Below are 144179 nucleotides of genomic sequence, written 5' to 3'. Positions count from 1 at the left end.
CAGGCTGGAGTTTACACACTCCCAGGGTATACAAGGAACACAGGCTGGAGTTTACACACTCCCAAGCTATACTAGGAACACAGGTGGAAGTTTACTCACTCATAAGGTATACTAGAAACACAGGTTGTAGTTTACACACTCCCAAGGTATACAGGGAACACAGGTTGGAGTTTACACACTCCAAAGGTATACTAGGAACACAGGCTGGAGTTTACACACTCCTAAGGTATACTAGGAACACAGGCTGGAGTTTACACACTCCCAAGGTACACTAAAAACACAGGTTGTAGTTTACACACTCCCAAGGTATACAGGGAACACAGGTTGGAGTTTACACACTCCCAGGGTATACAAGAAACACAGGCTGGAGTTTACACACTCCCAAGGTATACTAGGAACACAGGCTGGAGTTTACACACTCCCAAAGTATACAAGGAACACAGGCTGGAGTTTACACACTCCCAGGGTATACAAGGAACAGAGGCTGGAGTTTATACAGTCCCAAGGTATACAAGGAACACAGGGTGGAGTTTACACACTCCCAGGGTATACAAGGAACACAGGCTGGAGTTTACACACTCCCAGGGTATACAAGGAACACAGGCTGGAGTTTACACACTCCCAAGGTATACTAGGAACACAGGTGGAAGTTTACTCACTCATAAGGTATACTAGAAACACAGGTTGTAGTTTACACACTCCCAAGGTATACGGGGAACACAGGTTGGAGTTTACACACTCCAAAGGTATACTAGGAACACAGGCTGGAGTTTACACACTCCCAAGGTACACTAGGAACACAGGTTGAAGTTTACACACTCCCAAGGTATACAAGGAACACAGGCTGGAGTTTACACACTCCCAGGGTATACAAGGAACACAGGCTGGAGTTTACACACTCCCAAGGTATACTAGGAACACAGGTGGAAGTTTACTCACTCATAAGGTATACTAGAAACACAGGTTGTAGTTTACACACTCCCAAGGTATACAGGGAACACAGGTTGGAGTTTACACACTCCAAAGGTATACTAGGAACACAGGCTGGAGTTTACACACTCCTAAGGTATACTAGGAACATAGGCTGGAGTGTACACACTCCCAAGGTACACTAGAAACACAGGTTGTAGTTTACACACTCCCAAGGTATACAGGGAACACAGGTTGGAGTTTACACACTCCAAATGTATACTAGGAACACAGGCTGGTGTTTACACACTTCCAAGGTATACAAGGAACACAGGCTGGAGTTTACACACTCCTAAGGTACACTAGGAACACAGGCTGGAGTTTACACACTCCCAAGGTACACTAGAAACACAGGTTGTAGTTTACACACTCCCAGGGTATACAGGGAACACAGGTTGGAGTTTACACACTCCAAAGGTATACTAGGAACACAGGCTGGTGTTTACACACTCCCAAGGTATACTAGGAACACACAATGGAGTTTAAACATTCCTTAGGCATACAAGGAACACAGGTTGGAGTATACACACTCCCAAGGTATACAAGGAACACAGGTTGGAGTTTACACACTCCCAAGGTATACAAGGAACACAGGCTGGAGTTTACACACTCCCAGGGTATACAAGGAACACAGGCTGGAGTTTACACACTCCCAAGGTATACTAGGAACACAGGTTGGAGTTTACACATTCCCAAGGTATACAGGTTGGAGTTTACACACTCCGAATGTATACTAGAAACACAGGCTGGAGTTTACACACTCCCAAGGTATACTAGGAACACACACTGGAGTTTACACATTCCTACGGTTTACAAGGAACACAGGCTGGAGTTTAAACACTCCCAAGGTATACAAGGAACACAGGTTGGAGTTTACACACTCCCAAGGTATACAAGGAACACAGGTTGGAGTTTACACGATCCCAAGGTATACAAGGAACACAGGTTGGAGTTTGCACACTCCCAAGGTATACAAGGAACACAGGCTGGAGTTTACACACTCCCAAGGTATACAAGGAACACAGGCTGGAGTTTACACACTCCTAATGTATACAAGGAACACCAGCTGGAGGTTACACACTCCCAAGGTATACAAGGAACACAGGTTGGAGTTTACACGCTCCCAAGGTATACTAGGAACACAGGTTGGAGTTTACACACTCCCAAGGTATACTAGGAACACAGGTTGGAGTTTACACACTCCCAAGGTATACTAGGAACACAGGTTGGAATTTACACACTCCTAAGGTATACTAGGAAAACAGGTTGAAGTTTAAACACTCCTATGGTATACTAGATACACAGGTTGGAGTTTACACACTCCCAAGGTACACTAGGAACACAGGTTGGAGTTGACACACTCCCAAGGTATACTAGGAACACAGGTTGGAGTTTACACACTCCCAAGGTATACTAGGAACACAGGTTGGAATTTACACACTCCTAAGGTATACTAGGAAAACAGGTTGAAGTTTAAACACTCCTATGGTATACTAGATACACAGGTTGGAGTTTACACACTCCCAAGGTACACTAGAAACACAGGTTGAAGTTTACACACTCCCACTGTATACTAGGAACACAGGTTGAAGTTTACACACTTCTAAGGTATACTAGGAACACAGGTTGGAGTTTACACACTCCCAAGGTATATTAGGAACACAGGCTGGAGTTTACATGTTCCCAAGGTATACGGAGAACACAGGTTAGAGTTTACATACTCCTAAGGTATACTAGGAACACAGGCTGGAGTTTACATGCTCCCAAGGTGTACTAGGAACACAGGTTGGAGTTTACAGACTCCCAAGATATACTAGGAACACAGGCTGGAGTTTACACACTCCCAAGGTATACTAGGAACACAGGCTGGAGTTTACACACTCTCAAGGTATACTAGGAACACAGGCTGGAGTTTACACACTCCCAATGCATACTAGGAACACAGGTTGGAGTTTTCACTCTCCCAAGGTATATTAGGAAGACAGGCTGGAGTTTACATGCTCCCAAAGTGTACTAGGAACACAGGTTGGAGTTTACAGACTCCCAAGATATACTAGGAACACAGGCTGGAGTTTACATGCTCCCAAGGTATACTAGGAACACAGGTTGGAGTTTTCACTCTCCCAAGGTATACTAAGAACACAGGCTGGAGGTTACATACTCCCAAGATATACGGAGAACACAGGCTGGAGTTTACATGCTCCCAAGGTATACTAGGAACACGGGTTGGAGTTTACACTCTCCTAAGGTATATTAAGAGCACATGTTGGAGTTTACATCCCCTCAGAGGGTAAAACGTGGGCATGACATCATGTTCCACCAAGGTACCACAGAATTAAGACAACAAGGGATACAGGGTAACGTACTCTTGGGGAAATGGAGAATAACCCTCTACAGAGTCTGGGGTAGGTAAGGAAAGACAGGCCATGCCTAGAAAGTTTATGATTTCTTTCGGGAATAAATGTCGAACATTTCTTAGTATCTTTGAGTTTATATTAGAAACAGGTTTAGATGTGAGAGATGAGGTGGAGAAGTGTGGCGTAGGGGTTAGAGGAGGCAGACCTGGAGCTTGAGTTTCGGCCCTGGACCAGGGTTCAATTCCCCGCCTCGGCGGGTCTTGGGCTCAATAATCCCACGGACTCGATAATTCTCGCTCCGGTGCCTTCTCGACTCACGGGTTCACACTCTGCGACTCTGGGCAATAGCTTGCTTAATCTCCACATCGGCCCTTCGCGGCGGGATGCCTGGCTTTCGCCTTGTGGATACCCTTCCAGGGTTATCTCACAGGGGAATACCAGGACGGGTTCCCTAAGCAAGCGCGGAGATGCCCCAGGGTAAGTCCAGCGCTATATAAGTTTCATACATTTACATTTACATTTACAAAAAGGTAGTCAACACATGTTTAGTCCCAAGTGGCTGGCATGCCTAGGGCTTTCTCAAGGCTGCTAACTACAAATACATCGGCCATTATCTACATATACCCATATAAGAAGACAACATACATAACCATATCAGGGCAAAAAATTAGTCATGAAAAGAAGATATATCAAAAGACAAGGAGGGAAGATCAATGGTAAGTAGAAAAATGATATGGAATGCAAAGGAAGGAATAAGAAAAAAATAAAACAAAAGAAGAGAAAAATTTAAAAATGGGAAGAGTAAAAAAGGAGACAAATTGTAGGTTCAATAAATGATTTGGAGTTACAGTGCTCATAATATACAGTCATTCAAGTGAAGTTACATAATGATTGCAAAGGAAACTAGTTGTGCCAAAATCACGCCATGTTTATGCTTTATTGTCAGGGAGAAAAGATATGTTCTTAATAAAAAATTGAAAGTCAAAAGATGTCTGTTTTCAGGAGGGAAAGCAGCAGAAGGTTGAAATAGCTTTTAAAAAAGCGCCAGGAAACCCAACCATAAGGAGAGTGAGATAAATAATTATTTGGTTGTGAGAAGGAAGAGACAAAAGAGAAGAAGGTCAGAAGCCCTGAAATAGCGGAATAAAACTGTGTTTTTAAAAAGTCAAAGAGTCAAAAATCAAGAAATATGTGATTTCACTCGAATGAATGTACATTAGGGGTATTGTAACTCAAAAACATTCAGTTGTCTCAATTCTTTTCCCTTTCCCCATTTTTCTCTTCTGTTTTTCTTTTTTTTTGTTGTTTTCTCTTATCCTTCCCTTTGCGTTCCATATCATTTTTCTGCTGACTTGATGTCCTGATAGAACTCTTTACTTTTATGCAGAATTATTATTTACATATAAGCATTACTGATCGAATCATGAATACCACAAATATAAAGTCTTAGCAAGCGGTGCAGTCAAAATATGACTGAATAAAAGTGATAGCTTTTAGAAAACAAAAGTATATACAACCAAACAGTATGGTTGCGTGCATGGCTTTCATTGTTTGTATCTAATGTAATGTCAAAATAATGACACAAGTGTTGTCAGGGTTGGAAGCGACAGGGAAAAAAATGACCGGGCGGCATGACTGAGACGAGCCTGAGGGAAAAAGTAGCAAGAATGTGACAGCATGGTGTAGAGCCAAGTGGGCGCTAACAAAATGCAGTAATGGGGAAGATAGGGAGGCGTACAGGGATCTGCCTGCACTGACCCCTGAAAGATGAACGTGTGAGAGAAAGAAAAACTCTAATCAAGCCACAAGCACCTTGAAATGAATCTTAAAAGGACATAAACTGCAGGTTGTCAAAAGCAAAGGAATCTTTGGGGGTAAGTGTGTGACACCTTCCATTTCCCCCTCCATGAGATCAGATAAAAGAATTCATAAATGAAGGGAACCCCAGTCCTATTCTCTGCTTCCTTCCCTGCCTGCGCCTATGGGATGAGCTGTGAGCACAAGACCTGTAGACCCTTTTCCCTTCTACCCGCGCATGAAGTTGCCATGGGGGACTCAATCAATCAGGAGTTTGTAAAGCGCTACTGCTCACCCGTGATGGTCTCAAGGCGCTAAGGGGTTGTGGCAGCTGATCTGTCTGGTTGTTGAGGTTCAGTCGAAGAGCCAGGTCTTGAGGTCCTGGATTGGGTCAACGACGCGGATTGCCTGAGGTGGAGGGGCAGGGTGTTCCAGGTCTTGGCAGCGAGGAATGAGAAGGGTCTTCCTCCGGTTATGCTCTTATGGATCCTTGCGACGGAGGCCAGGTTGAGTTCTGGTGGAGCGGAGTTGTCAGGCGGGTGTGTGGAATGCGAGTCGGTGATACAGATATTCTGGTCCTGCCTCGTGAAGAGCTTTGTCGGCGTGTGTGAGGAGCTTGAAGGTGATTCTCTTGTTGACTGGGTCTCAGTGGAGTTGTCATATTCATGGGATGGATATCCGTGCAATTTGGCTGCGATATTTTGGACGTTCTGTAGTGTCCTGAGCTGTTTCTGGGTGATGCTGGCGTAGAGTGTGTTGCCATAGACTTATGTTGGTGATGAGGGTGTGGTGACCATCTTTCTGGATTCTGCGGGGATCGATCTGAATGTCTTTTGGAGCAGGCAGAGCTTATGGAAGCAGATTGAGAATACTGTGTTAATTTGGCGGTTCATTGTGAGCGAGGAGTATCTTCATCCTGCTTCCACATGCTCTGCCCAAAATGCTACAGCCAGACTGGTCCTCGGCATCCTCCGCCGAAGCCACCTAACACAACACCTCCAACAACTCTACTGGCTCACAATCAACAAGAGAATCACCTTCAAGCTCCTCACACTTACCTACAAAGCTCTCCACAATGCAGGACAAGGATATCTGTACCACCGCCTCTCATTCATTCCACGTACCTGCCAGACAACGCCGCTCCGCCCAACTTACCCTGGCCTCCGTTGCATGGATCCTCAAGACCAGAACTGGAGGAAGATCCTTCTCCTTGCTCGCTGCCAAGACCTGGAGCACCCTGCCTCTCTACATCAGGCAATCCCAGTCGCTGATCAAATTCAGGAAGAATCTCAATACCTGGCTTTTCGACTAAACCTCCGCGCCCAGATGGATCAGCAGCCCCTCCCCCCTCAGTGCTCTATATAAAATACTGATTGATTGATTGATTGATAGAGACACTGATGGTAAAATACTTTTGCTGGCATACTTGAGACAAATTGCTGGCACGTGTACACTGGAGGTCATTCTTGTCATAATGGGCACCCATGGTAAAAGGTGGTAATGATGTACTAGAGCAAATTCTTGTCTTATGGCTCATATGTGGAAAAATGTTGGTTTTACACACTGGAGGTAATTCTCGGCATAAAGAATGACAACTTGTCATATGGGCAAGAAAGATAAAATGCTGGCTCTTACATTCTGAGGTAATTTTTGACATTAGGTCACCTATGGTATATGGATGGCATAAATGGAAACATTCTGGCACAGGCATATAAGGGGGCATCCATGAGTAAATGCCAGCCCTAGCACCATGGAGCTAATGTTTGATATATGGTGGCCCCCAGAACATTGGGCGCACACCTAGGTCTCATGCCACTGTGCTTTTTCTCATGCCCGGTATCTCTACCACTGGCTGTTGAGTGTGCCTACACATTTGTTACTCTTTATCTGTTTGTGCATTAAGTTTTTTGTCACTCTAAATCTGCTTGTGTCTTCCTTTTGTCACTGCTTGTTCCACATTCCGATTCAGAAATTGCTCAAACCAGACCACCTGTAAGCACAATTGACAAGTCTACAAAACCTTCTACCAGTAAAACAAATCAAAATCAACCGGCTTTTTTAGATATAAGCCCGGCAGCAAACGCTCCACCACAAGAAGGGGCAAAAGAAACCGAGGAGGAAATAGCAAAAAGGACACGGAGCCAGTTGTCGAAAACAACCTAATCATAAACATTTCTTCGAAACATTTGACTAAGGCACAAACCAATCTTTTGAATAAAGGTACCACCTTTGTACCCACATACAGGTCTAACGCAGCGGAAACTGAAATTGCACTATTTAAATTCTTTAGAAATCTTAAACTCAAGTATTTCTTTAAAGACATGCAAGAACCGCAACCCATTGATACATGGGACAAGGATTTCAGACCCCAAAGTACTTTTTGTGCACCGTTCTCACACAAAACCATCGATGCCTTCGAAAGGTCTGTGACCACTGAAGTTCAGAGGATACCTTTTAGCAAACCGAAGAAATCTAACTTGTCACCGAAAGAATGGAACACCTTAAAAAACTTAAGTCTTGAGAAAAATCTAACCTCCCAGAAAGCAGACAAGGGAGGAGCACTTATTGTAATGGACACGTCCTTCTATATCAACAGCGTGAATCTACACGTTATGAATCAAGACATCTATCTTCCACTTGAGAGTGATCCCACAAGAGAATACCAACAAATACTACAACACATAATAGATCATGCATTAACCATGAGCTGGATTAGTCAAAAAACCCACGCATTTTTCATGATGAAGTTCCCAAGGAGACCGCAACTATACATGTTGCCCAAAATCCACAAGGACCCAGTTAACCCGCCCTTCAGACCCATCGTCTCCGCTTGTGGGTCCATCTCAGAACCAATCGGTAAATTCATCGACAAATTTTTACAGCCTATCGTTCAGAAAAGTGAAACTTACATTAAAGACACCACAACTTTCCTAAACTTACTGAGTACAGTGTCATTAAAAGAAGATTTGATCTACTGGTTGTGTACTATTGATGTCACGGCGTTATATACGTCCATCCCTCACAACGAGGGCATTGAAGCTCTAGAATGGAGCTTATTGAACAGTGATTTAGATGAATTTCAAAAAGTGTTAATTCTAGAACTCATGCAATTCGCCCTATACCACAGTTATTTTGAATGGCAAGGACAATTTTTTAATCAATGCAATGGCACATCCATGGGATTTGGGGGGGCCCCCTCATATGCTAATATATTCATGCAGAAATTGAAATTGATCATATTCTACACAATCCTGATTGGATGGATGGACTGACAATGTTCAAACGTTACATTGATGATTTTTTTGTAATTTGGCAAGGTCCGAAAGAACAATTGGAGTCTAATATTCGCACTCTTAACACCAAAAATGCACGCATTAAATTCACCCATACTATTGAAAAAGAATCAATTTCATTTTTGGATGTACAAGTGATGGCAAACAACAACATCATCAGCACTAAAGTGTTTAAAAAAGCTACTGACAGAAATACTAGCTTGCTTTTTCAAAGTTTTCACCCTGATTCTCTGAAGAAACATCTTCCCATGTCGCAATTTATCAGGTTGAAACGCATTACATCTCACGATACAGATCTGCAGATTGCCCTGAATGAACAAGTGATGAAATATCAAGAGAGAGGATATCCGGAAAACATTATATCCACAGCCTTGGCAAAAGTAGACAAATTGGAAAGGAAAGCATTGTTACAAGAACAAGTAAAAACTGACAGTAAAAAGACAGTGTGTGTGTTGAAATTCTCTACTGAATCCAACAAAATCAAGGGCATTATCAATAAACATTGGCACTTAATTCAATCCGAACCTGATCTCAAGGATTTATACAGTGACAAGGTCACATTTGCTTTTCAGAGGTCAAAGAATTTAAAAGAACTCCTTAAAACACGCAAGAAAGACAATGTAAACTGGAAAGGAATGCTCAAGTGCTCTAATTGCATTCATTGCAACAACGTAATGACAGGAAGAACTTTCACACATCCAACCATTGAACTCAATCATACGAGCACTTGCGACACCACCAACTGCATTTATGCGATTAAATGCCCTTGTGGGAAAGTTTACGTCGGCCAAACTGAACGTAAAATAAAAATACGGATTACAGAACATAAGAGCAATATTCGCCAGTTGAACATGAAATCATCCATAGCTAACCATTGGAAAGAAGCCAGACATCAGATATCTCAATTAAAATTTACGGTTCTTGAGACCATCCCACAACGCCCTGACTCGGATCCATTGAAACAAAGACTAAGAGCGGAATTTTATTGGATCAAAAAACTTAATTCTGCCCATCCTTTAGGGATGAACGATCGTGTGGAACATTCGTGTTTCCTTTAATGGGAGATGCAGGTTCTCAGCATTGGTCTATGACTTACTCTGGTCCCAATACATTGTGATATTGCACAGTTCATTTTTGTTTGTACTGCATTCCATTAAGTCTTACTCGTTTTTGTATTACTATTTGTTGTCACCCATTTCCTATTATGATGCCTACACACTCATATCACATGACTGGAGCTTTTTGGTTTCACCCGTTTTTCTATACTCTTTCCTGATTGGGCTATTTCATCCCATTTCCGCACTATTTTCCTCTATGGCTCACCGATTGGATCATCTTCCGATCACATGACCTTATTTTAAATGTTTGTTGCACACATCGCTTCAACCGGGTTTTACCGCGTCTTGCGCGATGTTACGGCGCCTGCCGATTCTCTGTAAGTGTTTGTGGCTCTTACGCTTTGGGTTCCGGTTTTCACATATGTACAGGTAACGCGTAGACAGCACCGGGTGTTTTCAAGAACACATTCCTGTGTTTATCATTTGCATGCTATTCACCGCTGATAGTTTCGGACTCCAATCATTCATAACTACCCCGATTTCTCATTTGTCACTCGATACTGTTGTTGACTTCTTTAGCTATTTTTCGTTAATTGTCCTAGTATTTTTGGAACTGTGAGCTTTGTATCTTTCATCTGAAACTGATTATAGTTGTTGGAGCAACTAATTTGGTCCTGTTTTATCCCTTGTTCACAGACCCCTGACGAAGGGTCGTGTTTAATGACCCGAAATGCATTGGGTGGATGAGAAATGCAAGTAAAATGATGTAACTGCGACATAGGTATATTATTATGCTCGTATAAGAACAAGATTGATATAATTTGACTCACCAATGAACTTGAAATTGGTTGAACATTATCAAGAATAAATGAAAACCTGAGAAGAAACTCACCTGTTTCACTGATAATTGAGCGCATAAACATGAGGGTAGTTGAATCTACCCACACCATTCGTTTGTTGTTATAAGGCACGGTCAGACTACGTGCGACGTTCATGCGCCACCACGAACTTGTTGAACTCATCAGATAAACTGTTTCAACTGAGTGCATAGGGATTACACATTTTCTCAGTGATCCAATCAGTCGACCTTATCCCCGTTTGCACCACTTCTACAAAATGCAACTTGACGATATAGCTCTACTTACCACCAACAAAGCAGAAACCCTTGGATATACGGCAGAAGCCGCTAAGGAAATCTATGGGTTAATTCAGGAGACCATCAGATTTGCTCCACAAAAAACCACCACAGCTCAACTACTCAGACAATTTGAATATATGAGCAAGAAGGAAATAAATCAAAGGTTGCACGCAACCACGCTCATCCATTATCACAAGAACCAGAGAATACCACGAGGACTCAGAATAGCTCTGAAACCAATGCTGTGCAAAAATAACAAAAAAATCATTGAAAAATGGTATCAAATTTTAAACAATTGTTCGTTAGATTTGATCATATTGATCGTGGAAGAACTCTCAAAGGCATTGACAGAAATTGAAGAAGAGATCAATACGTTAAAAACTGAAATGAACAAAATTCCAGACTTAGATAAAACTTTAGAAGACATCAACAAAAAATTAGAACGTTATGCAAAAGAGGTCAATGAAAGAAAGATACGAAAATATCGACGTGACACGTTAGATTATAAACTCGAAGAGGTATACACGTGGGCTGAGATATATAACCAGAAAAAATGGCAACCACAACAGCCAACTCAAAAAGCTGCCACAACTTCATCACAAGAAAGCATTGTTTCCGATTCAGAAATTGCTCAAACCAGACCACCTGTAAGCACAATTGACAAGTCTACAAAACCTTCTACCAGTAAAACAAGTCAAAATCAACCGGCTTTTTTAGATATAAGCCCGGCAGCAAACGCTCCACCACAAGAAGGGGCAAAAGAAACCGAGGAGGAAATAGCAAAAAGGACACGGAGCCAGTTGTCGAAAACAACCTAATCATAAACATTTCTTCGAAACATTTGACTAAGGCACAAACCAATCTTTTGAATAAAGGTACCACCTTTGTACCCACATACAGGTCTAACGCAGCGGAAACTGAAATTGCACTATTTAAATTCTTTAGAAATCTTAAACTCAAGTATTTCTTTAAAGACATGCAAGAACCGCAACCCATTGATACATGGGACAAGGATTTCAGACCCCAAAGTACTTTTTGTGCACCGTTCTCACACAAAACCATCGATGCCTTCGAAAGGTCTGTGACCACTGAAGTTCAGAGGATACCTTTTAGCAAACCGAAGAAATCTAACTTGTCACCGAAAGAATGGAACACCTTAAAAAACTTAAGTCTTGAGAAAAATCAAACCTTCCAGAAAGCAGACAAGGGAGGAGCACTTATTGTAATGGACACGTCCTTCTATATCAACAGCGTGAATCTACACGTTATGAATCAAGACATCTATCTTCCACTTGAGAGTGATCCCACAAGAGAATACCAACAAATACTACAACACATAATAGATCATGCATTAACCATGAACTGGATTAGTCAAAAAACCCACGCATTTTTCATGATGAAGTTCCCAAGGAGACCGCAACTATACATGTTGCCCAAAATCCACAAGGACCCAATTAACCCGCCCTTCAGACCCATCGTCTCCGCTTGTGCGTCCATCTCAGAACCAATCGGTAAATTCATCTACAAATTTTTACAGCCTATCGTTCAGAAAAGTGAAACTTACATTAAAGACACCACAACTTTCCTAAACTTACTGAGTACAGTGTCATTAAAAGAAGATTTGATCTACTGGTTGCGTACTATTGATGTCACGGCGTTATATACGTCCATCCCTCACAACGAGGGCATTGAAGCTCTAGAATGGAGCTTATTGAACAGTGATTTAGATGAATTTCAAAAAGTGTTAATTCTAGAACTCATGCAATTCGCCCTATACCACAGTTATTTTGAATGGCAAGGACAATTTTTTAATCAATGCAATGGCACATCCATGGGATTTGGGGGGGCCCCCTCATATGCTAATATATTCATGCAGAAATTTGAAATTGATCATATTCTACACAATCCTGATTGGATGAATGGACTGACAATGTTCAAACGTTACATTGATGATATTTCTGTAATTTGGCAAGGTCCGAAAGAACAATTGGAGTCTAATATTCGCACTCTTAACACCAAAAATGCACGCATTAAATTCACCCATACTATTGAAAAAGAATCAATTTCATTTTTGGATGTACAAGTGATGGCAAACAACAACATCATCAGCACTAAAGTGTTTAAAAAAGCTACTGACAGAAATACTAGCTTGCTTTTTCAAAGTTTTCACCCTGATTCTCTGAAGAAACATCTTCCCATGTCGCAATTTATCAGGTTGAAACGCATTACATCTCACGATACAGATCTGCAGATTGCCCTGAATGAACAAGTGATGAAATATCAAGAGAGAGGATATCCGGAAAACATTATATCCACAGCCTTGGCAAAAGTAGACAAATTGGAAAGGAAAGCATTGTTACAAGAACAAGTAAAAACTGACAGTAAAAAGACAGTGTGTGTGTTGAAATTCTCTACTGAATCCAACAAAATCAAGGGCATTATCAATAAACATTGGCACTTAATTCAATCCGAACCTGATCTCAAGGATTTATACAGTGACAAGGTCACATTTGCTTTTCAGAGGTCAAAGAATTTAAAAGAACTCCTTAAAACACGCAAGAAAGACAATGTAAACTGGAAAGGAATGCTCAAGTGCTCTAGTTGCATTCATTGCAACAACGTAATGACAGGAAGAACTTTCACACATCCAACCAAAGGCTATCCCATTGAACTCAATCATACGAGCACTTGCGACACCACCAACTGCATTTATGCGATTAAATGCCCTTGTGGGAAAGTTTACGTCGGCCAAACTGAACGTAAAATAAAAATACGGATTACAGAACATAAGAGCAATATTCGCCAGTTGAACATGAAATCATCCATAGCTAACCATTGGAAAGAAGCCAGACATCAGATATCTCAATTAAAATTTACGGTTCTTGAGACCATCCCACAACGCCCTGACTCGGATCCATTGAAACAAAGACTAAGAGCGGAATTTTATTGGATCAAAAAACTTAATTCTGCCCATCCTTTAGGGATGAACGATCGTGTGGAACATTCGTGTTTCCTTTAATGGGAGATGCAGGTTCTCAGCATTGGTCTATGACTTACTCTGGTCCCAATACATTGTGATATTGCACAGTTCATTTTTGTTTGTACTGCATTCCATTAAGTCTTACTCGTTTTCGTATTACTATTTGTTGTCACCCATTTCCTATTATGATGCCTACACACTCATATCACATGACTGGAGCTTTTTGGTTTCACCCGTTTTTCTATACTCTTTCCTGATTGGGCTATTTCATCCCATTTCCGCACTATTTTCCTCTATGGCTCACCGATTGGATCATCTTCCGATCACATGACCTTATTTTAAATGTTTGTTGCACACATCGCTTCAACCGGGTTTTACCGCGTCTTGCGCGATGTTACGGCGCCTGCCGATTCTCTGTAAGTGTTTGTGGCTCTTACGCTTTGGGTTCCGGTTTTCACATATGTACAGGTAACGCGTAGACAGCACCGGGTGTTTTCAAGAACACATTCCTGTGTTTATCTTTTGCATGCTATTCACAGCTGATAGTTTCGGACTCCAATCATTCATCACTACCCCGATTTCTCATTTGTCACTCAATACTGTTATTGACTTCTTTAGCTATTTTTCGTTAATTGTCCTAGTATTTTTGGAACTGTGAGCTTTGTATCTTTCATCTGAAACTGATTATAGTTGTTGGAGCAACTAATTTGGTCCTGTTTTATCCCTTGTTCACAGACCCCTGACGAAGGGTCGTGTTTAATGACCCGAAATGCATTGGGTGGATGAGAAATGCAAGTAAAATGATGTAACTGCGACATAAGTATATTATTATGCTCGTATAAGAACAAGATTGATATAATTTGACTCACCAATGAACTTGAAATTGGTTGAACATTAAAACCTGAGAAGAAACTCACCTGTTTCACTGATAATTGAGCGCATAAACATGAGGGTAGTTGAATCTACCCACACCATTCGTTTGTTGTTATAAGGCACGGTCAGACTACGTGCGACGTTCATGCGCCACCACGAACTTGTTGAACTCATCAGATAAACTGTTTCAACTGAGTGCATAGGGATTACACATTTTCTGAGTATACTACTTTATCAGCGGGTGCAGTGCCTGTTTAGTCTAATTATGGAGGTGGGTTCTGCCAAGACAGGAAGGTTGGTATCTGGTCGGTCAGCACAGATCTGTTGGTGGTCTCTGTAGCACGCTTGTTGTTCTGGGCACGTTTTACTAGTGCATGATTGGAAGTGCACAGTACACAGAGGCGAAATTAGCGTTAACGCGGCAGGCGTGATGTTTATTTTAAACTCCCCCAAGAGCGCCAGAAAGGGAACCCAAGTGTACACCTAATAGCTTATGTTGTGCCCCCTACCTTGTCTCCAGGTGTGGAACAGGGACACCGGGGGCCCCAAAAAGGAGGGGAGCACTGGGTCCCTAGTGTAGATGGAGAGGCAGAGTTAAAAGGCAGCTAGTTGCGGGAGAAGGACCTGCCAGTTTTCATGAAGAGCACACAGTGGTGTAACATGTCCCAACATTACCCCTCATATGTCAGTACCTGAGCAGTCATTAATCCACAGTGGGTGCAAAGATAGTGCATAGAGAATGCCTCCAGGCCATCAGTGCTGTATCAATTGAGTTTAGCACCCCCTCAACCAAGCACTGCATGACGCACCCACCATTTTGAAAACAAACAGCAGGGCCTTCCCTGGAACTACAAGGGCTCTGTGGGATGTGACACGGTACCCCAGGGGCCCAACAGCCCTCAGCTTGCGGGGTTAGATCTGGTGAAGGCGTGTGATCCCCTGAAGCCCCTGTGCCCAGGAAGGGTTGCATGTAGATCTTCGCATGCCACAGTCTCTCGACTCTGCGGCGCTGTGCTGATTTAAAGCTGGGGGATCCAGTAGGGGTGTGGTGTTTACTGCAAAGCTCCCTGACCCACCCCCCACTTCCGGTACCTTGAGCTGAGTAGTATCTGATCTGGTTAGTGCCCTCAGCAGATGGGCACGTCTCCGCCTGGGCCCTGTGGCAATCCGCAGTCTTGATGTAGATGGTGCCCGCTGGGTCCCTCGTCTGCGCCTCAAGGGGTTAATCTGCAGCCCCCTCAGTATCTCCTATTCTCTGCTTCCTCCACATCAGGATAGGATTTCAATAGGTGCTCGCTACATCCGTGGTTCCCAAACTGTGCGCCGCGGCACCCCGGTGCGCCGTTATGCGTTGCCAGGGGCGCCGCGGCACGATGTGGGAAATTACAGTGGCAGCGCTAGACATTTAGAAATGACACCTGCATAATCGTTATAACCCTGCCACTTTAAGGAAACAATTAAACAACAGGGGGTGGTGATGGACAGAGTTTCTGAATTAAGCAGAATACTCTCACCCAGTCAAGAGATCAGGGCTTGATCCAACACCGTTTTTTAGCTCACTGCACCATCCCAGCTCAGAACCTGGCTATATGCAAATGAGTCTGTCCCTGGCCCAGTGCATCATGGGAACAGGGCAGACCAAACTACCAAGCCAATTCTTTGGTGTGGAGTGCAAAAAAACGATGGATTTGGGCCCAGATCTTTGGACTGGGGTGAATGTGTGACATTGATCCACATTCGGTCCATCACCTGTTTTGTTTACTTTAAGGAAACAGGAATATAAAGAAAGGGTAGTCTGATCTGTAAGCAAAATGCAGAGTGGAGCTGCAGGGGCTCTTGGAAGGGGTGAAACAACAGCAAGGCCTCATTAACATGCAAATGGTCTTTAAAAGACCTGTGAAGTGCTCGGGTGCAGCTGCTTGTGTGCCCAGGAGGTCTTATCCACAGGCTGCCACACACAACTGGGGGAGGGGACTGGAGGGGGGCTGAAGCCCTTTGAGTTCAGTGGGTGTTGCGCGCCTGAGTCTGAGGGCACAAAGAGAACAGGCATGGAGATAATGGATAGAGGGCACGAAGGGAGCAGACATTGAGGAAAGGGGCAGTCTCAGGGCACGAAGGGAGAAGGCATGGAGGAAAGGGGCAGTATGGCAGTCTCAGGGCACGAAGGGAGAAGGCATGGAGGAAAGGGGCAGTCTCAGGGCACGAAGGGAGCAGGCTTGGAGGAAAGGGGCAGTCTCAGGGCACGAGGAAGAGAAGGCATGGAGGGAAGGGGCAGTCTCAGGGCACGAAGGGAGAAGGCATGGAGGAAAGGGGCAATCTCAGTGCACAAAGGGAGCAGGCATTGAGGAAAGGGGCAGTCTCAGGGCACGAAGGGAGCAGGTATGGAGGAAAGGGGCAGTCTCAGGGCACGAAGGGAGAAGGCATGGAGGGAAGGGGCAGTCTCAGGGCATGAAGGGAGCAGGCATGGAAAAAAGGGGCAGTCTCAGGGCACGAAGGGAGCAGGCATGGAGGAAAGGGGCAGTCTCGGGGAATGAAGGGAGAAGGCATGGAGAAAAAGGGCAGTCTCAGGGCACGAAGGGAGCAGGCATGGAGGAAAGGGGCAGTCCCAGGGCACGAAGGGAGAAGGCATGGAGGGAAGGGGCAGTCTCAGGGCACGAAGGGAGAAGGCATGGAGGAAAGGGGCAGTATGGCAGTCTCAGGGCACGAAGGGAGAAGGCATGGAGGAAAGGGGCAGTCTCAGGGTACGAAGCGAGCAGGCATGGAGGAAAGGGGCAGTCTCAGGGCATGAAGGGAGAAGGCATGGAGGGAAGGGGCAGTCTCAGGGCACGAAGGGAGCAGACATTGAGGAAAGGGGCAGTCTCAGGGCACGAAGGGAGAAGGCATGGAGGAAAGGTGCTGTCTCAGGGCACGAAAGGAGAAGGCATGGAGGGAAGGGGCAGTCAAAGGCATCTCAGGGCACGAAGGGAGAAGGCATGGAGGAAAGGGGCAGTCTCAGGGCACGAAGGGAGCAGGCATGGAGGAAAGGGGCAGTCTCAGGGCATGAAGGGAGCAGACATTGAGGAAAGGGGCAGTCTCAGGGCACGAAGGGAGAAGGCATGGAGGAAAGGTGCTGTCTCAGGGCACGAAAGGAGAAGGCATGGAGGGAAGGGGCAGTCAAAGGCATCTCAGGGCACGAAGGGAGAAGGCATGGAGGAAAGGGGCAGTCTCAGGGCACGAAGGGAGCAGGCATGGAGGAAAGGGGCAGTCTCAGGGCACGAAGGGAGAAGGCATGGAGGGAAGGGGCAGTCTCAGGGCATGAAGGGAGCAGGCATGGAGAAACGGGGCAGTCTCAGGGCACGAAGGGAGCAGGCATAGAGGAACAGGGCAGTCTCAGGGAATGAAGGGAGAAGGCATGGAGAAAAGGGGCAGTCTCAGGGCACGAAGGGAGCAGGCATGGAGGAAAGGGGCAGTCCCAGGGCACGAAGGGAGAAGGCATGGAGGGAAGGGGCAGTCTCAGGGCACGAAGGGAGAAGGCATGGAGGAAAGGGGCAGTCTCAGGGCATGAAGGGAGAAGGCATGAAGGAAAGGGGCAGTCTCAGGGCACGAAGGGAGCAGGCATGGAGAAAAGGGGCAGTCTCAGGGCACGAAGGGAGCAGGCATGGAGGAAAGGGGCAGTCTCAGGCAGTCTCAGGGCAAGAAGGGAGAAGGCATGGAGGAAAGGGGCAGTCTCAGGGCACGAAGGGAGCAGGCATGGAGGAAAGGGGCAGTCTCAGGGCACGAAGGGAGAAGGCATGGAGGGAAGGGGCAGTCTCAGGGCATGAAGGGAGAAGGCATGGAGGAAAGGGGCAATCTCAGGGCACAAAGGGAGCAGGCGTTGAGGAAAGGGGCAGTCTCAGGGCACGAAGGGAGCAGGCATGGAGGAAAGGGGCAGTCTCAGGGCACGAAGGGAGAAGGCATGGAGGGAAGGGGCAGTCTCAGGGCATGAAGGGAGCAGGCATGGAGAAAAGGTCTAGTCTCAGGGCACGAAGGGAGAAGGCATGGAGGGAAGGGGCAGTCTCAGGGCATGAAGGGAGAAGGCATGAAGGAAAGGGGCAGTCTCAGGGCACGAAGGGAGCAGGCATGGAGAAAAGGGGCAGTCTCAGGGCACGAAGGGAGCAGGCATGGAGGAAAGGGGCAGTCTCAGGCAGTCTCAGGGCAAGAAGGGAGAAGGCATGGAGGAAAGGGGCAGTCTCAGGGCACGAAAGGAGCAGGCATGGAGGAAAGGGGCAGTCTCAGGGCACGAAGGGAGAAGGCATGGAGGAAAGGGACAGTCTCAGGGCATGAAGGGAGAAGGCATGGAGAAAAGGGGCAGTCTCAGGGCACGAAGGGAGCAGGCTTGGAGATAAGGGGCATTATTTTTTTATATTCTTATTATTTTAAAAATCTTAGCAGCACAGTTTGTATGTACAGAGTTTTCTGGACAGTCATCGTGAGGGTTCCAGGGATTCGCCCACATTCAGTACAATTATTCCATTGCAATATAATATTAATAAAGTCAACCTCAATGACATTCCATTGCATTTATGAATACCCATAACACAGCTCCACCCATTGTAGCGTCTGCGATCGCTTTGTCCTCAAGAATCTCGATACCCCACCCACTGGCCTATATCTTATCCCACTTCCTTGGGCACTCGCGACATTGATACACCACTTTTTCAGCTTTGCAGCACCAGTTGAGGTCTGCATTCTACTCCGCGACCCCTGGAGGTTGACCCGCTCCCCACGTCCTCACTATATTACTTTTCGCCTCTATGTCTGTTTCCATTAGCCAGATCTTTGAGAATTTCAGCCATGGTTCTTCTCCTGTCACACACAGTATGTATCATCTAGCCTCTAGTGTGACCTCCTGGTCTATCACCTCTGACATGACCCATGCTATCTCTTTCCAATATTGTTGGATTTTGGGGCAGGCAACAGTGTGTGAAAAAAGGTACCCAGCCCCTAGCACAAAGATCTGTATCAGTGTGGCTCATTTGGTGCAGAAGTGCCCTAGATGTGTATGATCTGTGCAAAATACGATGTCGTATAAGGCAAAAACTCGGCCTTACGGCCACTTTCCTGGAACTCTGTATTGCCTTCGCCCAATCGTAATCCTCTAAAATACCCAGCTTGGTTTCCAACGCCTCTTGGAAGGCTCCCAGGTTATCTGGAGTATTGTTCACTATCTTCCTGTATATCAGGAATGTGGCTTTTTCTAGCATTGGATACAGCAATATCCTGTCCTCAAGTGGTGTTTACTCTGGTATTTGCTCACCCTTCAGGATATGAGCCCTTAGTGCGTGTCTCAGTTGCAAGTGATGGAGCTGTTCCATGTCAGGCATCTGGTACTCTGTCTTTAAATCTTCAAAAGCGATGTGTTTATCCCCTCCAAATGTCTCGTAGGTAGTCAATCCCCAGAAGTCCCCATTTACATAAACCCTTCAATCCCCCAATCTCCTGTAGGAGGTCAGTGTTCCACAAAGGATTTCTTTCTGTTAGTTTCCCCTCGCAGCCCAAGAACTTTGTTGCTTCCCTCCATATATGTATTGCTGTTTGTGTATATGGCAGTAGCTGTTTTTCCATCTTTCTATGATATAATGCTGCAGGGTATCCCCTCTGTTCCATCCAGTGGTGGTTGACTCTGTAGGCAGGTTCATCCCGTCCCACAAATATCCAGGTTTTAATTGTGACCAGCTATGGGGCCCAATAGTATTTCTTGATATCGGGAATTGCTAGTCCCCCCTCGAACACTTCCCTCTGTTTCTTATGTAGGGCTATCCTAGAACTTCCCCTGTCCTATAAGAGGTGTCGTAATTCGCTGTCCACTTTAAAAAAAAGTCTAGTGGTACTTACAGAGCTTGTTGTGGCCTATATGACGTATAAAAGGCATGGCAGTGCCATCATTTTAAACAGAGCAAAACCAAAGGGGATTATGGACGGAGCGTTGGCGCAATGCAAAAACTCACCCCCAGTCAACTGATCTGGGTTTAATCCATCATCATTCTTTAGCTCACTCCGCCACCCTAGTTCAGACAAGGCCATATGCAAATCAGTCTCCAATGCACAACTTCGTGAGGCTTCAGGAAGGGAGTGCAGGTAGCAAAATGCAGGATGTCCAGGAGTTACGGTCCCACGTCGCTCGTGTCCGCCACGTGTCTCAGCTTTGCTGTGGACGAAGGTCGGGCCAGAGATGTCTAGATGTCCGTGTCCTGTGTCGCAGATTCTTCGGGATCCGGCAGGAGCCTCGAAAATGCAGACCGGCAAAGTTGCTGTTGGTGCCTGTTTAAACTGGGTGGTCACTCCTTGACCACAATGGAGATGTCTTCTGTCTTCCAGTCGAAATGGAACGTCGAAGGTCCAGGATATGTCTTGCGAAGATTCGTTCAGGGTAATCTAAAGTCCTAGGGACACAGCTCCTATACTTATACTGAGTTTGTGGGTTGGACTACCTGAAAGGTCTTCCTATGGGTGTCCAGTTTCGTGCCAGAGCTGGGGCTGAGTGCCCCAGCAACCGGTTTGGACTGGACTATGCATGAAGCACCTTGTGTGCCCCAGGCAGAGTCTGGAAAGCATTCACTGAATGCAGCTCTCCATGCCCAAATACACTAAAGCCTGTCCGGGGAGGTGCTGGTACCTCCCTGGACAGGAAACCTATTGTCCAAGCATCTTCAGCCGGAGTTTCGTCCAGCAGCAGGAGGTCAGACTCGTGTTTGTGGCAGCAACATCCATTTTGTGATGCTGGGGCTCTGTTTAACTTTAACCGAGTTTAACAGTAACTACATGTCTTCTCCCTCTAGAAGGGTGGAATGCTACCCCAGCCGCCAGGACTGGCGGGGGGGGGGAGGATAGCATTCCAAAGTGTTTGACACCTTCCATGACATGTTTTGATAAAGTTAAACCAAAGTTAGCATTAACCGCGGGGATTATAATGCACTTAAAAGAATATGGTATGGCTATATCATAGAACACCTATAAGGAGATGGTTCCGAAAGCTGCAGAGGGACTCAGCTTATGCTAGGGCACCCTCTCACATAAAACCAAGCACTCTGCCTCCAGGATTGTCGAGGCCTGCCTTAGGAGTGGCTTATAGGTGTATATGTGTCTATATGTATATATATATATATATATATATATATATATATATATATATATATATATATATATATATATATATATATATATATATATATATATATATTTATATATATGTGTCTATATGTATATATATATATATATATATATATATATATATATATATATATATATATATCTATATGTATATCACTGCCAACTCCTCCTGAAGAAAGAGCGAAGACCACACCTGGGGACATTGTTGGAGGCATTTATTATCCACAGATCACAGGCGAATGCATTTCGGCACTTCTTTAGCAGTATATGCAGTAGCTATATTAACTAGGTCCTGAAGAAAGCCGGGTTTCTCATACCCACTGCGGCTGAAACTAGTGGACCATTTTCGGTAGATTAATTCAAAACCGACACTGTATGTTTTAATAAGTCCACCAGTGGTCATTAATAAAGGTATCTTGGACCACTGGTGTATCTTTTTTAATTCACTTACACTTTCATCTTTCTTGCACTGCACTTTCCTTCCCTGTCACAACACGCCTAGTCTACCAATGTTTGGCTCATTGCCAGAAGAGCTGAGGTGACATGGGGCGCCTTTGGTTTTCCAAATGATGACACTGGCCACCAAGGGCAGTTGATGGAAATCCTTACTTTTCTGCCCTCCTCAGGGTTCCTCCTGACATGAAGTCGCATTTGCGTCATCATTCTCTTACTACGATTTATAGTCAGACTGAGGAATGATTTGATGCGGGTCTTGTGCTTACTTCTGTTCTGTGTATATATATATATTTTTCCTTTCTCTTATTAGACCACCAGTTTTCTTGTGTTGTTTATATATTAGAAAATACCAAGGCAGTTTTTGAAAAAAGTGACATCAATTGCCCAAAGATGTCCTTTAAAAGCATTTCCAGACCTACTTCAGTCAAAGTGCCTAGGTCATTTCCACCACAGTGCACAATTATAAGGTCAGGGTGTGGTAAATGCATAAAGGATTTTACCAATGGTATCAATTGGTGACTTCTCAATCCTCTCTGTCCAATCCATACAATGTCCACATTTGGTAAATCAAGGTTGTAAATACCTCTGTTAGCTGCGTATTTTTGACTCCAGTGGACATAGCTATGACCCACAAACCAGACTTTTGGCATCTTGAAGGTAGATGTGCTTCTAGTCAGATGAGTTGTGGAAATGAAATGGCAGTTTGATTATGAAAAAAAGCGGTTGAGAATCAGGGCCCTTGAAAAACCAGAAATGATTGGTTCTTTCTTAAAAATCTCCACTGTCCTCTTAGTCTCTCATTCCTCTTCTATCACACTCACTCCCTATAATTGAGCCATACTCCCACACTCACCTTCTTTCAGACCTTCTCCTTTACTTTCCTTCTTCTCTCTTCCCTTCCTTCACTCCTTCACTGTTTTCCCTTCCCTTATTCTCCTTACTCCACTTCACTAATTCCTTCTCTTACTCCCTCTGTCCTCTTACTTCTACACTGCCCTTCCCTCATTCTCTCTCTGTTAGCCACATTCTCTCCGTCCCTTTAGTCTCTCACTCCTTTTCTGTCATGCTCACTCTCTATAACTCAGCCATACTCCCACAGTCACCTTCTTTGAAACCTTTTCCTTTACTTCCTTTCCTCTCTCTTCCCATCCTTCGCTCCTTCACTCCTTTCCCTTCCTTTACTCCCCTTACTCCACTTCAGTAACTCCTTCTCTTACTCCCTCTGTCCTCTAACTTACTCACTCCCCTTCCCTCATTCTCTCTCTGTTACCCTCATTCTCTCCGTCCCTTTAGTCTCTCACTCCTCTTCTATCACGCTCACTCTCTATAACTCAGCCATACTCCCACAGTCACCTTCTTTGAAACCTTCTCCTTTACTTTCCTTCCTCTCTCTTCCCATCCTTCGCTCCTTCACTCTTTTCCCTTCCTTTACTCCCTTTACTCCACTTCAGTAACTCCTTCTCTCAATCCCTTTGTCCTCTAACTTACTCACTCCCCTTCTCTCACTCTCTCTCTGTTACCCCATTCTCTCCGTCCTCTTAGTCTCTCACTTCTCTTCTATCGCGCTCACTCCCTATAACTGAGCCATACTCCCACACTCACCTTCTTTCAGACCTTCTCCTTTACTTTCCTTCCTCTCTCTTCCCTTCCTTCACTCCTTCACTGTTTTCCCTTCCCTTACTCTCCTTACTCCACTTCACTAATTCCTTCTCTTACTCCCTCTGTCCTCTTACTTCTACACTGCCCTTCCCTCATTCTCTCTCTGTTAGCCTCATTCTCTCCGTCCCTTTAGTCTCTTACTCCTCTTCTGACACGCTCACTCTCTATAACTCAGCCATACTCCCACAGTCACCTTCTTTGAAACCTTCTCCTTTACTTCCCTTCCTCTCTCTTCCCATCCTTCACTCTTTTCCCTTCCTTTACTCCCCTTACTCCACTTCAGTAACTCCTTCTCTCAATCCCTTTGTCCTCTAACTTACTCACTCCCCTTCTCTCACTCTCTCTCTGTTACCCCCATTCTCTCTGTCCTCTTAGTCTCTCACTCCTCTTCTATCACGCTCACTCCCTATAACTGAGCCATACTCCCACGCTCACCTTCTTTCAGACCTTCTCCTTTACTTTCCTTCCTCTCTCTTCCTTTCCTTCACTCCTTCACTGTTTTCCCTTCCCTTACTCTCCTTACTCCACTTCACTAATTCCTTCTCTTAATCCCTCTGTCCTCTTACTTCTACACTGCCCTTTCCTCATTTTCTCTCTGTTAGCCTCATTCTCTCCGTCCCTTTAGTCTCTCACTCCTCTTCTGTCACGCTCACTCCCTATAACTGAGCCCTACTCCCACACTCACCTTCTTTCAGACCTTCTCCTTTACTTTCCTTCCTCTCTCTTCCCTTCCTTCACTACTTCACTGTTTTCCCTTTCCTTACTCTCCTTACTCCACTTCACTAATTCATTCTCTTACTCCCTCTGTCCTTCTAGTTCTACACTCCCCTTCCCTCATTCTCTCTCTGTTAGCCTCATTCTCTCCGTCCCTTTAGTCTCTCACTCCTCATCTGTCACGCTCACTCCCTATAACTCAGCCATACTCCCACACTCACCTTCTTTCAGACATTAACCTTTACTTTCCTTCCTGTCTCTTTCCTTCTTTTGCTCCTTCACTCTTTTCTCTTCCCTTACTCTCCTTTCTCCACTTCACTAACTCCTTTTCTTACTCCCTCTGTTCTCTTACTTCTACACTCCCCTTCCCTCATTCTCTCTCTGTTAGCCTCATTCTCGCTGACCCCTTAGTCTGTCACTCCTCTTCTATCACCCTCACTCCCTATAACACAGCCACACTCCCTCACTTATGTTTCTTTCCTCCCTCACTCAGTCCTCTACTCTCACTTTTTCTTTCACTTTCTCTGTCTGTTCATTCCCTTACTCACCTTGTCTCACACTCACTTGCCTTTATCCAGTCTGTATCTCCACTCTTTCCTCAACATCACTGCTCTTTTCTTACCCTTCCACACACCCGTTCCTTTACTACATTTCATTTTCTTCACTTATCCTCATTCCCCATGTTCACTCTCCTTCTCTTCACTCACCTCCCACACTCACCTTCTTTCAGTCCCCCTACTTCACTTCCCTTCATCTCTCGTCCCTTTCTTTGCTTTCTCACGCATTCTCCTTTCCTCTCTCACTGCACTCCACTTCAGTTACTCTTTTTGAACTACTTTTTTTTCTTCTTTTTCCGTTTTTTTCTCAACAAAAACAGGGAATGTCAAACTGCTCAACAGGAGCAAAAAAAAAGTCAAAATTAGGGCTGGGGACGGCAGCGGTGGTTTTCTCTTGTTCGGACAATGTTCATAATACTTTGTTCACCGTAACAAAGTAGTTCATCACAGTCTTTACATTTGATTGTGATGCCATCAAAAACAGGCTGAATATTAGGAATCAGCTGTTCAGGTCACCCCCTCACCGATGATGCAGTTGGTCCTCCAGTCGAAGTTGAAGCACCATCCCTTGGAGCATCTCGTGCCAGAGCTCTGACATTCTACCGGGCATAGTTCTGGGGGTGCCTCCTCTGAACGTGCCGAATCATGGTCGAATTTCCAAAATTGTATTTCCTTGTAGGGTCACCCCGTGAAAGGACAGTATGGCAAATTCTGCACTCCACCTTTGGAGCATTCACCTTTTTTTTATCAGCTGGTATTGTGAAAACTTCCAAATGAAGTGCTCTTTTACCCTGGGCTGAGGAGCCTCTTCCTGTATGAACTCATCCGAGTCCTCACTGCTACTGGTGGGTCTAGCAGCCATCATAATCCCAAAAAGGTTGAGCAGAAAAAAACAGGTATTGCAGTCACAAAAGTGAAAGAAGAAGTGAAGGAAATGGGTGGGGTTTTCATTCTTTGTAAAAAAAACTGTTAGCAACCAATGAAAAGTGTTATTTTAAGGTCACATGACTTGACGCGCTTATGCTGCGCGCACCGGAGCACTTCCGGGGGCGCTTACGCAGCACGAACGTGGGCGCTTCCGTGGGCACTTACGCGGCGCGCCTTAATGACGTTTTGCTAGCTTTACGGAAATGCAAAATCATTTCCATTCTGAAAATCAAAAATACTACTTTTATAAGTCTGGTACTGAATGTCTTCCATTATTATTTAGTTTTCATACATATTTTTTTTTTACGAATGCAGAAATGGCGCTCTCGCTGCGCTCTCGGGTGAGCTTACCGGTGCGCGCACCCTGAGCGCTCCAAGACAAAATGATACGGGTAAGCTTACCGGTGCGCGCACCGTGAGCGCCCCAGGAAAAAATGATTAAAAAAAGAAAAATACATTGAAAAAATATTTTTTTTAAATAAATTAATAATAATTAATAGTTATACAAAACAGCTAATAAAAAAACCCACAAAAAATCGTAGGTTACAAACTTGATATTCAAAGGAATTAGCTTTTAAAAAAACAGAGGTTTCACAATCCTTATAGTTAGGAATTAGCATTTAAAAAACCTTTGAAATTCACTGAAAAAACCATAGGTTTCACATTTGTTATAGTTAGGAATTAGCATTTTAAAAACCTTTGAAATTCACTGGAAAAAAACATGGGTTTCACACCAGTTATAGTTAGCTGAACATTTTACTCATACAAAACCATTGAAATTCCCACGTTATAGTTAGTTGGACTCACTATAACTCGCGCGCCCGCAATCCACTGCTGATGATGTCACATAGTACATCATTCATGACATGGTCAGTGACATCACTGATGACATCTCAAATAACATCACTGATGACATCACTGAGGACATCTCAAATGACATCACTGATAACATCACTGATGACATCTCAAATGACATCACTGATGACATCACTGATGACATCATTCATGTGATAATACGATGCACCTCCTCACACTCTAATCTAACCTTTGATACATCCAGTGTTAAATACAGACTACCATTCCAGAAACCATTGACACACCAATACCAGTTACTACATACGCACTCACTGATTCCTAAGACTACACACATATCCACTCATTCACACATACAATCACTCATACATACAGTCAGTCATCAATACAACACTATTATATGCACTCATACACCTATACAGACACTCACACACTGCCACTCATTCATAGAGTTACTAACACACCTAGTCAGTCATGCAAAGAAAATAACACTCCCATTTCCTCATCTATACAGTTATACACACAAAACCTTACTTATTCAAACATAGATTAACACATACTTACTCTCTTTTACAATCACTGATAGAAGTACACATTGATCCATACAGTCACTTACGCAATCACAGGCTCTCATATATAGTCATTTATATATGCCAACTCTCACATGCACTGTGTTTTATATATGTACTTACTTGGACATGTAGCACTGAGATATCCATTCACTCACCAACACACCCATGCACACAGTCAACCGCCCATACAGCTCTTTCCACATGCACTCTTGAACCCATATACCAAGTGAATGAACTGCTCACACATCTATGCACAGAGTCACACACCTCCCAGCCACCCACACACACACACACTCAGCCTCACATACAAATACTTGGGCAACCAATCAATAACCCATATAGCCACTCATATAGCTACTGATCAACACATGCAGCAGCTTACACAACAACAGACATACTGATGCACACATTCAAACAGATTAGTCACTAACCAATGCATTCAGTAAGACACATTTAATCACTCACTCATACAGTCACACACCTACTAACTCCTTCATCCTGTCACTCATACATCCACTCATTCTTCAATATATAAAACATATTTTTACTTTTCAGAAACACACATTCACTGGATGATGTCATATGTGATGTCATCAGTGATGTCATTTGAGATGTCATCAGTGATGTCACTGACCATGTCATGAATGATGTAATATGTGACATCATCAGCAGTGGATTGTGGGCGCGCGAGTTATAGTGAGTCCAACTAACTATAACGTGGGAATTTCAATGGTTTTGTATGAGTAAAATGTTCAGCTAACTATAACTGGTGTGAAACCTATGGTTTTGTCAGTGAATATATATATATATATATATATATATATATATATATATATATATATATATATATATATATATATATATATATATATAGGGATACTTTATCTAAGTAAGAGGTGATTACACCACCTTACCCAGGCTGTGTTAACAGACCTGTGGTGTCAGTTTGGAGAGCCAGCCAGGGGTGCTGCAGCCCCTGGTAGGCCTTGGATGCACCTATGCCCTTGGTACCTATGGTAGATGTTGGACAGGCCACATGAAGGGCCGCTCTCCCCGGCTCAACCAGGCCCGAGCCCGGTCACGCTAGTACCACACACCACCATTACACGTCCTCCGTCCCCTCAGGGACCCCTGCCCTCGAGCATGTCAACCTCGTGGGTCCGATCCACTGCCAGCCTACGCGCCCATCCTGGGGCGCCATCTTGGACACCCCACCACGTGGCCACCTGGCCCCCGGCCGAACTCAACCATGGGCCTGGCCAAGCCTCAGACATCCCGGCACCACCATCCACCCAGGAGGCGAGCGGGCTACTTGGCAAGTCAATAGGAGAAAGAGGTGTCAATGGCTCTCCCCCGCCAAGTGCCGCTCGCCCATCGCCTCCCCGGGCACTGGCTCCACCCCCCTGCTGGGTGTCTGGGCCCCCTCATCCCGGACCTCCCGACCTCCAAGTGCGAAGGTCCGGACATCAAAGCACTCCAGCCCTATAACTGGGGCAGCTCCAGAGCAGGAAGGCAGTTGTATCTTGGAGTCGAGAGACGTAAAGAGGAACTCATCCTGGACGGACTACTGGCGCTGCCGTAGCTCTGTCCTGTGCACCATCGTCCTGCCTGTTGGCGCTGCCACAGCCGTCGTAACCTTCATCCTTCATCGTCGTCGGGATCTGCTGGCGTGGCCGCGGACCGTTGTAACCGTCATCTTTCACCGGGACCTGCAGGCTCCGCCGCGGACCGTCATCCTTCCTTCGTCCATCTCGGGACCTGCTTGGCTCCTCCACGGCCCGATCATCTAGAACACCGAGCTCGAGGATTGAGAGCTATTTTGTACTCATTTGTAACTAAAGACTGTCCCGCTACCCCTCTCCTCAACCAAAGACTAGAATCGAGGGGACCCCTGAGTCCAGACCTCCTTGTATCATACCAACGTAACCTAAGAATTGCATATAAAGTCTCGTTAACCTTCAGTCTTGTGTGGCGTCCGTCTGTGGGGGGGAAGTTACTTGTCTGTACAGTCGTTGGAGACGGCTCTCCCTGGAGACCTCTCCCCGTAATCTCGGCCGACCCTCCCGGTCCGTCTAACATTGGTGGCCAGCGGCGCGATCCGAATCACCGCATAACGTACAGAGAGTAGCTCACCCCACAACGAACCACAATGACAACTAAAGGAAGCGGATCAACTGAGAAGTTCCAAATGGAAAAACTAGAGGAGTACAGCCATCGTGAACTAAAGCAGTTCTGCATCGAACTAGGTATCGCTACCACCGGACTAAGCACCAAGGACGATTTTAAGCATGCCCTAGAATCTTGGGCAGAGACCGGGGATGCCGAAGCCCCTGAGCAAAGCACCACAAAAAAAACCAACACGGCCCCTGAAGAGCAAAGAACCGGTCTCTCGCAAGACGAGATCCAAGAAAGAGAAAAAACCCGACTACACGAACTAGAAATGGCCCGACTCAAAATGGACATAGAACTCAAGTTAGCCGAACAAAAAATCAACTTAGAGCACCTACGTCTCCGAGAAGAGAGAGAGGAGAAACAGAGACAAAGGGAGCTCGAGGAAAAGAAACTGGCGTACGAGCACGAACGGAACCTAGCCGAGATCAACCTGCGCAAGCAAAATAAAGAGTTAGGGGTGCCCGAGAGACCACACACCCCAGGGACCACGGAGAAAAAAGTACACATCCCCAAGGATGTTGTCCGAGAATATTTCCGAGAGGACGACATCCAGCAATGGTTTAAGGCCTATGAAATCGCTATGACTGCGCACCGGATCGATAGGAACGATTGGGGAGCCGGCCTATGGGGCAGATTCCTCAATGAGGGCCGCGATACCCTGTTACAGCTCCCAGACCACCAGATGACCTCCTACGACCATATGAAAGCGGCCCTCCTCACCCGCTATGGCCTCACGCCCGAGATGTACCGGCAGAGGTTCCGAGACTGCACACGCATCCCGGGTACCACTTGGGTGGACTATGTAACGTACTTTAGCCGAGCTTTCGAAGGCTGGATCAGAGGAAACAACGTCACGACCTACGAGCAGCTGTTCAATCTGATGGTGTGGGAGCATCTGTCCAACAATTGCTTCATTGAACTACGCCAACACCTCCTCGACAGCAAGTTAACCGATCCCCGGCAGCTCGCAGCCGAAGCTGACCGGTGGGAGATCACCAGAGTGGGCCGGAATGGGTCCTACGAGCAGAACAGGAACAACCATGGTCACCACCGACCCAGAGGAGGAGGAGGGGGCCAAGGACGAGGAAGAGACAACACTCCGGCCGCCCCCGCTACCAGCACCACCCCCCCGGCCAACCGGGGCAGCACCCCGGCGCGACCAGGGTACAGAGCCAATGTCACGTGTCACCGATGCCAACGGGTCGGCCACTATGCCAACGACCCAAGCTGCCCGCAGTATCAGAGTCCAAAACCCCGCCAAGTGGCCGCCGTGGCCCTAGGGGAAGAACAGATCTCCGAGGAACAAGAAACAGACGAGCAAGAGTATCAAGAGTGGGAGCCAGCCGCCATGACTCTCGCGTGCTTAGGGGGAAGAGACATGGTCCCGCGGGTCCCCCTACCCGCTAACACCCAGAAGTACAGCCAATGGGTGAGCATCAATGGACAACGGGCCGAAGCCCTTCGGGACACCGGGGCCAGTGTGACAGCCGTCCGCTGTCACCTAGTGACCCCAGAACAATATCTACCGAACATTCTCTGCCCTGTGCGATCAGCCGACAACTCGGAAAGTCTGTGTCGGATGGCCTGCGTCCCCTTTGAGTGGGGAGGGATCTCCGGCATGTTGAAGGTGACGGTCCGAGACGACGCCCCCGTGGACTGTCTCCTCGGAAATGACCTGGAGAGCTCCCCGTGGGCAGCCGTGGAGCGCAAAGAACACTTGGGGATGTTGGGCGTCCCGGACTGGGCGTGCGTCACCACCCGGTCCATGGCCGCCCGTGCCAACCATCCCCCGGAAGAACCAGAATGGCCGGCGCCACCGCCTCCGGTCGCCCCAGCCGAGACCACCGACCATGACACCCCCCTCGAACCTGCTCAACCTTCCGACCTCGCTAACCTTGACCAGTGGGCCCAAGAGGGGGGGCCCACACAAGAACAATTTCGCCAGGAACAGAAGACCTGTCCCTCCCTCGAGGGACTCCGCCAGCAAGCGCTCGCCCAAAGCGCAGGAGATACCTCCGGAACTCATTGGGTCTACTGGGACAATGATCTGTTGTACAGCGAGCAAAGAATCGCCGAGCTGGGGGCCAACCGAGTACTAGTAGTGCCCCTCCGCTTTAGAGCCTTCCTGTTGAACCTGGCCCACGATGTTCCCCTGGCAGGACACCTGGGACAAGATAAAACCTACAGTCGCCTAGTGACCCACTTCTTCTGGCCCAAAATGAGAAACGATGTGCACCAGCATTGCCGATCTTGCCCCACGTGCCAAGCCAGTGGGAAGAGCGGCCGCAAACTAAAGGCCCCCTTGCAACCTTTTCCAGTAGTCACGACCCCATTTGAGAGGGTCGGAATAGACATTGTGGGCCCCCTGGACCCGCGTACAAAACAAGGCCATCGCTTCATTCTGGTGCTAGTGGACCACGCCACCCGCTACCCTGAGGCTGTTCCTCTCCGGACCGTGACAGCCCCAGTGGTCGGCCGGGCCCTGATGGGGATCTTCTCCCGTGTGGGGTTCCCCCGAGAGGTCGTCAGCGACCGAGGCACGAACTTTATCTCTAAATACATGAAATCCCTCTGGCAACAGTGTGGGGTCACCTACAGATTCACGACCCCCTATCACCCCCAAGGGAACGGACTTGTTGAGCGGTTCAACCGCACGCTAAAAGGGATGATCGGGGGATTGGAAGAGCCCCTCCGTCGCCAGTGGGATGTGCTGCTGCCGTGCCTCCTCTTCGCTTACCGAGAGGTCCCACAGAAATCCCTAGGCTTCAGCCCATTTGAACTGCTATACGGGCACCCAGTGCGGGGGCCGCTCAGCCTGATCAAAGAAGGCTGGGAGATGCCTCCGGCCAAGAACCCTCCAGATGTCTTCCGGTACCTCCTCACCCTCCGAAACCAGTCCCGGCGGTTCAGAGACCTAGCAAAAGCCAACCTAGAGGCCAGTCAAGAGGACATGAAAAAATGGTATGACCAGAACGCCTCATCCATCGAATTCGAACCAGGGCAACAAGTATGGGTAATGTCCCCCACGGAGCCATGCGCTCTCCAAGACAAATGGACAGGGCCCTTCAAGGTAATCGAGCGCAAGGGACCTGCCACCTATCTGATCGATATGGAGTCCTCCCGGAACCCACTCCGAGTCCTCCACACCAACAGACTGAAACCCCACTTTGCACGAACAGAGCTCAGCCTACTGATGGCCACAGACAATGGGGTTGAAGACGACTCCGAGCCTCGCCCCGACCTCCTGCGGACCCAGGAGCAAGACGGCTCCGTGGATGGGGTCCGACTCTCGGAGACCCTCACCAGAGAACAACGCCAAGAGTGCCAAGCCCTCCTGTCACAGTTCGCCAGTCTGTTCTCCCTCACCCCAGGTGTCACTTCCTGGTGTGTGCACGATGTGGACACCGGAGACAGCCCTCCCATCCGCCACCGGGCCTACCGCGTACCTGATCGGGTACGGGCCTGCATCCAGGCGGAGGTGGCCAAGATGCTCACGCTCGGGGTCATCGAGCCCTCAGACAGTCCATGGGCCAGCCCGGTCGTACTGGTCCCCAAAGCAGCCGCCCCCGGAACCACACCAGAACTACGGTTCTGCGTCGACTACCGGGGCCTGAATGAAGTCACCAGAACAGACGCACATCCCATCCCCCGGGCGGATGAACTGGTCGACCGAATGGGAGCTGCCCGCTACCTCAGCATCTTCGACCTGACAGCAGGTTATTGGCAGATCAGCCTCACACCCCGAGCACAAGAACGTTCTGCCTTCTCCACCCCCGATGGCCACTACCATTTTACGGTCATGCCCTTCGGCATGAAGAATGCCCCAGCGACTTTCCAACGGCTCGTCAATCAGGTCCTGGCAGGGCTCGAAGGGTTCAGCGCCGCCTACCTAGACGACATCGCTGTGTACAGTCACCATTGGACCGAGCACCTCCACCACCTCCGAGCAGTGCTGCAAGCCCTTCAGCGAGCTGGCCTCACGATCAAGGCCAGCAAGTGTCAAATTGGACAAGGATCTGTGACCTACCTCGGACACCAGGTGGGAAGCGGCCTAGTGGCCCCTCTACAGTTGAAAATTGCCGCCATCCAGAACTGGCAGCCCCCTATCACCCAAACCGAGGTACGAGCCTTCCTGGGCCTCACGGGCTATTACCGAAGGTTCGTGAAAGACTATGGTACCATAGCGGGGCCTCTCACAGAACTCACGTCAAAGAATCAGCCCAAGAAAGTGAACTGGACCCCAGAGTGTCAAACGGCATTCGAACAGTTGAAGGCCGCCATGTGTTCCGCTCCTGTGCTCCAGGCTCCAGACTACAGCCGGGAGTTCGTCGTCCAGACGGACGCCTCCGACCAGGGCATTGGGGCGGTCCTGTCACAAGTGAACACCGAAGGCCTTGATCAACCGGTGGCCTTCATCAGCCGGAGACTCCTACCACGGGAGCAACGCTGGAGCACCATAGAGAGGGAAGCCTTCGCTGTGGTATGGGCCCTCAAGAAGCTCCGGCCCTACCTTTTTGGCACCCACTTTCGGGTGCAGACCGACCACCGACCCCTGCAGTGGCTGATGCATATGCGGGGGGAAAACCCAAAGTTGCTACGCTGGTCCATCTCCTTGCAAGGTATGGACTTCACAGTCGAACACCGGCCTGGGCCAGATCACGCCAACGCGGATGGCCTGTCCCGGTTTTTCCGCCTCGACGAGGAGAGTCCCCAAGAGGATGGGTAACTCTCCCCGCCTTCAGCTGGGGGGGACGCATGTTGGACAGGCCACATGAAGGGCCGCTCTCCCCGGCTCAACCAGGCCCGAGCCCGGTCACGCTAGTACCACACACCACCATTACACGTCCTCCGTCCCCTCAGGGACCCCTGCCCTCGAGCATGTCAACCTCGTGGGTCCGATCCACTGCCAGCCTACGCGCCCATCCTGGGGCGCCATCTTGGACACCCCACCACGTGGCCACCTGGCCCCCGGCCGAACTCAACCATGGGCCTGGCCAAGCCTCAGACATCCCGGCACCACCATCCACCCAGGAGGCGAGCGGGCTACTTGGCAAGTCAATAGGAGAAAGAGGTGTCAATGGCTCTCCCCCGCCAAGTGCCGCTCGCCCATCGCCTCCCCGGGCACTGGCTCCACCCCCCTGCTGGGTGTCTGGGCCCCCTCATCCCGGACCTCCCGACCTCCAAGTGCGAAGGTCCGGACATCAAAGCACTCCAGCCCTATAACTGGGGCAGCTCCAGAGCAGGAAGGCAGTTGTATCTTGGAGTCGAGAGACGTAAAGAGGAACTCATCCTGGACGGACTACTGGCGCTGCCGTAGCTCTGTCCTGTGCACCATCGTCCTGCCTGTTGGCGCTGCCACAGCCGTCGTAACCTTCATCCTTCATCGTCGTCGGGATCTGCTGGCGTGGCCGCGGACCGTTGTAACCGTCATCTTTCACCGGGACCTGCAGGCTCCGCCGCGGACCGTCATCCTTCCTTCGTCCATCTCGGGACCTGCTTGGCTCCTCCACGGCCCGATCATCTAGAACGCCGAGCTCGAGGATTGAGAGCTATTTTGTACTCATTTGTAACTAAAGACTGTCCCGCTACCCCTCTCCTCAACCAAAGACTAGAATCGAGGGGACCCCTGAGTCCAGACCTCCTTGTATCATACCAACGTAACCTAAGAATTGCATATAAAGTCTCGTTAACCTTCAGTCTTGTGTGGCGTCCGTCTGTGGGGGGGAAGTTACTTGTCTGTACAGTCGTTGGAGACGGCTCTCCCTGGAGACCTCTCCCCGTAATCTCGGCCGACCCTCCCGGTCCGTCTAACAGTAGACTATACAGGGACTCACAAAGGTGACCCAATACCCAATCTGGTATGTACCTAAAGTACATGGTTACAATTTAGAGAGAGAACAGCTAGGCTGTGGTCCTGATTAGCAGGGCCGCAGCCAGTCTAAAGTTGAAAAACCAGAGAATCACCTCAAAAAGTGGGGGTAACCATAGAAAGCAGCCCCTACTATCCTACAGATGCCATATCCTTGCTTTGTGTCATTGCCTCTGATTACTGCTGGTATTATGTTTCTTCATGTTTAAAAAACCAATAAAGTTTATTATCAAAAAATAAAAATTGTTGAAGAATCTGACAAATGTATGAGAGAAATGCACAATTTAGAGACAAAAAGAGATGACAATGTAAAGTTGTAGGAAAGAAGGATGGCCAAAAAGACAGTGAGCACAAAGTAAAGCAAAAGAGTGATGCAATACCTAGTTTAATTAAATCTAAATCTAAATCTGTAGGGAACAACAAACAAATTTAATGGGTGTTATAGGGGTGGTAGTATGGGTCATGCTGCGGAATATGTAGGATGTTACGCTAGAGATAAAATTTGCAGAAAGTGTGGCAAAAAAAGTAATTTAAGTTGAATTTGCAAAGACCTTTCAAAAAATATTCATTTTTGTTGATGAAGGTTATGTTGCTCCTGACATATGATTGTGTGTTGAAGACGAATCTTTGAACAAATTACAGAGACCTAAAGCAACCTTCTTAGTGAATGGGGTTGCTGTAGAATTGTTGGAGGATCCATATTCCATCAAAGGCTTAATGGAAACTAAGTTTGAATTTAAGGGGAGGAGTGCAATGGGAAGTGTATATGTCTCAAATGACGGCTCTGCTATCTTAGGCTGTGTACAACAGCATGATTTGATGTGGTCATAGATCCCAGGTCTACGGAACTAGTGATGTTGGTGGAGGATTGTGTTATGCTTGATGCCATCTTAACCAAGTACAAAGGAGTTTTTCGTGAGGATTCAGGAAAATTGGTGGGGTATGTGCATAAGATCAAACTTAAGGATAATGCTCAGCCGGTCAGAGATGGGTTGAGGAAGATTCCTATCTCCATTCGGGATGAGGTTAAGGAGATGTTGAGTGACATGCAGAAACAAGATGTTATAGAACCCATAGAAGTCTCAGAGTGGATTTTTCCAGTGGTAATCACTAAGAAGAGGGATGGTAAACTTTGTTTTTCTGTTGACATCAGGTCTTTGAATCAAAGCATAGTTGTGCATAGTATTCCACTAAATTAAATTTAAGGTCAGCGTACCATCAAGTTATGTTGCCTCAGGATTACAATGGAGGGTGTCTTCCTATTCAAGAGTCTTCCTTTTGGACTCGCATCGGCCGCTAATGAATTCCAGTGCATGATTCACAGTTTACTCAAGAACACTCACTATTTCCAAGATGATATCCTTATAACTGGGAAAGACAAAGCAGAACATAACAGAACTTTGGCAAAGGTTCTGGAGATCATAGACATAGCAGGACTGACATTAAGGAAGGATAAATGCAAGTTTTTATTTAAAGAAGTAGATTATTTGGGGTACACTATTTCGGAGAGTGGTGTTCAACCTAAAGAAGATTTGTTAAAAGCTATTCAGCTAGCTGCCACTAACACTACTAAAGATCAACTCAAATCCAAAGGCACGGAAAAAAGGGCGGAACTTATGTCATCACGCCGACGTATGCCTAATAAGGAGTCAGTGATGTCAGGTGGAGTTGCGCACAATGCCGTGCTCCTAGGACGTCGTCCACGGCAGCGTGCTGCAAAAGAATTTTCCGAACAATGCTGACGTAGGGGGGATAGTCACAAGGTGAGGAATCCACAAGCAGATACGTTATCCACCAGAAAAAGCGTTACCGAAGGTAAGTAACTTGTTCTTTTCATTCATGTGAGAGAACATTAAGCACTAAAGAAAGGTTTCCCCCCTTTTCTTCACAGCTGATGGTCCTGAAGAGAACTCCAGAACTAATTGCGAGTTCGAAACGTGTAGACCTTTATATAGAGCCATAAGATCATTTGATTGCTCTTTCAAACTTTGTAAAAATGAGAAACTAAAGTGTCTATGGCTTTTTGTGAATTATACAATTGAAGTGTAAATAACATTGTGGTGTGTGTGTTGATGAAAGACAGTGCGACTGAGGAATGAAGTCAGTGTGAGTATGATTATGAATGATGAGAGGGTAATGTTTTTTAAAAACAATATTTGATTAATGTTTTTGTATGTTTTGTACAGTGATTTCTGAAATATGAAATTGGTGAAAATTCAACAAAAGCAATGAACTAAAAAAAAAGAAAAGATAAAATAATAAAAGATTCATTCTGGAAATAAGCTGTGATGACACATATTGTTCAAGTCGCATGTGTACGCAATTTGGATTAGGAATAAGGAGAACCGTATTGGCATTTTCTTTGTTTGACAGTAGTCAGTGGCTTGGCCTTTGTGTTGGGAGCCCATACCCAGTGGTGTTTTTTTCGTAATTGACAGAGAGGCTTTAGCTGCGGCATGGGGTTTTCACTATTTTCGTACCTATTTGTGGGGTGCACGCTTTACCTTAAGAACGGACCACAAGCCTCTTATCTGAATGTTGAGTCCAGGTGGGGCAAGTAATGGCTCTTGGCAATTAATGAGGTTTGCGGACAGGCTGCAAGAGTATATGTATAAACTTGAGTATACATCAGGATGGAAAAATGTTCAGGCGGACTGTTTATCAAGAATACCACTGGGTGTGGAAGGGAATGAAGAGAATTATGAGGAAATTGTATGTATTGTAGGCAGTGTAGAGGATGTGCTTGAAAATAAATTTAAATCTGTGACCAAGGTTGAGTGGTACAAAAGGGGTGGCGATGGACGGAGCATCTGAACCAATCAAACACTCACACCCAGTCAAGAGATCTGGGTTTAATCCATTACCGTACTTTAGCCCACTCTGCCACCCCAGTTCATACATGGCCATATGCAAATCAGCCTGACCCTGTGCCTCATGGGAACAGTCCAGCCCGAACTGCCAAGCCATGCCTTCCCTGGACCGGTAACAAGCTTCTAAGGACCGCTTTCTGGCATTTCAGCCATCTTCAGCCCGGCTTGCTTGAATCCAGTGGCAAAGTGAGAAAGGGACTCACGTCTGAGCATACCCTGCCAATTTATGGCGAACAAAGTGGTACAAAAGGGGGTGGCATGAAGCAGTCAAGAACGATGATGAATATAAAGAGTTGGTAAGTTCCATCAGGTCAGGATGAAAATGTGAAAGTGATCTCAAACCAGCCTTAAGAAATTTTGTCAAATTGCAGGAGGAGCTCAGTATTGGTGTGATGGATGACTTGGTTTTAAGGGGTGAAAGATTTGTACCCCACTAAAGTATTCAGAAAGAAGTTGTTGCTTCTGGGACATGAAGGTCATTTGGGACAAACCATTACAAAGAAACATCTCAAGGACAGTTTTTGGTGGCCAGAATTAGATGAGGATGTCAGATTGTGGGTAGAAAGCTGTGGCTTGTGCAGAGGGTGAGAAAAAAAAACAAAATTGGTTCACAGGGTATGGGTTCTATTTCTGGAGATCAGAGAAGGGCAGCGTGGGAGAAAGTGTGTATGGATTTCATTGGCCCCATGGATTTTCTACCTGGAGACAAGCGGTTTGCTGTGGTCCTGGTGGATGTCTACTAGCGACGGGTCATTGTGGAATTTCTTAGAAACATACTACTGGTACGGTACACTATATTTAAGAGAGAGGGTTTCCCTAGTGTTATGGTGACTGATAATGGCACTCAACTCATTTCCCATGCCATGCAGAGGTTTTTTTTATGGGGAAATGGCATAAGACATGTGTGCACATCATTATATAATCCAGAGGGAAATGGCATGGTGGTACGTTTAAATCGAGTCATTAAAGGCACCATGCAAATGGCTGTTCAGGGGAATCAAGATGTTCGGAGGAGCATGGATAACATGGTATGGTATTACAACACTGCTATACATGGTGTCAATGATGAAATTTTGTTTAACAGGATGAGGAGAAGAGTGCCAAAGACTAAACTTACTCCTCAGTGGATGCTTGAAAGTAGTGTTCGTGTCAAGGGAGAGAACACCTCAAAGAGAGGTAACACAGAAACTGGTGATTTGGTCATGGTCAAGTTGAGCAAAAGAAAACTACGGATTTTCTGCACCTGTGGAGGTGAAAGAAGTGCATAAGTGACATGTAGTCTTAATGAATGGACAAAAGTGGAACACGAGGAGAGTAGCCCTGTATTGCAAGAAATTGCCTAATTGCGCTCTATGCTGTGCTAGTCAAATAATTTTTAACCTCACTGCATTTGTGATTTGATGATTTTTAAAACCATTTATTCTGTGTTTTGTTGAATAGAAATCACGCCAGAATCTGCACGCGTAGAGTGCCACTGTGTTTTTCCATACCTGAATCAATAGGAGGGGAATCACTTTTAAAGGCAGCGGTGAAGCCTCGGCTCAACTTTCTTTCATGCCCGCCCCGTTCCGACAGGGTAACTAGTACCGTTGTGCGGCGGGCGAGTCAGGTGAGAGCCAGGTACTTCCGGCAATCCCTGGAGTGGTTAGCTCTCTAGTGGTTTGACTTGAAGGCTATTTAGCCCTTGCCCCCAATCGAGCGGGCAGTGGTCGCGCGCAGCCGAAGACACGCCGAAGAGCAGCCCGTCTGCACCCGTCCGCGACAGGACGGGGCTAGGGGCTATGGCCTCTACTCTTTCCAATCCATCTTTGGCAGGGACATGTAAAATCAGGTACTCCGCCCAAACTTTATTAAATTTACGGATAGCACCGCTGAAAGGATGTATAAAATACTCCTGGCCATGTCCAGAAGGTCCTCTTTCATGTTTAAACTGCCATTTTCAAGCATCTCACGCTAGCCTGAACAACAGGGAAAATAAAGTGATAGCTACTTTTTTAAGTGGCATAAAAAGCTTTCTCTTGAATGTTCGTTCTCTTCCCAAACACTATCTTGAAGTATGGGACCTTGTACATACATTGCAACCAGATATATGCTTCCTAACGGAGACTTGGCTAAAACCCCACACAGCCCCAGCTATAGCACTAGTGGTTCCCTTAGGCTATAAGTTTTTAAATTTAGATCTTCCTGAAAAAGTAGGAGGTGGGTTAGCCATTATGTACAAAGAACACCTGAAAGTCACTATACTAGAACAAAAGTATAGTTCATTACTAGAAATAATGATTTTTAAGATTAGCTCAGCCGCAAAAACATTTTGGAAAGGAGCGCTAGTTTATCGTCCTCCGGGACCTAACCCGGGTTTTATGATTATGATTATGAGAGGGTTTTTCTAAAGCGCACTTACACTCCAGGGAGCATCTTGGCGCTAGACATCGCTGTCTCCTCAAGAAGAAAAAAAAGAGCAGCTGTAGGGGTGTGTCCTGATGATGTAGGACTGTCTAAGAGTGGAGAAAAGGAATCAGATTAGAGCTAAGCAGAATGAGTCTTCTGTATTAAAAATCCAAGTTTTTAGCATCTTCCGGAACAGTTTTTCTGACTGTATCAGGCGCATCTGTGGTGGGAGCTTGTTCCAAGCTCTGGCTCCCAGTACTCCGATGGATTTTCCGCCTTTTGTGATAAGTCTGAATCTGGGGACTGCAAGAAGGTTGAGATTGGATGATCTCAGTGATCGAGGGGGATTGTATCTTACAAACCTTTGGGACAGGTATGTAGGTCCTGACTGGTGGTAGGCTCTGAAAGTGATGAGCAGGATTTTAAAAAGTACTCTTTTATGGATGGGTAGCCAGTGCAGGGTTTTGAGTGCTTTTGAGGCAGATGACTTCCTGGGTAGCCGTAGTACCAGGCGAGCGGCGGCATTTTGAGCCATCTGCAATTTGTGCAGAACAGCTCTATTTGTTCCTGCATAGACGCTGTTGCAGTAGTCTAAGCGGGATGTAATGAGGGCTACTGCAACAGTCTTTCTGGCTGTTAGGGGAAGAAGGTCAAAGAATCTTCTGAGACTTTTAATGATGTTGAAGCAGGACCCTGCCACAGTACCTGCTTGTTGCTTGAAGGATAGTGCTTCATCAAACCTTATCCCTAGGTTACGAGCTGACGTGATGGTATTGGGGGGAATTTCGGCGTCTTGAGGCCACCAGTTAGAGGGGGAGAAGAAGTTGTTTTGACCAAAAGGGAGGATTTCAGTCTTTCCTGAATTGCATTTGAGGTGGTTTGATCGCATCCAGTCAAATGTGGCCGTCAAACAGTTTTGTAAGTTTTCCTCTGCTTTAGAGGAGTTGTTATCCAGTACTAGGATAAGCTGGGTGTCATCAGCGTAAGATATCGTGCTGATGTTGAAGGAAGTGATAAGTTTTATCAGGGGGGTCATATAGAGGTTGAACAACACAGGGCTCAGACTTGAGCCCTGCGGGACCCCTGTTTTTATCGTTTTTTCATCCGAGCAGTAGTTTCCTAGCACGGTAACTTGTCTTCTTTGGCTGAGAAAGTTTTTCAGCCATTCGAGGGCGGTACCTGATAGTCCCGACTCTGTCAGGCGGCCAATTAACACGGCGTGTGAGACCGTGTCAAAGGCCGCCGACAGGTCAAGTAGGATCAGGACGGCCTTTTTCCCGTGGTCTAGAGCCATCTTGAGGGTTTCTACCGTGTGTAGGAGGGCTGACTCTGTGGAGTGTTTTGCCCTAAAACCAGCTTGATTGGGGTGGAAAAGGTGGTTTTCCTCTAGATGCTTTGTCAGCTGTCTATTGACTGCAGTTTCAGTCAGTTTAAACAGTAGGGGGAGAAGTGAAATGGGGCGAAGGTTGGAGAGCGTGGTGGGGTCAGGTAAGGGTTTCTTCTGCAGAGGTTTAACTGCCGCGAGCTTCCATTCCGTCGGGATGGTTGCAGTAGATAGGGATGAGTTTAAAATAGAATTTATGGTTGGATTTACCGTGTCTACCAGAGAGTGAAGTAACATAGGGGGGCATGGGTCGAAAGGGGAACCGGACTTGCTGGAGAGAATGGCTTGTCGAGATTCATCGAGACTAATGGGGGTAAAGTTTTGTAACTGGGGTATATTGTTGGTAAGTAATATTTCGTGATGGGGTGGGGGTTCAGGGGGGTCCGGAAAGTCTGAGGTGAGTTTAAGTATTTTTTGTTCGAAGTAGTCAGCTATGTCATTACAGAGGGCTTGAGAAGGTGGTATTTCTTGCCTGAGAATTCTGGGATTCATGAACTCGTCGACGATTTTAAAAATTTGTTTCTGGTTGTTGTTGGACCGGTTAATTCTTTGAAGGAAATGGTCTTTTTTGGCGCTTTTTATCATAGAATGGTAATCTTTCCTCGCAGTTTTATAGGTAAGGGCTTCGTTTGGATCATAGTTACGACGCCATTTTTTTTCGAGGGATCTGATCTCTGTACGTTTTGCTTTAATTACGGGGGAAAACCAGGGTGCTGATTTTCTGTTCTGCTTTTTCCTGATTTTGTCTGAAATTTCCGTACTACAGCACTCCGAGATCCAGTTGCAAAATATTTTGTAGTCGGATTCTGTATCTCCCGACAATGAGGGTGTGGATTTTTCTACGGTGAGCCGGAGGTTGGGAGAATTTGTAAGTTTTTTCCAGTCTTTCTGTATGGGGACTTCAATTTTTTGGTTGGCGTTATTAGACCTTTTCTTGTTGGTCGTGAAGTTAAAAGGGATTAGGCAATGGTCGGTCCATGTTTGGGTCAGTGGGTCTTCGACGGTTATAGTTTGGGTATTGGTGCAGATGCAGTCCAGTATGTGGCCTGCTTTATGCGTGGGCAGTTTGGTCAGTATTTTCATTCCTAGAATGTTTGTCAAGTCGTCAAACCATATGGTGTTGGGGTCGTTCGGTTTGTCGAGATGGAAATTTAGATCGCCCAATACGGTGAAGTTTGCATATTTTAAAGTGAGCATGCTGAGAGTCTCTTCGAAGCTTTCAGAAAAGCCGTTTTGGGGTCCTGGGGGGCGGTAAATGAGGGCTCCCGAGAAGGTGTTCTCCTCGTTTAGTTTAATACAGAAAGCCATGCTTTCTGCCCCTTTTACGTCCGGGAGTTCAGTGATATTACATTTGAGTGAGTCTCGATGGATAATGGCCAAACCGCCACCTCTAAGTTCTTGTCTGTCGATCCTCTGAATGAGGTATCCTTGGGGGACAGTTTGGGCAATGGTCGGGTTACACCAAGGTTTGAGCCATGTTTCAGTTATGAAGAACATGTCAAAGTCATTTTCAGTGATGAGATCATAAATGTGCTCACTATTCTTGCACATGGACCTTGCATTGATCAAGGCTCCACGGAGCAAAGTTGTATTACTCTCGTTTGGTAGCTGTTTTACAGGGGTGAAAAGAGTTCTGCAACGATGACAGCATACGGGTCCTGACCATGTTTCGGCATTTATGATATTGAGGCAGTTTTTTGTATTGTGATTTAGAGCGAGCAATTCAGTTCGGGTATAGGTAGGTGGTGGATCGGTACGTACCTTCGGTTGGGCAGCGTGTCCGGCCCTGGGCCCGGCCGTGGCACGGACGGGCACAGACGGGCTTGCCTTAGGCGCGCCTTCGGCGCGCAAACGGCGCTCCCGCTGCGCTCGTCCGCTGCGCTTCCTACCCAGGCACATCCTTTATGCAAGGGGTTCTGGGCGTTTAGGGGGCGTGGCCAGCCGAGGGGGCGTGTCTCGGGACGCGCCTCGCCTTCGGGGATGTCGAACAAGTTGTGAGGGGATCGTTGCAGCGCTACCGCTGTTCTAGTTGCCAAGATGTGAGGATAGCTTCCAATTTAGGTAAAACACAGAGTATCACAAAGTTAAAATAATTTTTAAAAAGAGGATCGTTGGCGCTCCCGGCTTCCGCCTCAGGAGACCGATGTCACAGTGTGGTAAAGCGACGGCGCTTTATTTATACACAAAAGAGGGGGCGTGGCCAGCCGAGGGGGCGTGTCTCGGGACGCGCCTCGCCTTCGGGGATGTCGAACAAGTTGTGAGGGGATCGTTGCAGCGCTACCGCTGTTCTAGTTGCCAAGATGTGAGGATAGCTTCCAATTTAGGTAAAGTTAGGTTTTACGCTTTCCCTCTTGGAGCTATTAGCCCCACATTTTAAAGCAAAGGAAGATTTTATTCTTCTTGGTGATTTTAATATTCATGTAGACATCCCCACGCACCCAGAAACCATATCCCTGCTTGCTGATTTATCCACCCTAGGTCTAGAATTACAGAATAGGGAACCTACACATATAGGGGGTCACTCTCTGGATCTACTTTTTTCCAACTGCTCCAAAGTACGGTGTCAACCTATTGTTCAGATAAATTGGTCTGATCACTTTTTAGTGGAATTCTCTCTACTGGGCATGAACAAACCTTCACAAAAAAACACTCTCCCGCCAATCTGGCGTCGACAGTGGCATAAAGCCACAGTGGATGAGCTGCAGAGGGTGTGGAAACGGCCTATTTTTATAGAAAAGGATAACGTGGAGTCTGCACTGCTTAAGTTTAACAACTCATCGATTTACTAGCCCCTTTAAAGCTACACAAACAATACCCCACCTCTAAGCAAGAAATGTGGTATACTGAAGCACTAAGAACCGAAAAGCAGGGAAGTAGAAAGATAGAAAAAAAATGGAGGAAAACTCGAACAAAGGAAAATAAGAAAGCATATCAAGACGCCCAATCTAATTATTACAAAAACATAAAGCTGGCAAGGAAGAGCAGTCTTAAGCAGCAACTTGCAGAGGCGGGCAACTCTTCTAAGGAACTATATAAAATTCTACAGGCATTTACTAAACCGGCAGCCTGTGAAAGTCCAGATGACTTCTCCCAGTCCCTATGCGATGATATTTCTCTTTTTTTTAAAAACAAGATAAATATGATTTATGATAAAATAACGAAGGCCTCCAGCCAAAGGAACAACATCTCAACTCCCTCCATTCTGCCCACATATGGGGATAATTCACTTATGACTTTTCCGGCAGTTAGTGATCTAGACCTTCCATCCCTCATTAGCCACATAAAATCGGGGTCCCCTGATGATTTTCTGCCTGCTAAAATGGTTGCCTCCCTGAGCGTTCTGCTTCGACCGCAGATTCAATCAGTTATAAATCTTTCTCTTAAGGAAGGACAGGTGCCTATGGAGTGGAAGAAAGCAGTGGTGAACCCCATTCGTAAGAACGCAGCACGTCCTTGGACAGATCTTTCAAACCTCCGACCCATCTCTCTCCTGCCATACCTTAGCAAAATGACCGAGAGGCATGTGAACACCCATCTATCTAATTACATCGAGACAGCGGAGGGTCTAGACTATTCTCAATCTGGGTTTAGACCCAACCACAGCACCGAATCTGCCCTCCTCTCAGTGACCGATAACATCAGGATGGCACTGGATGGAAGGGGCTCCATGATTCTGGTGCTGTTAGATTTATCTGCTGCCTATGACACGGTGTCACATGAGATACTTCTCGGTCGTTTGAGGGAGGTGGGCATAGGAGGCGTGGCTCTGTCCTGGTTGGAGAGTTTTCTCTCAGGTCGCCTACAAGGAGTCAGATTGGGCTCCCACTATTCCATCTCAAGGGAGCTCACCAAGGGAGTGCCACAGGGCTTATGCCTAAGCCCTACACTCTTCAATGTGTACGTGGCCCCCTTGGCAGACATTGTAAGAGCATACGGGTTCACCTCGGTGTCGTATGCTGACGACACCCAACTTTTGTTCCCTTTTCAGACCCTCACGCCCGCAATACAAAAATCTTTTGCGGACGGCATGAGGGCAGTATCAGACTGGATGGCCTCAAATTGCCTCCAGTGCAATGTAGGCAAAACAGAGGTCATGCTGTTCGGAGAGGCCACTCTCCTGTGGTCTCCAGAATGGTGGCCCCTGGACCTTGGACCAACACCTAGTCCAAAACAGACCGTAAAAAATCTCGGTGTGCGGCTAGATCAGGCACTATTTGCGAAAGAACATACAAGCCAAGTTGCTGGATCCTGTTTCCGTGTTATCGGACTTTTACGTCGTGTTTTTCCATTCTTGCCTAATAACTACAGGAAAACACTTGTCCAGACCCTAGTAGTCAGTAGGCTGGACTACTGTAATGTCCTGTTCATCTCGGCCAATAAAGAACAACTAAATAGATTACAAGTGGTCCAGAATACCGCGGTGAGACTTGTTCTCAACACCCAGCCTAGGACCCCCTCACGTCCCCTTCTGGCCAAACTTCACTGGTTGCCGGTTAGGCAACGTGTCAAATTTAAAATCTGTTGCACCATACATAGGTGTTTGTTGGGTACTGGCCCCAAATATCTGAATGAAAAATTCAACTTCTACAGTCCAGGACGCTCCCTGCGTTCCAGTAGTCAGCAGTTACTTCAGGTTCCAAGGGTCAAGAGAGCCAGACAGGGAGGTCAAGCTCTTTCCTACAAAGGCCCCATTCTTTGGAACTCACTCCCTCCCATTCTGAAACAAACTACTAATTTTCAGTCCTTCAGGAAGTCTCTAAAAACCTATTTATTTTCAACATCCTAACTATTAGTCACTTCACAGTGTATAATTTTGATTGGGCTCCTCCGGTAAAAGCGCAAGCGCGGAGATACCCCTTCGGGGTCGAGTCCTGCGCTATATAAGAATATAAATAAATAAATAAATAAATTAAGGTGATGCCTGTGTCGTAAATTGACAGCAATAGGTTAGCATTTAGCTGAAGCCATCTTGTAAAAGCCATTTTGTATTTCTGGCAGCCATTTTGTTTGCCTTGTGCTCTGTCCTCCCTCAGTGTTAACTGCTCTTGAAATCTACCTAGAGACAAACTATATTCAGCATCTTCCACTACACACATGCCCAGAAGGGCCTAACTAGTAGAATGCACCTGCTTCTCTAGTATAACTGTCAGGCTATTTTTGCTGCTCTATGGAGAAGTAACTCTCCTCCCACTTTGTTGAGCAAGCAGATTTTGTATGCCCAACTTAGTCATTTTGCATGATCACTGCCCTTGCATTTATGCTTACTCTGTAACCCAAAGCATATTTAAAGCCTCTGTTTTCTGTACTCCTCAGACTGCCTCATTCAGTTGCTAAGGCTTCTGTGTGACGTAGTCTGACTCATTTGAGGTTAATAAAATGTACTTTTATATTTCAGCTTCTGTGCCAATTTCTTCTTTGTTGGTTTAAAAGGACCAAGTATCAGTGGGACCCCTGCTTCAGGTTTCAATGTTCTTCAGATGGCGCTCCAATGTGGAACTCATCAGAGAAGTGGCTATCTGATGGTGTGATCTTGTCAGGAGACCGAAATCTACTGAGGAGGACAGGACAGGATTCTACTAAGGAGGTACTCTGTGCGTGGAGATTCTGGGGATTCTCTGTCTCTGCAGCCCGGTATATTTCTGGTCTTCCTGATTTTGATCCTCCACATGATGTCACCCCTGACTGAGAACCTTTTTTTGGCGTGAGTATATAAAAAAAAAAAAAAAACGACCGTCAGGTCATTCAGAACTTGGCAGTTAGAATTTGGACAACCATTTGTTTGGTAAGAGTCATTCTGCAGCTCTAGATGCCTAGGATTGGTAAGGTAGTTTAGTAACGCTTACTGTGGCTTAGTATCTAAGTATGTGTTGGCCAACTTTTGATGATGATGTTGTAGAAAATATATGAATTGCAATTCATATAGGCAGGTAATGAGGAGATTTTTCTCTACTTTGATTAGTTGAACGACGCACCGTACGCAGAGTACTTTAAGCACTACTTGGTTTATAATACTGCATATTGTGCACTATTTTTTGGCATGGCTGTTTCAAGCACACATCGAAGAATGTGTTGCTTTTTGGAGGTACCATAGTGAGATGTGAATTAAATTAGCCGTCGCTCTTGAGGGAATATCTAAATAGGTTTAGGTATAAAAACATATTTCTTCCTTGGTGATTCTGTATCCCCATGGAATTCAAATATGTACAAAAATACATACAAGGATCCTTTTTCTGCGCAATTTTATGAATGGAGATATGCAGAGCGATTTTTTGGTGTTCTGCCAGACAAAGCTAGTGAATTGAGTATATGTTGGCTTCTTGGAAATAAAACAGTCTGTTGGGCTGTTTTTTTGCAGTCTTTTGGAATACTATTGAGAAGCTTTTCTTGTAAATCTGAATTACAACTAGTATTTACAAATGGTTTGGTTTTAGTACAGTCTGTGGGCTGTCCTTTGTTTCTGTCCTCAGTGTTGATCTGAGGGTTAAATGTGTGTTTAAATGTCTATGTAGTTCGTGGTTTTACATTGCGACTGCGCTATTATGAAATAATGGTTAGCCTTAAGCGCGCTGTATTATGTGATTCTGAGTGTATGACCCTTTCTGTATATGTCTAAAATTAGCTCAATGCGTGTGTTGTTGGTTTTTCTTGAAGTCTTCAGTCTGTTATGCAAAATGTCATTTAATTAATATTAAAGAAAAATTAAAGAAAAATCCAGAAATTAATCATATGATATGCTAAATAACTATATGTTACTATTTAAATTATAGAGTAAGGAACTATGTACATGTACAAACTGCCAAGGCTTAAAAGATAAAAGTAGAATTCACATTCAGTAGGAATAAAAGGCCTCAAAAACGAAATTGTGTGTTTTGCAGTAAAAAAAAATAAAACTGCATTTTCCTTAGATACATTGTGTTAGATATTAACAGGCAAACACATCAACTGAATAAATTGGATTTTGCTGAACTGCACACACATTTTAAAACTAGAAATGTCTCAGTTTTAAATAGACTGCCACCATGGTTACATTTCAACACTGAAAAAAATCTTAGCTACAGCTGCCGTTTTTGCAGGCCACAAATAGACAGAAATGTTCACTCAGCCAGGATTTTGTCAATTAACACACATGTTGAAACCTGTATTTCAGATTGCTGTTTTCAAAGGTTACAAAAATCAGGTTCATTATTTTAACTATGAGGAAAACGTTTAAGGTAGGGATTTCCATTCTTTAAAGTCTTTTACATAAGCACATTCTTGGTTATGATGCTAAAAAAAAAAGAATAATAATAATTGTCCTTTTTAAAAAAGTTGCGCAAAAATGTGTCATGTTTCAAGTTAGGCTTCTGTGCTTAGGCTTGTGAATGAATGCGTTTAAATATGATAGGCAAGAGATGCAGCTTTCTTTTTATATATGGAATTATCAAAAATGATTGGTTTTATTAAAAGAAAAAATTATTAATTATAAAAAAAAATATTAAAAAATAAGGGCTTTTAAATTCATTTTTTAATATTTATAAAGCTTAATACTCATACTCTGACCTCCTAGCATTACAATTTAATTTAAGTTGTGGTATATCACATAATGAGGATATTTGCATATGGAATTTCACTCTGCGAAGGCGTAAAAAAAACGAATTTTTCTAAGGATTTACATGAGATATGTCTAATGTCCAATCTCTGCAATTTGTAGAGAACATTCTGAGGATGATTAATATGTTACAAAATGACAGGATATTTATTTTTTAAGTGCCCCAAATGTCAAAGTCGTGATTGGGTAAATTTCACTATTTAAACAGCATTTTTTCCATTTACAGTAGCTTTTAAAGTGACTTAGGCTTCAGTAAATGCATACATTTAGGTATAAAACAAAGAGCTGACCTTTATATTGCTGCAAAAGTATACTGCACACTGCTTATAATTGAAAATATGTATACAACCAGCAGAAGTTATTTTCTTAACTCTAAAACTGACAATAGGATTGTATTCGCACACACACAGAGTAGCATTTGTGAAGAGTTAAATGTCAGCTCTATATTTAGAAGCATAGCATGGCATCCAGAGCAAGGTCTGCGTGTTACCTTTTTTGGCAAAAAACAAGCACTTTATGCACTCATGTAATAGAAAATGATATAATGGTATATGTGAACTTTGATTAAACAGATAAGCTTTGCCACATTTATACAGCACTAATGCTTACAAGCTGAGGCAACAAAATGTGTATATTTGCTAAAAGGATTAATGCTATGTACCTCCTATAACTTTGTTTATGCCCAGTTGCTACTACACACAGGGGTCGATAGTGTTGACAAAAGTGAAACCTGTTTCAGGTTTTCCTACTGTCAAACTGGAGGAAGGAGGCTAGCTCCTCCACAAATTAAGGCTAGTTAATATGTATTTTGCTCTCTCCTTTTCATAATATTATTTTTTAGCCTGTCTAAATTGTCTGTGAAATAGCAATGAGACATTTAATTGGCTATTCAGTGATACTGTTTTAAATATTGTTAGCATTAATAAAATGAATAAAGATATAGGTTTTATTGCTGCCCATCCTGTTTGATGAAATTATGACAGGATCAGTAGTTTAGATTGCTGTTTTCTTATTTTGACCTTTAACCACATCGCTGCTAGAGGTTTTCCCCTCCTGTGCTGCAAAGTGGGATTTATCATTGTTCATGACGTGCTCAGCTCGTCATAAGCACACAACCAGTGTACTGCATGACGAGCTGAGCTCGTCATGAGCTGGGAAGGGGTTAAGGGGAATTAAATGTGGGTAGTTTTGTTCTACAAGTCTTAGATGATAACACCATTATTGTAAGTTTTGCAAGGGCATTGCTAGTTTTTTTTATTAGCTAGTCTGTGAAAATAAACTGAGAGTCCTTATTAGAGCTGATGTTGCATAGTCTGGATCATGAAAAGTAGAACGGAGGGAAGATGCCCATGTGATCCTTAGGGAAAAAATGTTTTGAAGGAAATGTTGTTTTATAGATAAGAACCCTGTTATATTCGCAGTTTTCGATTTTCCTGCTGCTCCTATAACATGAGAGCATGGTCCTAATCGTACAATGTAGGTATGTAGGTGATTTTTATTAAGAAGAATCATTTTAGAAGTGTCTGCAGTCCTGTACAAGCAGATGTAAAATTTATGAGCAAAAGTGTGGAACATTTCCTTTTTTTTTTTAAAGAGTTTTCAGCAGATAGACTTGAATGGCAGAGGATAATGCTCTCACATTGAAGTTAGTGAGGATAACGAAGAGTACCAAATTGAAGAGACTAGAAGTACTGCCTTTGCCTTAGTATTCTATGAGAGTGACAGTGCATTCTAGATCACAGTAGTCCCATGGCGTCTGGCCACTCCCTCGAAGGTTGCAGGCCATCTACCTGTAGTCCCATTGTTAAATATAATGAATTGTTTTTGTACTATATTGAAGGAAACTAACAGTTGTGTCAGGTTTTTATATCACCAGGTTCTGCAGGATCTTCCAGAATAAAAGGAAGAGTCATAATAACCTGCAGAACAATGATTTAAGCTGAGCCCTAATTCCCATCAGTGACAGCTACAGATGAAGGGCAGACGTCTTGGAACTACAGTCCCAGCACCCAGAAAGTAGCAAGGCTGGACAGCGATCGCCAGCACGCCATCAATGGCATCTCCAAAGCATCGTGCTTGCTCCATCTGGCGTCGTTGGACATCAGACAAAAAGGAGGAGCTGGTTCCCTGTTTGCAACAGAACCAGAGTTTCAGTGCAAAAGAGTGAAAGAGAAGGATCCCTGTTGTTGATGGCAGGGCTGGTTTGAGGCTTCAGTTTTCTACCTGTCATGTGCTGGTAACCTCTGACAGCGCGCGGTCCCTTGAGCCCCTTGGCCTGAATTTTGGCCACCCCCCTTTTCTTTGCTCCAGTGGAAGGGCAGTGCACCGGAGGATCCAAGATTGGCAAAAGGCACTACATGGTGGTACCCATGTTGAAAGGAAAAGTAAAATGAAAGAGCAGCCCGAGGGTCCTCTGACACTGAATAAGAAGTGTTGGAGCCTGAGAATGTAGCTGCCAGCAAAGACCTCAGGGAATTCCTTGATCCAGTCTCAATTAGCATTACTAAAAACCCCAACTGGTGGTAATTCTTTTAGGCAGACAGATCTCATTGGGATAAAGGCAGATATGTAGATCACGTTGATGGAACCAACTTATGAGCTGGTCCCCTTTCACCAAGAAATAGATTTTACCAGGGATGACTTTCCCTTGGAAGTCAATCGTGCCCCAGAAATAACCCAGCAACTCAATAGTCACCCCACCTTGACATTTTGATCTAATGTCTGGCTTCAACAGGGTGACTTTGCCCAGCAGATTATGCTCATAAAATGTTTTTGGGAATAGAGTTATCTTGGCCCCAGAATTGAAGAGCATGCTCATTGGAGCATCATTGATCAAAACTAGCTCCTGAGGGCCATCACTAGCATTCCCTTTGAATGGGAGAATATTGACTCCTTCTCAATCGTCTTCATAAAGATCAACTTCCCTGACTTTTTTATGCTCGTTGCCCGTTCTGCAGCTCTTTAAGACGTGACCTTTTCTCTCACAAGTTTTGCACATGGCCTTCCAGCCTAGGCAGTCTTTAACCTGTTTACTGCGGCGTGAATTTCACAGCGGTGCGGGCATATTAATGATTGGGCGTAGTTCAAACGGTCCCCGACCATCCTCTGCACATGCTCACTGTGACGTTGGATGGCCGGGGGACGTCTGACGCACACAACGGGTTAAATTTGGCCATATGGCCGGAGTTGCCACACCTGAAGCACTTCCCTTGAAAGTTCTTTGTGTTAAAGGGCTTTGAAGTGGTGCTCGATTTGGGTTTAACAAATCTATCCACCAGCACATTGACATTAATGTTATCACCTGAATTGTCTTTGCGTATTTCAACACACGCTTTTAAATGCTCATGACTTTTGGCCATGGTCAGCACTTCTTGAAGTGATGGCGTGTCTTTTTGCCAGAGGGCGTGTCTCGTTTTGTCGAGGGGGCACCCCAACATAAACTGATCTCTTAAGCGCTCCTCTAAAGCTGCACCAACATTGCAAGGTAGTTATGTACTGTTCCACCAACTCATCCTGCCTTTGCATTCTTCTCCCGAAGTGATATCGTTCAAGGACAGTACTCACTTTGGGGAGGTAGTACAAGGAAGTACCACAGACACAAGCATAATGTGTGAAAACCTTCTTCCACTTCAGCCACGAGAGAGGAGGAACTCCTGGAGATGTCAAAAAGAAGGGAGGGGCTTTGACATTTTGTATTATGTATGTACTATGGGCCTTATTTATAAGAAGTGACGCACCACTGGTGAAAGTGGCGATGCATCACTTCTCAGTGCGCCCTCCTTGTGACATGATTGATACGGCATATTTACTGTATGACGCATCATGTCGCAAAGAGTTACAGATACGTCAGTATTTCTGACGGATCTGTATGGCGCAAAAGTGACGCATTGCTGGAGTGTGTCACAAAAGTGACGCAACTCCAGCAATGTTTCACTTCGTAAATATGCCGCAACATTGCACATCTTTAACGCCACTGGTGCGTCACAAAAAGTGGCGCACCGGTGGTGCAAAAGTGATGCAGGGGCTCATAAAAGACCCCCTCTGTTTTGACCTAGTTACTACTTAAGGGTGATCTTCAGTGATCTGCTTACAGTGCGCAATATCCACAAATATTATAAGCTGTGCGCATCAGCGAAATTGCGTGAAACTTCAGCAGTTAAAATTTAGGCCAACAGTCCCAAAACTTTATTTGCTGTGGGCATCAGCGGAACCATCAGCCCGATTACTGATGGCACATATTTATGCAGGGAGGAGTCACTTTAGTCTGGTGCTCAATTACATGTGTAGATGTGAGTCTGGTGGTGCCAGAAAACTGAAAGGCACATATTTGTTTACATACAATTTCATGTATGTCTGATTCATTATTCCTATTACAGCGCCTTCTACCTTGAGAAGGCCCATCCTAGACCAGTATGTGGACAAAACCCATGCCGACAAATCAAGGACAAAGGGATTGGGACATGGTCTAGGGACACTAACAACAAATCCTACATCAAACCTCACGTTTAACTGATGGAGCGCTATGAGCGACCTGAAGCGTAATACTGAGAAAAAGTAACCTGGAGAATTGCTGCAAATTCAAGTAAATTAAAAAAAACTAATAAAGAACTACATAATCACAACTGTGTGACCCGGAAGGCGATTATTTCTCAACATAGCCCTTCTTTTCGATCACCTTACAGTGCTCAAATTATCATCTGCGCTAGAAGAAATGGGAGTCTGGGGTGTCTCGTCACAGAAGCTCATTTACATACAAAGGGGGTGACAGCCTGTTCACAACGCACAGCACAACTTGTTTACGTACAATGCTTGTACACAGAACAGGGTAAAGTCATGTTTTTTTTTCATTTTCTTAAATATATCCTGCACCTCGCTCTCTTCTTCTCTTTCTCTCATTTTATCATAAATTACTCAATTTCACTATTGCTTTATCAGCACGGCAAAAGTCAGGGGTGGGGGGGGGGGGGGTAGCCACAGTTTAAGGGGTCCCCCCACTATTATCTAGAAACGGGACTCAGTTTCACCTAGATCCTTAGTTTGCAACTGGTAATTGTTACTTTGTGCCCCAGCACTGCAGACACAGGCCTCTGAGTGTTTGTGTGAGTGGTGCAAGAGAGGAACAGAGAACTTGACAAAATTAGCCCTTCTATTGCTTAATATATTGTAAATGTGAAACAGTTTGGGGCTTAGGGGCTGGATAAAGAATAACGTCAGGAAACAAACGCAAATTAAAAGTACATTTTATTTATTCGCTGAAAACTGTTTAAAAATGTAATTTCCGAGGAGGAGCTTCGCTGCCAACCAAGATGGCCGCGTGAGCTCGGAGCTCCGAAGACCTCCCGATCTTCCGAATTAATCCTGCTCTCCATCCTGTCCCACGACGGTGGGAATCGGTCGCTAAGCCGGGCCTGATGCGGCTCCCGCTTTCGGATTGAAAATTGGACATTCCTAGCCTTAGTTGTGTCGACGATTCCGGAGGCTCCTCCCGCACCGCTTGTGCCAGGGCGGAACGTGGCGGTGTCCCTACGGAGTTCCTCCCTGCCAGTGCTTCTCCGGCCCGAGGGGTGCACCTGAGCTTTGATCGCCTTGCTGGCCGATCCTGATTCTGGACCTAGAAATCCTGGTTGTGTGCATTGGATATACCCCGCTGGACTTTTTCGCCCCCGGTGTCCCCCCTGTCCCGTGATTGCCAACATGGCGGGCAAGGGTGGCTCGGATGCGGGCAAGACTCAACGGATCAACAGGAAGCCGTCCCAGTCCCAGTCTACTATTCCCGAGCGCTTCTCCCAGTCTAAGGGATCACCGGTGCAGGTGGTCCGAACAAAAGACCCGAGGAGAGATGAGTCGCCGGACGACTCCGAGATAACGCTCAGGGACGTCATGGGCGCGATATCGGGGGTGAGGACGGAGGTGCACACACTTCGCGAGGAGCTGTCCAGCAAGGTCGACTCCCTGAAAATCGAACTGAATCTCATCAGGACGGACCTTGGGAAAACTAATGACCGGGTGAAATCTTTGGACCTTAAGACATCCAGCCTGGTCACGGATGTCTCGGACATCCAGACGGAGGTGCGCACTTTGAAACTGGCTAATGGCGTGCTGGCGCATCGGCTGGATGAGTTCGAAGGCCGCGCGCGGCGCCAAAATGTCCGCATCACCGGTGTACCGGAAAAGGCCGAGGAGGATTCGACTGAACTCTTTGTGGAGGAACTGGTGGTGAAGAACCTACAACCGGGGGGCCTGAGCAAGTTCTTCTCGGTAGAGAGGGCCCACAGGATTCCTGGTGGGCCGCCAAAATCGGGAGCAACCCCGCGCCCCATCATTGCGAGGCTGTTCAATTATAGGGATAGGGATGCTATCCTACAGGCTTCGAGGACCGCGGGCCCTCTCCATTTCCAGAACTCGGAAGTGAACTTTTTCCCGGACTTCACCCAGGCCGTTCAGAAACAGCGGCAGAGTTTCACCGGGGTGAAGCGGAGACTCAGGGAAATGGGCCTGCGGTACTCTATGCTCTATCCTGCTAAGCTTCGCATCGAGCGAGACCACCGGACTTTCTTCTTCGACTTTCCTGACGACGCGGGACACTGGCTCGACACCCTACCCCAGGAACGGCCTGAATCGACCGACCGGACGGAGGGAGCCACCGGAGGCGCGGCTGCACAGGAATGATTTCTTGGCTACTTGTCTTCCGAGAACTGGGAAGCCGTGAGGTGCTTCGACTTTTGACATTGCTGCTTCAATTGACTCATTTTGTAATTGATATGGGGGATGACGGGAGGGGATGGGATGCCTCCTTTCTCTTTCGTGGGCTTTTTGTAGGTTAGTTAAGGGGCGACAGGCACACTGCTAGTTGGGGTGGATTTTAGTCTGATGCAGGGGTGCAGGGTGGTGGGTAGTTGGATTGTGTGTTTTTGTACTTTCTCTTTGTTTAGTCTCTTATTTTGGCTGAGGAACTTTTGGTATGTTATTTCGTTGCACTGGGCGCTGATGTGGGTGGTGGGGAGGGGGACGCGGAGCGTCCTTGACGATGGGGGGTAAACTGCTTCATTTGCTGAGCTGGAATGTAAACGGGTTGGGGGATCGTATCAAGAGGGGTGTTGTGTTACAAATGATTAAGCGATGCTCGCCAGATGTAGTTTTTCTACAGGAGACCCACTTGGTGGGTCATGCATGCAAGGCCTTGAATAGACGGGGTTACAAAATGGTGGCTCACGCAGGTTTCTCTTCGGGCTCCAGGGGGGTGGGTATAATGGTGCGCGCGTCCCTTCCGTTAGAGGTGGAGTCTGTGCTGGCTGATGATAGAGGCAGATACGTGGCGTTGGTGGGCAGATGGGAGGGCCGCACGCTAGTTTTGGTTTCGGTTTATGTTCCCCCGGGGTTGCAGGAGACTACATTCAGGGACCTGGGTGGCGCCATTTTAGGTCTTCCCGAGGGATTGTTATTGGTGGGTGGGGACTTCAACTCGGTTGTCTCAGGGGAACTGGACCGTTTTCCTCCCAGGGATCTTCGCCCTTCTCAGTCTTGGATGTCTGACTTTGTATGTTCCATGGGGATGATTGATTGTTGGCGTCTGCTACACCCTACACAGCGACAGTATTCCTTTCTCTCGGGTGCTCACGGTAGCTTCTCTAGGCTGGACTACGTCCTGGCCCCGGCGGCCCAGGCGCAGTCTGTTTCCACCGCGCGCCTCCTGGCCCGAGGCATCTCGGACCACTCTCCGGTCTGGATCTCGTTTGACTTCCAGGTCCCTGCATCCTCGCGAGTTGCCCCCATTAACCCGTGGTACTTTCGCGATCCGAAGACCCGATCTCTCCTGACCAAGGCTATGGACCGGTACTTTGCTGAGAATACCGGCTCCGTAGACTCCGCCGTCTCCCTATGGGAGGCCTTTAAGACTGTTCTTCGTGGCGAGGCCTTCTCCCTGATCGCGGAGGCACGCCGCCGCCGCGATGAAAACGTGGTGCGGCTGGAGTCCGACCTTGCAGACTTGGACGCTCAGCTGGAGCTGGGCCCGTCACCTGACCTGATCCATGCCATCTCGCTTAAACAATCCGAACTCCGGGCCACCGCTACTGACGCAGCGAAGGCCTTGAGCAGGGAACAGCAGGGAAGGATTTATGATTCCGGTGATAAAGCTGGTAAGCTCTTGGCCTGGTTGGACAAGCGGGAATTGGCGTCCCGGGTGGTCCCGGAACTGGTGGGTGAGGACGGTTTGACCTTGACGGACCCGGCGGCTATAGCCGGATCCTTCGCTGAATATTTCGAGGGGGTTTATACCTCCGCAACCTCCCTCCCGGAGTCCGCTTCGGCCTCCTATCTGGAAGATATTGACCTCCCCTGCCTATCTGATCTTGACCGTGAGGACATGGATCGAGACCTGTCTGATGACGAGGTTGCCCTGGCGATCCGCTCGCTACGATCTGGTAAAGCGCCGGGTCCTAATGGTATCCCGGTGGAATTGTACAAGCTAAAGGCTGACGCGCTGGCTGCGCCGTTGCGCAAAATGTTCCTCGAGGCCCGCGAGCGGGGGGAACTCCCCCCAGACCAGAGACTCGCCACCATTGTGGTGATCCACAAAGAAGGGAAGCCGCGGAATTTGTCCCGGTCTTACAGGCCCATTTCACTGTTGAATGCTGAACCCAAGATCTTAGCAAAACTGTTAGCTAACCGGCTGGTGGGTGTGATCACAGACCTGGTACATCCGGACCAGTCCGGGTTCATACCACACCGGAACACGGCGCTTAACTTAAGGAGACTCCACGCAGTTCTGGCACGCGCTCACTTGCTTCGCGACCCGGCGGTCCTGGCCTCACTTGACGCTACTATGGCTTTCGATTCCCTAGAGTGGAATTATTTATGGGCAGTTTTAGCCAAGCTGGGCTTCGGGCCATCCTACATTGGATGGGTCCGACTGTTATATTCTGCACCGCTGGCTAATGTGGCTGTTAACGGTAGACTATCGGCCCCCTTTGCACTGCACAGAGGCACCAGGCAGGGCTGCCCGCTTTCGCCGCTCTTGTTTGCACTAGCGCTGGAGCCCCTGGCGGCGAGGATTAGAACGCACCCTGATGTTTCGGGGATCACGTGGTCGCCTGGTTTCGAGGACCGAGTGTCGCTTTACGCGGACGACATCCTCCTTTACCTTACCTCTCCTTGTCGCTCGCTCATCGTGGTTTTTGACCTGCTGGGTGCCTTTGGGTCGTTCTCGGGGCTGGTGATCAATTGGTCCAAATCCTCCCTATACACGGTGTGTGGGGATACTCCGCGCCTCCCCCGTGGGTGCTCGATTCAGGTGGCCCAACAGGGCTTCCGGTACTTGGGCATCTACGTGTCGCGCGACCCCCGCGCCCGATACACACGCAATCTCCTGCCACCGCTAGAGCGCTTACGGAGGGATGTCGAGATTTGGAAGAAACTGCCTATCTCCTTGATGGGCAGGGCCGCACTGTTTAAGATGATGGCGTTGCCCCGCTTCCTATACGCTTTGCAGAACTCGCAGGACCCAGTCCCTACCAAGTACTTTGGCGAGATCGAATCCCTGCAGCGGGCACTGCTATGGGATGGACGGCCGAGAATATCACTGCCTAAACTGACTATTCCCTGCTATGACGGTGGTATCGCACTACCGGATATGCGGCGGTATTATTGGGCGTCCCAACTTGCGGCGGCTAACCACGGCCTTTATGGCCCTGCGGTAAGTCCGGGCTACGCTATGGATCGGTGGCTAGTTAACGCCGGTAACTACTACAGAGCTCTTTACTCCAGGTCGTTGGATCGTAGGTTGACGGGCCCCACCAGAACGATGGTACATACATGGCGCACGGTTACGGACACCCTGGGCTGGAAAGATAAGATCACTTTGGCCACCCCCCTGTATGACTCTGACGTGCTGGGGAAACTGTGGAAGACCAAAGGTTTTGACCGGTGGGACACCATCGGCATATCTAAAGTTGGTGACATGGTTGCGCGGGGGAGGATCAAGTCGTTTGCCTCGCTGCAACTCGAGTACCAGCTGGCGCCGACGGAATACTTCCGACACGCCCAGCTTAGCCACGCCCTCTCCCCCCACGTCTCTGACGGTGGTACTATCCCTGAGTCTTCACCCCTGGAGGATCGGGTGCTGGACGGCCATATGCCGGACAGCGCCATTTCCCTGACCTACAAAAAACTGATCAACGTGAGGGTGGACTTGCTTGAACGACTGCGGATGCACTGGGTGAATGATGGCATAGAAATGGACGATGAGGAATGGCAGTCAGCGGCCTCCTCCCCCAGGGAGGTGGCCATATCGGCGCGATTACGTCTGGTCCAGTTGAAAATCCTGCATAGGGTGTATGTCACCGGCCCCAGGCTCATCCATATGGGGCTTTCCACGGATGGCCTGTGTCGGCGGGGTTGTGGTATGCTTGCTACTTTCCTACACATCATCTGGGAATGTCCTGGTGTGGCCCGGTTCTGGATGCGAGTGCATGAGGTGATGGAGGAGGTGACTGGAGTGGCCCTGCCGGCCGAGGCTCGACGTTGCCTCCTCAATGTGTGGTGTCCGAATGATTACAGTGTGGCCCAGACCAGATGGGTCACCTTAGGCAACATGGTGGCCAAGAGGGACATTGCCCAGAAGTGGGGTGCGCCCGCTCCCCCTTCCATTAGCCTCTGGGAGAACAACATGGACTGGTGCATGCTGCGGGAGAAAACGGTGTATGTGGCCAGGGGCAAGCCCAGAATGTGGAGATCAGTATGGGGTGCCTGGAATTCGTATCGGGGCGATTTATGCGAACCCCCGCCTGAGCCGGAACTGAACGTCCAGTCCTCCCCATAGAATGCTACCCTTCCCGTGATTCCAGACAGAACATCCTGGAACGATAACCCCCCCCATACCTTCGTGTTGCACTTGCTATTCTGAGTTGTGTTGGATGTGCGGCCCCCGGCCCCCTCCCGCTGTGCCCCTTTACTACTTATGCACTGCCCTCGGCCAATTCTCTCTCTTCTTTCTCTTTCTCCTAATTTTTCCGTGCCTAGGCACTTCGTTCTTTGGTGGCCTTTCGGGGCCCTCTTATTCTTTATGGTTTTTTTTTTTAAGTTGTTTGTTATTGAAAATTAAACCTGACTGCTTTTGCGCACTGTTTTGTACATGAGTCTACCTGCCGCCTTAATGCTGCCTGGCCTCCGGGATGTATGGCTAAATAGCGGTGTACTTTTTCTACAAATAAAGGTTTTCCAAAAAAAAAAAAAATGTAATTTCCAAGTTCCACCTCTCTGTTTAAAAATATTTACACTTTCAGTCAATTCAGAGTTTAGTTACAAACTGATAGTGGGAAAAACATATGATGTATAAAAACTATAACCGAAAAATTATTTTTACATTATTTTATATTTCTTGTTTTGAAACTGAGTCTGCTGCTTACAGTGGCTCAATTCTGGTAAAAAGTAGAGTTTGGCGAGTCACAAAATGAATAGGGAGAGCCAAGTCGGAGAGGAGCCACGGGTCGCACTTAGTAATAAGGCCTGAGTCACGAGCTGATCCATCAACCGATAACAGTGTGTAAAAGATGCAGCAAACGTTACTTAAAAACAAGGTATGTGCTCTTTTCTATCTGAAAATAGGTTATTTCTTGAACACCTGTGCTTCGCGTTAGTTTATTACATATACTGCAGTGGCATTTGTTAATAGTAATACATACATTTTACCAATGAAGCTTCCATCTCCAGAGCTCTGACAACATGTCCACTCTGGGTGTGTTGGGTTTATACGTTTTATCACTAATCCGACAAGTTAGCTGAAAATACCCCTGTTAGTCCCAGTATTGTTCAGTGTTGCTTTTACAGGTAGTGTGGTCTGGTGCGATTGAATGTTTTTCTTTGTATCTCTTCTTCACCAACTAAAAATCAAGAATTTTTCTTTTCTTTTAATCCACATTGTGCTTGTCTCCCACTGTGTATCCTGGTACATCATGTCACTTTTCTATGTGTACGGAAGTGAACAATCACTGGAAACAAACAATTTTATAACTCTGCAAACACTGTTATCTGTTTTTCTTCTTTACTGCTTGTCGGGTCTTCTATCATCTGGTGTTTCAAAGTCCCACATAATTTGAATTTTATCTTTTTCCGTAATTCATTCCTCTCACAATAACTGCACTGTTCTGCTCTTGTCTATTGTATTGTATATTGTATTTATATAACGCTTATCACCCAGGGGTCTCTAAGCGCTTGCCTTGGGAACCCGTCCTGTCTTTTCCCTGTGAGATAGCCCCTACAGGGCATCCCCAAGGTGAAAGCCAGGCATCCCGCCACGGGGGGCCGTTGTGGAGATTAAGCAAGCTTAATGCCCAGAGTTGCAGAGTGTGAACCCATGATTAGGTCAGGCACCGAAGCGAGAATTATCGAGTCCGTGGACATTTGAGCTCAAGACCCTGCCGCGTCGGGAATTGAACCCTGGTCCCGGGTCTGACCTCTGCTTCAGGGTCTGCCTGCTCTAACCAGTGAGCCACACTTCTCCAGATGGGTCAATATTATTTTTGATGTTCTTAAATTCTTTTTGGAATCTCTGCATCTCTAGCATTATTTCCATGTGAGTTAAATGAAGGAGTGTATTCACTGAGGGCTGTGTGGGATCGAAAATTTACAAAAGCCCTTCTCACTTTCAGTGCCATTCTATGTTTTCCCCCTGTGTGTGTGTTCGCTGATGACTTTGAAGGTGTGATAACCGACTAAAGCACTTTGCACATTCACTGCACTTGAATGGTTTTTCCCCTGTGTGTGTTCGATTATGACGTTGAAGTTCTGATAACTGGCTAAAGCACTTTGCACATTCACTGCACTTGAATGGTTTTTCCCCTGTGTGTGTTCGCTGATGACTTTGAAGGTGTGATAACCGACTAAAGCACTTTGCACATTCACTGCACTTGAATGGTTTTTCCCCTGTGTGTGTTCGATTATGACGTTGAAGTTCTGATAACTGGCTAAAGCACTTTGCACATTCACTGCACTTGAATGGTTTTTCCCCTGTGTGTGTTCGATTATGACGTTGAAGGTCTGATAACTGGCTAAAGCACTTTGCACATTCACTGCACTTGAATGGTTTTTCCCCTGTGTGTGTTCGCTGATGTCTTTGAAGGTGTGATAATTGACTAAAGCTCTTCACACATTCACTGCACTTGAATGGTTTTTCCCCTGTGTGTGTTCGATTATGACGTTGAAGGTGTGATAACCGACTAAAGCACTCTGCACATTCACTGCACTTGAATGGTTTTTCCCCTGTGTGTGTTCGCTGATGTCTTTGAAGGTGTGATAACCGACTAAAGCACTCTGCGCATTCACTGCAATTGAATGGTTTTTCCCCTGTGTGTGTTCGCTGATGTCCTTGAAGGTGTGATAACCGACTAAAGCACTTTGCACATTCACTGCACTTGAATGGTTTTTCCCCTGTGTGTGTTCGCTGATGTCTTTGAAGGTGTGATAACAGACTAAAGCACTTTGCACATTCACTGCACTTGAATGGATTTTCTCCTGTTTGAGTTCGCTGATGATACCTTAATGAAGACGAGACGCGAAAACTACTGTCACATTCACTACAATGATAGAGTTTTTCCCCCGTGTGTGTTCGCTGATGCCTTTGAAGGCGTGATAACCGACTAAAGCTCTTCACACATTCACTGCATTTAAAAGGCTTTTCCTCTGTGTGTGCATGCTGATGACTTTGAAGGTATGATAACTGACTAAAGCACTTTTCACATTCATTGCACTTGAATGGCTTTTCTCCTGCGTGTGTTCTCTGATGTTTTCGAAGGCTTGATAACTCACTAAAGCACTTTGCACATTCACTGCACTTGAATAGTTTTTCCCCTGTGTGTATTCGCTGATGTCTTTGTAGCTCTGATAATCGACTAAAACACTTTGCACATTCACTGCACTTGAATGGTTTTTGTCCTGTGTACGTGTGCTGATGAAGCTTGAGTAGTGATGACAAACTAAAGCTCGTGCTGCATGTGTAGGATTCTTCTTTCTTGGTTAGTGTCTCTTGGTCGAGTATATATTTGTCTACATCCCATGACTGCATTTCCTGAGGGGCCAACATGGCTGATAAAACACTTGTGTTTTTCTCACAAATTTAATATGTGTGCGGTATTTCACATGTTTGATTTCTGTTTTAACAATAAAATACAATAGCCACCAAATATTTGCCACACTCCTAATACGTAAAATGTGTCTTTGGAGGCGATTGGGCCTTTAGATTGGATTATGGCTATGCACGCTTGTAGGTTAAGATGTATCTTCCTTCTGGACGGTGCAAATTGGGACAGTCTGTTGTATTATAGATACAAGAACTCCTCTTTCCTTTACCCGTCAATTGTCTGGCTCCGCTCTGTTGTGCTCTTCTCTGGTTACTGTGGTTTAGCCAGAAAGAGTTTACAATTCTCCTAGAGCACGGAATGCTGGCTTTTCATCATTTTAGAAAACAGAGCATTGTGGTAATCACATCATACCGATCCCATGATCAAAGCTGGTGTTAGGCACTTGTTTATACAGGAGGCGGTTTGTTATTGTTGTTGCCTTAATTTTCCTAAGGTCATTTCTTCGTCTTGTAGCGTGGAGGTGCACAGCTCAGACTCTTACAATCACTGAACTGCCCTTGATGCTTCATCCAGGATCTGTCAGTTTGTGTGCAGGTTCCTCTGTCACCGACTGTGCTGAATACTGTAGCTCATTATTTCTGCTATGATTGAAGATTCACAGCATTCGCTTCATTATTGATGGTCATTTCATACATTCAAGGCTTGTTTTCTGTTGGATGTAAAGATATTTAAAATTACTAAATTGAAACATAATGGAATGAGAACGCACAATATGTAACTGGTTGTAAAATACATTTCGGGGGAGATTTACCAAATCTCCACGCAATGCAGCGCAGTCCTCCCCCCGCAAGGCTGCGCTGCGTGGCGTACAGGAAGGGAACAGGAGAGCACCATATTTTCAAAGATATGGCCCTCTCCTTCCCTTTCCCTTGCGCTGGCACTGATTACAGCGGCCCTGCATCAAACACACACCTTAGCACCAGAGCGCTAGGGTGTGTGTGTGTGTGTGAGTCATGCATCGGTTTTGTACAGGAAGGACACCCTTCCTGTACAAAATACTATGTCAGACATGAGGGAAGGCTTTTCCCAATTTGTATGCGTGGTGCACAGTGCACCACGCATGCAAAGTCAGAAAAGGAAGGAGAAATTAAATCATTTCTCCTTTCTTGTGTCTAGTTTAAAAGGGTGCAGTTTTCTCACGCTAAACTCAATCTACTGATTTTGGTAAAATGGGTTTAGCATGAGAAATCTTGGGTGGTTGCACGGGAACGCCCAAGCACCCCCCTTGGCAGGCCCCAATGTGTGAAGTAATGTGAAGCAGTTCTATGCGCTACTTCACATTACTTTTAAATTATTTCCAGCTCTAAAAAAGTTTAGCGCTGGAAAGTAAATTAGGAAAAAAAGATTTTGTGCTGTTTTGTGCCACTTTTATTATGCAAATACGGCGCAAAATATTAGTATATCTCCCTCTTCTTCTTTACCGCCTTTAAAAATTAGCAAGAAATATTTCATCATACACAGATATTTAACTAAAGGTTCTGTTGATCAGGTGATATCTTATTAATGTCTGAAAAGGAGGTGATTTAACAGTGTTCACAGAGTAACTGAGCAAAGTAAGGGCGCTTACGGAGCACCCAAGTGCTAGAGGTATAGCTTAAGATAGACGCATATAGTCAAGATTTCATTTAAACAACAATAGAGTTTAGAAAAAGAGATGGATCAGGCTGGGCTGCAGAATTTTCTGTAATTCTTCATGAAGTATACAACAAAAGTAACTCCATTCACACACTTCTTCTTGTTTCTTTCCTATTTACTTAAGATCCTCTCAAATACCAACTCCTGTCTGTACTCGCTGTTCATAAGTCACCTTTGACACTTTCAACAGCTCCCTTGGTTCAAGCATTACTGGTTTCTTCTAACCTGGAAGATTGGAACATTATTGTAGTTTGAGGGGGGTTTCCTATCGCCATAACATCTGTCCATCTCCCTGAAACTAGTGCAGCTTACAGAGCCTGGTTCTGGCCCTGAAAGACAACTTTAAAAAGCAAGTCTTTAGTTCTTCCTAAAGTAAATAAAGTTCTGTAATATGCCGCTCCTTCCAGGGCTTTTATGTAAAACAGAGCGAGGGGTTCACTGTAAGGCACTTCCTTTACATTATAAGCGCAGATAAGGCAAACAAACGTTGATTCATATAATTTAATATTTAACGATATCAGTAATTTAGTACTTATGGAGAACCCATCACAACCAATAATTTACCAGACATATCCATGCAGCAGATGTGGGTATATTACTCTTTTCCCCCCTTTTCCACCATTACATGGCATCTGGCATGATGTTGTCAGTTTGGGGCCCAGGATGCCACTTTGTGACTGGATGGTCATTTGGCAGAGCGGGGGGAGGTGTCAGTTATCCACAGGTGATGCAGCATTTCTACCTTTCCATATTTCTAGTTTATCTCATTTCCTGTCCTTCGGTCCCTCTACTGCCCTCTAGCTGCTCACTCACTCTGTAGGGTTCATCAGAAGTCAGATAACGGCCTGATACTCACTAAGTATGGGCGTATTTTGCTAATCTGCGGTCCGTAAATTCGTGCAAAATCGCAAAAAAGTCTGCGAATTCGCGGATTTTCCCGCGAAATCGCAGATTTTTGGGCGATTTCCATCAACTCAACTGGAGTATTTTCTACTGGCTAATCAGTAAGTGCTACCTCGTTGGGTAAATGTATAATGCTTTTCCTACACTGCAGCTGCGTAAAGGGCTAGAAGATTTGTCTCCACTGACCATGTGTGCCTGTAACTTTGCCACCGCGCCAAAAGGCGCAGAGGTCCCTTGAGTGAGCTGTCCATCATAGTTGGGAAAAGGCGAGAAGACGTTTGATACCGCTAGTGTGTTGTGCGGGGCTTCTATGCGTGTCAACATGCCTCTTGTGTATAAAGGTTCAGAGAGCGAGCAATGCAGCAGGTGAGGAGAAAGCAGCCTCCTGGTCACAGGAACTACACGGGATTGTGCTCGAGAAACTCATGGATTAAAAGACCTCCCTCGAGTATTACTGCTAATTTTCGACGGCAGATATGGGATTAAAGCACACTTGCCCAGCCTCGACCGTGCTCACTAATGTTTTAGACTGATTAAAAGTTACTGAATTTGAGCTTCAACTCGGGCACCTGCTTTATTTATATCTGTAAGTGCTTCCTGTTGAGGTTTAATTTTTGTGACAGGAGCTTCGTGCCAGAATGAATCCTGCCCTGTATAGTTATCCACAAAGATGCCACCGTTTTGTGCAATACCTCTACTCAACTGGAGTACTTTCTACTGGCTAATCAGTAAGCGCTACCTCGTTGTGTAAATTATAGTGCTTTTCCTACACTGCAGCTGCGTAAAGGGCAAGAAGATTTGTCTCCACTGACCATGTGTGCCTGTAACTTGCCACCGCGCCAAAATGCGCTGAGGTCCCTTGAGTGAGCTGTCCATCATAGTTGGGATTGGGAAAGGGCGGGAAGACACTTGATACCGCTAGTGTGTGGTACGGGGCTTCTATGCCTGTTCACATGCCTCTTTTGTATAAAGGGTCAGAGAGCAAGCAGGGCAGCAGGTGAGGAGAAAGCAGCCTCCTGGTCACAGGAACGGGGATTGCGCTCGAGAAACTCAGGGACGCAAAGACCTCCCTCAGGTATTACAGCTAATATTCGACGGCAGATATGGGGTTAAAGCACACTTGCCCAGCCTCGACCGTGCTCACTAATGCTTTTGGGCTGATTAAAACGTTACTGAATTTGAGCTTCAACTCGGGCACCTGCTTTATTTATATCTTTAAGTGCTTCCTGTTGAGGTTTAATTTTTGTGACAGGAGCCTTGTGCCAGAATGAATCCTGCCCTGCATAGTTATCCACGAAGATGCCACCGTTTTGTGCAATGCCTCTTCTCAACTGGAGTACTTTCTACTGGCTAATCCAGTAAGTGCTACCTCGTTGGGTAAATGATAGTGCTTTTCCTCACTGCAGCTGCGTAGAGCCAGAAGATTTGTCTCCACTGACCATGTGTCCCTGTAACTTTGCCACAGCGCCAAAAGGCGCCGGGGTCCCTTGAGTGAGCTGTCCATCATAGTTGGGAAAGGGCGGGAAGACGTTTGATACCACTAGTGTGTGGTGCGGGGCTTCTATGCGTGTCAACATGCCTCGTGTATAAAGGGTCAGAGAGAGAGCAGGGCAGCAGTTGAGGAGAAAGCAGCCTCCTGGTCACAGGAACGGGGATTGCGCTCGAGAAACTCAGGGATGCAAAGACCTCCCTCGGGTATTAAAGATAATTTTCGATGGCAGATATGGGGTTAAAGCACACTTGCCCAGCCTCGACCGTGCTCACTAATGTTTTGGGCTGATTAAAACGTTACTGAATTTGAGCTTCAACTCGGGCACCTGCTTTATTTATATCTGGAAGTGCTTCCTGTTGAGGTTTAATTTTTGGCCCACAGGAAGCACTTACAGAGTTAAGGCAGGTGCCAGAGTTGAAGCTTACTTTGTAACCATTTTAGAATGGCGCCAGCAGGCACTCTGGCAGCTTGCCGGCGCCATTCTAAAATGGTTACAAAGTTAGCTTCAACTCGACCACCTGCCTTAACTGTGCTTCCTGTGGGCTAAAAAAAAAATCCACCCGCTCGCGAATTCGCAAATTTTTCGACAATTTAACGAGATTTGCGGATTGCAAAATTGCCGAACATTTGCACATTTCGTGAGCGGAGCGGATTTTGTGCCCATACTTAATACTCACAAGGCCGTGGTTCTTACTTCTTCTACAACACTTATTATGGCCTAGTTTGAAGTTTGTCCAACAGATTATTGCCTTAAAACTAGGGGTGGGCGAAGAATTCAGCTCCGCCTGCAGAGCTCGCAAATTTTTGCCCAGAATGCGGAGTTCCAAAAAACTCCATGAAGTAACGCAGAACTGAGTTTTTTTCTCAAGCAGTTCTCCAACCGTAAGTTGGTGAGTGCTTGTGAGAAAATATAATGCACTAGACCTCCTCCTGGCGAGATTTCTCATTGCGGTAGGTCGCGGCAGGTCACGACCACTCGAGTGTAGAAATCTGCCACTCTTGTTGATGAAGGTGCCACTCGATTAGAATATCAATTAGAGCGGCAGAAAGCAGCATCGCCCTCTGGCGCAACGCGTAGTGCTGTTCGTGCTGAGTTTACAGTGCACATTAAACTCCTGGCACTACAAATCAGTGAGAGCAGCGCAACTAAACAAACTCTGCCACTAGCGGAAGTCTGCAGAGTGCTGCGGAGTTTCCCTGGCACTTCGTGGAATTCTGCGGAGTAAAACTCTGCAAACGACGCCAAGGCATTATCAAAACGTCACAGATATCCTGCCTGCCTTATTATAATTGCCACAGGATGTAATGCATTCCTAATGGGGCGGGCAGGATACCTGTCACGTTTGTGTTGGAATAAACCATCATCTGAAATCTAAATCAGGCCTTTGATGTACATTGCGTCCAGTGTGGCTAGCTGGGCTTGACGGATCTTGTGGTTTGTGGGTCTCTCACTGCTTTGAGGTCATCGCCAGGCAGACCTTCTGTCAGCTGTGCCCTGAGCAGATCTTCCTTCCTAGGCTGGACTTCTGTCAGCTGTGCCTTGTGCAAATCTTCCTTCCAGTCAGGACCTCTGTCAGTTGCGCCTTTTGCAGATCTTCCTTTCTAGGCAGGACTTCTGTCAGCTGTGCCTTGTGCATATCTTCCTTCCAGGCTGGACTTCTGTCAGCTGCGCTTTGTGCAGATCTTCCTTCCAGGCAGGACCTCTGTCAGCTGTGCCTTGTGCAGATCTTCCTTCCAGGCAGGACCTCTGTCAGTTGCGCCTTTTGCAGATCTTCCTTTCTAGGCAGGACTTCTGTCAGCTGTGCCTTGTGCATATCTTCCTTCCAGGCTGGACTTCTGTCAGCTGCGCTTTGTGCATATCTTCCTTCCAGGCAGGACCTCTGTCAGCTGTGCCTTGTGCAGATCTTCCTTCCAGGCAGGACTTCTGTCAGCTGCGCTTTGTGCAGATCTTCCTTCCAGGCTGGACTTCTGTCAGCTGCGCCTTGTGCAGATCTTCCTTCCAGGTAGGAGTTCTGTCAGCTGCGCCTTGTGCAGATCTTCCTTCCAGGCAGGACTTCTGTTAGCTGCGCTTTGTGCAGATCTTCCTTCCAGGCAGGACTTCTGTCAGCTGCGCCTTGTGCAGATCTTCCTTCCAGGTAGGAGTTCTGTCAGCTGCGCCTTGTGCAGATCTTCCTTCCAGGTAGGAGTTCTGTCAGCTGTGCCTTGTGCAGGTCTTCCTTCCAGGCAGGACTTCTTTCAGCTGCGCTTTGTGCAGATCTTCCTTCCAGGCAGGACTTCTGTCAGCTGCGCCTTGTGCAGATCTTCCTTCCAGGCTGGACTTCTGTCAGTCGTACTTTGTGCAGACCTTCCTTCCAGGGTGGACTTCTGTCGCTTGCACCTTGTGCAGATCTTCCTTCCAGGCAGGACTTCTGTCAGCTGCACCTTGTGTGAATCTGCTTTCCAGACAACGGCTTATTTCCTCAAGGATCAGTTCAAAGGTCGGGAGAGGTAGAACTGGTCTAGGTCATCTTCTTTATTGCAGTTCAACTGGTCAAGCCACAGAGCTCGCACTCTGAGACGAAGGAGAGTCTGGATTTCTGAGCTCTGTGAAACATTAAGACAGTTCTACTGCATCCAGCACATACTACAAGACTCCAAGAGTCAACGCGACAAGTGCTGCTCCAAGGTTTAATTCAACCAATGTATCTGAACATCCCCTGGCAAATGTCAACTAGAGAATAAACATCCTGCCTGCACCAGCAGAGTGCAGAAAGCTTTTCAAGCGCCTAGAGGTATATGCACTTTCTCTATCTGTCGAAGACGTTAAACCTTGGTACCATCGATCCCCTTCGGATAAGGTCCCCCATTTTGTTATCAGAATGTAACTCATCCTGCGCAGACACAAACCCTCTAGTCCGTATTGCATGAAGCTGGGTGGTTCTCACCCAAAAGAGGGCCCTCCACAAATTGCTGGCATTTCTTACACCCCCTGGACAGCTGTGGCAACACACTGACTAACTGCACCCCCTCAAGGATCACCATTCCATTTGTCAGGATAAAGACTCAGATCTTTCAACCTTCTCTGTTACCGTCTTTGGAACGGCCTGTCTCTGGGATTCGTGGAAGCTCCATACTCAGTGAGCTCAGAGTTGCCTTGTAAAACCATCTCATGAGAGTGGCAAAAAAGAACATTAAGTGACACGCACTGCACAGACATGTAAATAAATCTACCATTATCATTCCGTGAACCATTGTCCTACTGCTGTTGTTTTGACATGGATGTTTTGCTGTCTATCACAGCAGCTTCTTCATTTAAAATCTTTCTCATCACTTTCTTTTTCATCATACCTATTTTCCTATGTACTGTTTCTGACCCTACAACTTCAGACATGTTGTGCTGTCTGTTGCTTCATAAATGGGAAGTAGATTGCTACTGCTGTAGTGTAGTTCCTATATTCCCAATAGGCTCTGTGCATTTAAATAATATTTCCTATAGATTAGATGTAGGACTGAGGTCGACTAGTAAATATATTAGATTTAATTGAGAGTGTCAGCTAGCTCAGAGGTCACTAGAAACTTTCTCGAATTCACAAGAAGGGATTAGTTTCTGACAACCGCATAAACATGACAACTTGGTTTCCCAAGAATAACAAACATATCTCTAGAGTAGCGGAAACAATAGATAAGTATTTCACTCAGTCAATCATTGCATGCTTCGTTTCAACAGAGTTTGTAGAGAAATAGAGAGACGGGCATTTTCAATCAAAAGGTTTATTGAACAGTCTTCTTTCTCATACAAGAGAAGTGAACTGCTACAATCGTTAAGCAGACTGCAAAGTATAATGCGTACAGCGAGAATAGTATTATAAAATAATACTGTAAGAGCATTGTATGTAAATGTGTAAATGTAAATGTGGCGTATTTGTATAGCGCGAACAGTGACCCGGAGGCATCCCGGCGCTTGTACTCCTACCACAAGGGAACCCCTCCTGGCTTTTCCTTGTGGGGTGTCCACTCCTGGGCATCCCATGGTGAAACCAGGCATCCCTTGTGTATCAGGGGGCCTTTGTGGAGACTAAGCAAGCTATTGCCCAGAGTTGCAGCGTGGGACCCATGCTTAGAATCGGCACTGAGGCGAGAATATCCGGTCAGAGGAATTTAAGCTCGAAACCCGCCGAGACGGGAATCGAACCCTGGTCCCTGGCCAGCATTCTGCATCAAGGTCTGCCGCTCTAAGCATTGAGCCACACTTCTCTGGTTTCTAAGCCATATAAAAATACATACATAAATACATAGGCTAAAATACTCAACTGATGCTTCTAAAATACACCTACCCTGATGTACTTAACCTAAGTCTAGTTCAAGGGAAGAAGTAAGTATTGTGTAGAATAGGTTTAGATTTCTTTGCCAAGAATCTATCGAAGATTTCTCTAGGTTCTAATCATCTCCATACCTTAGTTAGAATGAAGGAGGTCTGGTATCTCTGTCTCGGGACTCGATTTCCCAACACCCCACAAGGGGAGCTTGGAAACACTGGAGCTGGATTCTCGGCAGGAGAAGAGACAGCTTCCTGATCAGTGCGTCAACTGGAGGGTCGGCTTCCGTCAGCACTTGCTTTAGCGAGCTCTGTCGAGCAAGTAGATAGTCGAACTGCTCCGAACCACTGTGTCTTGCTAGAGCAAGTGGAGGTATATTTATACCTCGAAGGTGTCTAGGAATGCCATAGTTTGACAAAAAGTCGGGCATAATAATGTTAGGAAAGAACCCCTAGGGAATAGTTGTTCTTTGCAAAGTACATGGGTTCTTGGACAAATCAATATTCGAGCATGGGGAAGTTCCCTAACTGCTTAAGTCGATTTTCCAAGAAATCGTTGTGACGTTTGTAGGTTGTGGGGTTTTAGGTTTAAACCTATAATAACTGATAAAACCCCACTGAAAGAAAAATAGCCCTAACCGGTGAAAACATATAAACACTGAAAAAACACCTGCATAACCACAAACTAAATGCCATTCAAAGAAAGGAAAAATAAAGTGAAAGAGTCATTTTGTTCTTACTGAAGGGGTCAATAAAATGTAACTTTGTTATACAAGCTAGCAGTAAGAAAGCCTGGCTAACATTATTCTGCTTGAGTTTTGTTCTTTAGGGATGCCACTAAAATATTTTTTCTTCTTCCTTTTACTTTTTTCAGTTTTACGGCCTTTGGTCTAAAGATGCAGGGTTTAGGTTTACGTTTTAGGTTTAGTTTAATTATTTTATAAACTGTAGAGAATCAGGACATATCAAACTCACATTTGATATTTTGGCTGCATTTGATTCTTTCACTGATAGGTAAAATGGCTAGTTTCATAACAATCTATCCTAATATGTGTCATCACATTCACCCACAGGGAATGGGTAAAAACCCTTAATACATCAGACCATAGTTTCTAGTGGGTCAGTATTGATAGTAGGTGAATTGCCAACACCTCATGCTTCAAACATTAAATGCAGGTATAGTGGCAAGTATATATATCACCAAGCATCTGGGATAGTGGTGCAAACGTGACACCAGACTTTTGGAAAACATGGAACGCAGTGTCACTTATGCTCTGCAAAAAGGTTCTTTCCAAGTTCAACAAAGATTGGAGTGATATTGTTTGTACTTGCAGTGATTCAGCTACGTATATACAAAATTTGTGTGATGACCTGTCAAAATTGATACCCGAGCTGAAGTGATTCCCTGAAGGAGATCCTTGCCACTTGTTAGATGGTATGCTGAAAGCATCTTTACAATCTTCCGAGTTAATGAGGGATGCTATTGACTCTTTAGTCCATTCTGGTGCACTGTTTTCTTATGCCCAGGAACTAAAATGCAAATATTTATCATTTCGTGCATTATGTGGCATCAAAGAAAGAGTCATCCCAACTGTGCCCCTTAGCTGAAGGGGCTATGAATGCTGAGAGGGCCTTTTCACAGAAGTTTACATGGGAAGGAAAGCGCGAGCGCACATGACCAAAGACTCACTGAAGAAGTATTGTATGGTGTACTACAATAAGATTAATTTGGAAAAATCTCTTTGGACCACATATACACTATACGTACACTGTCTATATACCATGTTCTTTCAGTGCAGAAAGCAAGCAATGATAAAAGTAAAACGTTCCATAAACACCGGAAAAACACTTTTTCTGTGGTTTTTAGTGGCGTCAAAATGTGTAACCACTGATAACAACTGTTTTTTAAGATATTGAAAACACTGAAAAAACCCAACCAGAATGTACCAAAAATAGAAACTGAAAACAGGACAGCCTAGACGTTTGGTACGGGTGGAAGTAGGCATGCCTGTATTTGGTCTGCATGGGATATGTCTAAATAAGTACTTGATTTCTATGCCTATATAAGGGCAGCGTAAATCATACCTATATAAGGGCATGAATCGGGAAAATTCACTCAGAGCCTAAAACGCCACACAACACTGCAGGAGGAGGGCAGTGTCCTTGCAGTCAGATGCACTTGATTGGGAAAAAAGGTACCATGTTTGTTAGAAAAGCTGCAACTATTAAAATAATAACATACCAAAAGCAGCACATATAATGCAATACCAGACCAGGTACTAGAAAAACGTGATGCAAACAATGCAATAACACAGGCCAGGTGTTGTGACAACCTGACGCAAACAATGCAATAATACAGACCAGGCACTAGAAGAATCTAATGCAAACAATGCAATAATACAGGCCGGGAACGAGACGCAAACAATGCAATAACACAGGCCAGGCAGTAGGACTGATGCAAACAATGCAATAACACAGGCCGTGCACTAGATGCAAACAATGCAATAACACGGGACAGGCACCAAGAGAATCCTATGCAAACAATGCAATAACACAGGCCAGGCTCTAGAAGAATCTGATGCAAACAATGCAATAACACAGGCCTGGGTAGAAGTGCTCTGCTTAATTCAGATACTCTGTCCATCACCACCCCCTTTTTGAATCGTTTTGGCCACCACGAGTGTGGAAGGGTATGCTCGGATGTGAGTCCCTTGCTCACTGCACCATCAGGATTCAAGCAAGCCGGGCCGAAGACGGCTGTAATACCAGAAACCGGTCCCCGGAAGCTTGCGTCCTTTCCAGTAAAGAATTGGCTTGGTAGTTTGGTCTGCCCTGTTCCCATGATGCACTGGGCCAGGGACAGACTAATTTGCACGTAGCCAGGTTCTGAACTGGGATGGTGCAGTGAGCTAAAAAACGGTGATGGATCAAGCCCTGATCTGTTGACTGGGTAAGAGTGTTCTGCTTAATTCAGATACTCGGTCCATCACCACCCCCTTTTTGAATCGTTCTGGCCACCACGAGTGTGGAAGGGTATGCTCAGATGTGAGTCCCTTGCTCACTGCACCATCAGGATTCAAGCAAGCCGGGCCGAAGACGGCTGTAATGCCAGAAACCGGTCCCCGGAAGCTTGCGTCCTTTCCAGTAAAGAATTAGCTTGGTAGTTTGGTCTGCCCTGTTCCCATGATGCACTGGGCCAGGGACAGACTAATTTGCATGTAGCCAGGTTCTGAACTGGGATGGTGCAGTAAGCTAAAAAACGGTGATGGATCAAGCCCTGATCTGTTGACTGGGTAGGAGTGTTCTGCTTAATTCAGATACTCTGTCCATCACCACCCCCTTTTTGAATCATAATACAGACCAGGCACTAGAAGAATCTAATGCAAACAATGCAATAATACAGGCCGGGCACTAGACGCAAACAATGCAATAACACAGGCCAGGCAGTAGGATTGATGCAAACAATGCAATAACACAGGCCGCGCACTAGATGCAAACAATGCAATAACACGGGACAGGCACCAAGAGAATCCTATGCAAACAATGCAATAACACAGGCCAGGCTCTAGAAGAATCTGATGCAAACAATGCAATAACACGGGCCAGGCACCAAGATAATCTGATGCAAACAATGCAATAACACAGGCCAGGCACGAGGTGAATCTGATGCAAACAATGCAATTACACAGGCCAGGCACGAGGAGAATCTGATGCAAACAATGCAATAACACAGGCCAGGCACTGAGAGAATCTGATGCAAACAATGAAATAACACAGAACAGGCACTATGAGAATCTGAATGCAAACAATGCAATAACACAGACCAGGTACTAGGAGAATCTGATGCAAACAATGCAATAACACGGGCCGTGCACTAGATGCCAACAATGCAATAACACGGGCCAGGCAGTAGGGTTGAAGCAAATAAGGCAATAACACGGGTGAGGCACTAGGAGAATCTGACGCAAACAATGCAATAACATGGGCCAGGCAATAAGGTTGAAGCAAATACTACAAAAACATGGGTAAGGGACTAGAAGAATATGGTGGACACAATGCAATATCACAGGCCAGGCACTAGGAGAATCTGATGCAAACAATGCAATAACACGGGCCAAGCACCAGGAAAATCTGACTCAAACAATGCAATAACACAGGCCAGGCACCAGGATTGATGCAAACAATGCAATAACACGGGCGAGGCACCAGAAAAATCTGATGCAAACAATGCAATAACACAGGCCAGGCACCAAGAGAATCTGATGCAAACAATGCAATAACACAGGCCAAGCACTATGAGAATCTGATGCAAACAGTGCAATAACACAGATCAGGTACTAGGAGAATCTGATGCAAACAATGCAATAACACGGACCGTGCACTAGATGCAAACAATGCAGTAACACGGGCCAGGCACCAAGAGAATCTGATGCAAACAATGCAATAACACAGGCTAGGCACTAGAAGAATCTGATGTAAACAATGCAATAACACGGGCCAGGCACCAAGATAATCTGATCCAAACACTGCAATAACACAGGCCAGGCACTGGGAGAATCTGACTCAAACAATGCAATAACACAGAACAGGCACTATGAGAATCTGATGCAAACAGTGCAATAACACAGACCAGGTACTAGAATCTGATGCAAACAATGCAATAACATGGGCCAGGCAGTAGGGTTGAAGCAAATAGGCAATAACACGGGTGAGGCACTAGGAGAATCTGACGCAAACAATGCAATAACATGGGCCAGGCATTAAGGTTGAAGTAAATACTACAAAAACATGGGAAAGGGACTAGAAGAATCCGGTGGACACAATACAATATCACAGGTCAGGCACTAGGAGAATCTGATGCATACAATGCAATAACACAGGCTAGGCACCAAGATAATCTGATGCAAACAATCCAATAACACAGGCCAGGCACGAGGAGAATCTGAAGCAAACAATGCAATAACACAGGCCAGGCACGAGGAGAATCTGATGCAAACAATGCAATAACACAGGCCAGGCACGAGGAGAATCTGAAGCAAACAATCCAATAACACAGTCCAGGCACGAGGAGAATCTGAAGCAAACAATCCAATAACACAGTCCAGGCACTACGTAAATCTGACACAAACACTGCAATAACACAGTCCAGGCACAAGGAAAATCTGATTTAAACAATGCAATAACACAGGCCAGGCACGAGGAGAATCTGATGCAAACAATGAAATAACACGGGCAAGGCGCTAGGAGAATCTGATGCAGGTGAGCATGTAATACCTGGCGTGATCTAGTGTACTGTGTGGACAAGAGGGTGGGAGGGCAAAGACTAGTTTCATATGGACTGAAAGATGGGCAAAATGAGCAATATTTTAAGGAAGTATTACCATATAGTAAATCATGCAGAGTCCATTTTTTTGTTTTTGGGCCAGGTATGGGATATTACGTACTAAGGGGTGTCAGAGAGATTATAATCTTCCCTTCAAGGGTCATCTGCTTTACAAAGAATTTCAATATGAGGAGTGACTCTAAAAAGCAGCAACGGGGCAAGCAGTGAGAGGAGAGGATGCAGATTGTCACTAACGTTATGGAACAGCACACAACTTTAGAGGCTACTTAGATACAAGGGCGACACCTAAAATGGGCTCTGCACCTCACATGAATCCAGAACACGAAAGCGCCTTTACACACAGACCAATCATCCTAGGAGGGGCCGAGGGGAGACATAACATCTAATCCCGGCTTTACCACTTTACCTAAAGATGCTGGAAATAAACACCAAATGTTACTTCTCGACAGGGCCACTATACAGGTTCTTATTCTGGGATTGTAGTCCCTCTGCCTCTCCCTCACAATCTCCACCACCCTACATGTGGTTTATTGCACTAGGAAATTGTGTAACCAGGAGACTACGTGTTTAACCCTGACCTACAATTTGCAAAATAGTGAGCTTCAGGAGTTACTAAGTACATTTATGCCTCTCCCCCCATTTATGTCCAAGATCGGGGTATTTACAACCATCCTAAAGTTGTAAGTAAAACTGTGCTTTTAAAAATGGGCCCAGACTGTGGTGATGTGTCTTTAACTAAAGATTCCTTCCAGCGACTCCTGGAATGTTGTTGTTGATGCGTCGCCAGGAGTGTTGTTGATGCGTTGCCAGGAGTGTTGTTGTAAATGTAAAATGTAAATTGATACTTGTATAGCGCACTACTCACCCGCAAGGGTCTCAAGGCGCTTGTACGAATACTGCTGTGGAACCCATCCTGGCTTTCCCTGTGAGGTGCCCACTCCTGGGCACTCCCAAGGTGGAGGCCAGGCATCCTTAGCGTTGTGGGGGCCGTTGTGGAGATTAAGCAAGCTATTGCCCAGAGTTGCAGAGTGGAACTCCATGATTGGAATAGGCACTGAGGCGAGAATTATCAGGTTCGTGGAATTTGTGAGCCCAAGACCCGCCGTGGCGGGGAATTGAACCCTGGTCCCGGGCTAGACCTCTGCATCAGGGTCTGCCGCTCTAATCATTGAGCCACACTTCTCCACTTCTCTCTTGTTGATGCATTGCCATGAGTGTTCCCGACAGTTACGTTCCTGGTGCAGTTGGGTGTGTGGTGAATAAATCTTACCCTTAGCCTACCGATGACACAAGAGTTTGATTACCACATAGACATTGCCTCTGGTGGGGGGAGGGGTACACAGTGCCCACTCTCATGGACTATTCACCAGAATGTAACGTGGCCAAGTATTACCCTTTGGAAAAAGTAGTTCTGTGTTCATCAGACTTAAACTGTTTAGTACTAGGCAAATCCTCCTCTCTCTGTGCCTCTGTCTCCTTATCTGACAATGTATGTACCTAGAAGGAGGCTGGATGGAAGAAATAAACATGAAAGGCACGTTCCTAGCTCAAACCACCAGCATGGAATTCATTCACTCGTTCAGAGCTGCTTAACTGCAGGTCTCCGCACTGCATATCAGCATCTCTAAAGGCAAACACTGTTGAAGCAAAAGGAGGGGCAGAGCCCTATGATTCTCTAGAGCCTAGGCCGCTCACTAGAAAACGACGACGAAGGACAGGACAGGACGCTAATAGGATAAACCGATCCAACTCAAATATGAGGTCAACGTATTATTTATCGCCTTAATGGTGCAAAAGTCACTCTGGAATGAAATCAATACTATTCGAATAATCAATGTTCGATTTATAATAGAGTGATTCAGAAAAGGGAGTGGTGATGAACAGAGTGTCTGAATTAAGCAGACCACTTTTACCCAGTCCAAAGATCAGGGCTTGATCCATCACCGTTTTTTAGCTCACTGCACCATCCCAGCTCAGAACTTGGCTATATGCAAATTAGTCTGACCCTGGCCCAGTGCATCATGGGAACAGGGCAGACCACACTACCAAGCCAATTCTTATACTGGGAAGGAAACAAGCTACCGGGGACCGGTTTCTGGCATTTCAGCCGTCTTCGGCCCGGCTTGCTTGAATCCTGATGGTGCAATGAGCAAGGGACTCACATCTGAGTATACCCTTCCACGCTTATGGTGGACAAAAATAATTCAGAAAAGGGGGTGGTGATGAACAGAGTGTCTGAATTAAGCAGACCACTCTTACCCAGTCCAAAGATCAGGGCTAGATCCATCACCGTTTTTTAGCTCACTGCACTTTCTGGTGAAGAATTGGCTTGGTAGTTTAGTCTGCCCTGTTCCCATGATGCACTGGGCCAGGGACAGACTGATTTGCATATAGCCAGGTTCCGAGCTGGGATGGTGCAGTGAGATAAATAACGGTGATGGATCAAGCCCTGATCTTTGGACTGGGTAAGAGTGGTCTGCTTAATTCAGACACTCTGTTCATCACCACCCCTTTTCTGAATCGTTTTTGGCCACTATAGGTGTGGCAGGGTATACTCAGACATGAGTCCCTTTCTCACTGCACCATCAGGATTCAAGCAAGCCGGGCCGAAGAAGGCTGAAATGCCAGAAACCGGTCCCCGGTAGCTTGTCTCCTTTCTGGTGAAGAATTGGCTTGGTAGCTTTGTCTGCCCTGTTCCCATGATGCACTGGGCCAGGGACAGACTGATTTGCATATAGCCAGGTTCTGAGCTGGGATGGTGCAGTGAGATAAATAACGGTGATGGATCAAGCCCTGATCTTTGGACTGGGTAAGAGTGGTCTGCTTAATTCAGACACTCTGTTCATCACCACCCCTTTTCTGAATCGATTTATAATAGAGGCCTTGCTGTGCTGCAATAAAGGAAATCAGCGGCAACAATAGCTATTCTCACAACAAAGTGTACTTATTTCAAGTTAGGTTTGCATATTTTACAAGAAGGGGATAAAGAGACAACTGATAGACAACATTATAAAGTTTACCGACTTGCTTTTTAAAGGTTTCTGGTACTTTTAGAACCACACAAAGGTTAAGGAAAAGCAGAAGTATCAAGTTAGAGAGTGTATCCGCAATGATGAACAATAACCCCTTATTAATAGTGACCACATAACAACAGTCTCCAGGTAGGAGTGCCTAATTACAAAAGACCTGCTAATACGGTGAACGACTACAGTGACTATGACATTGGTCTATCAAAACATTTGAATTCTGCGTTTGTTCTTTTCATTAGGTGTTGATCCTGGAAGATATAGGCTGATGGGTTTCGGGCTTGTGCTTTATGCACGCTTCAGGAATTTGCAGAACGAATGTCACCCAAACATCGCACCATTTGAGGAGGCCATTGGGGTGAGAGTTGGTCGCTTAAAATGAAGCGCCATTATAAAAGAACTGTTCGAAGAAGCACTGGGGTTACCAGCTTCTCAAAAGGGCATGTCCTCTGTTTAGATAGCGGTCTAGAGGGCCAGAGACCTGGGTGGGGCCATCAATGTAAGCAATTGCCCGGAACCGCCATGGCTAACTTGTAACTCCTGGGTCAGTTTGCTTGTTTGGTGGCTGCAAAGAATCGTAGTATGCTGATATGGTTGGGTTGCTAACACGATCCACAAACTGGCATGTGGACACTCACTTCGGGATCCTTGCTGCCTGGCAGCTCCTGCCACCCAACGAGCAGGACTTTTATAGCTGAGATGTGTGCACCCAGGCAGGCTGTTCCAGTTGTGCTGGCATCACCGAGCTGCACTAGATGAGTGCAGACAATGGAGCAGACCTGAGGGCGCGACAAACCTGGAGGTTCACGGTGACAAAGAGTAATTCTTTTTAAGATTACTGTGAGGGTGTTACCAGTACTTCTTTAATGCAGTATTTTCATGGAAACCTTAAAAAAAGGTTAACACTAGCTACAGTATGATTGCGGTAACTAAACATGTAACATCTGATAGCACAGTAAGAATTTACACTTTTTCTCTTTTTACAAATTAGGCTCGACTGATCTTATACTCTGTACAGCCCATCCTATAATTTGTGTAGCCTATTTTATATTTAGTTTAATTCTTTCTTTAAACTATTGGCTTTCCTATTCAAAGTGCTGTCTCTCACGGGCAGACGTCACAGCACTGTAAAAATATACAAGTCACTATTCCCTAGTGCGCCAACCAGGATTCAAATTAGCGACCCTCCAGTTTGAGACGAAGACATCAGAAATTATAACACTAAGCCCAGTGCCCCAGGCGATCTGAATGGAGTCTGAGTTGAGCCCATTTACGTAAACGCAGGCCATAGGCTGTGTGCCCAGCAGCTTCATACGTGATCTCAAACTCCCTGACATACCAAGCAGCCTAAACGTCTCGATCATAAAAGGCTACTCCAGGGAGTCAAACGCCTTATCGGCATCAGCTGACTTCATGTTTGGGTTTACCTAATGCAGCACTGCGAATACTGCGAATACCGTCCGTAGATGAACCGCTGTGGATTTATGTGGGGCAAATCCCAACTCTACAGGGGAGACTATTTTCTCAAGTAGGAGGGATAGCCGAGTCGCATCACCTCAGGCAGGAATTTATTATCACTGTTACGCAGTGGCAGAGGGCGATTAGATGTACACTTACAGGGTCTTTTCCAGGCTTAGAGGGCACTGATATGACTGCATCACTTATAGATGCCAGCGACACACCGCCCTTCAATGCCTCGGCATAGACCTCCTGGATAGGCCGCACCTCGACTGCACCCCCAGCCCAGGACAGGCCTCAACTCCTCTGCACCCCCTGAACAGGTCTCACCTCCTCCGCACAGTACAGGCCTCACCTCTTCTGCACCCCCTGGACAGGTGTCAGGGTGCAGAAAAAAAGGAATCAAAGCTCTTCTTTGTCTCGTAGTATCTGCCATTGAACCGGCATTGCAAAGATCACCCGCTCGCAAAATGTCGTGGGTGATTATAGCACGGAACCGGGCATTCTCCTCTGTACTACCAACAGGGAGGACCGCGGTGGAAGTTGCCGGTCTAGTCCTCAGTTCCTGGACACAGGTGTGAGGTCTAGACCAGCTGTGAAGTGCGCCGGTTGATTTTAGAATGAGGCACTTCACCAACGGATTTTCAGAGATTAGTCATGTTCTTTCTGTAGTCTATTTAGATAGAAAGAGTGCAATTTTGTGCCAGGCTTAGGTGCAGGTTAGAGCACTTCGATCCGTCGGTTAGTTAGTTCGGTAATTTAGAGATAGAGAGAAATACCAATTTAAAGTAAATATGAAAAAAGAAATATAAAGAGAAGAATTAATACTTACCCATTGAATACTTCAGTTCCTGATTTCTTCGTTGCTTGGTTGACGGCGGAGGCTCCAGAAGGTTTCTAAGGGAGAAGTAAGGAGAATTCAGAAGATAAGAAAGTAAGGCAGAGAGTGAATGAACGAATGAGTGAAAAAGAATAAATGAATTCACAGAGTTAAAGGGTGCTACAATGTTGTTTATAATGCAGGTTACCAAAGAATAAAATACTTATATTGAAGAATAGATGAGGAGTAAAAGCCATAGGCACTCTGGGGAAGGAAATACAGAGAGAGAGAGAGAGAGAGAGAGAGAGAGAGAGAGAGAGAGAGAGAGTAAGAAAGTGGAGAAGGAATTGAAGGAAATTAGTAATGGTGTGCTTTTCTGGTGCATCGATTTCCACTCATGCTTGAAGAGAGCAGCGCGAGCAAGGCGCTGGGCGGCGTGTTGTGGAAAGCCTCATTTTAAAAACTGCTTTGTGTTTATTTTTTACGTGTACTGTGACTTTGACAACTCCAGTAGCGTGTGCAATTTTAAAAAACTTATTTTCTGGCGGGAGCATGTAATTTCATCTGCGGGGATACATACACTGTTAGGCTGGTTGTACAAGCTTTCTGGCCCCTTGTAGTGTCCCGGTCCGTCCCCGTTCCACCACGGCTTTTGTGTGCCGCTTGAGCGGAGGGACGCGACTCCTCCCACCCACAGCATACAGCCTTTAAAAGGTGCCTTCAATCCCGCCACGCTTGGTGAGAGCAGTGCGAGCAAGGCGCTGGGCGGCGTGTTGTGGAAAGCCTCATTTTAAAAACTGCTTTGTGTTTATTTTTTACGTGTACTGTGACTTTGACAACTCCCGTAGCGTGTGCAATTTAAAAAAACGTATTTTCTGGCGGGAGCATGTAATTTCATCTGCGGGGATACATACACTGTTAGGCTGGTTGTACAAGCTTTCTGGCCCCTTGTAGTGTCCCGGTCCGTCCCCGTTCCGCCACGGCTTTTGTGTGCCGCTTGAGCGGAGGGACGCGACTCCTCCCACCCACAGCATACAGCCTTCAAAAGGTGCCTTCAATCCCGCCGCACTTGGTGAGAGCAGCGCGAGCAAGGCGCTGGGCGGCGTGTTGTGGAAAGCTTCATTTTAAAAACTGCTTTGTGTTTATTTTTTACGTGTACTGTGACTTTGACAACTCCAGTAGCGTGTGCAATTTTAAAAAACGTATTTTCTGGTGGGAGCATGTAATTTCATCTGCGGGGATACATACACTGTTAGGCTGGTTGTACGAGCTTTCTGGCCCCTTGTAGTGTCCCGGTCCGTCCCTGTTCCGCCACGGCTTTTGTGTGCCGCTTGAGCGGAGGGACGAGACTCCTCCCACCCCCAGCATCACTTCCCGGCTAGGCTCTACTAGAGTCAATGTGCATCCGGCCGCGCAGCGGGCGCGGCGATGGCGCGACGAAGACGCGCCTAAGTTCAGCCCGTCTGCGCCCGTCCGCGGCCGGACTGGGGCCAAGGCCAGTTATGCTGCCCCATCGGGGTCCGAGCCTGTCAGGATCAGTTGGTCTAGGCAAGACTTGCTGGCCTTCGATCTAACAGGGCCGTGCAAAGCCCACTCCCTCGATCCTGAATCGTTCTCAGACTCGGTTACATGCCCAGACTGTGGAAGATGGTGGGATATGGCCGACCCTCCACAAGAGGCCATAGCGAAGGCATATATAGATCAGCCGGGCAAAGGTCTTAGAGCGGGACTTTTGAACTGTAGATCGATGCCCAAGCATAGCACTGATATTTGGCTACTCTTAGAGAGCCAGGAATGGGATGCCCTGTTCCTAACTGAGACTTGGTTGAATGAGCAGAATTTGACAGCCATTGCTCTAGCAGTACCACAGGGCTTTTCTATGTGTTTTTCTAACCGCGAGGATGGTAGGAGAGGGGGAGGCGTGGACTTAATCTTCAAGGACTGCTATACCTTGTCATCCGCCTCGCCAGTTCTCATTCCCAGGGTGGAATGTCTATACTTCTGCCTCCTTCTCAATCCTCAATTGGCTATTGCCGGGCTGGTGGTTTATCGCCCCCCGGATTGCTTAGACAGTAGCACTTTGCGACTTATTGATGCTATTGCCCAAAGCTCGCTGAAGCACGACCACTTCTAAGTTGTAGGAGATTTTAATATCCACATTGATAGCCAGGAAAGTTCACAGGCAGAACAACTCGTGGCCTCATTAAGTGCGGCGAATCTGATGCTTCAGAATAAAGGTCCCACACACAGAGCAGGGTACACACTTGACCTGATCTTTGCCACATTTAAGGATATACTGATGGAAGAAGCACAGCCATTGGTCTGGTCAGATCATTGGCTTATTCCCTTCTCAATAGTGGTAGAAGGCATAGTGCCCATTAAGGGCAAACGCTCGTATCTCAAGGGGCAATGGAAAAACCTTACCCCGGATATTATGGGCCCTATTCTGGCGCAAGCTCCGCCCAAATTTACTAATAATGTAAGCGCTGATGCGCTGGCTTTAAATCAATGGATTGGAGATATGGTGGAACAAGTGGCACCTGCTAAAAGGATGATGTCGCAGAGAGAATCACCAACAGCCCCGTGGTTTTCCGCCGAATTACTTCATCCTGGACTCCTCCCTCTCCATGACCAGACAAGTCAACGCCGTCTCCTCGTCGTGCTTCAACATTCTGCGCATGCTACGTAAGATCTTCCGGTGGATCCCCACCGAGACCAGAAAGACGGTCACCCAGGCCCTCGTCACCAGCCGACTGGACTACGGCAACTCCCTCTACGCCGGAACCACTGCCAAACTCCAGAAAAGACTCCAGCGGATCCAGTACACCTCAGCAAGACTCATCCTCGACATCCCCGACACAGCCACATCCCCGGACACCTGAGAGACCTGCACTGGCTCCCGGTCCACAAGAGAATCACCTTCCGTCTCCTCACCCACGCACACAAAGCCCTACACAACCAAGGCCCAAGATACCTCAACAGCCGCCTCAACTTCTACACTCCCAAACGTCAGCTTCGATCGACCAGCCATGCCCTCGCCGCCGTTCCCCGCATCCGAAGAGTCAACACAGGAGGAAGGGCCTTCTTCTACCTGGCCACCAAGACTTGGAACTCCATCCCGACCCACCTCCGCCTGACCCAAGACCACCTCGCCTTCAGGAAGCAACTCAAGACCTGGCTGTTCGAGCAGTAGCGGACCCCCCTCCCCAAGCGCCTTGAGACCCTCCGGGTGAGTAGTGCGCTATATAAATGCTTGATTGATTGATTGATTGCAACAGCCGAGAAGACCTGACCTGTCTGGCAGAGTTGGCGTTTCATCGGAACCCGCAATACTGTGGTGGATGTAGGATGGCTGATTGAAAACCGCACTGTGCAGAGTAACCGATTTTAGATTCCTGTTGCTGATAGCGCCGTGACATGTGAATTTGCGGAGCTAGGAGGGAGAAACTCACCGGCATTGGAGCGGCGGCGCCTGGTGGATTACGGCGCTCCCCACCTGAGCTTCTGACATGACACACCTGTGGCTGACTGGGCCGATCTGGGCTCAGCACGGCTTCCCGACTTTGCAGGCTCTGAGGGAAGCGACGGAGGGAAACGCCGGGAAAACGCCAGAAACGCTTACGTGTCTTGCAGCTTGGAATACTGGGTTTTTTGCAGGAGACCCAATTGCTTCATAGCACCGGGCGGTGTGACACTGCGAGGATTGCTGCGTTGAGTGGCATGGCAAGGCACAGAGTGTAAGCGGGTGCAGAGTGAGACTTTTGTGAGACCTTTGTTAGTCGGCAGACGGACTTTAAAGCACCAAAGGGTGAAGATATGGCTCCCAAAGGTACAATGGGGAAACAGAAAGCCGCAGAGGACCTTGGGGAAAACGGCGCTCCCAAAGAAGGGGGCAAAACTGGTACGAGCAAGAAGACCCAACCCAAAACACCAGTGGAGCCAGGGAAAGTGAAGGGAGCACAGCTAAGTGCCAATGCGATCACAACTGGGGGTGGGGCAGACAAGAATGGGGTGATCCCCTCTATCTTTGCAGCGGCAGCAGCGATAGAAATTGAGAGAGCTAAGGGGGCAAATGTAAAGGTTACAACTGCGGGCTCCCCCTCTAAAATTACTACTAACATCATGGAGAGTCAAGAACTTGGGGAGACCTCTGCCCTTGGTGCCGCTGGAGGCAAGGAGCAGGGACAGGAACAGGAACAGGCTCAACCCGATGCTGAGTCTGGTGACTTTTACTCCATGTCTGAAGCATCGTTGCCCTCGTCCTGTGAGGACTTAGCACCTCAATACGCCTTGCAAATTAGTTTGCAAGGTGGGAGCCCGGCAAGTAGTTTATGCCAGGAGGACTCCATTGACATTACAGAGGATAGCCCTTCTACTGTGCGTGACTTAAACATGGAAGTCTCAGATCATACAAGGAATGAAATAGGGACAGAGGAGTCCGCCGCCAAAGGGAGTACTGAGATTTCATTAAAACTGATTTATGAATCCATAATTTCACTGCGGGATGAGACTATGGAGGAGAGCCACAGAGTGCAGAGTATGTGTCGCAAGCTCCAAAATTCAGTCCGAAGGCTTGCAAAGTCACAAGCAGATGCAGCTAACAGGTTTAACGAGGCTGAGACTCGCATTTCTAGCTTGGAAGATGCAGTAGAGCAGCAGAAAGGAGCTACAGAAGCGCTACAAGGGTTAAAGGAGGATACTCTCTGGAAACTGGTGGATTTTGAGAACAGGGCTCGTCGCAATAACCTGAGGGTCCTCCAACTCCCTGAAGGCAAAGAAGGCCAAGAAGCCTTCCCGGAACTTACAAAGTGGGACTGGGACAGGGAGGTCGAAAGAGCACATCGTTTTCCATTCAAATTGAAAGGGACTGCAGGTCAAGGAATGGAGAAAGGGGTAGAGAGAAATATGGGCAGGCCTAGGGCTCTATTAATCTCTTTTAATAGCTTTCTTGCCCGAGAAGAGGTATTCAAACTTGCAAGACCCGATAAAAGACGGCCTGGCCCAGGGTTTGAGTTTTTTGTAACCCCCGATTTCTGTAAATATTCGGTTGACAACCGATGGTAACTACGACAGTTAATTACTCCAATACAGGCCACGGGCGCTCAAGTGGTCCTTCTTAATCCTGCAAAGTTGAAGATCATTTAAGGAGCGAACATACTTCTTTACTAATGTGGGGCAGGCTAAGGAATTTTTAAGCAAGATTACCAGCCCAACCAGATAAATATTAATCACCGGGGCAGCAAGACAGAAGGAATTCAGGGGGTATGTAGTCTTCGAATGAAGTGACAGAGTACTAATTTAAAAAAAAAAAAAATGTTGTGTTTGCTACAAGGCGTAATAGTTGCTAGGGATGCCGTATCTTTCCTTTCTTTAAGAAGATTTGTCGGGCACATAATCTATAGATAGGTTAAGGTCTCTCTGTAGTAGGAAGGAACGATTTCTTTCCTATTTTTTTTTTTAGGAGTGAACAGAGTTGTAGAGTAGCAGTCTTGTGGGGGGTGCGGGGACTTGCCAGTTACATCTACAGGACCATAAGTCCGAACGCCTCGTTATTGGGAAGGGTGGGCAAGGGGGTAGCTGGGTAGAGGGAGGGAAGGGTAGGTGGAGGGACTTGGTGGAGGGGTTAAAAGGGGACAAAAAATCCACACTTGCATTTCAAGATGGTACGGAACTTAATAAATAATATGGTAGGCAAATTGACAAAAAACTATTTGATGGTTTTTCTAAGGTTAAATGGGCCTATTCCTGCGGAATTTCTAGCTGAGCCTTATATCTACTATTAGAGACCTTCGAATATGCTCGCTAAACGTTTCTGGGCTAAACAACTTTAATAAACGAAGAAGAGTAGCGGCTGAGCTGCGCCATGTCGCTCCAGATGTGGTCTGCCTGCAAGAAACCCATTTCCCTTGGAATAAGCATCAAGTATTAGCAGAACTGGGGTTTATTATTTTAGCCTCGTCCCAACAATCTGGTATGACGCGGGGGGTAGCCATTTTGGTTACGATACGATGGAAAGCAACAGAAACATATGGTAGGTGGGGGATGGTTGAATGTGGGGGCAACATGGGAATTTTACAATATGTAATATCTATGGCTCTAATATAGATGACTCTGGGGTTCTGGACAAAGTGCATGTTGAACTTGCAACCTGGGCTACCTCCCTGATTATCTGCGGGGATATGAACATTAATTTAACAAAGTATGAGATTGATGGGGGAGTGAAGACTTACAAAGGCCGGAAGCCGCAGGTTTGCAGGGCCCTCCTTAATTTGTTAAAATATTACGGTCTGGTGGATGTTTGGAGCACCCTGTTTCCGATGGATCCTGGCTTTACTTTTTATTCTTATCCCCACCAAAAAAAAGTCAGATTGGACTACTTTTTTGTGGAAGTGCCCCACTTAGCCAAAGTGAAAATGCAGATTTATCCTAACATTTCGTCCGATCATACACCCATTGTTCTGTCAATTGTTGGTTGGGGGATATTTGCTATAATAAGGAAATTTACCTTTGATCGAAAATTATGCTACAATGAAGAGTTTATAGTTTATACGAAGATGTGGATAAGAGAATTTTTCAAGAATCATAAAAATTCGGCCCCAATCAACATTGTTTGGGATACATTTAAAGCCTGTTTTAGGGGAGAGGTCTTAAGTTTTGGGCTCGCCCGGCAAAGAAAGTTAAAAACAGACATGGAAAGGCTATATCAGGGATTACAATCAGCAGAAGAGAACTTAACAAGGGGGATAGCTACCCAGGGTGATGTGAAAACATTAGAGGTTGAGGTTGCAAAGAAAATGGCAAAAAAATTTGGTATGGGGGATAGCAAAAACGCAAGAAAATATTTGGCGCAACGCAAGATCTGCCATGAGTATGGTGAAGCAATAGGAAGACCTTTAGCGTAAAAATTGCGTATGAAGGATGCTAGTCGGAATATATCCTCTATGAAAGATAAAACAGGGACTCTAAAAACTAGACCCCAAGACATATTGGCTATTTTCCACAACTTTTATTCAGAATTGTATAAGACAGAACAAACTAATTTGGAGGAAATAGATCTTACTCTACTAGGAACACTTGCCAAGCTAGACCCACTAGTGGTGGATTTATTGGAGGCACCTCTATCAAAAGAGGAGGTAGCTATGGCAGTTAAAACGTTGGCAATGGGTAAAGCAGCAGGTCCTGACCAACTACCAGGGGAAATATACAAAACTTTTTTGGAGGAACTAAAAGAGATAATGCTAGACACATTCAGGGCTGCTCAAATTGGAGCTGCACGGAAATCATGGGATGAAGCCACTATAGTTGTTTTCAGTAAGAAGGGAAAAGAGACCGATCTTCCGGGGTCATATCGCCCCATATCACTTTTAAACTGTGATGGGAAGATTTATTCCAAAATTCTAGCAAACCGGATATCAAAAGTCATTACCTCACTAGTATTTGATGAGCAGCACGGCTTCATTCCAGGGAGAGGAACAGTGGCACATATCAACAAAGTTATTACTTTGTTTGATATAGCAGAGGTAGAGAAACGCAGTTTAGGGCTGATACTACTCGACGCTGAAAAAGCGTTCGACCGCGTGGAATGGAAGTATTTATAGTAGTTAATGGAGAATATGGGATTTCCTAGGAAGTTTATGACGGCATTGCAAATTTTATATGTGGCACCAACTGCTAGGATAGTGTCTATGGGAGCAACTTCAGACATAGTGCAGATAACTAGAGGTACAAGGCAGGGATGCCCTTCCTCTCCTCTGCTTTTTGCATTATATATAAATCCCTTTATTGGTATGCTCATTAGCAGCGAGGCTATCAAACCTTGCTATGTGCGCAATATCCCCCACACTGTTTTTGTCTTTGCAGATGATATTGCAGTGACTACAGAAGATCCGATTCTTGGATTGGGGGAAATTGAACACTTAGCCAAGATTTTCGGTTTATTGTCCGGCTATAAGTTAAATGCCACAAAAACATAGCTGGTGTGTTCTGAAACAGTGAAGGTCAATGATCCTAGAGAAAAGTAGTAGAAGCAACCTACTTGGGGGTTAAAATAAGGACCGCCATGTCGGAGGTAGTCTCAGCTAATTGGGTTACACTGTACAGAAATATAGCGGAATCCTTAGAGAAGTGGGGGAGGCTACATTTTACTTTAATCGGCCGAACCAATATATTAAAAATGAGTATATTACCAAATGTTCAATATCTTTTTAGATCCTTACCATTAGAAATACTACCAGCCCAAATTCAACAACTACAGGCTTTGTGTGCCAGATTCATATGGACTCCTGGTAAACCATGGAGAGCTATGCGGTTTATGACGCTACCAAAAGACAGGGGGGGGACTATCGGTTCCTGATTTTCCATTGTATTATTATGTCTGCTTTCTGCAAAAGATGCATATTTTATTGATGGGAGGTGAAGAGGGAATTAATGTAACAACGTTAAGCTCCAATATCTCTATATATCATTTAACCCTGGGAATGGCAGCAAATCGGAGTTTGTTCAGGGAGATAGAATGGAGCTATTACAAAAGAGTGAAGTTTAAGACGGTAGTAGCAGCCAGTAAAATTTGGAAGAAAGTACGCAAATGAATCGACTTAGGAACTATAACTTGTTATTCCCCATTAAACGCGATAAAATTGCTCCCAGCTATTTGTGGTGATAGTGTGGCGAGGACCTGGCATGCTAAAGGGATTAAGATGCTAGGTGATTTGTATGATCAAAGTGGAACTTTCAAACAGTTCTCATCCCTTTCACAGGTTTATGGCATACCACAAACACAGTTTTTTAAGTATTTACAAATCAGGGATTTTTTAGTTAAAAAGAACTTAAAACTGATATCTAACCCTTTGATGGAGGCTCTAAAGGCTCACAGTAGAATTGGTGGATTGTACAAAATCTTAAATTCGAGAAAGAAGGATGACTTGGAAAAACATATGGCACATTGGGTAGAAACTCTTGGTGAGAATGAAATAGATATATCAATAGAGGAAGCGATTGTAAGAGCTAGGGAAGTTCTTATGTCAGCAAATTTACAAGTACAGTTTTTTAAAACTATATTCAGGTTATATTATACACCCGCGCGGATGAAAAAATGGGGTAGCAGTTACGATGGCAAATGTTTCCAATGTGTTTCATCCGATGCGGATATAGATCATATTTTTTATACTTGTGTTAAATTGCTTCCTTTCATACAAGCTATGGAAAGATTTTTATCTGATATACTAGAGACACCTGTTCGGATAACCCCAGCTTTGATGTTGTTAGGGATGGGCCAGGATGTTTCAAAGGGGGGTAGTTTATATAAGTTCAGATATTTTTTATTTGTTGCAATGACTTTGCCCGCTTATGTATAGCGGGGGACTGGCTGTGCCAGAAGCCTCCAAGATTTGAGGTGTGAAGGGCCAAGTTATATAGAATTTCAAGTTTGGAATTTAGTCTATATTCGCTAAAGGGGGCACGAAAACGGAAATTGGGTCTTATGAGTTGGGAGCAATTCTTGGCCCATATGAATAATTGAGAATACTAATCTGTAAAGTACAAGGAATTATGGAAGGTATAAAGACTAACAACTGTGGAAATGCAACATGACAACTATATTTTTTAAGCTAAAGTGAAAAAAATGGGGATTTTGCAATGATAAGGCAAATTAATCTTTCCCAGCAGATTATTTACATTTATGTTCTTTTTTGCGTATTTTTCTTGATGGACTCTAACGAAAAGGCCCAGCTGGATAAAACAATGTATGATAATCATCTAAGCATTATATATGGAAATTGTGTATTGTCAAATGTCTATCATGTCTTGGAAGTGTGGAAAGAAAATTAAAAAAATAAAAAACAAAGTATGGATTATATGAGTACCAAGTGATGCCCTGCAGTTTGAGCAACGCTCCTGCAGCGTTCCAGTACTTCATTAATGATGTCCTGAAGGAGTTCATTGATCAATGCGCGATTGTTTACATCAAAAACATTTTGATTTATTCCTCATCAGAAGAAGATCGGCAACAGGTCAAAAGAGTTTTGCATTGCCTGAAGGAAAGTGAGCTTTACGTAAAACTTGAAAAATGCGCTTTTGGAGTAAAACCTGTGGATTTCTTGGGATTTGTAATTGCCCCAGAAGGTCTTACCATGGATGCTAAAAAGAATGAGGCGTTCTTAAATCGGCCTCCTCCAACCTCTGTTTATGTTTATGTTTACAGATTTGTAAAGCGCATGGCTGCCCATGAGCGTCCCAGCGCTAGTGATAGAGCAGAAGAGGCTGAAAGGGGGAAGATTAAGGGAACAGCCATGTCTTAAGAAGTTTGCGAAATGAAAGCAGTTCGGGCTGGGACCGGATGTGTAATGGCAGTGCGTTCCACAGTTTGGAGGCATTATATGAAAAGAGACGGCCTCCAGATCGAGCCCTCTTGATCCTGGGTATTGACGTCAGGTGTAGGTGTGTGGAACGGAGGGTTCTATGTGTTTTGTGGGGAACAACAAGGTCCTTTAGAATGAGAGGGGCCTTCCCATGCAGGATTTTATGAGTGGTACAAAGGGCCTTAAAGTGCACCCTTTCTTGAATAGGGAGCCAGTGGAGTGACTTAAGGGCTGGTTTGGCTGAGCAACGGCTGTTCGGGCCCGTGAGAAGTCAGGCAGCAAAGTTTTGCACAACCTGAAGCTTTGCCATCACTTTGTTGGGGGCCCCGAGGTACAGGGCATTGCCGTAGTCTAAACGGGACAGTACCAGACCTTTGATCAGCAGCTTTCGGGATTGAGTGGGGGGTAAGGGTAAACATTTTCAGGAAGTGCGCAAGAGGCCATACCAGGTCCCAGCAGTTTTTCTGGCTTGGGTGGTAAAGGTGAGGCCTTCGTCCAGCCAAATCCCCAGACTTTTAATTTTACACTTAGGGATTGGGGGTGTACCCAAGCAGAGAGGGAGGCCACAAGTTCTCTGGGCAATAGTGTGATCGGTTGCCCATAACCAAGATCTCCGTCTTGTCACCATTTAGCTTCAGATGGGACCTGTCCATCCATTTGGTAATGTCCCCAAGACAGGAATAGAGATTGATAGGGGAATGGTCGTGCTGACTTAGGGATACAACCAACTGGGTATCATCTGCATAGGTTAATAACTTGATACCGAATGGGGTGACAATCTTCTCAAGGGGGGACATGTAAACGTTAAAAAGGGTTGGGCTCAGGGAAGAGCCCTGAGGAACACCACAGTGTACAGGTGTTATTTTAGAAGTGAAATTACCATCCGCCACCTGAAAAGACCGGCCGTTCAAAAAGGATTCCAGCCAGGACAGGGTAGACCCTGAAATGCCCAGACCCTCAAGTCTGTGGACCAGGGTAAGATGGTTAACGGTGTCGAATGCCACACTCAGATCCAGGAGGATCACTGCCACTGATCCTACTGAATCTATGATCTTTCTGGCTTCTTCTACTACCGCAACCATTGCAGTCTCCGTGCTCTGGCCCGGCCTGAATCCCGTCTGTGAGGATTTAAGTATGAAATACAGAGCTTCATCGGGTTTGCAAATTTCTATTGCAGATTCATTCGAGAATTTTCCCTGAAGGTACCTCAAATTACTAAATTGCTATGGAAAGGAGTACCTTTTTAATAGTCGGCCGAGGCAGAAGATGCTTTCCAGTTCTTAAAGAAGAGTTTTACCACTGCGCCAATTCTGCTGCATGCGTATCCTACCCAACCGTTTTACTGATGCTTCTGAACAGGCCATCGGAGGGGTACTTTCACAGAGACACTAAGAGACCGAACAGTTGCGTCCGGTGGCATATTACTCTAGAAAATTGCAACCAGCGGAAATAAGTGATACTATTTCAGATAAAGAACTCCTCGCTTTTAAAGATGCCTTCCAAGAATGGCGACATTACCTTCTCAGAGCAAAACATGTGGTGCATATGCTCTCCCTATTATAAATTAATGTATTAATCAGTGGTTCCATGTTTGGCTATTTGGGTTACTTATCAGACCCTAGTCTAGTGCACTAAGTGTGCCCGGGGCGTGTAAATCCAAATGCTGCTGTTGGGCTTGCAGCACTGGTTGTGCCACCCACAGAAGCAGCCATGTAAAATGTGTCTAAGGTCTGCCATTGCAGAGCCTGTGAGCTGGTACTGTCATGCTGACTGGGCAAGTGCACCCACTTGCCAGTCCCTAAACCTTCCCTTTTCTTCAGATCAGACACCCCTAAGGCAGGCAGGGTGCATTGTAAGTATAAGGTAGGGAAAGCCCTGATATGTGTGGCATGTCCTAATAGTGAATTACAGCCATTTTCGTTTTTCATTATTGCAAGGCTACCTGTTCTCCATAGTCCAGAATGGGCTGTTAGACTTGTTACATTTTATAATCCTAACAGACCCCGAGAACATGGTAAAAAATGGAGTTTGGTGATAGTATGAATGAACTCAGAATAATAAAATACATCTTTTAGTGAAGTTGGTTTTAATATTCTGTGTTTGCAAATACCACTTTTAGAAAGTAGGTATTTGCTTGCCTAACCTTTCAAGCCTGCCACTGCTAGGTTGTGTATTCCTTTGTCTGGTTTTGTGAGTGACAGGGCTGGGGGCTTCCAAGAGACAGGATGAGTCACCCAGTGGTGAATGGAGAGATCTGCATCTAGATGGGAGGGAAGAGTTGCACCTGAACTCTGAATAGGGCTGTGCTTGCCTTCGACAATGCTGGCTCCACCTCCTGGGGAGCGGCTGATGTGCATGCCCTGCACTGTGAAAGGAAAGGAGAAGTCTGGTAAACAGAGTGCTTCAGAACTCGTTTGGACTGGGCAAAGGCCCCTCTCCCCTCAGAGAACAAAGGATTTTGGGGTATAAATATTGGGACCCTGATCCCATGGAATTAGATCACTTTGGACTACAAGAAGAAACCTTTACTGAGGAGAGGAACCTGAAGAAACTGAGGAGAGACTATTCCCAAGCTGAAGTGCTGCTTGCTGGATTGGCCTGCAGTGGTTGCCTGACTGCCAAAGGAAGGAGAAAGGAACTTTGTGTACTTTGCTTTCAACTTGTGAAGAATCTCCAAGTGCTTGGAAAAGAGCTAGCCTCCTGCTGAAGTCTCAGGGACAACAGACTTCAACCCCAGCTCCCCAGAGTTTTTGTGGAAGTACCTGCTGCTGTTTCGGGTCTTCTGAGGAAATGCGTGTCGCAAGGAGCTGGAAGCGCGACTCAACGAGAAGAAGCGTGTCGCCGTCACTGTGCCTGCCATCGCAACTCCGAAGGAGGGTGTTTCCGCTGGAACTCTCGCACTGCACCGCATTGGAGAGAAGCGTGCCGAAACGAAGAGGAATCGTGTCACCGTCGCTGCTGCTGCCGTCGCAACTCTGAAGGAGGGTGTCGCCGCTGTAGTTGTCGCACTGCAACGCATCAGGAAAAGAATCTCGCAACGAGGTCGGAGCGTGTCACCGTCGCTATGCCTGCCGTCACAACTCCGAAGGAGGTTGTCGCTGCTGGAACAGTTGAATTGCACTGCATCGATCAAGAGCACCTCGCATCCCCTGTAGTTGACGCACTGCACCGCATCAGGAAAAGAATCTCGCAATGAGGTCGGAGCGTGTTGCCGTCACTGTGCCTGCCGTCGCAACTCCGAAGGAGGGTATCGCCACTGGAACTGTTGCATTGCACCGCATCGACCAAGAGCACCTCGCATCCCCCGAGAAGCGCGCCGCCATTGGAGCTGCTGCCGTCGCATCTTGGATGTCGCCGCTGTAGTTGTCGCATCGTGTGGAAGCTCCACGTATCGTGGGAGAAGAAGGTTGCCGCTGAAGCTGCTGCCGTCGTATCTTGGATGTCGCCGCTGTAGTCCACGCATCTAACCGAGAACTTCTCGCATCCCCGAGAAGCATGCTTCATCTGGAAGATCTTCACGTCTTTATTTCTTTGCACCTGAACTTTGTCACATTTCCCATCACTGCGACATTGCTTTTTCGTGGAAGCGCAACGCAACCTAAGGTACATTGACGCAGAGTGTCGCATCTAAGAACTGAACTGAACTAAGCTTAAATCTACCATCTAAAGTAATCAGAGTGTGTAGTTTTGTCGTTTATGGTCTTGTGGTAACTCCATATAAAGTCTACTTATTTTTTATATAAAATCTGAGTGGTGTCCATTTGTAGTGTTGTCACTGAGTTACTGTATGTGGTCACAACTGCTTAACTTACAACGCCTCTGAATTAAGCCTTCACTGCTCTTGCCAAGCTACCTAGAGGGTGAGCAGGGGTTATTTTAGGAGTGTATTCCCCTTGTCCTGACTAGAGGAGAGGGTCCCTGCTTGTCACAAGTACCTACCTGAGCCAACCAGAGACCCCCATATCTAACAGAGATCAAAAGATAGTTCCTGAAACTAAGATCATTGGAGCCACTAGTGAGAAAACTCTCGTAGACAAGGTCAATGAAGCCTTAACTTCTGAAGAAATGCAGACCTGGGCAGAGAAGGAGTCAACTCGAGAAATTGTTGATGGATTACTGTTTCATTCCAAGGCCTTGTACTTACCAATCAAAGAACTTCAACAACAAGCATTGATCGACTGTCATGACAGTCCATTGGCTTGTCACCCTGGAATCCATCAAACTGAGGAGTTGTTAAGGAGACAGTTTTGGTGGCCAGGGTTGTCCAAAGATGTTCGAGTTTATGTGGAAGGCTGTGAGATTTGTGCAATGGGGAAGAAAGATAAGCTGGCTCCTCAGGGTTTATTGAGACCTTTGCCTACCCCACCATTTCCCTGGCACACTGTGACTATGGATTTGATTGTTGAATTGCCTTCTAGTCAGGGATTCAGTTCAATATTAGTCATAGAAGCAGCCTTTTCAAAAAAGGAGCATTTTGTTGCCCTGAAAGGGAAGTCATCTGCAAAACAAATAGTCACACAATTCAATCAAAGTGTTATTAAGATACATGGCATTCCAAAGGTTTTGATCACAGATCGTGGATCTCAATTTCTATCCCATTTTTGGAAAGCTTACTCAAGGGGTTTGGGAATTGAGACATGTTATTAAACGAGTTTTAATCCACAAACAGATGGTCAAACCGAAAGGGACAATCAAGAGTTAGAAAAGTATCTCATACTGTTTCTCTTGGATCAAGAGGGAGAGTGGCCTGATCTTCTTTGGACTGCAGAGTTTGCACATAATAATGCTAAGAATGCCTATACTGGTTTTTCCCCTTTCTACTTGAATTATGGAAGGCATCCAAATTCTGTGTTTTCCTCTAAAGAAGTGTCGGTGCCTGCAGCACAAAACTTTGTACAGCATCTTAGCAAGGTACACGAGTCTGCCACCAAGAACTTAATGAAAGCTAAGGAACGCTACAAGCAAAGTGCAGATAAAAAAAGAAGACCTGAACTAGATTTGAGTACAGGGGACAGGGTTTGGTTAAGCACAAGAAACCTAAAGCTTAAAGGAAATAGAAAGTTTCAAACCCGATTTATAGATCCATTTCTTGTGGAGCAAGTAGTAAATCCAATGACTTTCAAACTAAAACTACCAACACAGCTAAAAAAACACCCAGTGTTCCATGTTTCACATCTTAAAAAGGTTTCACCCCATTTGAAAGAATTGAGAAACAGAGAACCTATTTTAGTGGAAGGACAAGAAGAATTTGAATTTAAAACAATCCTAGTTTCAAAGTCCATTCGAGGGAAAATCTTCTATCTTGTAGACTGGAAGGGTTTTGGCCCAGAGGATAGGTCAAGGGTGGAACAATCAGATGTTCATGCTCCCTGATTAACTAAGATTTTTCACTCGTAAAATCCTCACAAACCTCAGCCCGGAGGCTTAACCTTGCGAGGGGGTATTGTCATGGTGCAGGAAAAAGGAATCAAAGCTCTTATTTGTCCCGCAATCTGCCATTGAACCAGCATTGCAAAGATCACCCTCTCGCAAAAGGTCGCGGGTGATTATACTGTGGAACCGGGCATTCTCCCCTGTACAACCAACAGGAAGGACCGCGGTGGAATTTGCCGGTCTAATCCTTTTGTCCTGGACACGGGCGCAAGGTCTAGACAAGCTGTGAAGTACGCCGGTTGATTTTAGAACCGCGCACTCACCAATGGATTTTCTGTAGTCTAGTAAGATAAAAATAGTGCAGTTTTGTGCCAGGCTTAGGCGCAGGTCAGAGCGCTTCGTGCGTCGGTTAGTTAGGTAATTTAGAACTAAAGAGAAATACCAATTTAAAGTAAATAGAAAAAAAATGTAAATAGAAGAATTAATACTTACCCATTGAATACTTCAGTTCCTGATTTCTTCGTTGCTTGGATGACGGCGGAGGCTCCAGAAGGTTTCTAAGGGGGAAGTAACAAGAATTCAGAAGATATGAAAGTAAGGCAGAGAGTGAATGAACGAATGATTGAAAAAAAGTGAATGAACTCACAGAGTTAAAGGGTGCTAAAATGTTGTTTATAATGCAGGTTACCAAAGAATAAAATACTTATATTGTAGAATAGAAGAGGAGCAAAAGCCATAGGCACTCTGGGTAAGGAAATAGAGAGAGAAAGAGTAAGAAAGTGGAGAAGGAATTGAAGGAAATTAGTAATGGTGTGCTTTTCTTTTACAGCGATTTCTACTCATGCTTAAAGATAGAGAGGGAGTAAGAAAGGCAAAAAACGGTGTACGGCACAAAGTAAGAAGAAGAGTGGAAGAGCCCGAAGGTCAGGCAATCTCTTCTCTGTCCCATTACCCTTTTCCCCGGCTGGGTTCCCACAGCCACTAGTTAACTCTTCAGTTGGTGGCTGTGGGATAACCAGTGGTGGAATTTGAAAAATCTCATTGTTCTGCTCCTGGGAGTGTCTGCACTGTCAGTAAACAATACCCTTGACAACAGGCCTCGCCTCCTCTGCACCCCCTGGACAGGCCTCAACTCCTCTGCAACACCTTGGACAGGCTCACCTCTTCATGCACATCTCCTCTTCTCCCCAGGACAGGCCTCACCTCCTCTGCACACCTGGACAGGCCTCACCAAATCTAGACACCATGGACAGGCCTAACCTCGTCTGCACCCCATGGATAGGCCTCACCTCCCCAGCTCCCGCTGGAGAGGCATCTTCTCTGCACCCCTCAGGATAGACCTCACATCCTCTGCACCCCTGGATAGGCCTCTCCTCCTCTGTATCCAAGGACAGGCCTCACCTCCTCTTCCCCCAGGACAGGCCTCACCTCCTCTGCTACCCATGGACAGGCCTCACCTGCTCTGCTCCTCCTGGACAGGCCTCACCTCCTCACTTCCCCCTGGACAGAACTCACCTCTTCTGCAACCCCTGGATAGGCCTCACCTCCCCAGTTCCCGCTGGAGAGGCATCTTCTCTGCACCCCTCAGGACAGACCTCACCTCCTATGCACCCCTGGAGAGGCCTCCCCTCCTCTGTACCCCAGGACAGGCCTCACCTCCTCTGCTATCCATGGACAGGCCTCACCTCCTCTGGACCCCTGGACAGGCCTCATCTCCTCTGCACCCCTAGACAGGCCTCACCTCCTCTGCAGCCCTGAACAGGCCTCACCTCCTCCGCACCCCTGGACTGGCCTCACCTCCTCTGCACCCCTGGACAGGCCTCTCCTCCTCTGCAACCCTAGACAGGCTTCACCTGCTCTGCACCCCTGGACAGGCCTCGCTTCCTCTGCACCCCTAGACAGGCATCGCCTCCTCTGCCCCCTGGACAAGCCTCATCTCCTCTGCACCCCTGAACAGGCCTCTCCTCCTCTGCACCCTGGACGGGCCTCTTCTCCTCTGCACCCCTGGACGGACCTCACCTCTTCTAGACCCCTGGACAGGCCTCACCTTCTCTGCACCCCTGGACAGGCCTCACCTCCTCTGTACCCCTGGACATGCCTCACCTCTTCTGGACCCCTGGACAGGCCTCACCTCCTGTGCACCCCTGCACAGACCCCTCCTCCTCTGCCCCTCGTCTGGACAGGCCTCTCAGTGAAGGATTCTCATTAAGGACAGAGGAGCCCAGAGTTCATTCCACCCCATCCAGCGCCTCTGACTCCGCCCTGAGTCTCGGGGCGCTATGCACATCCCCTGAAGAAGACACTGCACCCATGGACAGGCCTCGCCTCCTCTGCACCCCTGGACAGGCCTCAGCTCTCATGCACCCCTGGAAAAGCCTTTCCTCCTCGGCACCCCTGGACAGGCCTCAGCTCCTTTGGACAGGCCTCTCCTCATCGGACCCCGTGGAGAGGCCTCTCCTCCTCTGCAGTCCTAGACAGGCCTCTCCTCCTCTTCTCCCCAGGACAGGTCTCACCTCCTCTGCACACCTGGACAGGCCTTACCAAATCTGGACCTCCTGGACAGGCGTAACCTCGTCTGCACCCCCTGGATAGGCCTCCCCTCCTCTGTACCCCAGGACAGGCCTCACCTACTCTGCTATCCATGGACAGGCCTCACCTCCTCTGGACCCCTGGACAGGCCTCATCTCCTCTGCACCCCTAGACAGGCCTTTCCTCCTCTGCACCCCCTTGAACAGACCTCTCCTCTGCACCCCATTGACAGTCCTCGACTCCTCTGCACCCCTGGACAGGCCTCACCTCCTCTGTACCCCTGGACTGAACTTTCCTCCTCTGCACCCCTGGATAGGCCTCACCGCCTCTGCCAACTCCAACGACATCACTCCCTCTCAAACCCTCTGCGACTCCCTAGCTTCATTCTTCCACGACAAAATCGCAGACATCCACAACAGCTTCGACAACCAACACGGAGACCAACCCACCCAACCTTCTGTCGCACCTTCACCCCCCTTGAACATGCTTAATGACAGGAACCCAATCTCCACTGAGGACACCATCCGCCTGATGAACTCCATCCACTCAGGATCCCCCACAGACCCTTGCCCTCACCACATCTTCAACAAAGCTGACTCCATCATAGCACCACACCTCCGAGACGTCATCAACTGCTCCCTCAACTCCGCCACCTTCCCGGAAAGCTGGAAACACGCCGAACTCAGCGCCCTTCTGAAAAAACCCACAGCTGACCCCACCGAACTCAAAAACTACTGCCCCATCTCGCTCCTTCCATTCCCGGTCAAAGTCATCGAGAAAGCTGTCAACAATCAGCTCGCCGCCTTCCTTGAAACCAACAAATCCCTCGACTCCTCACAGTCCGGCTTCCGAGCCAAACACAGCACTGAGACCGCACTCATCGCAGCAACAGACGACATTCGAACTCTACTGGACAATGGAGACACAGTCGCCCTCATCCTCCTCGACCTCTCCCCAGCCTTCGACACAGTCTGTCATAGCACCCTGTTACAACGCCTCAGAAACATCAGAATCCAAGGAAAAGCACTGGAATGGATCACCTCGTTCCTTGCCGGAAGAACTCAGAGAGTCCGCCTCCCACCATTCAAGTCAGAGGCCACTGAAGTCATTTGTGGCGTGCCACAAGGATCTTCACTCAGCCCCACCCTCTTCAATGTATACATGAGCCCCCTCGCGGCCATCGCACGCCAACACAACCTCAACATCATCTCCTACGCTGATGACACTCAACTGATCCTTTCACTCACCAAAGACCCTAACACCGCCAAAACCAACCTACATGATGGAATGAAAGAAGTAGCTGCGTGGATGAAGCACAGCCGTCTGAAACTGAACTCAGACAAAACAGAACTCCTTATCTTAGGTACCTCCCCCTCCGCCTGGGACGACTCTTGGTGGCCAGAGGCCCTTGGAAAAGCACCCATCCCGACGGACCACGCACGGAACCTGGGCGTCATCCTGGACTCCTCACTCTCGATGACCAGACAAGTCAACGCCGTTTCATCCTCTTGTTTCAACATTCTTCGCATGCTCAAAAAAAACATTTCGCTGGATCCCCACCGAAACTAGAAAAACGGTCACCCACGCACTGGTTACAAGCCGCCTGGACTACGGAAACACCCTATACGCCGGAACCACCGCAAAACTCCAGAAAAAACTCCAACGCATCCAGAACGCATCAGCCAGACTCATGCTAGACATCCCGCGTAAAGACCACATTTCTGATCACCTGAAAAACCTCCACTGGCTTCCCGTCAATAAGAGGATAACATTCCGCCTCCTAACCCACGCACACAAAGCACTTTACGAACTTGGACCCGAATGCCTCAACACACGACTTTCCTTCTACACCCCCTCCCGCCACAGGGGTGTGGAATTTTCCAAATAATCTACTTGTCCAAGGGACAAAATGCCACCGAGATCTACATGTCCTGTAAAATTCACTTGTCCCACCTACTCCCGTCCCACATCAAACATAAGGGCTCCAGCTGACAGAGAAACATTAGTGCTTCCATACTTATGAATAGGGCTCCCGGTTTTATGTGGTATTTATTTTTTTGACATTTCTGTCTGTATATTATCCATATTTATTTTTGACAACTTTATCTGTATTTATCCATATTTATTATGAGTTTTATGAAGAAAAAAAGCTGAAACTGGTATATTTCCGCATTTAACCAATAAAACCAATAAAAATGCAGTCATGCTTGAATGCCTGCCACATGCAGAAGATAAATCAAGCACTTATGTGAAAATATGCACATTTCAGTATCAGCTTTGTGCATATCTACTGCTGTGTAAGCCTCTTTACTAGTTCCTTTTTTTAAACCCCTGACCTATCAATTCACACAGTTATTGGCCTGGCAATCATTAAAAAGGGTATTTAGAATCACTCAAAAAGCAGCCAATTTCAGTTTTTATCAATATTTAAAAATAAAAACAGATAAGAAAATAAATGGTTTACTGTCTGTATTTATCTGTAAAAATCAGTAAAAATGGAAAGCAGGGAGTCTTATTCAAAAAGAAAAAGTTAGTTTGGTTGAAAAAAAATATTTGCCTAAGATCACACAATTTAAGCATGGAAGCTATTTTTTTTTTATTTATCAAGCCAGAACAGGTTCTCTTTCACAAAGAGTATCTAAATAGTTCCGGACTGTCAAGAATTCTGCCACATCACAAATAGCAGATAACTACTGTAAATAAACTCTGCACTCAAGCAGGATGTTGCATAATGTCACAACTAATTGCAACCAGTACTTACTTAACTCACTGCTTTAAAAAAAAACATGATCACTAATAATGAACATCTTTCGCCAACAAGCCACAGCTATCCAGAATACTGAACTATCCCAGAGCATGCAGACATATCACAAATAACGGACAGTCATCACAAACATATGATTCAAGTAAGACTGCAGGGATACAATCACCAAAAGAATCCTGGACTATGATTAAATAATATAACGTGAACGTGCATTTGCAGAGCTATTTGAGGCAGAACTGAAGTGCATTGCAGAGCTGTTAATAGAGGCCCAGCCCCCCTGTTTCACACAAGCACACACACACAGTCAGACTGATCTAGTTGTGTTCATTGGCAGAGCTCTGCATATCTATTTGTATACAGTAGCACATATCAAATGAACACACCACCAGAATTGAACTCCTGCTAAGTGAAATCAGCATTTTCTCTTCTTCTTTAATGCTAGTACCCTTCATATCTTCCTCACCATTTCCCGATTTCACTTGTTTCTAATATTCTAGCCCGAGTTATTTTAAGACATGACTACACTTGCATATGACTCACTGAAAGAGCATTTCTAATAAAAGAATGACTTTTTTTGCAGTTTAATAGCGCAAACTCTACCTAAACATATTGGAGCGCTTAGATGAGCGCCAGTTACATTACTACAAGGACACTTATTTATTTCTGAGTGTATCACTGTTGGCAGCTGCACGAGAAATATCAAATGATATGTGAACTTATGCAGAGGGGACATTATTCTGGCAGACGCCAATACAATATTAAGGCGATCATTATAGTCTTCACAGAGAAAAACAAAGTGGCTGCTAGAGGTACATCAGGTGCCTCCCTGTGATCCGCCTTAGGCATTCTCTGCTACACTTGGCGCACGGTGCAGCTGAAGTTGCAAAATTAAGTAAAACAATGTGTGGCTCACTGTGACAGTTGCTCCCCTTATACTCAGTTAGGCAGCTCCCTTCCGACCACATAAGCACACGCCTGCAGATAACTTTATTCCACTGTAGATCACGCCTGATATCACTGCATGCTCTCCTTTTGTCTCCACCTTCACTTACTTTCTCCTTCTGAGGTTTTTAATCTGTTACTGTATTCGATCCTCCTTCTTACCCCCCACCCAGTGCAGCGCTGTCTCACTTTGTCACGCCGGAACATTAAGCTGATTAATTGCCCAGCCAAAACACAAGCGCCTACATTGCCTCCTTGGTGGTGGAATTGGAGAGCCTTTCATGACCTTTTGCGATGGAGGGAGCGTTCTTCAGTGGAAATACTAATCCCGGTCACAAAGAGCTTTTACACCGGCAGCATTAGAACAGTGAGGCGGCTACTTTCGTTTTCTAAAATCGATGTATTTTTAACCCCCGCATGAAGTCCTGGCACTGATGTGTCGATGTGTGCAGTGCTCATGCTGCACGCAATTAACTAGCTTTCAAAGGAACAGTTAAGTCTCCTTTTACAATTACTAAAGATACACTGCAGCGACGATGCTGAGGCATTTGCAGTTCAAAAAAAATGTGCACAACGGGCTAAATTAATCCAGAAAAATAGGCACTGGCAAATTGAGCATTTTCTCTCACAAATGGGAAAGATATCGCTCATTTGTGAGAGGAATTGCCCAATCAGTGTCAGACCTCTGGTATGAAATGGACTTCTAATCCACTCTGCATACCAAAAGAAACGTGTGCAGTCGGCAAAAGAAGTGAGGAGTCAGCCCGCGCTTTCTGCAGCCACAATGATGCTGCATTAGCGACGGGCCGTCAGCAGGCAGACATTAAAGTTCTAGTCCAATATTTCAGTGGAATCTGTATCCATGCAGGGAAAAATAACACTAGCAGTGCTAAGGCGGGCGCCTTGGCAGTGCTTTAATTTTACCTCAAAAGGAATTTCCTCGCTCGCGGAGGTCCCGAAGTTCAACTGCTTGCTGAGAGTAGTGACGTTTCACTCCCCAGCCAATCACTGGTTAGAGCCCAGTGAAGTCATGAGCTGCTAGCCAATCAGAGGGCTCCAAAGGCTCTCTGCAAGCCCACAGCCTATTTTCTTGACGTGATTTAATGTCTACTTGTCCGTAGGACAAAATAGACATTAAATCTTCTTGCCCGTCAATAAAAACCACATGGTTCGGGCGTCGGGCGATAGGATTCCCCCACCCCTGGCCGCCAGCTACGCTCTTCCAACCAAGCCCTTGCTGCTGTACCTCGCATCAACAAAACCACCATGGGAGGAATATCCTTCTCCTACCTGGCGGCTAAAACCTGGAACTCACTTCCCACTCACCTTCGCCTCACTCAGAACCACCTAGCATTCAGAAAGCAACTTAAAACCTGGATATTCGACAAGTAATTCCCCACCCTTCCTCAAGCGCCTTGAGACCCTCTGGGTATGTAGCGCGCTATATAAATTAACTGACTTGACTTGACTTGATCCCTGGGCAGTCCTCATCTCCACTGCGCCCCGTGATAGGCCTATCATCCTCTGCAACCCTGGACAAGCCTCAACTTCTCTGCACCCCCTGTGCAGGCCTCCCCTCCTCTGCACCCCTGGACAGGCATCACATCCTCAGACCCTTGGAGAGCCCTCACCTTCTCTTTTCCCATGGACAGGCCTCACCTCCTCTGCACCACCTGGACAGGCCTCACCTCCTCTGCTCCCCCTGGACAGGCCTCACCTCCTCTGTACCCCTGGACAGGCCTCTCCTCCTCTGCATCCCTGGACAGGCCTCACCCCCTCTGCATCCCTGGACAGGCCTCACCCCGTTTGCATCCCTGGACAGGCCTCACCTCCTCTGCATCCCTGGACAGGCCTCACCTCCTCTGCATCCCTGGACAGGCCTCACCCCGTTTGCATCCCTGGACAGGCCTCACCTCCTCTGCATCCCTGGACAGGCCTCACCTCCTCTTCACCCCTGGACAGGCCTCACCTCCTCTGCACCTTCAGGACAGGCCTCACCCCCTCTGCATCCCTGGACAGGCCTCACCTCCTCTGCATCCCTGGACAGGCCTCACCTCCTCTGCATCCCTGGACAGGCCTCACCTCCTCTTCACCCCTGGACAGGCCTCACCTCCTCTGCACCTTCAGGACAGGCCTCACCCCCTCTGCATCCCTGGACAGGCCTCACCTCCTCTGCATCCCTGGACAGGCCTCACCCCCTCTGCATCCCTGGACAGGCCTCACCCCGTTTGCATCCCTGGACAGGCCTCACCTCCTCTGCATCCCTGGACAGGCCTCACCTCCTCTGCATCCCTGGACAGGCCTCACCTCCTCTGCACCCCCTGGACAGGCCTCACCTCCTCTGCATCCCTGGACAGGCCTCACCCCCTCTGCATCCCTGGACAGGCCTCACCTCCTCTTCACCCCTGGACAGGCCTCACCTCCTCTGCCTACCTCACCTGTTACTACTGCCACAACGCACCTGCCTGGATACATCATAGCGGGTTAAACACCTCACCCGTTACTATTGCCACAACGCACCTGCATGGATACATCACAACAGGTTAAATGCCTCACCCGTTACTACTGCCACAACGCACCTGCATGGATACATCACAACAGGTTAAACACCTCACCCGTTACTATTGCCACAACGCACCTGCCTGGATACATCAGAGCAGGCTAAACACCTCACCCGTTACTATTGCCACAACGCACCTGCCTGGATACATCAGAGCAGGCTAAACACCTCACCAGTTACTATTGCCACAACGCACCTGCATGGATACATCACAGCTGATTAAACACCTCAACCGTTACTACTGCCACAACGTACCTGCATGGATACATCACGGTGGGTTAAACACCTCACCCCTTACTATTGCCACAACGCACCTGCATGGATACATCACAGCAGGTTAAACACCTCACCGTTACTACTGCCACAATGCACCTGCATGGATACATCACAGCTGATTAAACACCTCAACCGTTACTACTGCCACAACGCAGCTGCATGGATACATCACAGCAGGTTAAACACCTCACCCGTTACTACTGCCACAACGCAGCTGCATGGATACATCACTCCAGGTTAAACACCTCACCCGTTACTACTGCCACAACGCAGCTGCATGGATACATCACAGCGGGTTAAACACTTCACCCGTTACTACTGCCACAACGCAGCTGCCTGGGTACATCACAGCGGGTTAAACACCTCACCTGTTACTACTGCCACAACGCACTTGCATGGATACATCACAGCAGGTTAAACACCTCACCTGTTACTACTGCCACAACGCACCTGCATGGATACATCACAGCGGGTTAAACACCTCACCCGTTACTACTGCCACAACGCACCTACATGGATACATCACAGCGGGTTAAACACCTCACCCATTTCTATTGCCACAGCTGCGTGGACATACAAACATGCTTCAGGGCCCTCTGAACCGGACGCACTTGGCATCCATTTGCCCAATCTAGGGACGAATAACCCCCCCATGCCTATTCTTTCAACAATGTAGATTGTTTCTGTGTTTTAGCCAATATCCACCATGTTTTAGTTTAGGTGCTATATCTTTAGATGCTCACCTTACACACACGAAAAGAGTGCCTTGGCACTCACCTGCCCACAGCCTGCTAGGTAAACACGCTGGCAGAGCCGTCTGAGGACCGCGACATGGGGACAGTTCCTTCACATCACCTTACTTACATTTCTATCATGATATGCATGGAACAATTAGTTATAATGATCACTGGTGCAGGCACCGACTGTTGTGTCTTCTTCAGTCAATTCTGGTTACACAGCTCACCAGCTGTAGGACGACAGCATGCTATATCACAGGAAATGATGAGTTCGATTAAGCGTTGTGTGTCTGAATGGCATATTCTGGTGCCTAAAACTGCCAGCAGAACACCGGATGCATCCATCCCATGTGCAATAACTGAAATAGCTGGTTGCTTTAAAAAATTTCACTGCAGCAGCCACTTTAAAAGCAACTCGGCCAGCACCCTGGCGGCCAGGCCTGGGATCAAAGGCCTGCATAAGTTTCTGTTAGAGGCCAGGAGAACCCCCTCACCACAGCTTCCAAGCACACAGCCAGGATATAAGAACTCCATGACACCACAAACAGTTCAAAAACAACTCATCTGGCAAGCCCAGACCCTCCCAACCCATCCTCAAGCCTCCATCCCACACAACTAGCCTGCCCTCACATTCATACAACTTGGGCAACACACACTGTGAGCTGTAGAAGCCACAGGGAACACAAGACAATTTAGTTGATACACTTGCTCACTCACTTTGGGTCCTTAGGGAAGGGTAGAACATCAACTATTAAAAGTTAACTGTTTTCTGTTTTTACTGCATTTAAAAACAAGCGCGCACGCATCGCAGTAAAAGTAAAAAAATCAAGAGGACAGGAGGAGGCAGCAGGGGCAGGGGAGAGAGGAAGGGGCCTGCACCTGTTTCCCTTGCGGGAGCGAGCACGAACCATCTGCTAATTACAAAGAGATGGTTTCAAAGCTCGCTCCCACAAGGGAATCACCAAATGTGCACACGTTGCCATTGAAAGCAATGCGAAGCATGCACATTTTTGGCAGAAAAAGGAAATTGATAACTAAAGGTCTCCTCCTATGCGTGCTGCGTACGCGAGACCCAAAAAACTACTTTGGTGTAATGCGTAATAATATCTATGTAGAACTTGGTAGCCCCTTACATGTTCTGGAAGTGTATTTATTTAATTTAAAGCACTATGTGATTGTGAGTTAAATATGAATTTTCCCAGCAGGTGTCGACACAGAGGAATAATCTACACACTAAGACCACTGCTGCTGCTCTGTCTTTAGGACTCTCTGCCGTGCTTTCATTTAACATTAGCGGTGAACATTTGCCCCGGTCAGCAGTCATGAGTAAAAGGTTGCTACTCACTACTTTGATAAGTTTCCTACAAACATTTTTATACAAATGTAAATACACACAGGCATGGAAGAGACCACTGCGGCCTTGCACAAAGGGCCCCTCTTACTTTAAATATTCCCCAAGCTTTGCAGAGAAGGCAGTGAGAGAACGGAGTACCCTGCAGGATGGACTGCACCTCTAAATGAAGACAAGAATAAACCTACAAGCAGCTGATATCATCCTGAGGAGCTGCGGAGAGCCGGCGCAGACGCTGCGTCCTTAGTGCAGGAGTCACCTTTGGATCAGGCCAGGGCAAGGAAGGGCAGCTTGTAGGGGATGCGGACAGGCCGCTGCAGTGCGACCACCGTGTCTGCTCCTCACCTCCTGGCTGCCAGTGAAACACAGGCATCGGAGCTGCAAATGAATGATGGCACTCTTCTCCCACGAGCTCCAGTCATCATTAGACGCGTGGGAAGCCGATGCCTCGAGTCTGCGCAGTGTGTCTTCAAAGTCCGGAACACAAAGTGAGCAGACTCAAGCTCCCAGCTTTCTGTTTGCCTGCAGCCTCTACCCCACCCTTTCACAACTCGTCACAGGGATGAATCCACCCCCTATGACGAGTTGGGAAAGGGAGGGGTGACCATCCTCTCCACTCCCTGACTGACGTGGAGCCCCTGCACTGGGACTAATATTGCCAATTATTAAGTTCCAGAGAACGATCGCGCATCTGCACTGCAATTCCCAAAAGCAGCAATTGCTGACCATGCTGGATGGCCATGCTGGGTGGCCATGCTGGGTGACCATGCTGGGTGGCCATGCTGAGTGGCCTTGCTGGGTGGCCATGCTGGGTGGCCATGCTGAGTGGCCATGCTGAGTGGCCATGCTGAGTGACCATGCTGAGTGACCATGCTGTATGGGGTTCGTGTATAAAATGGTGCCTGTTCAGAACCGTCTGATTACTATTCCAGGAAATGATCGAAGTAACCCCTTCTTTCCTGAGCTCCCGCGATAAACTGGATCACTCAGTTTTGTTGACAAAGTTTGTTGGCCAGGGTTTCTTCAGCTGAGCGCTTTGGTGGTGAGTACGCCCACCCTGCCAGAGATCCAGCCTCCACTTGGGAGAGAGTGAAACCCCTGGTAAGGGCTGAGTCGGCCGAACTTTTTAGCGTTGCAAACCTCATCATAGTTTAGTTCGAAGGAATAGACTAAATGTAACCTGATGTCTTGCGCTACTACTAAAGACCATTATTAGTTGAAACAGTTCCAGGGAAGGCAGCTCCGTAGAGACATAACCGTTTGGCTGAAGAATAAAGAACATGATTCATGAATATTATTGTTCAGTTCGTGTAACTTTCTTTCGCAGCCAGATGACTTAACCTGGGGCACTGAACTATTGAAGAAGAGAAATATTTAATGAAACTCTTTACGGAATGTATCCTTGTAGCAGTGTCTAGAATCGGGTGTAGCTAAGGCGTTGAACAAGTGACTTCACCTGATCCCCCTTATCTTGCAGCCTAATTTTAAGAGAGCCAGTATAAAAACAGAAACCTTCAAAAAAGCAGAATATATATATAGAAAGAGTTCTAAGTTCACCAAACAGGGTAAAAAAAAAACCTAATCCTTCAAAAGCGGGGGATGTTTTATGCGGAACTCAAAACTTAGGTTCCATCTGAATATTATGTATGCTCTTTTTGAAATCTAGCTCCTCGCAGTTCCTATCCCCTAAACCCCTTTCCCTCGCCTGGCCACTCCAATACTCTGCGCTAATACAACAGTTGGTGGTGCCTAGGGGTGGATCTCTCGATCTTACTACAGACCCCGAGGAAGAACTGCTTGAGTGAAAGACACGACTGTCCTCCCACTACTGAGGAACCCCCTCAACACCCTTAAACGCTCGCCAACCACAGGCCGATCTCCCTGCGACCATTCCCGGTTTACGTCTTGGAGAAAATGGTCAACAGACACTTTGTTGAATACCTCAAGGACCACCATCTCCTCAAAACCACTCAGTCTGGTTGAGCCCCAATCACAGCTTGGAAACTGTCCACATCCCCGCCATGGATGACATCTGCATGACTCTGGACAGAAGAGACATGGTGATCTCATTCTCCTGGTCCTCTCTGTAGAGTTTGAGACAGTCTCCCATCCCATCCTTATCCAACGCCTCCAGGATATCAGAATCCAACGAGACACACTCCGATGGATCTGCTGCTTCCTGATTGGAAGAACCAAGTCAGTTATCCTGTCACCGTACACATTTCATGCCGGTGACTTTGTCCACACAGATCTTCGCGAAGCCCGACCCTCTTCAATGAATACATGATCCCTTTAGCTAGAATCATCCACTCTCATAACATCAACGTTCTCTCCTACACTGACACACAACTGTCTCTCATGGTCAAGACGCCCAGTACCCGGATGAAGTTTTATTCCTGTGTGACTGGAATTGCCCACTGGATGAAGATCAACTGTCTAAAATACTGACGGACTTAAACCGTGATCTTCGGGAAAAGCACATCAGCGTGGGACTCCACCTGGTGGCTACTAAAGACAGGACGAACATCTACCCTCACCACCCATGCCAAGAATCTCAGGATCGTCATAGACAGCAAGCCTTGACCCGCCAGATCAACACCCTCGTCTCCACCTGCTTCAACTCCCTCCACATCCTCTGCAGGACCTTAAAGTGGATCCTCACCGAATGCAGAAAGACCGTCACCCATGCACTCATAACGAGCAGACTGGACTAGGCCAATGCCCTCGATGCCGGAATCAACAAAACCCTGCTACACAAACTCCAGACCGACCAGAACATCCCAGCCAGACTCGTCCTCTGAATCATATTCTAGTATGGGCACCCTCAAGTTTAGAGATGTAAAAATAACAGTTTTGTAAATTGGCCAGTGTGACAGAAATTTACAGATGAAAACGTTGTCACAAACGGCATTTATGTCGTACTCATTTTCAATATTTTGTTATTTCAACAGTCATCTTGAGGGAGCTACACATATGACCCCTTTCTGAATTCTGAGTTTTGTCTCCTTTCAGAAATCTGCAACTTTCCTGGATCCCCCCTGGGTTTCACAGTGGATTCCACCAAAAACTGGAAGAAAGTTGAGAGCACAAAAAATAGGCAAAATGGGCTAAAACTTTTGTAAAAAATAGTTTTTGTCCCTACAAGCTGGGAAGATGGTGACCTTAGCACAGCAAATGTTCGATGATGTCATTTATAGGAAAAAAACAGTTTTCTCTGGAGCACTTTTTCCCTATTTTTTCAGAAAATGTAAACATTTTGCTATATTTTGCCTATTTTCTGGGTCCCCTCCAGGGGAATCCAAAAACCCTGGGTACCTTTACAATCCCCAGGATGTTAGAAATAAGAGGGTGCCAAATTTGCCATGGGTACCTGAGCGGAAACCTGTGCTGGCGTGTCCAGACTCTCTCCTCCTCCTGGGAGGTTGATCGGGGGCAGATCTGGGGTGTGAGTGGGGGCAGGGGTAGATCTGGGGTCTGAAGAGGGGCAGGGGCAGATCTGGGGTCTGAGGAGGGGTTCTGGGGTATGAGGGGGCAGATCTGGTGTCTGAGGGGGGCAGGGGCAGATCTGTGGTCTGAGGAGGGGTTCTGGGGTATGAGGGTGGCAGATCTGGGGTCTGGGGGGTCAGGGGCAGATCTGGTTTTGAGGGGGGCAGATCTGGGGACTGAGGGGGGCAGATCTGGGGTCTGATGGGGGCAGGGGCAGATCTGGGGTTGAGGGGGCAGATCTGTGGTCTGAGGAGGGGCAGGGCGAGATCTGGGGTTGAGGGGTGCAGATCTGGGGTCTGTGGGGGTCTGTAGATGAAGGTCACTGCTCACCAGACAGGGCTCCTTCCTCCTCTGCTCCAGGCTGCACACACAAGGAGAGACAGGAACTGATGTCACCATCGCTGCTGGTGCTGTCTCTCCCGCCGCTGACCCAGAAGAGGAAACCCTTCTGCTTTCATCCATTGTGTAGCTCGGCTGGTTTCATCAGCAGGCGAGGAGCGCCCTCTGGTGTCCGCGGACGGAACCGCCGCTTCCAGCAGGGAAACAAGCATTGGCGCCTGCAATGACACAGACGTGGGTTCTTCTGAGAAACTCACAGTCTATGACAGGGTCTCATACGGGAAACAAGCATTGGCACCTGCAAATACACAGACATGGATGTTATGGGAAACAAGCATTGGCGCCTGCAAAGACACATACATGGGTGTTATGGGAAACAAGCATTGCCGCCTGCAAAGACACAGACATGAGTGTTATGGGAAACAAGCATTGGAGCCTGCAAAGACACAGACATGTGTTTTATGGGAAACAGGCATTGGCTCCTGTAAAGACAAAGACATGGGTGTTATGGGAAACAAGCATTGGCGCCTGCAAAGACAGACATGGTTGTTATGGGAAACAAGCATTGGCGCCTGCAAAGACACAGACATGGGTGTTATGGGAAAACCTGCAAAAACGCAGACATGGGGAGGGGTCTCATACGGGAAACAAGCATTGGCACCTACAAAGACACAGACATGGGTGTTATGGGAAACAAGCATTGGCGCCTGCAAAGACACAGACATGGGTGTTGTGGGAAACAAGCATTGGCACCTGCAAAGACACAGACATGGGGAGGGGTCTCATACGGGAAACAAGCATTGGCACCTGCAAAGACACAGACATGAGTGTTATGGCAAACAAGCATTGGCTCCTGTAAACACACAGACATGGGTGTTTAAGACACTGACAGTCCAAGGACAGGCCTCACCCTTGCATGGTGTGCTCTTGAGGAGCCTCAGATTCAGCCCCTCATGCCAGCTCTGCTCCCTCCCTCAGTGAAATACCAGCAATGTTTTTAATGTTTAAACTTCTGCAAAGGAACAGACATGATATTCAGGAGTGAACTGAAATGAGGACTTGTATTTCATTCAATGTGTGTAATGTAGACACAGCTGCTGAAATGAGGCTGAGCAGCGTCTTCTAGTGTTCCTGTTCCTGGAGGTGATTCTTTATATTTGACAAACCAGAGCTGCCAAGGTTTCAGATTGCTATGTGTGACATTTTCATAATTTCAGTAAAATTATGAGTGACATTTGTTAATATGATGAGGATACTGTCGACTACTACTACCTATTCTGAAGAATTACTCTTCTTACCACGTTCCATTTGACATATATTATATTTATTTGCCCTGATGAAGCCTTGTTAGGAGAAACGCTTCTGAACAAACATAAAATACAGCTCAACATTGATTTCAGCAATGAAGAAATATGAGTACCATCTAAATGTGGAATATGTATTATGACTGTTTTAAATGAGATATATGTGTTACTTCTCAACAATCGTGTGTACATCTATCTTTTATTGGATGGTCCATAGGCAGCTGTCCATTGAGGTGGGCAGCACCCCTTTCCGAATTTATTGAAGTGACTAGTTCCGGCAGTGATGCAGCTGTGAATTCCCGGTCTGCTTTTTCCCTTGCTTGCAGTAACGAGAAAGATTGACCTGAAATCCCCAAGACAAACAAACTATTCCCTGTTGGAAAGAAAAGAGACAAAGGTCCAGAGCTGGTCCGTGAATCCCAATTTGGACCAAACAATTGATGAGGACACCATGAATGACTCACTGTATTGAAGGCCGCAGACAGACCGCGGAGAACCATAACCTCCTTTGCATCATTATCCAAGATAGTTCCGATCTCTTCTGATGCGACCTCCAGAGCCATTTCAGTACTATGGTTCAATCTGAAACTATGCTGAGCTTCAGCAAGGATTTCTTACTTACGCATGGTTTGTTGCCACAGGGAGGAAAAGTGATTGGCCAGAATCACAGGCTGTTAAGCCGATGCGGAGACTCGAATCTGGTTCCCCCACTTCCACAGTCAGCAGGTCTGATGTTACGTCACACCCTGGGTAGTACGAGGGTGGCAGGCAGAGGCCACTTGAAAGCTCGACCTGTTATAGGCTCGAGGTTATAACAGGACCTGAACCTGAACCAGAGACAGGCTTCAAGCTCGAGCGTGGCTCGAGCTTTCAGTGGCTTGCCCACAGCAATGCTGCAATAAAGATTTACCTTCGAGAAAAACCTGTCAGAGCATTCACTTTGCAAGAATTGGCGACCAGCTTCAGGGAAAAGACAGCCCTCTGACCAGACATGTTATACAGGAAGTAAATGGTGGTAAAGCAATGCAAAGCACAGTGCATCAGTGTAGGAAAGAACAATCCTTCTAGCATGTTATGCCCAATTTTTGCCTGGTGTCAGTGAGTTTTTGCCTAGTCAGACTTGGATCCTGCTAATCAGGACCCCAGCCACTGTGTCTCTTCCCTAATTCGATCAAGGCAAGTACTTCTGCACTGCCACAATTCGCTACTGGTGTACCCCTATTTTCCCTAGTATATAGCACTGAGATACCCAGGGCGTAGGTACACCAAGGGTCTCCCATGAGCTGCAGTATGTACTATGACAACCATGACAGCCCACTCAAACTGTGACTACAGGCCTGCGATTGCAGACTGTGTAAGCTGGTGCTAGCACCACTTCCGACAGATATACATTTTCTTACTTCTGAGGTCACTATACTTAAAACCTATAAGCCGGGGCGTGGCCTACCACCGAGAAGCATGGCCGCACCTTGAGATGGCTCCGTCCGAGCATAACCGTTCTGGTGACTCTCTGCTTAATTATCTGTGCATGAAGAGGGATAAGTCACAGATTCAAAAGCACATGAATCCAGCATGAGTCTTTTGATTCGCGGCATTGCCGGTTTATGTGCGAATTGGCCGAGATAGACTCGATGACGTGTGCAGCCTGTGGCAGTCGCTTCGATGGTGGGGGAGGGGCGCGCAGACCCTGGTCTACATTCGCACTCATTCCACCAGCGTGGAAATCCTGTGAGACAAGTGGAGCCTGCAGCTAATCCACTTACTGGAGCATCTGAGCGGAGCGCCTATAGGCTCCGGTGAGACGTTGGAGAAGCCGCGACATCGCCCGGCGGGGTGCCAAGAACGTGAGTGGCCCGAGACTGCTCAGCCCAAAAGTGGAGGCAAGGGTGGAGTCCGCCATTGTTGAGGCCTGCCTGCTGGAGTGTGGGGGACGCAAAATCCTGGCACTGGGTCTGGCTTAAACTCCCGGGCCGGCGTATCAGAAAATAGTGCGAGGCCGGTGCACCCTGTGGGCTTCTCCCGTAGCAGAGGTGGCGTGATCCTTCAGACTGCAGTAGAGGCCATCCCAGGAGGTACGGGAGGTGGCCATTGCAGATTCGGACCTATCCAGAAGCCCTGCGTCCACCGAAACCCAGCGCAATGAGAACGGTGATTATCCTGACTCAGCAAGGGGATCTGGACACCGGTGAGTCGTAGAGGCAGTTGCAAAGGTGAGAGTCTCCTGCTGCCTGGCCTCGCCACTACTGCCCGCCAAAGGCAACAGCAGACGTAAGCCCTTTGAAGACAGCACAGTGAGGGAGATTGGGCCTATTTGATCTGTGAGCGGCAGGGAGAGGTGGGCATAGACACTGGACTAACCTGTCCTGTGGCTGGCGTGCTTGCCAGAGATTTAGGAGAACGCCTACGACCCCGCCGGGAATCCTGCACCTGCACACCCTCCGGTACCAATATACTTACTTGGACACACGGGCAGAAATAAATACTTCAACTGAACCACGGACAACACTAAAGGGAGGGTACCAGTCAACAGATTAGTACAATGCGCCACAGAGGAATTGTCTGACTGCCTTTCTTTATTTACATTTGGTCTTGCGAGGCCTGGTCACGGCCGGTGTCATAACTCTCAGGCCTCCGTGCAGGCTAAACTGAAAAAATATGCCTGGGACAAGGGCACCGGCCCCACCCACAAGGGTAGTGAAGCCTCAACTGAGAAGCAGCAGTCAGCGGAGGGGTCAGAAGAACCAACACTGCAGGATATCCTTACAGCCATAACGACGGTCAGGACATCGTTGGAGTCCAGGATTGACCAGGATTAGGTGTCATCAGAGGTCTCCTTTATCAGGGCAGACATGCGTTCCATGAATTCCAGACTTAAGGACATGGAATCAACAGAGTGCTCTCTTGTTACCGATACGACCGCCCTGCAGCGGAGGGTGGACGACCTCCAGACCCTGAGTGTGAGGTTGGAGGCGCAACTGGACGTGTATGAGGGACGCTCACAGCGTAATAATGTCCACATACTGGGGGTCCTGGAAAGAGCAGAGGAACCATCTACGGACATGTTTGTTGAGAACCTAGTCACTACCTACCTGAAACCAACAAGACTGTCAAAATTATTCATGGTCGAGAGAGCACACAGGGTGCCCGGGGGCAGACCAAAAACTGTGGCCCCCCCCCCCCGAGACCTATATTTGCAAGAATATTTAACAATAGAGATAGAGACATCATCCTGAAGACAGCTCCTGCAGCACCCTCAATTGAATTTCTGAATAGGAAGGTGACTTTCTTCTCGGACTTCACCCTCAGAGTGCAACGACAGAGATGCAGTTTTATAGAAGTAAAGAATCAATCAATCAATCAACAACATTTGTAGAGCGCGCTATTCACCCGCTAGGGTCTCAAGGCGCTGGGGGGAGGGCAGGGGGGAGCCGCTACTGCTCAAACAGCCAGGTCTTGAGTAGTTTCCTGAAGGAGAGGTGGTCCTGGGTCAGCCGTAGGTGGGTGGGGAGGGAGTTCCATGTCTTGGCCGCCAGGTAGGAGAAGGATCTTCCTCCGGTGGTGGCTCTGCGAAAGCGTGGGACGGTGGCGAGGGAGAGGCTGGCGGATCGGAGCAGGCGGGTGGGTGCGTAGAACATGAGGCGGCTGTTGAGGTATTTGGGGCCCATGTCGTGGCGAGCCTTGTGTGCGTGGGTGAGGAGTCTGAACGTGATCCTCTTGCTGACGGGGAGCCAGTGCAGGTCTCTCAGATACGCAGTGATGTGGCTGTGACGGGGGATGTCCAGGATGAGTTGTGCAGTGGCGTTTTGTATGCGCTGGAGTCTTTTCTGTAGTTTGGCTGTCGTTCCAGCGTAGAGGGTGTTCCCGTAGTCTAGTCGGCTGGTGACGAGGGCCTGGGTGACCGTCTTCCTGGTTTCGGTGGGGATCCACCGGAAGATCTTTCGGAGCATGCGTAGGGTGTTGAAACAAGATGACGAGACGGTGTTGACTTGTTTGGTCATCGTGAGGGAGGAGTCCAGGGTGAAGCCCAGGTTGCATGCATGGTCAGTGGGCTTGGGGCGGTGCCCAGTGCAGGAGGCCACCAGGAATCGTCCCAGGCAGAGGGGGATGGTCCCAGGATGAGGACTTCCGTCTTGTCTGAGTTCAGTTTCAGACGGCTGAGCTTCATCCATTCTGCGACGTCTTTCATTCCTTCCTGGAGGCTAGCGGTGGTGGGGTCATTGGTGAGGCAGAGGATTAGCTGGGTGTCGTCAGCGTAGGAGATGATGTTTAGGTTGTGTTGGCGTGCGATGGCTGCGAGGGGACTCATGTAGATGTTGAAAAAGGTGGGGCTGAGCGAGGATCCTTGAGGAACGCCGCAGATGATTTCGGTGGCATAGGATAGGAAGGGGGGAGGCGGACTCTCTGGGTTCTTCCGGAGAGGAATGAGATGATCCACTCCAGGGCCTTCCCTTGGATTCCAGTATTGCTGAGGCGCTGTATTAGTGTGCGGTGGCATACGGTGTCGAAGGCAGCCGAGAGGTCCAGGAGGATGTGGGCAGCTGTTTCCCCGTTGTCGAGCAGGGACCTGATGTCGTCGGTAGTTACGATGAGGGCAGTCTCGGTGCTGTGGTTAGCTCGGAAACCGGACTGCGAGGGGTCGAGGGATCCGTTTGTCTCGAGGAAGGCGGAGAGTTGTTTGTTGGCGGTCTTCTCGATGACTTTGGCAGGAAAAGGGAGGAGCGAGATGGGGCGGAAGTTCTTGAGGTCCGTGGGGTCCGCAGTGGGTTTCTTCAGGAGGGCGCTGAGCTCTGCATGTTTCCAGCTCTCTGGGAAGGTGGTGGATGCGAAGGAGCTGTTAATGATGTCCCGGAGTTGGGGTGCGATGATGGAGTCGGCTTTGTTAAAGATGTGGTGTGGACAGGGGTCGGTTTGGGAGCCGGAGTGGATGGTGTTCATCGTGCGGGTGGTGTCTTCAGTGTTGACCGAGATCCAGGTGCAGAGGGTGGCGGTGGGGGGTGCTGGTTCGGTGGTTGGATGCGTAGTCTGTGCGCCGAAGCTGTTGTGTATGTCGGCGATCTTGCGGTGGAAGAACGAGGCGAGTGAGTCGCAGAGGTCTTGTGAGGTTGTGATGTCGTTGTTGCAGGCGCTGGGGTTGGAGAGCTCTTTAACGATGCTGAAGAGTTCCTTGCTGTTGTGGGTGTTGTTGTCTAGTCGTTCTCGGAATGTTGTCCTTTTGGTGGTTCGGATCAGCTGGTGGTGTTTGCGGATGGCGTTCCTGAGGGCTGTCATGTTTTCTGTTGACTGGTCATGGAGCCAGGCTTTCTCGAGGGTACGGCAGGATTTCTTGGAGTTTTTGGGGTCGTTGGTTAACCATGAGGCTTTCTTGCTACCGAGTCTGCTGGGAGGATTCTTCAGTGGTGCAAGGTCATTGGCGCAGTTGGTGAGTCACTGTGTGAGGTTGCGGGCTGCTTCGTTGGGGTCCGCCGTGTTGGTGGGAGGGTTCTGGCTGAGGGAGGTGGTGAGCTGGTCGGCGGGGATCTTGCTCCAGCTTCTTCGGGGAACCTGTTGCGGGTGGTGGTGGGTCGTGGTTCTCCTAAAGTTGAAATGGACGCAGCTGTGATCTGTCCAGTGTAGTCCGGTGGCGTGGCTGAAGGAGATGTGGTTGCTGGAGGAGAAGACGGGGTCAAGTGTGTGGCCGGCATAGTGGGTGGGGGTGTTCACCAGTTGCTTGAGTCCGAGGATGGCGAGGTTGTCCAGCAGGGTGGTGGTGTTGTTGTCGTTGTTGTTTTCCAGGTGGAAGTTGAGGTCCCCTAGGAGGATGTAGTCTGAGGAGGTGAGGGGGTGCGGGCTGATGAAGTCTGCGATGGCTTCGCTGAATTGTGTGCGTGGTCCCAGGGGTCTGTAGATGAGGGTGCCTCTGAGGGTGGTCTTGGGGTCGGTGTGTATCTGGAAGTGAAGGTGCTCGGCGGCGGTGAGGGTGTCGTCGGAGTTGGTCGTGATGCGGATGGTGTTTCTGTGGACGATGGCAATGCCTCCTCCGGTTTGGTTGATGTGGTCCCTCTGGGTGATCTTGTAGCCATCCGGGATGGCTATGGCGATGTCGGGGGCTGAGGAGGCGTTCATCCAGGTTTCTGTGAGGAAGGTGACGTCTGGTGATGTTTTGTCGAGGAGGTTCCAGAGTTAGACGGCGTGCCTTTGGACGGAGCGGGTGTTGAGCAGGATGCACTTGAGGTGATTGTTGCTGGTGTCTGGCCTGGACGGTGCGGTGCAGGTTCGGAGGCAGGTGAATTTGCAGGCTTGGCAGGTGAAGAGTCCGTGGGTGCGTTTTGGGGTGGCTCGGTGCCAGGCGGGGGTTCGACCGGTGTTGAGTGCGTGGAGGGTGGCGGCGTTGTAGTTCAGTCGGGTGTGCTGGCATCGTCGAGGGCCACAGGTCCTGGTGCTGGGCGCGGTCCAGGCACGGATGCGCGTAGACGGGCCTGCCTTTGGCACGCCTTCGGCGCACAAACGGCACGCCCGCTGCACGTGATCGCTGCGCGTACGCGTGGACTCCGCCATAAATGGCCAAGTCGGAGGGAGGAGCAGCTGGGAGGGGGAGCAGGGACCAATCTGGGGGCAGGGCCACGGGGGACGCAGCGGCGGGAGTAAGGGGAAGCTACAGTGGCACAGAACATGGAAGGGAAAACAAAATGAAACAAAACGCAACGGGGCACAGGGCGCTAAGGGAGTACAGAAGACACAGTGGACACCGTACAGTCAATAGGGCACAGAACGCGAAAAGGGGAACACAGTGGAAAAAAAACCAGTACAATCGGCAGTGGATGCAGAAAAAGAAGCAAAGCTTCCGCCCACTGGACCACCAGGGATCGAACCGACGGCAGCAGCGAGGCACAGGGGCACAGAGACACAGCACTAGCACAGCGTGCTAACACGGTGGGGGAGCGACCTGGCCTGAAAACCAGGGTCAAGGGTCAAGGGTCGCTACGAGACAAGAATGTTAAATACGTAATACTTTTTTGGGCCAAATTGAGAGTGGATCAGAAGGGAAGGTTTGGTTCTTCGGCACTCCCGAAGAGGCTTGGGGCTGGCTGGACGGCTGGTGCCTGGCAGGGCAAAAAGGAAACCAAAACCAACAAAATGGATGAGAGAAGGCACAGAGAGATCCAGAGGATAGTTCCCCACTGGGTGAAAGTGAAGCAGCAACAGGAGACGATTGAGAACTGGTCTGTATACACTGCTGTAAATGTGAAGGCCCCAAAACCAGACTTCTTTGGGGATGGGCAGTGATCAGATCCTCTCAGTGAACATACCCGCAGCCAGACCACGATCTAGTGAATGATCCACTGTTGAGAGACTGCAAATTCGTTATATAATGATGTAATTATGGGTATATTGATTGATAGCTCCAACACTTGCCTTTAGTGTCTGAATGGGTGACTGGTTGACCACCTGCACCTCAAAGTTCTAGGGGGTGGGCGATAGACACTCTGCAAGTTTGGGGTGTCGGGAGGTTCCAGATCCGCCATGCAGGGAGGGGGGATACGTTGTACATGTTCAAGGGGGTGGGATCCTGTGCACATAGACTCTCTGTCGCAAGACATAACCTGAGGGCTAACAAGAGATCACCACATTCTCATGCCGGGAGGTGGGGAAGGGAATTTTAATTCAGTTAAGTTATGTTATAGACAGGGACGATAAAATAGGTGATACCATTGACATTTTACTTGGCATGCTTAGCAACGATGCACTGATGTACAACAGGGTGGGTTGTGTAGTGGGCACAGTGTATACCAGTGGGGCAGACGGGGAGCTCCTCTCGCGTCCACAGAATTACACCCCAGACAATGACGGTTACTGTCAAGCAAGGGCTCAAGTTGCTGTCTTGGAATGTGAACGGACTGGGGGAAAAGATCAAGAGGGGAGTAGTTCTCCAATTTATAAAGCGTTACAGCAAACAAATGGACGGAATGCTGACAATGCAAATATTCTCCCCCAGTCAAAAGATCTGGGTTAAACCCATCATTCTTTTGCTCACGAGGCCACCCCAGGTTGGACCCAGCCATATGCAAATCAGTCTTGACCCTGTGCCCCATGGGAACTGTCCAGACCGAACTGCCAGGCCAGGTCCTCTCTGGACCGGAAACAAGCATCCTGGGACCAGTTTCAGGGTATGTCACCCTTCTTCAGCCAGGCTAGCTTGAATCCAGAGGCACAGTGAGCAAGGGGCCCCCGTCCGGGCATACCCATCCCACTTAGGGCGAAAAGTGTTACAGCAAACATATGATGGACGAAATGCTGACAATGCAAAGATTCTCCCCCAGTCAAAAGATCTGGGTTAACTCCATCGTTCTTTTGCCCACTAGGCCACCCCAGTTTGGACCCAGGCATATGCAAATCAGTCTTGACCCTGTGCCCCATGGGAACTGTCCAGACCGAACTGCCAGGCCAGGTCCTCGCTGGACCAGAAACAAGCATCCTAGGACCAGTTTCAGGGTATGTCACCCTTCTTCAGCCAGGCTAGCTTGAATCCAGTGGCACAGTAAGCAAGGGGCCCAATTTTCAAAGAGCCTTTCTACGACGTGATTTTATTACAGGAAACGCACTTGCTCGGAAATGCCTGCAAAGCAATCCCGAGGTGGGGATTTAAGCTGGTGGTATTCCGCATTTGGGTCTGACTCTAGGGGAGTGGGAATAATGATGCGGAAATCCTTTCCCATGACGATTGATCATATTCGGACAGATAGCCTAGGCAGGTTTTTAGCGACCTCAGGGACATGGGAGGGGCGAAATATTAACCTGGTTTCTGTCTATGTGCCGCAGGGTTTGCACGTCCAAGCATTTGCAGACCTTGGGAGTCTCCTTCTGGAGTTGCGGGAGGGCAGACTACTGATCGGAGGCGACTTTAACTCCATTGTCTCTGACTCCCTGATCGCTGGCCCCAAAAGGTCCTGCCTCCCTCACAAATGCAGAACAATAGCTTCCTGGGGGCACTGGGCCTGGTGGACGTTTGGAGGAGACTACATCCTGTGGAACAGCAGTACACTTTCTACTCAGGGGCACAACATAGCATGTCCCAGATTGACTATATATTAACGATGGCACACCAGACGGATAGTATTAATGTATTAATGAAATACATCATTTAGCCAGGGCTATTTCAGATCTCTCGCCCATTTGGTGCCGAACAGGAGGGGGGAAAGCCCACTACGGGCAGAACGGCCCTGATTAATCCTTGGTATCTTAAGGTTCCCCAAATAAGGGGCAATATCACGAGTGACTCCTGTTAGACCTGGCACCATTGGCGTGGGTCTCCCTTCCATTTTTGCTGTTGCCTCATGTATTTGTGCTTGTGTTAGATGCTTTGGGCACTGTGCCACTGCTGTCCAGTGCCACAGTGCAAGTGTTCCCTATTGTAAATTGATGTATTAATCAGTGATTCCATGTTTGGATATTTGGTTTACTTGTCAGACCCTAGTCTAGTGCATTGAGTGTGCCCAGGGCGTGTAAATCCAAATGCTGCTGGTGGGCTTGCAGCACTGGTTGTGCCACCCACAGAAGCAGCCTTGTAAAATGTGTCTACGGTCTGCCATTGCAGAGCCTGCGTGCAGTCTGGTACTGTCATGCTGACTGGGTAAGTGCACCCACTTCCCAGTCCCTAAACCTTCCCTTTTCTTCATATCAGTCACCCCTATGGTAGGCCCATGGGCAGGGTGCATTGTAAGTATAAGGTAGGACAAGCCCTGATGTGTGTGGCATGTCCTAATAGTGAATTACAGGCATTTTCGTTTTTCACTATTGCAAGGCTACCTGTTCTCCATAGGCCAGAATGGGCTTTTAGAATTGTTACATTTTATAATCCTAACAGGCTCAGAGAACATGGTAGAAATTCGAGTTTACTATGCCTCAACTCAGAATAATAAAATACATATTTTAGTGAAGTTTATTGTAATATTCTGTGTTTGCAAATATCACTTTTAGGAAGTAGGTATTTGCTTGTCTAACCATTCAAACCTGCCTCTGCTAGGTTGTGTATTCCTTTGTCTGGTTTTGTGAGTGACAGGGCTGGGGAATTCCAAGAGACAGGCTGAGTCACCCAGTGGTGAATAAAGAGATCTGCATCTAGATGGGAGGGAGGAGTTGCCCTTCTGTAGGGTGTCTGATGTCTCTGCCATGCACTGTGAAAGGAAAGGAGAAGTCTGGTAAACAGAGTACTTCAGAACTGGTTTGGACTGGGCAAAGGTACCTCTCCCCTCAGAAAACACAGGATTTTGGGGTATAAATATTGGGACCCAGATCCCATGAAATTAGATCATTTTGGACTACAAGAAGAAACCTTTACTGAGGAGAGGAACCTGAAGAAACTGATGAGAGACTATTCCCAAGCTGAAGTGTTGCTTGGGGGATTGGCCTGCAGTGGTTGCCTTATTGCCAAAGGAAGGAGAAAGGAACTTTGTGTACTTTGCTTTCAACTTGTGAAGGATCTCCAAGGGCTTCGAAAAGAGCTTGCCTCCTGCTGAAGTATCAGGGACAACAGACTTCACCCCCCAGCTCCCCAGAGTTCTTGTGGAAGTGCCTGCTGCTGTTTTGGGCCTTCTGAGGAACTGTGTGAGGCAAAGCTGGAAGCGCGACTCAACGAGAAGAAGCGTGTCACCGTCGCTGTGCCTGCCGTCGCAACTCCGAAGGAGGGTGTCGCCGCTGGAACTGTCGCACTGCACCGCATCGGAGAGAAGCGTGCAGAATGAAGAGGAAGCGTGTCGCCATCGCTGCCGTCGCACCTCCGAAGGAGGGTGTCGCTGCTGTAGTTGTCGCACTGCACCGCATCAGGAGAAGAATCTCGCAACGAGGTCGCAGCGTGTCGCCGTCGCTATGCCTGCCGTCACAACTCCGAAGGAGGGTGTCGCTGCTGGAACTGTCGCATTGCACCGCATCGATCAAGAGCACCTCGCATCCCCGAGAAGCACGCCGCCATCAGAGCTGCTGCCGTCGCATCTTGGATGTCGCCGCTATAGTTGTCGCATCGAGCGAAAGCTTCACGCATCGTGGGAGAAGAGCGTCGCCGCTGGAACTGCTGCTGTCGCATCTTGGATGTCGCCGCTGTAGCCCATGCATCAAACTGAGAACTTCTCGCATCCCCGAGAAGCGTGCCGCATCTGGAAGATCTTCACGTCTTTATTTCTTTGTATCTGAACTTTGCCACATTCCCATCGCTGCGACATTGCTTGTCGTGGAAGCGCAACGCAACTTAAGGTACATTGACGCAGAGTGTCGCATCTAAGAACTGAACTGAGCTAAGCTTAAATCTACCACCTTAAAGTAATCATAGTGTGTATTTCTGTCGTTTATGGTCTTGTGGTAACTCTATATAAAACCTACTTATTTTTTATATAAAACATGTGTGGTGTCCATTTGTAGTGTTGTCACTGAGTTACTGTATGTGGTCACAACTGCTTAACTTACAACGCCTCTGAAATAAGCCTCGACTGCTTGTGCCAAGCTGCCAAGGGGGTGAGCAGGGGTTATTTTAGAAGTGTAATCCCCCTTTATCCTGACTAGAGGAGAGGGTCCCTACTTATCACAAGTACCTACCTGTGCCAACTAGAGACCCCCAAATCTAACAACTCCGATTTTTTATTACTAAGAGAATGAGGGATCTGTAGGACACTTTGGGAGGCCTAAAAGGTGGTAATTCAGGGGGAGGCCCTGGCTCAAATTACGGGATCATGAAAGGAGAAGGTTGATAGGTGAGATATTGCAGTTAGAGGGGAAACTTTAGGTGCAAAATTAGGAAGAGGTACAACTGGCTTTGCGCCTTAAAATCAAGGAATATACCGACTTAGCCACTGACGCAGCCACGACTCAACATAGAGCCACACTTAGCAGCATTTACGACATAGGAGACAAGGCTGGAAAACTCCTAGCCTGGCTAGACTGCAGAGACCAAGCCAACTGAGTTGTAGTTGAGATAGAGACGATTAAGTCAATCCACTCCGGGGTCCCCACGGACCCCTGTATCCACCACATTTTCAACAGAGCCGCCGACACCATCGGACCCATGCTCTGCCACACCATCAACCGCTCCCTGGCAAAAGCCTCGTTCCCCGGCGACTTGAAAAACGCTAAGATCAACCCCCTCCTGAAGAAATCCTCAGCGGACCCCACCGACCTCAAAAACTACAGACCCATCTCCCTGCTCCCGTTACCAGCTAAAGTCATTGAGATAGCCATCAACAGCCAACTCGCCACATTCATCGAAGAGAACAAACATCCTCGACTACTCACAATCCGGCTTCAGAAAAAAACACAGTACGGAAACCGCCCTCCTTGCCGCAACTGACGACATCCGTACCTTACTGGACAAAGGAGAAACAGCAGCCCTCATCCTTCTCGACCTCTCAGCGGTGTTCGACACAGTCTCTCACCGTGCCCTAATACGCAGACTCCACGACGCAGGGATCCAAGACAAGGCCCTCGACTTGATACGCTCCTCCCTCTCCGGCAGAACGCAGTGGGTCAGACTCCCCCCTTTCCCCTCAGACCCTACACTTGCGGAGTCCTCCAGGGGTCCTCCCTCAGCCCTACGCTCTTCAAAGTCTACATGGCTCCACACGCCCCAATCGTCAGAACCTACGGACTCAACATTGTGTCGTAAGCAGACGACACCCAACTCATCCTCTCCCTATCCAACAAACCCAATACCGCCAAACACAACTTTCGAGAAGGCATGGAAGCGTTGCCAAATGTATGAAAAACAGCTGGCTACAACTAAACACAAACACAACAGGAGTACTCATCATGGGCCCAGACGCCTGGAACGACACCTGGAGGCCCCCCACCATCGGAAGCCCCCCCCCCCCCCCCCCCACACAACCTGGGCGATCACGGATGGTCTTTTTGGATCAAAAGGAGGCGCAGGTCTGGCAATTATTCTCGTTGTGCTCTGTCGAGAGACCCAGGTTATAGACCTTGTGGTGGTCACTGTGTGGGAATTTAGCTCCACACTGGGGGCATTTTTTAACCAGAGTCCTTTCCATGAGCCGTAGGCCCGAATGGCATTGATAGGCCCAGCGGCCCGCGTCGACGACCGGAATGCGATATGTGAGGAGCGCATCGAAGATCACACGATCGAGAAACAACACCGTCGAGTATTTATGATGGTTGAAAAGGTTTGGAGATATGGTACCGAACCGGAGCTCAGAAATTACATCCAAACCCGATGACGGAAAAAAACAATCTGAGGATGGAGTCGATGCTCATGCGCACTATCGTCCAAGGGAGGAATCACCTATCATGTGACTACAAAATACTTCTTCCAAGATAACAAGGTGCAAGCATTCAAACCCAACACCAGATGGTGATCTATGCACAGAGTGTGAATTCTGCAGCTCATATGCCTCGAACAGTGGGTTTCTGTTGTAGTAACCCCCCACTTTTTGCCAGACTACTGATGCACTTTTTTTTTGGTGTGCCCTGGGTCCCTGCCAATCAGGTTCCCAGGGCCTGTGTTCATTCCCCAAAACTAACCCAATTGACATCTCTGGCCACATGTCAGCCCATGGTAAATGGTACCACAGGTACCAAGGGCACTGTGACCAGAGAGGGCCACTAAGGGCTGCAGCACTTATTGTGCCACCCTTAGAGGCCCTGTACCCTGACACTCACACACTGCCTTGGCAGGCTGCATATCTTGGTGCCGAACAAAGTGAAGAGTCGACATGGCACATCCTTGTGTGCCATGCCCACAAACACCTGCCCTGGCATACATCAGTCACCCCTCTAGCTGGGTGCCGTATGCCAGTGGTAAGGGTACAGGTGCATGAGCCCTGTATCCCTACAGTGCCCAAGTCTATTCCTGGGCACTGTAAGTGCATTAAGATTATATGGTCCTGTGAGTTTGTCATTACGAACTCCACAGCACCATAATGGCTACACTGAAGACTGGGAAGTTTGGTATCAAACTTCTCAGCACATTAAACCCACACTGATGCCAGTGTGGGATTTAATGTAAAATGCACAACAGAGGGCATCTTAGAGGTGCCCCTGAAACTCGACCAACTCCTAGTGACCTGACTGAGTGGCTGCTTAGGCTGCCACCACCAGACATGTTTCTGGACTCCTGCATCGAGAGCTTGCTGCTCTCGGGGGCCTGAAACAATGCACATCCTGGGACGAGGTGTCAAGCCTCCTCCCCCAGAATGGCAACTCCACCCCTAAGGTGGGGGAGGCGAGGCGAAGCACAACTTTGAGTCCCCGCCATCTTGAGGATGGGGGGGACCCAGCCAACCAGGGACAGGCTCCTGCCTCCCTCCCACTGGAGAGTGGCAGAATAGAGGGTGTACCCACACCAGGGAAAGGACCCATTGGTCCCTGCACTTTACCTACCTATAACACCCCATAATTTAGTATTCAGGGGCAGCCTGAACCTTCATTCCTCAGATTCAGCAACAACAAGAAAAGAAGAGAAGGACGAGAAGCCGTGCAGAGCTCACAAAAGTATGCCGCCCACTGACTTGGCCCCAGCCCTACAGGCCTGTCATCCCTTCTCTTGGGAAACCCCGGCATACCAGCAGCCAGCATCCTCACAAACCCCGAAGGACCTGCCTGGCTTCACTTTCAAGAATGTGTCTCCTGTGAACACAGAACGTGTTTAAACTGCAGCTTCTGGTGCCAGCCAGAAACTGAGAATCCAGCCCACTCCGCACCCACCGAACCCAGCCCGAGCTCGAGTGGAAAAACACTACAAGATGGTCCCTCCGGTGATCCTGACCCGAGATCCGCCGACCCCTGACCTGCCTCAAGCCTCCAGACGATGCCTGCAGCCTCAATCCAGAGGACCCCCCCTACCGTGACCAAAGCTGGTAAGAAAATCCGACGTCCAAACGCACCCCTACACCTGACGCCCACGGCCTTATGTGCCCAATCCAGCGGTGCCTAACCAACCCTCAACATCCCAACTTACCACTCAAAGTGGTGGTCGCTCCTGGGAGATCCTCGTCCACAAGCCTGCGGTTTTTCTTTGTCAGGAGAATCACCATTGAAATCAACAGGGCACACGACCTCAAAACAGCCCCCTGCGCCCGGCCGCCCTCGTGCAGCTGAGGGTATACCTTTGGTCCCCAACTTGCTTTGAGTGAAACCATAGGAGCTTTTGCTCCCACAATCCCGTGGCCTCTTTGCCAGCCGCCACCAACCGGAGCCCCCCTATCCTCCATAGGATAACATTGGGTCTCAACACTCTGCACCCAGCCGTCCTAGTGCCGCTGAGGGTGCAACAACAGTGCATTACTGACCCTGGTGGACCCCTGAGTCTAACCCTAGAACCCTAACTCCCACAGTTGATTACCTACCTGAGAATCGTTAACCTGTTTTCCCTCCATAGGATAACATGGACACTTTTTCTCCAAAAGTGTGGAGTTTTGAAACCTAAAAATATTGTTTTAAATCGCACAAATAGCCAAAACGTGTTTACTTACCATTTTCTAGGGAATGTCCCAGTGCTGAATCTAGGTACCCAGCATGGAGTTAGAAAAGTAACGCGAAAAGTAACTTACCTGCAATGCATTGTAGAAGCCCATTCATTTCAATGTACTGCTCCAAAAAGTTTACAAGTGTGGAGTTTTGAAAACTGAAAATATTCTTTAAAAATCGTGCGAATAACCGAAACGTAATTACTTACCTGTTTCTAGGAAATGTACCAGTGCTGAATCTAGGTATCCTTTGTAAAAAACAATGTGCCAACCACACACTTAATTTTAATCCTCTTCTTTTGAGGAAGAAACCAAGAGAAAACTTCAAGGTTTATCTGGGTATTCAACTTTTACCCTTTTACTTTTTATTGTTATCAAATTCTCAATTTTATGTATGAGAAGGACACTTTTTCGTTTTTTTTGAAATCACATCAAAAGACAATTATTCACAACACAAAACATTTTTAGACATACAAACAACTAATTGTATATACATGCTAGATCGCTTTGATATATATACACATATATTTTACAAAAGGCCAGAGTTTTGGTTGATATAAATCAGAGATTTTCAATAGACCATTGCTAAAAGTCAGAAAAAATTAATAGAAACAAATTAATCAAGTTCACAGTTCATTTTACAACCATAGACCAAATGTGAATTTCTTTGGTCTATCAACGGATTACTATCTGATCTCTTTTTATGCCAACGCGTTTCGAATCCGGTGCGTCCACTCAAAGGATTCTCATCAGGGCTCTGTCTTTCAAGAACGTATCTGCAAGGTGTATAAAACAAAGCTAGTTTTAGCTTCTTAGTCTCGAGCTAATTTGCTACCTTCTATGCAGGTTCAACGTCACTACTCTTACCTGTACACCAGCTGCTGCCGGTCCTCAGGAAGAATATAGTTTTGACTGGAATTCTTAGCTGTATATCTACAAGCAAAATGAAGGTGTTATCACTTTTCTGACTTCACTGCTATTATTTAACGGGGCACAAGTTTTTGTGACATACCTTTCGGGATCAAATCTTTATTCCCTCTGATATGTCAATGTTCCTTTTCGGTATTATAAGTTAGAGCCTGCAATTTGCAAAAAAATAATTTGTAAAACTCTGTATTTGCACAGACCTAAGAGAAAAGGCACTCACTGCTTGTCAAGGCATACCTGGTTGTGTTTATTCATTTACTTCGGCTCTCCTCATATGGCCGGGATGCCCGTCACCCCCTCCCAACACAATCTCCAAAGGATGGGAAGTCGGACGCAGTCTTGAACTTTTGGAAGGCGGGAGGGAGTCACCCTCCCGGCCGTATTTATTAAAATATGAAACAAAATTTAAAACATTAAATAAAAGTTTCATAATCATGTACAATTTTACATTTATTACATTTCGATGTTCTTTGGCTAACCTTAACAGATCTCTAATACAGAGGTTTCTTAGCCGAGTCTAACATCCTGCAAATGCATACATTCTAAATTAAAATTGTACATCCTAGCATTAAGGGCCAACGGCAAGGTCTTAACTGGTGTCAGATCCCTACTACCAAAACTCTCGCCCTCACGGTGTGAGTGGCGCATGCGCAGAGGACTGTACCCTCATTGCCAACTGTAATTTCCCTTGTCTTGGTGGGGGCCCCCCTTTCCGCTCGACGCCGTCTTAAAGGTTGTCCGAGCTCCTGTGTGAGGTATCTGTAGGAAGGACAGCGTGGACTCCCCCCCATCCCCACACTCTCTATCCGCCGTCGCGGATATCCGGCCCCCGGGAAATTAGTAGGAGGGGCATATAGCCGCCTCCTCCCCTGGAAGGGGCCTATGGCCGTCTCCCCTTAGGCGACCCATCCTTTGTGGGTGCCGCCTCCCCGTGGGAGGGGCCAATGGCCGCCTCCCCCCGGGCGCTCCTATCCATAGTGGGTGGCGCCCCCCTCTAGGGACCTTGAAATTACTGCTCACCGATCATGACCTTACCGCCACAGGCCGGATAGTTGACCGGCTATCCGGCCCCCCCACACTCCTCCTAAAGGTCATGCTTCCTCAAACCCCTTAGCCATGCTATGAAGTCGCCTATGAGTAAAACATTCCCCTCCCGGGACAGGTGAACCCCATCATTCAGATACATGTGATCACCCCGAATACACCCATGAGGAGTACTATGCAACTGCGCAGAGCGAAACAATCTACCAATTTTATTGTTAACCTTCTTCACCGAATGGTTCAGTGCTGACACCGAAAGGCCCCCCCGCCATACTTTCCTGGGAATCATGTGGGACCAGGCAATCGTGCACCCCGGGATTCTTTTCGCCAACCAGCTAACGGCAGACAAAACTTGCTCAAACAATACTCGTCTACCCAGCGTCACCAAGTCGTTGCCCCCAGGTGTACTATGACTACAGTCGGCGGTGACCTGTGCCGCCCTAAGAGACCCTCAACAAAAGACTCGAATTGGTCAATACAGAGCCCGCCCTTCCCATGGAAGGCCACTCTGTACCCGTATTCCCCAGCTGCGCGAGTCGCGTCACCTGCTTTGAATACGTCCCCGGCGCGCCTCACGTATGAGTGGCCCACGACCCATACCACTCTCTCTTCAGACGGTGTTCCATGACTGCCGGTCTCCAGGTACTGGGTCGACTGCAAATTCCGCCCCGCGTGACAGGCTCGCGAAACTGTAATTCAAACAAAAGACAAGAAGCGTGAGTGCATGTCAACTGACTTACAACATGTGCAATCGCACATACCTTCTGAAGCAATTCGAGGACCATCGCCCCAATTGTTTCACTTCATCCGCACTCTGACCCCTGGCCGTAGCCTCAGTAGCAGCCCCTATCCTAAAGGAGTGGGTCCCAAAATCGCTCGGGTCCATGCCTGCGGTAGCGATTGTCAGTGCCAGCACCCTCTGAAACTGAAACCTCGTCAGTGGGGTGCCATCCCTGTGCCTCAGCAAACTCCCCCCCCATGTAGCAGCCCTCAGTGCCAAGTATTCCTCTATACACATTATCGGGCACGTGGGGGACCCTCGCATGCGCTGCACAATAACACTATTTCCCGTAGCCCCCTGGTCGGTCTTGGATCTGGCTATCGTGACTACCATCGACTCACCCCTAATTAGGACGTGATTCCTGCATAGGCCTCCCTCAACGTCTTTTTTGTTCCTTGCGACCAGTTCGCTCACCCGCATAGCCCCATGGAACGCTAATGCGAAAGCTGCCCGGAACAAAACTGCTTCGTATTGGGAGGAGCATGTCTCGACTAGTTTTGCCATGAGTAGGGACAACCTTTCTAAGCCAATCGGGCGCCTCTCATCTTGCTTGCGACCCTCAAGGCGCTGCCACCCGCGAAGGGCTTTTTTCGCCAAAAAGGAGCTTGTTGGGTCTTTTATGCCATGCACCTGCGCCATAAAGGAAATGGCCGCCCTGTGCCTATTGGCCGTTGCCGCTGATCGGCCTTCTCGGTGTAGAGCTACCAAGAACCCCAAGAAGGATTCCTCCTGACCCCAGTTCTGACTCCCTGTCGGACCCAAAAATGTGCAATAGGAATGAAACGCTCCTTCGTATGCTTTCCTCGTCCTGGGGGCTAAGCTTGCTGCCACGAGGTCTTGTAATCCGGGGCACCGATTAGCCTAAGCGCTTCGGGGAATGGTGCCGCCACTAGGTCCGCTGTAGGTAGATAACCCCTGAACGCCTGCATATGTGAACGAGAGAGTGCATCAGCTGCATGATTCAGTACGCCTGGTACATGTTTCGCCCTGAACTGTACATTCAGTCTCATGCAAAGCAGCACAACTTCTTTCAACAATCTCAAGATCCATTTGCAGCATGCTGCCTGTTTGTTAATGCATTCGACCACAGTCATATTATCAGACCAAAATACCACAGAGCGGTCTCTGAAATCGTCTGGCCATGCCATCAGAGCAACAAAAATAGGGAATAGCTCCAGGAACCCAATGTTACTTGTGAGACCGTTGGAGTGCCACCACGCCGGCCATGTTTGCGCCGACCATCGGTTACCAAAAATGGCGCCAAATCCCACGCTCCCCGCCGAATCAGTCCACAAACCCAGCTCGTCTGACGATGCTGCCGGCTTGCTCCATACCACTCGACCGTTGAAGTCCGCCAAAAATGCCATCCAAATGCGCATATCCTGGCGAACCTCTGCAGACAGTCTCGTGCGGTGGTGCCCTTCTTTGAGACCAACCATGGCTTGCGCGATAGAGCGTGAAAAGGGGCGGGCCATCGGTATCACTCTCAAGGCAAAGTTAAGCTGACCCACTGTTTGCTGTAACTGGTGCAGGGTCACTTTCTCCCTACTAAGGCAAAGCTTCAGGGAAGCCCTAAATTTGGCTAACTTTCCCACCGGCAAACGGAAACACCCCTCCACAGAATCGAGCTCAATTCCCAGAAACTCCAGTGAAGTAGATGGTCCAACCGTCTTACCTGGTGCCAATGGGACTCCAAACTCCCTCATGAGGATGCAGAAGTCATGTAGCGCCTGCGTACAACTCGTGTCGCCGGCTGCTCCCAAGAACAGGAAGTCATCTAGATAATGCATAACATGCCTATGCCCTGTGGCCTCGGTGAATGCCCACTCTAAAAAACAGCTGAACATTTCAAAATAGGCACAAGAAATGGAGCAATGCATTTATCCATGTAATACCTCCCCTGGAATGCAAAACCTAGCAAACGTTGATCCTGTGGGTGTACCGGGAGCAACCGGAACGCTGATTCGATATCTGATTTCGCCATCAGCGCCCCGGGGCCCAGGCGATTTAACATGGCGACGGCATCATCGAACGACGCGTACCGCACCGAACAGACTTCTGGGTCCATGGCCTCGTTCACCGAGAAACCCCTCGGAGCCGACAGGTTATGGATAAGCCTAAACTCCCCCGGGTCCTTCTTCGGGACCACCCCTAATGGGAAACAGATGAAATCCGCCACTGGTGGGCGCTGAAAAGGCCCCGCCACTCGCCCCAAACTGACTTCTTTCGCAATTTTTCTCTCTACCACACCTGGATTATGTTGCGCTGAGGCGGGAGAGGGTGGCACAGCACATCCCTATTGCCACGAAAGAATTGATATGGGGAGACAAGTATGTCAAAGAACAAAAAAAGGTTGGAGGGTCTGTGAACCAAAACAGCTGAGCCTATAAGGTCTTCTTAAGAGAGTCACGCTATTGGATTGCACTAAACCAGACCAGGTGGTCACATGACACAAGTATATGATAGATATCCTATCAGCCCACCCACTTGGCGGAGCCTCATCATGTAGGACGTCTAGAACCAGGGTAGTGAGTCCAAGCCCAGATGGATTGGCCAGACAACACACACTTCCGGTTCATATAATGGAAGTGTCCATGCCACGGAGTGGTGCTGGAAAAGTGCAGTGCAAACAAAAAAGTGAAGTAAGTGATGTTAAAATGACGGTCGAGGTAAAAGAAAAACTTTTATTGATATTCACCAGGACGCCAGATTAAAAAGAGATGTAGGACAGTGTGAAAAAATCACTGTTTACTTTGCTGTGATGTTAAATAGGCCAACATGTTTCTGCCAACAGGTGAAACTACACCGGCATTCTTCAGGGCCACATACATAAGATTTTGCTACTGCAAAGGTACACTCAAAAAGTATTGTATGAAGTGAAAAAGACAGACCGGTTTTTATTGACGGACTGTCAAAACTAATAGAGTGGTCATGTGGACCATCCTACCGTATCCTTTAGAACCAGTAGTTGATAGAGGATGTAATCCTGTAAATAAAAAACAGAAAAACAACAACTATTGTGTGTTCTTTAAACATAACAAACTAGTCACGTCGTGAAGACCATTAAAAGACTCAGCTGGGCTAGTCCTTACTAGAACGGCCAATTAAGATAATATAGGTTGCATTTGGAGTAAACCACAGTCAATGCTGAACATAATATTTCAAAAAGTAGGAAAAGACTTACCCAACAATGTGTGGGAGTCAAGCCTCACCTCACCCGGCAACGGCTCGGAGATTGAGGCCCCGCTCTACGCACAAACAAATAAATGTAAACATGTAAGCCCAAGCGACTCAAAGGGTCTTTAAAGTATCCTCGGTCAATACTATGTTTTTAAAGTCTGTGCATGTAAAAGCCTGGTTATATGATTGCCCACAGTGATCACAGTCCCAGGGAGAACAAGAGAAGGTATAACTGCTAGTCAAAACTAGTTTATAATTGCTGACTGGCTGGGTAAACCTAGGGTCAATACCAATATTGACCTAGTCATACTGCTTGAGTTATAAGTATGTTGAACACTCAAAAGCAGCATACAGTTAGGGGATGGAAATGAACTGTAGCGTTCACAGGTAAATTTATAAGGGTGGTAAGTCCGAGTGAGAATACAGCCCAATACTAGACTATATGAGGACAAAAAGAACCAAAGCCTACACCTATAGCCTCACTCAAATGGTAAAGAAAGGTCAAGTACTCAGTCTTAAAGTTAAGCTGAAATTATTTATCAGCCAAGAGAAAGCATTACTTCTTCAGACCGAGTGCTCAGAATATGCCCCACAGCCAGTAACAACACACCACGCTCTGTCCACTCACCTCTCCTTCGTTACGTCTCGGCTAGACCAAAGCCGAAGGGGAGGCAACGAGGGGAGGTGAGGCTCGCGCTTATATACCCCACCTAATTGGAGGAATGAAGAACAGCTGCTATCCTGTAACAATTGCCGATATACGGGTGTTAAATTCCCTGCGCATGCGCACATGCGCGCCAGTGAGACACTTCTCGGCAAAATGTGGTCGAAGCCCGGGCATGCGCGAACGAGTAAGGCGTGCCTCCGGTGCAAGGAACCATGCCGATAGTGAGCGCATGCTCAGTAGCATGTGAACTAGACACGGACCTGGCTAAAAAGTAAACGATGCTGCGCTTCGTTTACATGCCCGATATTTTTCATACATATCGCGTGGGACAATGTAAAAATAACGATAAGGAATTCTTGAAGCGCTAATTGCCAGCTCAGAATCGTGCATAGCCTCGTACTTATGACATAAATGCAGGATCATTGGGTATTAAATAGCGGGCGCTATGAAGTATATTATGCGTCAGAGTTTGTTGTGTAGGTCAAATGTGGCGAATCAGCATTCCAGGTATAAGAACAGTGTGTAAAAGATGTATAAAGAGCACACTATGCAAAGAAATTGATCACATTGCAAAGACTAGATGTGACCCATATGGGATGTGCGCTGACCACTGTGAGCTAAAGGGACTGGAACTTCAGAACCCGAGTAGGCTGAACCCAGAGCCTGGAATGGGTGGATTCAACAACAAAGGAGGGAGCACTGCCTCACCCAGTTTATTTTGCATGTTAGGGTAATATTAACTGATTACTGACGTGTGCTGCACATTGTATGGTCACTGGAGAGGATCTACGTGATGTAATGTGTAGAGAAACCTTTTATGCTAAAGTTTAAGGTGTAAAGAATTAACAGTTCATACGGGTTAAATTTCATGGAGAATCCTAGATGGTTAGATGGACACCCAAGGAATGTTATCGTTCAACCCCGACACATCAGTTTTCAATTTAAAAATCCAACGTTGTTCCTTGATAAAAAGAAACCGTGAGACATCTGCTATGTGCGCTGGGATGAAGGGCTGTTCTAAAACCACCCACCTCAGGTCATCAGCTTTGTGCTTCTTAATTAAGAAGTGATTCGTCAGGCAGGTGGACTGTTTGTTACACCGTATCGTACTCTTATGTTCGCTGATACGTAGCTTGACTTTTCTGGTGGTATGTCCAATGTATGCCAGACCACACGGACATGTGATCATATAGATCAATCTCTCCGAGTTGCAGTTTGTATGATTGAACAATTTCCATGGTCTGGAAGTTCCAATGTCAATGGAGAGGGTCTTACGGGTCTGTGGACATGCCGTACAGCTACCACAAGGGTAGTGCCCCTGAACCGGTGTGGTATTCTCAGGAAGCAAGGTATTTGACCACGGCTCACCTGGTGGTCCCTTACTTCTATTGTCTTCCTAAGATACACAAGGAGAAGAGACCACCTCCTGGTCGCCCTATCATCTCGGGGATTGGGTCTCTTCTCGAGCCATTATCCACCTTTGTGGATGTCTACCTGAAACCATTAGTAAGGGAAACACCTACGTACCTGCAGGATACTGGTGACGTCCTTCGACTTCTTGCTGAGACTGAGTTCAACGTCGAGACCGACTTATTGGTGAGTTTCGACGTTGAGTCTCTGTATACGTGCATCCCTCAGCAAGAGACTCTTGACTGCGTAAGGCACTTACTTGAATCCAAACCTCCGGATACCATCACTCCAATACCCTTCATCATGGAGTGCGCCAGACTTGCGATGATGGAGAATTATTTCCAATACCAGGATGACCTCTACCTCCAAGTCTCCGGGACATCAATGGGGAGTGTCTTCGCCCCCAGTTTGGCGAAATTGTATATGCATCAATTTGAGCAAGACCATGTCCTAAACCACAGCAACCCTTACTTCCGTCAGGTGTTGCTGTGGCGCAGATACATAGATGATATCATTGTCATATGGAGAGGCACTAGTTTGGAGGTTACCGACTTTCACACGTGGTTGAACTCCAGAAACCAATATCTCCGATTTACAGTGGAGTACAGCAAAGAGCAGCTACCATTCCTGGATCTTCTCATCTTTCCGGGAGAGGGAGGTTTGCAGAGTCGATTATACAAGAAACCCATGGCTCGAAACTCCCTACTGTCATACCGAAGTTTCCATCCACAATCACTACGTGATAACCTGCCGGTGGGCCAATTTTTGAGGGTCCGGCGTAACTGCTCCTCCAATCACTTGTACGAACAACATGCGAGAGAATTATCACTGAACCTGAAGGAACGGCACTATCCAAATCATTTGATACGTCGGGCGCATAAAAGAGCCTTTAATAACAATCGAGAGGCACTAATGGAACATCAACAAAGCAGGATACCGTCCGAAAGGATTACGATGGTGCATACTTTCAGCACTTTATCGAATATGGTGAAGAAAACAGTACTGAAGCACTGGAAAATCCTGAACACGGCTTCTGGTGTAATACCCAGGCCTCTGTTCGCCTTCAAACGAGGGTCTAGTATCAGAGACAGCCTGGTTCATACAAGACCGAAGACACAGAGGAAGGAGACCACTACCACTTTGGATACCATCTGGAATACCACACCGTTTCAGGGGCACTACCCTTGTGGTAGCTGTACGGCATGTCCACAGACCCGTAAGACCCTCTCCATTGACATTGGAACTTCCAGACCATGGAAATTGTTCAATCATACAAACTGCAACTCGGAGAGATTGATCTATATGATCACATGTCCGTGTGGTCTGGCATACATTGGACATACCACCAGAAAAGTCAAGCTACGTATCAGCGAACATAAGAGTACGATACGGTGTAACAAACAGTCCACCTGCCTGACGAATCACTTCTTAATTAAGAAGCACAAAGCTGATGAACTGAGGTGGGTGGTTTTAGAACAGCCCTTCATCCCAGCGCACATAGCAGATGTCTCACGGTTTCTTTTTATCAAGGAACAACGTTGGATTTTTAAATTGAAAACTGATGTGTCGGGGTTGAACGATAACATTCCTTGGGTGTCCATCTAACCATTTAGGATTCTCCATGAAATTTAACCCGTATGAACTGTTAATTCTTTACACCTTATACTTTAGCATAAAAGGTTTCTCTACACATTACATCACGTAGATCCTCTCCAGTGACCATACAATGTGCAGCACACGTCAGTAATCAGTTAATATTACCCTAACATGCAAAATAAACTGGGTGAGGCATTGCTCCCTCCTTTGTTGTTGAATCCACCCATTCTAGGCTCTGGGTTCAGCCTACTCGGGTTCTGAAGTTCCAGTCCCTTTAGCTCACAGTGGTCAGCGCACATCCCATATGGGTCACATCTAGTCTTTGCAATGTGATCAATTTCTTTGCATAGTGTGCTCTTTATACATCTTTTACACACTGTTCTTATACCTGGAATGCTGATTCGCCACATTTGACCTACACAACAAACTCTGACGCATAATATACTTCATAGCGCCCGCTATTTAATACCCAATGATCCTGCATTTATGTCATAAGTACGAGGCTATGCACGATTCTGAGCTGGCAATTAGCGCTTCAAGAATTCCATATCGTTATTTTTACATTGTCCCACGCGATATGTATGAAAAATATCGGGCATGTAAACGAAGCGCAGCATCGTTTACTTTTTAGCCAGGTCCGTGTCTAGTTCACATGCTACTGAGCATGCGCTCACTATCGGCATGGTTCCTTGCACCGGAGGCACGCCTTACTCGTTCGCGCATGCCCGGGCTTCGACCACATTTTGCCGAGAAGTGTCTCACTGGCGCGCATGTGCGCATGCGCAGGGAATTTAACACCGGTATATCGGCAATTGTTACAGGATAGCAGCTGTTCTTCATTCCTCCAATTAGGTGGGGTATATAAGCGCGAGCCTCACCTCCCCTCGTTGCCTCCCCTTCGGCTTTGGTCTAGCCGAGAGGTAACGACGGAGAGGTGAGTGGACAGAGCGTGGTGTGTTGTTACTGGCTGTGGGGCATATTCTGAGCACTCGGTCTGAAGAAGTAATGCTTTCTCTTGGCTGATAAATAATTTCAGCTTAACTTTAAGACTGAGTACTTGACCTTTCTTTACCATTTGAGTGAGGCTATAGGTGTAGGCTTTGGTTCTTTTTGTCCTCATATAGTCTAGTATTGGGCTGTATTCTCACTCGGACTTACCACCCTTATAAATTTACCTGTGAACGCTACAGTTCATTTCCATCCCTTAACTGTATGCTGCTTTTGAGTGTTCAACATACTTATAACTCAAGCAGTATGACTAGGTCAATATTGGTATTGACCCTAGGTTTACCCAGCCAGTCAGCAATTATAAACTAGTTTTGACTAGCAGTTATACCTTCTCTTGTTCTCCCTGGGACTGTGATCACTGTGGGCAATCATATAACCAGTTTTTTACATGCACAGACTTTAAAAACATAGTATTGACTTAGGATACTTTAAAGACCCTTTGAGTCGCTTGGGCTTACATGTTTACATTTATTTGTTTGTGCGTAGAGCGGGGCCTCAATCTCCGAGCCGTTGCCGGGTGAGGTGAGGCTTGACTCCCACACATTGTTGGGTAAGTCTTTTCCTACTTTTTGAAATATTATGTTCAGCATTGACTGTGGTTTACTCCAAATGCAACCTATATTATCTTAATTGGCCGTTCTAGTAGGGACTAGCCCAGCTGAGTCTTTTAATGGTCTTCACGACGTGACTAGTTTGTTATGTTTAAAGAACACACAATAGTTGTTGTTTTTCTGTTTTTTATTTACAGGATTACATCTTCTATCAACTACTGGTTCTAAAGGATACGGTAGGATGGTCCACATGACCACTCTATTAGTTTTGACAGTCCGTCAATAAAAACCGGTCTGTCTTTTTCACTTCATACAATACTTTTTGAGTGTACCTTTGCAGTAGCAAAATTTTATGTATGTGGCCCTGAAGAATGCCGGTGTAGTTTCACCTGTTGGCAGAAACATGTTGGCCTATTTAACATCACAGCAAAGTAAACAGTGATTTTTTCACACTGTCCTACATATCTTTTTAATCTGGCGACCTGGTGAATATCAATAAAAGTTTTTCTTTTACCTCGACCGTCATTTTAACATCACTTACTTCACTTTTTTGTTTGCACTGCACTTTTCCAGCACCACTCCGTGGCATGGACACTTCCATTATATGAACCGGAAGTGTGTGTTGTCTGGCCAATCCATCTGGGCTTGGACTCACTACCCTGGTTCTAGACGTCCTACATGACGAGGCTCCGCCAAGTGGGTGGGCTGATAGGATATCTATCATATACTTGTGTCATGTGACCACCTGGTCTGGTTTAGTGCAATCCAATAGCGTGACTCTCTTAAGAAGACCTTATAGGCTCAGCTGTTTTGGTTCACAGACCCTCCAACCTTTTTTTGTTCTTTGTAGCTTGATTAGGGGTATTTGAGTTTGGATGGTCTATAAATATAGTCCCCTTGACCCTCCTAAACAATTGTTTTTCAGTATTGAGCAGCCTCCGCTGCGGGTCCTTTTTACCTTTTGACAACACGCCATTTATGTTGTCTTATTTCGCTCACTGGTTGATTGTTTTGTCCTACTTTGATCACTTACCATGGCTGACTTTGGAGGGTTGGCTTTTGATGACGAAGATCTCAATACACTCCTGACTGACAACCCTAGCATCCTAGACAGTTTGGCCTCGACATCCACCACTACCACCACTACAACGGAGGATGATTGGGTGACTTTATTAAATATGAAGAAAAACCATTCCCGCACCACAATACATGGTATAATTATGAATGAATACTTGCATGGCAAGTGTGCACCATCTGGCTTAATAGTGACCAACACACCACGTCTCTTCTTAACAGATAAGGGTTTCCTAAGGGACTGGGCGCTCATTGCGTGGCGTTGCACGCGTGATTGGCTTATCTTGATTATTAAAACTGCCAAGAAGACAGCCGATGCCCTGTTGGTTGAGATCCAAGTTCTTGAGGGCCAAATCAACGCAGCGATTAGGTCAGTACCATTCAAAAAGAACTTGGACGAGACCAACAAGACCAACAAAGAATATTATGATAACATCCTCGCGACTAAAGTTGAAAAGTTCAAGAAAGACCTTGCACGTTTTTCAATGGAAACCACATACCCCTACATGAGTGACTCCTACGTAGCCCCCGTGTATAACTCCAGAGGTAAGAGATATGGGTCCAACTACTCTTCCTCAGGCTCAGAATTAGGGTCTAGTGACCAAGGGGAGTCAAATAGAGGTACACCCAGTAGCGGGCGAGGGAGGGGTCCCCAGAGAAGACCTAACAGAGGACGCGGGGCTCAATACTACCCGAATCCAGGGCCTTGGTGGCCCCCAGCACCTTGGGGTTATCATCAACCACCTATGGGACCCCCCATGGGGCCATCAAATGCCTAATTACCCACCCAATCCAAACTTCTACTACGACCAGTCTTTTTTATGGCAGGGCCGAGGCAGACCCCGTGGGAAAAGAAGGGGCCAACAGTCAGTGAAATGGGCACCAGACATTGCGAACAACAGAGGAGAACAATCCTAGAAGAAAGTAGTGATCTAGTGGTGAACCTTAGTAGCCGGACACTTACACCCACCGAGACTTCGGTCCTCAATAAAGGACTAGGATTTGTTCCAACTAACGAAGGAGACCCCTTCAACTTGAGATGCGAATTGGAATCCTTTTATAGGAAGGTCCGTTTACATTTCTTCTTCAAATCGACCAATGATAACAACGATTTGGTGGACCTTGCGGATCAGAACACTGGTCTTAGACCTAAATCCACATTCACGCCTCTCAATCACCAAGTGCCAGCGAGGGTCATTGCCTTTGAGCAGGCAGTCACTCATGATATCATGAATATGGACCGCACAAACAAAAAGTCCTTTTCCAACATGACCAGAATAGAAAGATTGGCACTCGCAACCTTGTCTAAAGATACCAGCATTACAATCAAGCCTGCCGACAAGGGCGGTGCCATTGTCATACAGGACACTGACACTTACCACAGGGAGTGCGTACGTCAACTGAACAATTCCGATGCTTATCGTCGATTAACGGATGATCCGACCACGAGACTCTCCAATGACATCAAAAGTCTTACTGAGGAAGCATCCTCTGAGGGATGGATTACATCTCAGGAAGCAAGGTATTTGACCACGGCCCACCTGGTGGTCCCTTACTTCTATTGTCTTCCTAAGATACACAAGGAGAAGAGACCACCTCCTGGTCGCCCTATCATCTTGGGGATTGGGTCTCTTCTCGAGCCATTATCCACCTTTGTGGATGTCTACCTGAAACCATTAGTAAGGGAAACACCTACGTACCTGCAGGATACTGGTGACGTCCTTCGACTTCTTGCTGAGACTGAGTTCAACGTCGAGACCGACTTATTGGTGAGTTTCGACGTTGAGTCTCTGTATACGTGCATCCCTCAGCAAGAGAC

General features: G+C 47.2%; 1 protein-coding gene across 1 annotated transcript; it reads right to left on the bottom strand.

Annotated features, from left to right (window-relative positions):
* Positions 1-61183: 61183 nt before the first annotated feature.
* LOC147664882 (uncharacterized) lies at positions 61184-113505 on the bottom strand. Its single transcript, XM_086949923.1, has 4 exons — positions 113373-113505; positions 98890-98954; positions 82682-82746; positions 61184-64346 (listed from the first exon to the last, which is right to left on the bottom strand). The coding sequence occupies exon 4, from the start codon at positions 63637-63639 to the stop codon at positions 62206-62208; it is 1434 nt and encodes a 477-aa protein (XP_086806049.1). The 5' UTR covers positions 63640-64346; positions 82682-82746; positions 98890-98954; positions 113373-113505; the 3' UTR covers positions 61184-62205.
* Positions 113506-144179: the final 30674 nt, after the last annotated feature.

This window comes from Lissotriton vulgaris, unplaced genomic scaffold (genome assembly GCF_964263255.1).
Source record: "Lissotriton vulgaris unplaced genomic scaffold, aLisVul1.2 SCAFFOLD_690, whole genome shotgun sequence".
NCBI classification, from domain to species: domain Eukaryota; kingdom Metazoa; phylum Chordata; class Amphibia; order Caudata; family Salamandridae; genus Lissotriton; species Lissotriton vulgaris.
The sequence above is the reverse complement of the archived record's forward strand: the minus strand, read 5'-3'. Positions and strand labels throughout refer to the sequence as shown.

Coding starts and splice junctions, on each gene's coding strand:
- LOC147664882 (XM_086949923.1), bottom strand. CDS start 63,639: ATGTTGGCCCCTCAGGAAATGCAGTCATGGGATGTAGACAAATATATA.